This window comes from Manis pentadactyla, chromosome 7 (assembly GCF_030020395.1).
Source record: "Manis pentadactyla isolate mManPen7 chromosome 7, mManPen7.hap1, whole genome shotgun sequence".
Classification (NCBI taxonomy): Eukaryota; Metazoa; Chordata; class Mammalia; order Pholidota; family Manidae; genus Manis; species Manis pentadactyla.
The window spans coordinates 31,717,229-31,861,064 of NC_080025.1; the positions used below are offsets into that span (position 1 = coordinate 31,717,229).

At 47.3% G+C, this 143,836-nt stretch overlaps 1 protein-coding gene across 1 annotated transcript; it reads left to right on the plus strand.

Moving 5' to 3' along the window:
* Positions 1–8,876: 8,876 nt before the first annotated feature.
* SFRP1 (secreted frizzled related protein 1) lies at positions 8,877–62,288 on the plus strand. Its single transcript, XM_036877490.2, has 3 exons — positions 8,877–9,708; positions 15,269–15,346; positions 58,906–62,288. Exons 1-3 carry the CDS (start codon positions 9,165–9,167, stop codon positions 59,226–59,228), a joined length of 945 nt encoding a protein of 314 aa, XP_036733385.1. The 5' UTR covers positions 8,877–9,164; the 3' UTR covers positions 59,229–62,288.
* Positions 62,289–143,836: the final 81,548 nt, after the last annotated feature.

Consider the following 143,836-nt stretch of genomic DNA (forward strand, 5'->3'; position numbering starts at 1 on the left):
ATTTTATTCTCCTGTCAAGGCATCAATGACAATGGCAACAAAAGGAAACACAGGTGATGGTGTTTAGAATTATGTGGCAATTTAGGAAGCAGCCGGTTATATATTTATGGACTGAACTGGCTGGAAAACTCCTCACACCCAAGGAGTTAATGCAGACCTTGCAAAGTGCTCCCAGGCTCAGTGGCTCTACTTGGGAAGTTGTTATTTATGAGCTTTGTGCTGTACATCAAGTGATTTGGTGGTCTAGACTGCAGTTAAAAATAACAAAAGAACAGAAGGGTTTGTTTGATGGACAAATTGTGCTTTTCTAGGGGTTGGGGGCTATGGCTCTCTTGTAACACTGGAAGTGTTAGAAGAATTGATAAAAGTCAGCATTTGTAGGGTGACAGGTACTAAGAATGATAGAGCGCGGAGCCACAGGAGGATTACAGACGCTCCCGATGCATGGCTGCTTCTGTCCCAGCAAGTGGGGAAGGCACAGGGTGTGTGCACCCCAGACTGCGGCTGTCAGCCTCTGAGGGGCTCAGGGGCAGTGGTCCTTCGCTGCCTGCATTTCCTGGAACATCTCTGCAGAGCTGCTTCCTCAAGAGAACAGTTGCCTGTCCCCATTTTTTTGCCTGATAACTTGATTTCATTTCACTGTCAAGGGGTTGTCTGAATGCTCTGGACTTCGGGTGGCCGAGGAGCCTCAAGTAGTTCAGTTTCCTCCTCTGGAAAGCAGGGGATCCCTAAGGCCCTTCAGTGGGGTGTTGATCTGACGGATATGGAACAATGCAAATGCGTGTGTGTGACAAACTCACTGATGCTTAACCAATGGGGGGTTTGCAGCAGTAGGAATTGAAAAGGAGAGACAGACTTCCAGGCACATGGAAGAATCTCTTAGCATCATGCTTCTCAGCCTTAAATCTGTTCAGGATTCACCCAGGAATCTTGTTAAAAATGCAAACTCTGATTGAACAGGTCTTTGGTGGGGTCCGAGACTTTTGCATTCTGACAAGTTCCCAGAAGGTATTGGTGCTACCCATCTGGGGATCTCATTCAGAAGAGCAAAGTCCTTGAAGACAGTAAAAAACTGAATTTTCAGCCTCTGAGCTTCCTCCTGCTATGAGATTCTCTAACCTAAAGACCCGTGTCAGTGTTATTTCTAGTGTATGAAAGAAAAAACCTGAACAGTTTCATATTTAAACAAGTGAAGAAGAGAGATAGGTCTCACCTAACAAGATTTCTGGGTGGGCCACTCAGGTCATTCCTATGATCCAGGTTCCTTCCAATTTTCTCTTCCTTCATCCTAGTGTGTGAGCATTTATCTACATGCTTGTGGCCTCATGGTTACAAGATACCTCCTCTACCACTCGGCATCACATCTGAATTCCAGGCAGGAAGAGGGAGATGGGTCAAGGCGCATGTCTTCTGAGTTTGTTTCAAAATGTTTTCTAGGGTGTCCCCCCTTACCGTCCCGCACTTCTCACTGCTCAGAGCTGGGTCATAGGACCAATCCCACCCAGTGATCACATATGGACTGTGTACCTATCATGTGGCAGATACTGGGCTAAATACTGGAGGTACAAGGATAAAAAGATATAGTTTCTGTCCTCGAGAAGCTTCTGGAGAAGCTCCAGACATGTAAACAAACAAAAGGTGTTTGAGGACAGGTGGTCAGGTAGCTGTGGTGCAGAGAGGTGGAGAGAGGGCTGCCCTGGCCACTTTGAGCTGGGAGACTCTGGGGAGTGGCCAGCCCAGAGAAGGTGGAGAGCTGAGTCTTGGATACAGGATGGGGGCTGGGAGGACAGCCAGCCTGCAGGGCAGCATGAGTGCAGGCGGAGACGCGCTGGGCAGTTCAGTGCACTCTGAGAGCCGCGTTTCCACTCACACCTCTGATGGAATGGCCTTGTGCTGGGATCCAGCTGCCACACACCTGGAGGGCTGCACAGGTGGTGGTCATCTGGCACCCAATCTGACTGGTCATGCCATACTGGGTTTTAAATTTTTTTAATGTCACCCCTTGAGAGAGCATGGAACTCTGGAAATGTCCAGGCCCTCCACAGGACCGCAGATAGACCTCCCACCTTGTACCCTGGGCCAGTGCTTCATAGTTCTTTCTCTCACTTGTGTACACAGTGAATCCCTGCTTTCCGTAGGGCCCACACTCTTTTCTTCCCCAAAACATTACTTCTGAGCATCCACAGGATGGCAGGTCAGCCACATGTGGTTCATGGGCAGCTGCCAGCACAATGTTCTGTGGCTGCCTCTGCAACCCAGGACAGGCATGGTCACACCCTGTGCAGCAGCCCCACATCCCCAGCTTCTGGCCCCTGCAGGCACTCACTGCTCTACACTTCTCCTTTCCTGTCCCAGGACCCCACAGGAAGATACCTCATGTGCTGGCCCAGACCTTCAGACCTGTCTCACCATCCTCTCCCTCTTTCAAAATCACATTTTCCTTCTAGCTGGCCTCTTGGAAGAGTCTGATAAATGCATTCATGATTAGACATTAAGGATGCCAAAGGCTCTTGGGGTTTCTCTTCCTGGGGATCGGCACTTAAAAAGACAATTAGACTAGTGCAGGGCTATTGGGATTAGGACCCCCAAATCTGAGTTACTGACCTGAGTCTGTCCTGCACCAGAGTGCTGTAGTAGCTGGACTGCTGGTGAAAGTTCCACCACTCTGAACCTCTGGGTCTTCTTCTGTAAAATTGGAATAACGAACTTCTGCCAGCTCAGAAGATTTTCTGTGAGGCCCAAATTCGATAGTGCCTGGAGAGTGCACACTGGGGAAGACTACAGAAGGCAGTGGGAATGGCAAGGTGCCTTAGCTGGGGGGAGTAGTGCCACTGGGTGGGGAGGCTTCCCAGCCCACAGCCCGAGACCTGGCTGTGTGTACACAGCCAGCCTGGAAGGGTGGGAAGGGCTCTCCTGAGGGGTGGAGGTGGTGATGGGTGCTCCCCCACTCTTCCTCTGTACCCTCGTTTGTATGCAGTTGTTCTGGCTCAAGCCCATGAGAAGGGCAGTGGAGCCGTCTGGCATGCCTGCCACGAAAGGTTAGGGAAATAAGCACATGGCTCCTTGGGAAATGCATTCCGCCACTGGGCCACTGCCTTCCCTGAACAATCTCTGCAGATTTACGGGCCTCCTGTCACCGAAGCATGTGCCACTTCACTTTCACTTCCCCCACACCAGAGGGGAAGGCGGCTCCAGAGGCCTGGTTTTCCTGCTCTGTGGTGTCCCAGCCAAGCCTCCAGCTCTAAAGCTGGGACTGGGCACCAGGTGTCACACGCCTTCCAGCTTCTCTTGCCTCTGTCCACTCCCTGGGACTGTCAGAAACTTCGGGAAACCCTTGCCTTCTAGGTACCAGCCTCTGTTTTTTTTTTTTTTTTTTTTTAAATAATTATTTTTTATTGAAGGGTAGTTGACGCACAGTATTACATTACATTAGTTTCAAGTGTACAACACAGTGGTAGAACATTTATATACATAATTCTAGGTTCCAGCTATCACCCTACCAAGCTGTTACAGTATCTTGACTATATTCCTTATGCTATACATTACATCCCGGTTACTTATTTATTTTACCATTGGAAGTCTGTCCTTTTTTTTTTTTTTTTTTTTTTTTTGTGAGGGCATCTCTCATATTTATTGATCAAATGGTTGTTAACGACAATAAAATTCTGTATAGGGGAGTCAATGCTCAATGCACAATCATTAATCCACCCCAAGCCTAATTTTCGTCAGTCTCCAATCCTCTGAGGCACAACAAACAAGTTCCTACATGTAGAACAAATTCCTACACAATAAATAAGTTACATAGTGAACAGTACAAGGGGAGTCATCACAGAAACTTTCGGTTTTGCTCATGCATTATGAACTATAAACAGTCAGTTCAAATATGAATACTCATTTGGTTTTTATACTTGATTTATATGTGGATACCACATTTCTCTCTTTATTATTATCATTTTTAATAAAATGCTGAAGTGGTAGGTAGATACAAGATAAAGGTAGAAATCATAGTTTAGTGTTGTAAGAGAGCAAATGTAGATGATCAGGTGTGTGCCTGTAGACTATGTGTTAATCCAAGCTAGACCAGGGCAATAAGACATCCACGTATGCAGAAGATTTCTCTCAGAACAGGGGGGGTGAGGTTCTAAGCCTCACCTCTGTTGATCCCCAATTTCTCACCTGATGGCCCCCCTGCGACTGTGCCTGTCTTAGGTTGTTCCTCCCTTGAGGAATCTTACCCGTCTCTGGCTAACCAGTCATCTTCCGGGGGCCATACAGGGAAATGTGAAGTTGGTAAGTGAGAGGGAAGCCTTATTGTTTGAAAAGGTTAGCTTTTTACTTCTTTGCATATTTATGCCCTGTGGCTTCTATGCCCAGCATTTGTCTTGAGGTATCTTTACCACTTGGAGGAGTTATGATACTCGGTAAATTTGATATGAGGCACGAATTCCATTTAAGGGTTGTAATTAGGAAGGAAGAAGAAAAGCTATAGAAGTAGCAGACGGAAGAAAACATGGGAAGATTGATTATTTCTTTGACATATCTTCTTGTAGAGTAACTTCAGCATATATAGGTTTTAAGCTACTACTTAAATTGCACACACACATTAACATAATAGGAGTATAGTTACATAACCAAAGCATATCTGTAATTACCAGCCATCTCCAGTGAAACCAAGAAAACCATTAAGGCACCCTAGGCATTTGTGAAAACTTATCTATGATATGGTGGATATTGTCCAACTGAACTTGAACAGTCTGAGAGAAATCAGACAAATTAAAACAACCCATTCCTACCAGCCTCTGTTTTTAACAGGATTGTTAGGGCCTGGGGGTCAGGATCCATGCAGAATTTACAGGGAGTTTGTCTGCCTCTGGGAAGTGGCCACTACATTCACCAACCTGCCCACCGCCCACCCAGCGGCCCTGGGGCATGAGTGAGGTGCTTCGGTGGCTTGGCTGTGGCATCTGTCCACAAGGTTGGCCCTGGGACAGAAGGAGGATCATAAAAAAGTCCCACCCTCTATGTACAATCTTTGTATAAGGTGCTGATGGTCAGCTGCCTTAGGATTCAAAGGTAGGTAAGATTTTCCTTTCCTGCAGACACAGAGAGCCATGTGAGTGCTTCATGCTTACTGGGTTCTCAGGAAACTCTGCAGTCAATGCTCGGATACAGCACCTCTCATAGTCAGGGTATTCACATATCTGCCTCTCTCTTCTACAGATAGAAGCCCGCACTGCAGTGAAGGGCCTCGCTGGGCATTTGCTGTATAAGTGTAAGAAAGTAAGATCCTGGCCTCTAAGAGCTCACAGTCACGCAACAGATACCCCAAAGCATGCAGTTCTAAAAGCTGGACAGGAATGCCATAACGAGGTGTGCAGGGGTGCTCTGGGAGAAGAGAGCCGTCAATCAGGGTGGGGGTGAGGAAGGAAAAGGATGGGACCAGAGAGGGTCAGACAAGGCTGCCGGGAGGAGGCCATGCTCGAAGGCTGAGCAGGTGGGCTTGCCAGATAAAATACAGGATACCTAGTTCAATTTTAATTTCAGTTAAACAAGAAATAATTTGTAGTGTAAGTATGTCCCATGCAATATTTGGGACATACTTGTACTAAAATGTTAAAACACAAGCACTATATTTTATTTCCTGATGCAGCAGGGTAGACGGTCATAGTTCTGTTTATAGAACTCTAAGGGCAGAGGGATAAAGTGGCAGTCACCCAACCTGTGACTGTCGGGGCCAAGCTGGGTCCCCGAGCAGCCTCCCAGGTGCCTACCTGGTGGAGCTGAGGTCTTCTTCGCCCTTCCTGTCTCTGGGCCAGAATGCCTTTCCCAGAATCATAAGGGACCCACCGCCACCCCGCTGCAGGCAGGAGCCCCGCTGCCCTGCCGCACTGCTCCTGGCTGATGGGAGGAGGGTGCTGGCTGTTTCTTTGGAGTGTCAGAAAATCACTGATGGTATGATAATGGAATGGGCAGGAGGAACAGTCTGGAAGGGCTCCCCTGTATGCTTTCCCCTAGTTTTTCTAGGGAAGGGCAGGAAGGAGCTCTGTGTGACGGAAGAGCACCAGGTAGGCACCTGGGAGGCCCCTCGGGGACCCTGCTTGGCTGGGACAGTCAGCTCAGGGCAACGGGGAGACTGGAGAATGGCTGCTTCAGATGGGATTGTGAAGTGACAGGGAATGCACTTCCAACTTTCATGCACAGGCATCTGCCAGTGTGGAAAAGTCAGAACTTTTTTGAAATGAAAAGCACACGTTGAAAGTTGTATTTTGCCCATTTGGTTAAACCCATCTAGGAGGGAAGATGTTCCTGGCTCACAGAACCAATACTCAAGAACCCTGGATTCTGGGAGCTGTGTCATACCAATAGCATATAACAACCTTTCTTCTAGAACTTTCTCCTCTGCACACACACATTCTTGCCATTAGGGAAGGGAGATTGGACTTTGAAAGGCAAGGTTTGACAGTATGAAAAAGGAAAAAAACTGTGTCAGCTCTAAAATGCAGTCTTGGGGCTGTTCCCCCTGGCACTGTTATACAACATGTGACTGGCAGCAGGCAGTGGGTCTCCAAAATCCCAGTTGTGGGTTAAAGTTTATCAGAGGGACTGAGACCTGGAGTCCTCCCTTTCCGGCTGGAGCTCGGTGGGGGATCCCCAAATGCACAGGGTTTAGGATTCCGGGGTCTTACTTATGCCCACACGCCTTATCTGTTCTCAAGACAATTGTGTCCCTGGCATGGCCCAGGAGGCCTCTCTCTAAAGCAGAAAGATGGGGTGGGGAGTTGGGGACTGAGGGTTCATGAGAACAACCAGATACAGGCTCGGTCCTTCCATGAATGATTCCCAAATCAGGAGTATTAGAAATTACTCCTGACTTGAGACCTCCAGGATGGGTGGAGGTGTAGTCACCTGGACTAATTTCCAGAATTTTCCTTGTGGGCAGACCCAAGTCCTCCTGCCATTCAGGGCAACCACAAACATAAGTGGAGGTCCTCTAAGCTTGGATTCAAAGGTGAGAGGATGTTATCTACAAACACAATTCCTTTCAATGAGTGAGTAAACAGTCACATTTGGCTTGGGACTGAGGGTCTGGCTGTAGGAGAGAAAAGGACCCCCTACCAAACAGCATTTTTCTCTAAATGCCCCTTGAATTGAGACACAGTTGCGCGGTCTCCTGCGGTCTATTCTCAGGGAGGAATGTCTTCCCCAGCTTCTCCGCTGAGCATTACCAATTGTTTAGGGGTTAACCCTTTGCCACCCAAAGTCTTTCTTGCTCTCTCTCCATCGCTTTCCTTCCATTCTACCCCTCTTGCTTTAGTGTCCCTCTCCTGAGCCCAGCCATGGCCGAGAGGTTAACCATCTTCCTTCCACAGATGCTTCCTTGGGTCTGCCCACAATCTCTGTGTGGGCATGAGTGCTTTAAGAAAAGAGCCTCGCTTCCTCACAAACTCTAGTAGTTTTACTTGGAATCTGTCCATCTAGAAATTAGGTCTGCAGAGTCCAGAGCAAGTCCCCAGAGCTTTATAAACAAGCTGGCCAGCAAGGCAGCGCCTCCTATGGTGTCTGCCTTGAGTTCTAAGATCTGTGGCCCATTTGCCACGTGGGGTGGTACCACACTGTTCAGGTACTGTTTTCAGTATCTTTGGCTCGCTCTAGCCACACGTCAGGATACAAGCAGCCGGAGACCCAGACAACATCACAGCTGCTGTCTCCTGTCCGTAAGGTTAGTCGTGGTCACACACCCAGCTTTCTGGAGATTGAACCTCCCATTCCGTGGAATGTTTGAAATATACATAGAATTCCCAGAAACTCTGAGATGGCTAGTGGCAGAGAAACTTCTGTTCCTGGCAGTAGGAGAGTGCGTGAAGGCCTGGCTGTGTGTTTCTGCTAATAATCTCGTCGTGCCTGCTGCCTTAACGGGGACCCTTGGTTTTGACTGAGGTTCCTGGGCCAGCCCTGAATGTAGCATGTGTGCCTGAGTGATGGACTTGATATTTACACAAGCCACGCTGATAAGTGCACATGTGTTTTTAATGTTTTGGCTTTCTACACCACAAACATGTCAGTGTGTGTATGCGTGCACACACAGACGTGCTGTTGGGCTGGGGCTTGAGTAGGATTTTTTCTTTTTTCTTTTCTTTTTTTTTTTGCTCTCCTCCAAAGCTGATACCTTTGTGAGTAGTATTTCCCGCCACACATTTACCTACTGCCTTAGGACCTACTGCCTTAGGAGTGTTTGAGGGCCATCATCCAGTTGCCCCAGCTGGAAAGGTGCTTCAGTTTTAAACCAGCAAACAGCCCAGCTACAGTCTCCCCTTGTTTTGGCGGGGGCGGAGCGGGCGGGCTGGGGCCTTAGAGCACCCCTCCGTGGGCTTAGCCTTCCCCGAGTCCCGGTTGGTTGGGAAAACATCCTCTTTGTACTGCAGCGCCGTTGAACAAAACAGAGGAGGTGAGCTGCTTGTCTGCTGCTTGAAATTAGGAAAAAGTGTAAATGAAATTAGAAAAAAGCGTAAAAAGAAAACTCTCATGCCTTTGCAAGTCCTGTTGAGGTTCCTTGCTTTTCGGCAGCCAGCTAATGTCAATTACAGCGCTAAACATCCTCTCCACCCAGCCCACGCCTCTAACTATTCCCTCTTTCTTCTCTTTCCCTGCCTTTGTCGTCTTCTTTCCCCTCTTCTTCTTTCTTGTATTTATTTTATTGGTTTTGTTTCTTGAGGGGTGTTGACCTGTGCTTGGGTCTAGTAAACCGAACCCTCTCGAGAGTGAAGCGATTGGTTGATCGAGCCGGTGACGGATGTGCCGGAGGAGCGCGGCCCGGGCCGCGGGGAGCTGATTGGCTGCGCGCGGAGGCTCCGAGGGCTTTGCAACCGGAGCGCGGGGCACTCGCGTCCTGCAGCCTCGGAAGTCGGTGCCGCGCGTCGTCCGCCGCCCGCCGCCCGCCGCCCGCCGCGCGCCCCCGCCCCGCGCCAGCTCCCGCCGCCGCGCGCCCGCAGGCCGAGGGCCGCCACCCGCCGAGCTCCGGGCCGGAGCGCTCGGCCGCCGAGCCGGGCCGCGGTGGGGACGGCGCCCTTTGTCCCCCCTAGACTCCGGAAAGTTTGCGGCGGGACGCGCGCGGGGAGGCGGCCGGGGCAGCCCCGACGTCGCGGGAGCGAGTGCGCCGAGCCAGCATGGGCAGCGGGCGCGGCGCGGGGGGCCGCGGCGGGGCCGCCCCGGGCGTGCTGCTGGCGCTGGCCGCCGCGCTCCTGGCCGCCGGCTCGGCCAGCGAGTACGACTACGTGAGCTTCCAGTCGGACATCGGCTCGTACCAGAGCGGGCGCTTCTACACCAAGCCGCCGCAGTGCGTGGACATCCCGGTGGACCTGCGGCTGTGCCACAACGTGGGCTACAAAAAGATGGTGCTGCCCAACCTGCTGGAGCACGAGACCATGGCCGAGGTGAAGCAGCAGGCCAGCAGCTGGGTGCCCCTGCTCAACAAGAACTGCCACATCGGCACCCAGGTCTTCCTCTGCTCGCTCTTCGCGCCCGTGTGCCTCGACCGGCCCATCTACCCGTGCCGCTGGCTCTGCGAGGCCGTGCGCGACTCGTGCGAGCCGGTCATGCAGTTCTTCGGATTCTACTGGCCGGAGATGCTCAAGTGCGACAAGTTCCCCGAGGGCGACGTCTGCATCGCCATGACCCCGCCCAATGCCACGGAAGCCTCCAAGCCCCAGGGTAAGGCCGCCCCTCCCTCGCCCGCGCGACCCCCGCCCGGGGCGGTGGTGGGTGGTGGGGGCCCCGGGGCCTGCCGGGGCTGCAGCGGGCGCGGCGGACACCCCTGCCACCCCGACCTGCGCCCCTGCTCTCTGTCCCCCGCAGTTCGGACACGCTTCCTAGAGGTTGCTCTCCAACTGCAGAGTGAGTTTTTGAAAGCCTCTGGTCCGTCCGTGGAGTCGCTTAGCGCCTCTCGCGACCCAAGCGCGCAGCGGGCTGGCCCTGCGGCGGCGGCCGCGCACACACTCGGCGCGGGTCCTGGAGCGGCTCTCCCTGGGAGGCACTCTCGCTTTTCCATACTTGAAACAACGTCTTACGCTCCCAATAAAAGGAGAGCTCTTCTCACTGGGAGGGAACCGAGTCCCTGTCGAAGTTTTAAACACCCTAAACGGGATGCCCCAGGAGGAGAAAAGAAATCACCCCAAACCTAAAGTGTAGAAAGCTCAGATAGGTTGAGAAAACGCTGACGCACAGCTTTATTTTCATATGTTCGATGAGGATTCGTTATTTTTTTAAAACTTTAGCTAGTTTTGCAGCCGAGCAGCAACTGAAAAAAGGTTTAGGAGCTGAGGGGATTTCCGGTTCTCCATACCTTCCAGGTAACTGCTTCGGGAGGGTTGGGGGATGGAAAGCCTCTTCCCTCGCCTGCGGGCACACCCCCTGCTTCTCTCATTTACACAAATCCTCAGGTAATTAGAAAGATAAAAATGTAATGAGCTCATTGTTCATCTCTCTTTGGGGGAGTGGGGCTCGGCATTTGGAGTCTACCCTAACAGCCTCGGAGGGGGCCCGAGGCTCCTCTCCGACACCCTCTCACTTAGCAGTTCTGAGTGGGAGGGGAAAAAAATCCGAGAGGCGAAAAACAACAAAAAAGCAAAAACCCAGCGCGGTGGCCTGACGTTTATGGAACGCGAATTCATCCCTGAGTTCTTCCGAAGCAGAGCTGAAGCCCAAAGATGTGGAGAGAGCCGGGGATGGGAAGCTCCAGCCAGGTGCGCCCAGCACAGGGGCGCAGGTGGAGGGCCTTCTGAGGAAGGGGCGCAGGCTGCTTGCTGACTTGGCCAATCCTCACGTGATGCCGGAAAGAGAAATGTCCACTGAGGGGCGTGCTCGCCCTGAGTCGGGGAGGGGCCCGCAAGGGGGAAAGGGGCGCCCTGAAGTTTGAATGCTCTTGGAAGCAGTCAAGGAAGGAGGTGAAGGGTCCAGAGTGACCACGTTTGGTGGCGTGGGCTGGGCCGGGGGGGAAGGCAGCAGTGGCCAGGTCTGGACACCTCTGCTGTCCGTTTCCCGGGTGTCTGCATAGGGCTAACCTTCGGGGAAGTGCGGCCCTTTTGGAGCGAGAGCTGGGTTATTACCTAGAGCAAACGGAACACTTGGTGTTCTGCGGGTGTGAGCCATCCCCTGCAGGCCACAGGATTTTCCTTCTCCTCCTCCGCCGCGGGGAGATTAGCCCAGCCCAGCCCCGGAGGCCCTGGCCAGCTCGGCCGCCCTTCCAGCCGTCTCATTCTGGGACAGCTGGTGGGTACAAAGTGAAGACTTTTGGGGGACATCTTCCGAGGGGAAAGATGGGAGGAATGGCTGGGGTGCCTGTTTAGGAAGGGGAAAGAAATCTCCCGACTCAATTCCCCAAAAGGCTGGGGTGGAGTGGGGAACACCGAATAATTGCTGTCTTCTCAAAGCCTTTGACTCCCTGGCTGCTGTTTCACTTGTCTACTCCCTTCTCCGTCTGGTGCACCACCCTCCCTTCTCCTTCCCGCCATCCCAGGAGGGCCCAGGGAGTCACCTTCCCAAGACCAGCTTCCCAAGACCAGAGAAAAGCTGAGAAAACCAGTCAGGTGTGGGGCTTGGGCACTGTGTCTCTCCTCAGTGTGCTGAGGTTCCTCCCACCACTGCAGTCCCGCGGTGGGAAGGAGCCCCACATGACACCTCTGGAGCCCCGGGGCCCTGTCAGCTGAGCGTGGAGGTGGGAGGGCTGTGTGTGTGTGTGTGTGTGTGTGTGTGTGTGCCCTCACACATCTGTCTCAGGGCAGGCTGAGACAACCCAGACCACTGGTCCTCATAACCTTAACGGTTGGTGGCACTAGAGCAAGAGCTGCTACTATTGGATGAGAATAAGCCCACACGCTCTACTTTTATTCTCTGTTCTTTTTATTCTTAAAGCTGAGTTTTCAAAGCGATGTCATATCTGTGCATGCTGTGGACTGCTTTCTGTTCACACAATGGGGCTTGTGATAATTTCATATAATTTGGGCAGGTTTTTTTGTGGCCACATATTGTTAAAGGCAAACTTGATAACAAGAACTGAGTCAAAAGACACTTTTCCCCCTCAAACGCCGATGCTCAAGCTGTATTAGCCTCTGTGATGAGCAAGACAGTCAGTCTTTTTCCAGGAAAATTATTTCTGTATCTTGCAGTTACATTAGACTTATCCACTCCCAGCCAGTGGGCCATTCCTCCACCCTGCTAGGTTCTATGGGTTAAAGTTGTATGAATGAGCACATACTTGGAATGTTGTGTTGTTTAGGTCTGTTGTGCATTAAATTGGCCCTGCTGTTTGAGTCACAGACACCAGAGACCATGGTGCCCTTGTTTTCCCTGAGAGCCTTCCTTAGGGTCCCTTCTCTGAGAATCCAGGAGCTGGCCAGGGAGGACCTGTTCTGTGTGTGTGTGTGTGTGTGTGTGTGTGAGAGAGAGAGAGAGAGAGTGTGCTTGTGTGTGCATGTGTGTGAGATAGAAGAGTGCTGTGTGCATATGTGCATTGATTTTTTAAAAATTTACTTAATCTTGATTCCAGTGTTGAACTTTCTCCTTACTCTCCCTCAAGTTTTAATGAAACACAAAATCTTTCAGCTTTTTGGTTCCTTTGCTTTAAATATTATATTCAATATACCTTAAAACACTGATTTAGTTATACCTCTCAGACGGTGACTGGGTTGATTTCTTCTGCAGAGGCAGCTGCTGGGGCCCCAGGGACCCACTGGAGGGGCACAGATTAATATTGCATTACACATTCTTCTCTTCTCTGGTCACGCTGCTCCAGTTGGCTGTAAGAAAAGTCGAGGTGGGGAAAGCCATGTTGAGAACACACAGAGCTCACCCCAATAAGCTCTTGCTGTCCTGAAGGCCAAAGTAATTGATAGGGCTGAGGAAAATGCCCCTTTTGAGGTACAGAGCCCTTGGCTGCCAGTGGGGTAGGATAACCCTGTCCAGAGATGATGTGTATGGACAGACAGAGCCCTAGCATTTATATTCTGATAGCCCTGGCCTCCTACCTCTTTGGTCAAGATTATATTAATAGAAACTTGCAATGTGATAACTTCCATGTAAAGAAAAATAAATAAGGAAAAGCCCCAAGCACAGTTCGCTTTCCCAGTAAAGGTAACACGGCCCTTCCCATATTGCAAGACTTCCTTTGCCTGTTTCCCTCCCCATGGAAACAGAAACTGTAATGCAAAATTCTGGGTCAGTTTTTCTCTTTGTCAGAAACACTGCTTCCAGAACTTAGTCTCAAGTTCTGGCTGAAGAGCAAATTTCCAATATCTGGGCCAGAAGACAGTCACCCAGTCTTCTGCTTGGTGTATGACTGGTTCTTGTTGCACTGAGAATCTTGACAGTGTTTGGCCGTGGGTACAGAGCCAAGGTGGGAGAGGAATCTGCCAATAAAGACTTAGGTGTGCTGTCTCTGTGGGGCCGTGCAGAACCCTGCTTGGAAGTAGTGGTGATTGTGCATTGCCTCCCAGTGCTGCCAGCTTGCTGGCCAATTGTTGATCAACTGTGTCCTGTGGCCTGGGAGGACTGTGTAACTCCCTCCCTATCATCCACTGGGGGAGGCTTTGCCCATTTCAAATGGAAACTCACTGAGGAAGGAGATGCTGCTAGAGAAGCCACTGGAGAAGGAAGCAGAGGAGGAGACAAAGAGACTTACATCTGAGTGAAGGTCGCTCAGTGACTCAGGTCACAGGTGACTGTCCTGTGCTCAACTCCAGCTTGACCAGGCCTCCAGTGCTGTGCCAGAGTTGGAGTGCCCTTATACCATGCAAATGCTTTCCTGGGTTATGGATAAAACCCAAGTTGTCTGATAGATAATGACGGTGTTGATAGTGGTGATGGTGGAGGTAGTGGTGATGGTGATGATGGGTGGTGGTGATGACTAGTGATGGTGATGATGGTGGTGGTGATGATGGTGATGGCAGAGATAGTGATGATGGTGTTGGTGTTGGTGGTGATGGTCGTGATGGTGATGGCAGAGATGGTGATGGTGATGGTGGTGGTGACGATAGTGATGGTGGTGATGGTGTTGGTGGTGGTGATGATAGTGATGGTGGTGATGATGGCAGTGATGGTGAGGATGGTGGTGATGGTGGTTGTGATGGCGGTGGTGATTGTGGTGGTGGCAATGGTGGTGGTGATGGTGATGGTGATGGTTGTGATGGCAGTGATGGTGGTGATGATGGTGGTGATGGTGATGACGGTGGTGATGGTGATGGTGGTGATGATGGTGGTGATGATAGCGAAGGGGGTAGTAATGATGGTGATGGTAATGATGGTGGTAATGGTGGTGATGGTGGTGGTGGTGGTGGTAATGATGGTGGTGATGACAGTGATGGGGGTAGTGATGATGGTGGTAATGGTGGTGATGGTGATGATGGTGGTAATGGTGGTGGTGGTGGTGATGATAAGCCACCCCATCCTCTGGGGATTCTCCTGTATCACTTTCTCCCTGCCCTCCCACAGAGACACTTTACCTCCCAGATATCCCACTAGGGTCGGTAGCATTTGGGCTTGGAGAAGGCCTGTGCCCTGGCGTCAGAAGTCACCTCCCCTGGTGCTTAGCCACCTCCCAGCCGCCCTCTGCCAGCCAGCCACACCTCCTCTTCAAAGCACTTCACAGTGTCATGAAAACACTTTCGGGGGTCTCCCCCCTCCAGCTCTGGCCTCCCATTTGGCAGCTCTGGCTAGTGCTGCCCCGGCCCCCACCCAGCTGTGCCTCTGTCCCACCAGCGGGAACTTGTCCTGCAGTAGCCCTTTTGCAGAGGGATGTTCAGGCTGTGGCTGGCGTTTTGTAAGTCTGGCTGAGTGTCTCTTTTGGCTCCTAGAGAGCCGGTCAGATAGATGAACTGTCTTGGTGGGAACTGGGGAAGGGGAAGGGGCAAAGAATCAGGGGGGTATTTAAAGGGAGAGGAGAAGAAAGAACAGGAAACAACTGGATTAGATGTGTTTCCAGGGACCCATCACACCCAACTGAATCACGGTCCATAGAATCTGCCCCTACCAGCCCCAGGTGATGTTGGTTTAAATAGTTGTGACTTATTCCACAGCTCAAGCCCCAAATTTTCAAGAAATGCTATTTCTGTTTATGGCCTTAGGTCCTGGGCTCCAGGACTTTTCTTTTCAGAACTTGCAGAAGACCTCTAACCACTTTCAGCCAGACCCCGGCCTGATCTCTTCCTCAGGGGAAGCTCCCCCCAACACTGCCTCCCGGTAACTCACAGCTCCTGTTTCTCCCCATTTCCCTTCCTAGGCACAGCTGTGTGTCCTCCATGTGACAACGAGTTGAAATCTGAAGCCATAATTGAACATCTCTGTGCGAGCGAGTTTGGTAAGAAAGCACCCCGGGCTGCCTCGGGAGGTTTGGCTTCCCCTGGCAACTCCTGGCCCTGGTCCCTGGGGACTAGACGGCTTGCTGACGCATCATTTTGGATCCTTATATTCTCTACCTCCATCCTCCTCAAATGGCTGCTTCTCTCAGCTGCTGGCAGACTAGATTGGGGATGGGGGAATGCTGGCTAGTTTTTATTAATATCAAACATTACTTCTGTCTTTCCGTGCTTGGGCTCATGGAACAGGTTTTGGGGAAGCTTCTCTAGGAGTGGAGGGAGGCTGACTTGGGGACAGAAGCAGAGGAGCTAGGGGAAAACACCCCTCTTGGATGCCACCAGGAGGTACAGCTACCTCCAGCGTGGGCTGCCTTCCCTCCGCATCGGCTCTTCCCCCACCCACCCCTAGGTGTCAGCACCTCTCTGACCAGGATCTGCAACAGCTGCCTGCCTGGGGTGCTTTCCCAGGAGGGGGAGTCCAGGGCTTTGTCCTTCCAGACAAGGGAAATTGACATCCTGCAGTAGGGAGATTTCTCTGTCTTCTCTCCAGTTCACTCCTGGTTAAAGGGAACTCTGAGTCAGCACTTACAGCCCCGGGAGAAGGGCAGGATGTGGCCTGGGGAGCACATCTCAGGGAACCTTTCAGGGACGGTCCCTTGTAGCCTGCCCTGCAGAGGGCCCCAGCTCCAGACACACTGGAGCTCTTCTCTGGGAAAAGTACATGTCGACCGTATCCATTTGAAGGCCGACTCTCTTGAGGCTGCCTCTGTCTTATACGGAGGCTCAGGCCAGGCTGCCTTTGCCTGAGGATAGTTTCAGCCAGCGTGTTTCTCATGATTCCTGCATTGTGTCCCCGAGGCCAGATTTCATGCAGAATTCTTACTGGGAAAAGCAGAACGGTAGGTAACGTGAGTCTTCATGTCCATTTAGAGCCACCTGCTCCGTGTTTTCACTAACCAAGCACCATAAGGTATGCGAAGAGGCCTTGTCGTGGCAAAGTGCCATGTCCGAGTGAGCTGCACACGCACGTGCAAACACACAGTTCATGGGAATTGTATATACAACGTATATTCTCAGGGTATTTGTCATGACGACTGAAAACAAGTTTGGGAAATCAGCCCCTTCACTCCAGGCAGCTTCTAGGTTGGGTACGTTTTGCGTGCTTTGTTTCTGCATCACGTGTCTGCCTGCCCCTGCTTCTGGGTGGAGGATGGCAGGACCTCTTCTAGGAAGATTTGGTCTACTATGTGTGTTGCTGCTTGAGTTTGAGTCATACCCTTTTTTCTTGCCATTTTAAAGGAACTCAGAAATGTAGAGGGCACTGACAGGGATGTGAGCAAACCCTGATCACCCTTCCACCTAACGTCGGTAACACTGGCTTCCTGATGCTCATGCCTGTTTCCTCGGGGGTGCTGACGGCCTGGCTGAGCCTGGCACTGTCCTGTTATAGAGTCTGGCTGCACAGCCCCACGCTGCTGTAGCAACAAGCCTTTCTCCCACCACTGGGGCTGAGATTCCTTCCTGAAGATGCGTTTGGACATAGAGGAAATGGACATAAATCAAATCAGACATTCTGACGAGAAACCTTTCGTTGCATGGCCGGGGCAGGAAGAATCTACTGAGATATGGCTGTGCTCTCGAAGAATCCTTCCAAGGGATAACTGAGGGGCTGCTTTTAGATTTCACTGATCCTCTCAGATATAGTAAATCAGCACACGCACTTTTAGAAGTCGGCCCCTCTGACATTTCAGCAAACCCAGATAATCTTTTTAGAGGAAACTCTGAAAGGGAATATATTAGCTGATGTTTCATGCTCATGTGACTTCAAGTGGGCTCAGTTCCTGAGAGAAACATCATGGAAAGCCCTAGAACTGAGTGTGTGAAGGTGACTGGCAGGCCTGCCTTCCTAGTAGGGAACTCAAATTCAGTGTGTCCAGTTGTGCATTGATTTATGTTCTCATCCACTCAACATTTCTTGAATGCAAAGCACTGAGCTAGATAAAAAATACTTAGCTCCAATGAATTAAGATTTAATTAAATGTCTTAGCCCTGACCAAATCAGTGATTTCGTAGAGAGTTGTATTGTCTTCATGCAACTCCGTGGTGCAAGAGGAGGCTGTGGGAACTCAAGGTCAAAGTTGATGTGAAGCTGGTCTCAGAAGAGAACCTGTGCCTTTGTGCTCAGAACTTACCCACCTGAACTTGTCCACAGGTCTCCTCCCTCCTCCCAACAAAATCCTGGTAGCCGGGGGCTTTGTGGCAACTAAACTATAGACAGTCCCTAGGTATGTGCTGACGAGACAGGCCTTGGGCAAGACATTGAATGTGGAAGGTTGACTCCACAGTGTACATGTAGCAAGGTTTAGAGGGTGCTCAGTAACCCACCCAGGGATGGACATCCTGCCCCATGGCAGCAGGTACTTAATAGGTCAGCAAGCCAGTTGGGAGGGAGGGAAAATCTTATTTTAATAACCAATCAGTTCTTGGCAAATCTAAGTGATTAGCTGTTTGGGACTGGGCCCCTTTAGCCCTGAAATTATTTTCTTCTTGGGGTCACAGAACTTTTGAGTTCCTTTTGGAACCTATCGGCATCTTATTAAGACCACTAATTTCATGAATAAGGAATCAGACTTTCCCAGCTGGAGTTCTTTTCCTCTTTGCCCTGCCATCTTCCTCATTTAAGAGAAGACAAAGAGCCGCTGGGCTTTGCCCAGAAGCATTTATCTCCTCTGCATGGGTGTGGTGTCTGCCAGGTTCTCTGAACTGGATGCAGGAGAGACGTTTTGCTTTTTTGTTTGTAATATTATAAGGCCATTCCCCCCCCCCCCCCCACTCTCCTCTGAGGGGGCTGAGCTTAGCTCTGCCCTTCTTAGCACCCTGGAGAATGTTGCCTTGTTGAGAAACTTGTTTCCTGCTTGGTTCATTTTCAAGTAAGTGGGGCGGTCAGCCACACTGATGGGATTCAGTTAGGAAACAAATTCAGCAATGCAAGCAGACGCACAACAGAGAAGAAAAGGAATGTTTCACTGCCCACTCAGGGGTCAGGCTTTGCATTAAGTGGCCCTGATATCTCCACTGGGCAGACGTTAGGTTGTCGGAAGGCTCTCTGTGAGCTCCCGGAACGGGGCACAGCCTTCTGGGTCAGTGTGTGCCCTTGCCCTTCTGCCAACACATCTGTGGACTCCTGCAGCCTCTGTGGGGCTGGGCATGCCCAACCATTACCCCTCCCTGCGCAGGGCCTTTTAACTCGCTGGCAGGTCTGCATGGCCACCAGTGTCCACCCGTGCATTGTACCCTTCAGTTCAGAGCAGGTATTTTTCCCCCCAACAGGGAAAAGCATCAGTAGAAACACCTGTGTGCTGATGCTCAGGAACGCAGCTGGATTCATTCGCCTGGATCAAGCACCAGATGTGCAAAGCCAAAGTTAGGGTGGTGCAAAGTCTCCGAATTCAGCATGGTGGCCAGCCTGCCTGCTGTGCTTGGATCGGGATGCCCTCCTTAGCATTTTCTTTCTGCTTTTCCTGCTCTAGGACAAGAGGGTGCCACTATAGTACTTGCAAGCTGCCACATAGGTAATTCTGCTGCTAACAACTCAGTGCCCAGAGCTGCCTTGACTCAGGTTAGCTCATCTCAGGGCTGTGAGGGTCTCGTTTACAATTGCTGTGAGGTTAGGACCCTGCCTCTGGCCACCCTTTAGCTTCTTCTCCAGTAGCTGTAAATACCCACAAGCTTTTCTGCTAGAAGAGTGCATGATGATATACTTCTGCTAAGGCAGCTCAGATTTCCTCTCCTACTAGCTTCTCCTGCTTTTTGAGCTTGTGAGTTCAGGTGGCAACTTTTCTAGCTGGGTGTTTTCTTGCAGTGGAAAAAGATTTCTTTGCCCCCAGAAATTTTCCTTGCTTTCTGGAAGGATTTTTCTTTCCCATTTATGTTTCCTCATATAAAGTAAAGCAGTACTTTGCAACAGCAAAATGAGCCAAATAGGAAAGAAAACAAATCAGCTCCCACTGTGAGCATTTGGGAGTATTTCCTAGAAGAAATATTTTCCGAGGTTCCTGAACCTTCACTAATTTGTTCTCACTCTGCTTCGCTCATCTTTCAAGGTGTCTTGGCTGTGCTGCTGTTTGGAGGCACCGTCCTTTACTCTAAAAGGCACTTTGATCTCTTGCAAGAAGCAGGTTCTGTCTTTCCAAACTAAACCTCGGGAAAGGACTGGCTGCCAGCACCATAATTCTGACATCTGTAAGCTTCTTGAGAGCAGGGTCTGTACCTTGTACCATATTTTACCTGATGTAAGATACCCAGAAATTGTGAGACGTGCTATTCATTTTGTACCCCTGACAAAGAAAACACACTTCATGTTAAGAGTTGAAGATCATCTGTCTTAGAATGAACAAACAAGGCCTGTGTGTGCTTAAAAAGCCCCTGAACAGTGTCTTATACATGGTAGGCATAAAATAAAATTTTGTTGGGAGAGTATATGAATGATGAGATGGGAAATTGGACTGCCTTATTTATAAAAGGGCAGAGCTCCTTTCCAAGTGAATATGTGCAGCATGTTTTTTAAGTTCGAGGAAAACCACATGACCTGTCTTGGGTGACTGAGTGTATATGTGTATATGTAAAAAACAAAACAAAAGTCTGACATCCAGGAATCTAGTTCCATCAAAGTAAAAGACACAGGAGAGGGAACTGTTACCCTGGGGTGGAGTTGGCAGGCTGAGAACACTGGTTTTTATGGTCACTGAAGATCTCTAAAATACATCTCTCATCCGCAGATCTATAAATTCTTGGAACAAGTCATTAAGGCATTTCTTGTGTGGGAAACCATGGGGGGGTCAGGTGCATTAAGTGCCCCAGATGTGTGACCCTCGCTTACGGCCTGCACCCCTTTCTAAGTAAGTAGCCTTCCCATGCATGGGGCGGGCTGTGCAGGGTGGAGGCCGTGCAGAGCCAGAGGCCTTGGGAAGCCTTTGAGTTGGCTGGGCGAGTTGCGATGTCAACTCACAACTCACAAGCTCAGCCGTGGTCTCCATTGGAGAGTTCCCGAGCAGGCCCCCAACTGGGCTTCTGGCCAGAGGAGTGAGGCCCTGAACATTCTGGACTGAGGTCACCAGGGACCACTTTGCACTCTGAAGCCATGCTGAGAAACCGTGAGGAAAAGCTGGGCAAAGAGCCAGGTTTCCTGTCTGGGGGGGCATGTGCACTGTCTCTCCATCTCTGATTCTTTTTGGGCTCTAAGTGGCAGGAAGACACTTAGATCAGGCAAATGTGGATGAGAAACACTTTTCTTTAGCATATTTGAACCTGGGAAAGTGCGCTGCTGTGTGAGGAAGGACACAGAGGCCCAGGTCTGTTTACGGGGCAGGGGTTTTCCAGAAACGGTCTGTCCTCTGCCAATGTATGTATGCCCTGCAACACTGGGCATATCTCTTGACCCCTCCAGACCTCAGTCTCCGTCTATGAAGGGCAGTTAAATCGCAGGTAGAGGTTTTGTTGAGGAGCAGGTGAGGCGTCGTGTCAGGAACCCAGTCCTGGGCCGGCACACAGTCTGCCCGCTAGATGTTCACTGCGGTGCCCTTCTCAGGGAGGGAAGTAGCTCAGCCATGTGCCCGGCAGACGAGGCCTCCCTTCGAGGCTGTCACCAAAGAAGTGAGGTGCATCTCAGAAAACCCGGCCTCTGGTCTCAGCGCATTTATTGAGATCTTTCCTGAGCTGCCTCCTGTTTTCAGTCCTTCCCACTCCTTGCATCCTGCTGGAATGATTGCTCTTCTTTGTGCTAAGATTTAGGTGTGGGCATGATCGGTTCAGGGTTGGCTGGCACATGAGTTCCCTCCTTTGTGGTTAAGCCAGCTAGATTCTCCGGGCGGCGGTCAGTTGCCACACAGCGTGGTTTGGGCGTCCTTCAATGTACTCTGCAAGCTGCGACTCTGTGATTCTCTGTCGCGAGTGGCCCTGCCTCATTGCTTAGCCCTCCCTATCTTTTTCTTTTGTTAATTTATTTTTGAAAATATACGTAATATAAAACTTGCTGTCTTAACCCTTTTTAAGTGTACAGCTCAGTGGCATTAAGCACATGCATTGTGCAACCGTTACCACCATCCATCCTTGTTTACTTCACATCACCCCAGACTGAAACTCTGCCCCCATTAACACTGATCCCCGTTGCCCCCCCACCAGGCCCTGGAAGCACCGGTCCGCTTTCTGCCGATGAAGTTGGCTCTTCTAGGTGCTGCATATAAATGGGCTCATACAGTATTTGTCCTTCTGGGCCTGGTTTACTTCACTTAGCAAAATGTCCTCCTTATCATTTGATGGATGTGTAAATGCTCCTGGAGAAGGGAAGCCAGGGGAAGGATTTACCCTCAAGTTCACCTCTGTTCTCTGAGGCTTTTCTGGGGTAAGGGATGCAGTGGGGTGGGTGCTGCTCACAGCCCACACAAGTGGCCCATTTCTTTGGGGGCTGCCTTGCTCTCCTGTACCCCTCTGTCATTCTAAAGGTACACTTAGCTGGGCAGGACCTCAAAGATCAGCCAGTCCAGGGCTCTCATGTTACAGAAGGAGGAAGGTAAGACTCAGATAAAGGAGTTAGTCATCTGGTTGCCCCAGGCCCCTCTGCCTGGCTGGCATCGCTTACAGCTCTGGATCCCGCCAGTGCTTACCTGCGTAGCCAGTCCAGATTCCACACCCTTCCTCCATCAGGTCCTCTCACGCCCGGCACGCTCCCATCCTGCCGGGGATTGTGAGGACACTCCTGGGAAGGGGGCATACGGTACTCCACCATTGCTTTCAGAATTTGGGGCTTAGAACTGGACTGATGTGTGTGCCTAACACCTGGAAAATGTTCAACAATTATTAGTATCTTCCTTTGTGGATAGGCAGGCGGTGGAGTAGTGTAGAAAAACAGAGGCTTCAGGCCAGACAGACTTGGATTAAATTCCATCCCTGTAAGCTCAGTAACCACGAGAAAGTTTCATAGCCTCCCTCAATCTGTCTTCTCACTGGTAAAATGTGGATGGCGACTCCTGTGTTGTAGGGAGAAGGGAATCAATTGTGTTTCATCCCTGGAATATGATGGCTGCTCAATCCATAATAATTGTTATTTCTTCTTATTGGAAAGAATTGCTTCGAGATGGAAATTAAAACAGGTAGGAGGATTCTACCACTAATGAAATCAGCTGGTATGGCAAAACATGGAAGGAAATGGAATGGGATGTCCTGGTTAATTGTCCGGTTAATGGAGGATTAAACTGAAGAAGCCTTTTAAAAAACCCGTTTGGAAAACCTTGAAAAGTTTTATGCAGCTTTTAGGTGTGAAAGTTAAAACCAAAACAAACCAAAACCCAACCCAAATCAAACCAAACCAGGAACAATGTGAATAGCCTAGAAGTCAGGAGATCTGGGTGTTAGTTAGATGGCCTCCCCTAAGTCATTGTAAAACTGGAAGCCCTCAGATAGTTTGCAGAACGTGCAGAGCTTGGACAGAGCGTAGACTGGTCCAAGGACACGCTCACTGGAGTTTTTTGTTTTGTTTTTGTGTGAATTTTAGAAGTCTTATTCCTCATATGAGTTTTCTACTCATGAGTTAGTGGGTCTGTTTAAGAGAGATGTTAGGGCCTTTGTGTGCCCTGCTTCTCTATGCCCGCCTTCTTCTCAGGCAGTATCTCCAGGGCATTTTTTTTTTTCCCAACAGCTGCCTTGTGATATTTGTGATTTGCATCCCCTTTAACTAAAAAAAAAAAAAAAAGGCTATATTCAGAAGCAAATGAGCATTTAAGTATCGGTAAATTTCTTCCAGTTTTGCACAAATGAGCCAGAAGCTCCAATCTATATATTTTTTAAGGAGAACAAATGGCCAAAGAAATGTCAGGCCCTTGCCCTGCCCCAGCCTGCTTAGAGCAGCCAATTAAACATGCATTAGCTTTGCAAGGCTTCTCAAAGGCCTATAGATTGCATTTGAAATCTTTGTTTAGTCTTTCAGGAACACTGTCACACGGATGATTTATCAAAGAAAGTTGTTTATCTGGCAGTAAAATAAACTCCGGGCCTGTTCAGACTAAGATTTCCCGTGAATTTCTACCAAGGTAAACACGGTTAACTGGCAGGTTGCAAATTCCGTGTGAAAGCCAGACACATACAATAAATATTTGAGCCTCAGCTTTGCTGTGTAAGAGGCCTAGCCTGTCACTAGTGCTGTCACTCCTGCCATGCCGCAGAGGACCTGGCACTGCAGCCTGCTTGGCCGGGCCACCAGAAGCAAGGACCAGCCTGGCCCATGTATACAGGTGCCACCCCTGCTGCTTGGGCCTCCCCAGGCTTGAGTGCCACTTGGTGCTGGTCCTGGGGACTTCCTGGTTCAGAGGGGGCAACCCTCGGGATGGCTTCCCTCAGCAGCCCACAAACAGCTTGTGATGAGTTAGGCGGGACGTGGACCAGAAGCAGCCAGCTTAGGTTTCTAAGAAAATAGACCTTTGTTGGACCAAACCAGCCGGGGGCTGGGACATGTTGAATGATTGGGAGCCGGGGCCAAGGCTTGGTGGAGGGAGGTGAAATCGCCTTGTGAATTCTGCGGGGCTGGAATCCGAGCGGCGGGAAGTGTTCGGGTGCTTCCCCAGGGTCTCTTGCTTGGTGGTGGTTGGGAGAGATCCATTTGGGCAGAGAGAGTGCCCATCCGGCTCTGGGAGCGCCGCCGGGGTAAGGGAACCAGGGCCTGTTTGAGTGAGAGGGACGGATGGTGATGGAGGGCAAGAGGTGAAATGAAGCCCCTGGGCCTCCCACAGGAGGGTATTGTGGCACTTGTCCATCATGGCTTTCAGGGAGGGACCACTGAGGTGTAAATTGCTTGTTCCCAGTCCTGGTCCCAGAATCTGGAGCTTGTGGACGGTCAGCCTGGCGTTGGATTTAAGGGCCGAAGTTCATGGTGTTTGTGGACATCTCCTGTAACATCCCCACTGCCTGGGCTTGTGCACAGAGCCCCGTGCTCACATTTGCTTTGAGAGTGAATAGTGTCGGTCTTCCAGGGTTGGAGGGTACTCGGGTGTGTGAGGCCAGGCTGTTCTGACAGCTCTGTAGGTGTCGATGTGTGGTAATAGATGCTTACCAGCTTGCAGGGCTTTAGGGGAATAAAGGAGTATTTCTTTAAGGCAGGAATTAAGTGGAATCATTTACAAATTCTGAAAGGATGCCTGTGAGTTGTAAAGAGATGCCAAAAGAGTCCTTCGGCAGTGGGGAAAAATCAGCTCCCCTAAACTTTATTCATGCTCCCGCAGGCAGAATGAGAGAAGGGCCTTCTCTCTCTCTCTCTTGTTTTCTCTGGCTCTTCCATCAGCCTTTTCCCCAGGACATTTCCTTCCGGGAGGACCTCAGATACGCTGTCCTCAGTTTGTGATTCCTTTGGAAATTAGTTCTCACTGATATCGTCTGGACACAGATCCATTCAGCTTCTGGAAATGGCTACCTGGCTGAAGGAAACCCATACCTCTGTGTCTGTGGTGGCAGAGCTGGGCCTGGGGCCTGGGGCCTGGGATGAGCACTTTAAACCCTCAGAGACAGCTGGCACCCAGGAGCGAGCCCTCCGAGGCCGCACCCTGCCGGGCTTCCTTTGGTCTGCAGGTGCCTGTCATGAACGACTTCAAGACTCGGGTGGGTGAGGCAGGCCACGCCCTCCTGGTTTGCCTCTGTTTTCCTGTAACTTCAGGTGCTTTAACGTGTAGTTCTGACTTTCAAGCCCGAAGGAGGGAGGAGTCTTCCATGGGGACTGGAGAAATTCAGGGCCGCTTCCTGGAGAAGATGAGTATTCTAACTTCAGGCTTAAGTTTCATGGAAAAAGCAAAGAAAGGCATTCCTGGTGTCTGGAAATGAGGGCTGGGAAAGGGAGCTATGACTCAAAACAAATAGTATTTCTTAAGTGCCAAAACTTAATTCGGTAAATAAATGCAGGTAAAGAATGTCATTTATTAGTTCCAGCAACTGAGTGTCCTGGATTAGGGCCCGCTGGGGCCAAGAACTGTGAGACTCCAAGCTGGACCGAGGTGTGATGGAAATCGCTGCTCAGCCTGACTCCCCACTGTCATCTAATTCCAGCTGGAAGCGCGGTGGGCCCCGCTGGAGTGGCAGTTGGCGTGAACAGGCGTGTAGCAGTGGTGACCCATTTGGTGTGACCGTGGGCTTGAGTCAGACACCACCCGGCAGGCCACGGTTGCAGGAGGGAAGGTCAGCCGATAAGTACAGTTGTCTGCTCTGGGCAAGGTGCTGAGAAGTGGAAAGGACGAGAATAGCCTCTAACCTCCACAACGATCCATGGCTGCTTCCACCCAGAAGGAGCAGAGCTCCCTGGAAAGTCACAGCCTTTGTTCTGAGAAGGAAAGGCACAAAGGGGCACAGATACCTACAGGGTGTCAAGTGCCAGCCAGTGCCCATCCTCTCACGTTACAGCTTCTTTACTCTGAACACATCTTCATTTCAGAACAGGTGTGAGATGTGTGCGTGTGTGTGTGTGTGTTCTTTGGCAAACCCGTCTGCAGAAGGTACATACATTCCCTTGCAGATTTAATTCAACAGACGATGTTTGGGTTCCAGCCGAGCCCGTGGCCAGGCAAGTACTGTACACTGCATATGCTGACTTTGGGGTCAACATCCGAGGGGTTCCAGCTGTGCACACACATTACTTCACGTGTATTATTTCTTCCTGGAGCCTGGGAAGTGGGGAGCCCCACGGTCAGAGCCAGAGAGAATGTCCTCTTCCCTCCAGGTGCCCTGCACCCTGCAGGGGGCCCTTGGTGAGAAAGGTAAAACCTCAGTTTGCCAGAAGATAGTGCTTTACCTGTGCACGTAAGTACAGGTGGGAGAGGTTTTCAGTAGTCCAGTTCTGCCCTGTGCATGGTGCCTTTTCCACGGGATTCTCAGTGAGAAGCCTGGCACAGAGCCGCCACGGCGGGTGAGAGCACCACGCTTTGTCATGCCTCCGTCTGACTGGATAGGCATTTTGGAGGTGGGCTGGGGTATGCCCGGTGAGAGTTCTTGGGAGGACTGGAGTACTTCCCTCTCCCGTCCCTGGGGCTGGCATGAAGCCAAAGCTTTGAGATCATCAGGGCTTCCCAAAGGTGCCCCTGCTCCGTCTCTGAGGCCCGGGCACCTGGCACTTGAGTCCTACTCCACATGGGTTGCCTTACCCTTGAGATGGATGTGCCTCGGTGCACTCATTGCCTTTGTGAGAGATGGAATAAACACCAGCTGAACTGCATTGGGGCTGTATCACCCATCACACTCAGCGCTGGTTGGCGCATGTAAGGATGGGGTTTCTGCCCTCGGAAGGCTTACCGTCTGGGGGGCTGTAGAAGGGAACACATAAATATAAGACCATGTCATGAAATGCTGGAATTCCTGGAGTGCCAAGCAGTGGGCTCCATGGGAGCCTGGAGGAGGGAATGGCTCTTCCTGGGGAAGGCCAGGAATGGGCCCAGAGAGGAGGTACCTTGTGCTCGCCTCCGAGGAATTGGGAGGCATTATCAGGCCAGAAAGATGGGCAGAGGAAGGCTGTGCCAAGTGGAGTGCCCAGCAGACACGAAGACGAGGTATGATGCTGCCTGTGTACCCTGGGGACTGGGGACTTTGTGGTGAGCTTACGCAGTGTATGGTGTTGCGTATCTAGAAATGAGATGGACAGAGTAGGCAAGCTGGTTCATGAAGGGCCTTGAGTGCCCTGGTAAAGGAGGGGGCATCTGTCTAGTTGGCAATGAAGAGGCATCAAGAGCCTATTTTGAACTGTTACTGTACATCCTAAAAGCAGACCTTGGATGGGGAGCGGGAGAGGAGGAGGCCTGAAGGAGGCGCTCGAGAATGCAGAGTGCCTAGGTGCTAAGGGCAGAGCTGCGGGCCTTGGGGGCCGGAGGGTCTGTGGTGGGGGCGGAGAAGAGGGAGCCCTTCCAGTGACGTCCCTTAAGAGCAGCTCAGGGCAGCGCTGGCCAACCCTGGGCCAGCCCGGGCCACCTACTGCAGGGAGTCCCTGAAGGCTGGCCTGCTGGGGTCAGCACGCGGCCTGGCAGCCAGGCCCTCTGCTGCGGTCAGCGCCCCTAGGGAACCTTTGTTCTGGTCATGCTCATGGGAGCTGGAGCCTGTAATCAACTCATACGTGGGACACCACAGAGCTGGTCATTACCGAGAGCAGTTGTCATTAGAAGCTGTTATAAACTGCCTTGACTTTTCTCCAGACCTTGTTAGTGGCCCCGGGCCGGCAGCAGACGCCCCTACCCTGGAGCCAGTCTTGTACTTGTGGGATGAGTAATGGCATTAGTCAGGGCCTGACGGCTGGGTCAGCTCAGATGTGTGGGGCTTTCTGGAGGGAGAGGCAAGAGGGGCTGTAGCTGCAATAAGGACATGGAATGAGGCCTTGGATGGGGTGTGTGTGTGGGGGCAGCTCTGAAGTGTGGTATAGATGCACATGTGTAGCACAACGGACTGTGTGCACATGCACACGTGCTTGTCTGTGTGTGCACAGCATGTCCACCCGGAGAGCATGACCACACCAGTCAGCTGCCTGCACAGCTACTGGAAGCCTGCCACTGACAGCTGCCCTGGCCTCTCCCTGTGCCTAGCCTCCAGCATCAGAGGTCAGAAGCCTTCTCCTCGCTCCAGTGTTCCAGAGAGAGGCCTTTGAGAATATGCTCCTGTTTCCCCTGACTCAGGACTGCTTTAGAGAGGCCCTTTGGGGAGAAGGCTTTATGCAGATCCAGGGCCATCTTTGTGCATTTGGGAAACACTCCTGGAGTCTTGGAGTTTTGTCTGTGTCTTGCCAATGGGTTTCAGTCCCCGGCAAGTTCTCTATGGATTCAGTGTGACCGAAGAAATGACAGTAGAACATTCTTGGGGTGAAAGGGTTTATTACCCGGGTTGTTCTCCTGTGGTAGGTCGAGCACTAGCATCTCTGCCTCCGCCCAGAGCACTGGGCCGAGCTCTCTATGTGGAAGCAGTAGCCTAGCAACAGGCCAGTTACATTATCAGGTGGTTTAAGTTCAGTGAGGATCCTGGACATAGGAACCCTAACTTCCCCACAGTCTGTTAATTCAAATGCCAGCTAGGCCAGTTTTGTGCAGGTTTTATGTTTGTAGCAAGTCTGTTCAGAAGTGCTGGTTCCCTGGGCAAGAGTCACTTAGCAGATCCCAGTGGTTGGCTGGGATGTCATAAAGGGCATGGTGTAACCCAAGGATTTAAGACATACATGTGAAAGAACGTGCATAGCCTTAGGAGTCATGCAGACCCGAGTTCCAGGCCTGTGTCTACCATCGTCTGTGATAGCTTAGGCAACTGACTTAACTGCTCCGTGACTCTGTTTACCCACCGGTCAAAAACACATAAACACTTCTGTGATGGGATAGAGGGAACACACATCTGGAGTCCTGGGGTCTAATTCCCACACTGACACTGAACCGCTCTGTGACTCGGGCCAGTTGCTTAAAGCCTGTTTCTTTAGCAAATTGAAGGCATCACTCAAGGGGAGCTCTCAGGCTACTCCCAGCTCTGAAATAATCTGGTTTGGTTGAGGAAACACTCTGTGACTTGGTTTCTTTTATTTTTTTAGGTAAAGGATGAAATTAAAATCCATTTTTTTTGTACTGGAATATAATTGGTAAGAATATCGTATTGGTTTCAGGTGTACATAGTTCCTAGTGATTCGCCCATTATATACATTACCCAAAGCTCATGTGGTGTGGATAGCTCCCCTGCTATGGTACTGAGACAGTGCAGTATTACTGGTTATATTCTCTATGCTGTATTTCCATTCCTGTGACTCATTTGTTTTATAATTGGAAGTTTATACCTCATTACCGCCTTCGCTTCTTCCCCCCACCCCCTCCGCAGTGACCTGCTTCTTGATAGACTCTCTCTGCTGGCCCCTGCCTGTTCCCCAGCCGGCCCGGGAGCCCTCAGCCTTCATCAGAGGCACCTGGGCTGAGAGTGAGTGCAGGTGAAAAGGGAGCTCTACTAGCCCTACTTGAAGGTGGGCTGGGGAGGGGTCTCAGGACCACCGGGAGGGCAGGGCATTGTTGCACTGGGGAGAGCAGGTCCCCACATCCCAGAGGACTGGTCCCTCCTTGGGATTCCTCTGCAACGGCTGCCTGGGCTCTTTCTTCCCTCCGCTTACTGAGGCAGGGAGGGTACAGTAGCCACTTTGCCTGCCCGGGAACATGGAGCCTGCTGGGAAAGCTGTTTGGAAGCATGGGACGCTTGCTTTCTGAACCTCAGCCTCCAGCTGTCATGCCCGCTCCACAATTTATCAGTTATAAACTTTGGCCAAGTCTGGTGTCTCTGTCAGCCAGACAGAGATAATCATGCACGCTTCTCAACTGGTGTGTGGGTCCCCTGAGTTGTCCCAAAGCATCCTGGGAGCGAGAGAGCCAGTTCACACCTAACATGTTGCTCACCCCATGGCAGTTGGGCACATATGCCATCTTACTGCTCTGCTGGACATCCCCAGGAAAGGTTTCTGCTCAAGGAGGGGGCTGTCAACATGCTGAGCACGGCTGTTTTCCCCCTAAAGCATTTATAACAAAGTCACACACTTGGCTTTCCTTAAAAAGGAAAGAGGGTGAATGTGTTTTACAGATACACCAAATCTGACCCAGGATAGTAATGGGAATGTTTTTCTCAGAGTTGCCTAAGAAGAGTGCTAGAGGTTATTAAAATGCAGGCTGATCTAACCCCAAATGTCTCCAGGCTCACAAAGGCAGCCACTATTAACTGAAGCCTGAGGTGCAAACCTTGAGTAGGAGAGGACGCTTGGGAAATCTGGGCCTGCATGTTGTGCCAGCCTTGCCCCCAAAGAGGCGACAGTGGCCACGGCAGGCCCTGGTGCTGACGCGGCACACCTGGGGGGTGTCCATCCTGCAGTGGTGACTGACCTGTGCTTTTACCGGCACTCTGCTGTTCCCCTGCGCTGATGCCAGCATGTGGAATGTGTTCAGTGTCCCTTTGGCACTTGGTGGCCCGTGGCAGATAGTTTGTGCAGGAAGGAGCTCTGAAAAGGGGGCAAGGGAGCTGCCAAGCCATGATTCCTTGATTTTCGGAGGTCAGGTTGGGTGTTTCCCACTTCCTAAGAGGCCTGGCAGTTCCCTGTCCATCTTGTCCCTCAAATGGACAAGTCTGTGTCTTTGGAGAGAAGGTGACAAGACACTAGAGAGCTGAGACTGTCTGGCTCAACAGAGGGGAGAAGTGTTCTGGTAGAAGCCAGCTTGTTGAGGAAATGAAACCTTGGTCCCCAGGTAGTGAGTCCCTGCCATAGGAGCCCTCCAACGCTGGCTGGCCTGTTGCCGTGGTGCGGAGCCTCCCTTCTCTCGAAGGTGTCAGACAGTTTTCCTGAGGAGGGTGGAAGAATGAACTGGGCCGCAGCATATCGGTCACCCGGCAATGTGGGTGCTGCCCTTGCAGTGCGTCTCTGTTCCGTCCCCGACCTCGCGAGCAGCCACCTCTCCAGCAAGGAAAGGGGCAACTTCTGGGTGTGCGGCGCAGAACCCCGAGGTCAGTCTGAGTTGCGTGTCTTTGCGATGGAGACCAGATGGCTGGGAGCATTCTGGCCGGCCCCCTCGGAACCGCGCTCCAGTTGCCAGAGAGGAGGCCGGGCGGGCCTGGAACGAAGTGCAGGCCCCGGGCTGGGCCTCCCTCCTCTGCTCTGTGCTACTGACCTTTCCTGCATACAGGCAGGCCTAGCTGGCCCACCCCCAACCTGCTGGTATCAGTTTTCCTGGTGACTTTTTAAAAAACTCCTTTTCTGCCTTCACAGTGGTGGAACTGTGTGTGTGCTGGGGGAGGGTGGTGAGAAGGCTGAGCAGGAAGCTGCCCCTTCTCTGGGAAGGAGGAGAATCAATAGATGGTGTTGATTTTTCCCTGTGACTGACAGCTCTTTGCCTGGAGCCTTCTTTTCTTACAGACTTAATGTGTCTTCTGGCAGATTTCCTCCTCTTGAGTGATTACTCAGGGCAGGGAACAGCAAGTGTGTGAGGGACGCGGCCCTTTCCCTTTCTTTTGCTCATTGTCCCATCCTGGTCCCCTGTCTAGGAGCGGGCTGGTGAGCGGAACCTGGTTTAGGCCAGCAGACAGTGCTCCCCTGCCCGCCCTCCAGGGTCCTTCGAGTGGGGAACTTCAGTTGAAGCCTAGAAGCTGTGCCTCCCAGGGAGTGCTCAGCATGGAAGTTCCTGGGGGGCCCAGACCCCAGGAAACTCAGGCAGGACCCTGGCAGGTAGCCCCCCTTCTGGGGCAGCCTCGGGGGCTGGTGGCACCCCCAGGTCAGATCTGGTGGCATGAGGCCGGGGAGCCTGTGTCCGTGCTGCTCTGTAATGAGGGCGCTCAGGGGAGCCTGTCCTGTCTTAACCCCCACCTCAGCTCATTCTCCTTCTCAGAGGAAAGCAGGCCCGTGACTCACCTGCACAGGCCCCAGGATTGCTCAGCACAAGTGTCCTGAGTTGGAGGCAGTGGATGCTGGGCCGTGGCCTGCTGCTGCTTAGCTGATGGGTGGTCCTGGGCCAGAGCAAGGGGCTGGGCAGCCCTTCCCCAGCTCTCACTTAAGTGGGCGGGGGGCTGGCAGAGGAGGCTCTGGCCTTCCTCCCTCCTGTAGCCACCCTTCTTGCAGGAAGCGACTTGTCTGATAATGAGCTGGGTGTACTTCCTCAGCCTGATGGAGCCTGGTTTTTGGGGTTTTGGGCATCGACACAGGGAGGGGTTGCTCACACTTGGAGGAGGGAAGGGAGGCCACGTGACCACACGAGCTGGGGCCTCAGGGGCTGCGGGGTTGGCTTTCTGAGACAGGGTGTCTGTGAAGACACAAAAATGAGAGAGACAGGGCTTGGGGACAAGAGAGAACATGGTGGCCGCGGGCTGTGGGGGCTCCTGTTTCCTGGCCTGACCCCCTGCTGACTGCTGAGTCTGTCACTGTTTCCTCTCGGCCTCCATTTTCTGACCTCTGAAATGAGACTGGCTGATGGCCTCTAAATGCTGTTCTGTTCCAAGAATCTGTGCTTCCAGAGAAGTCCTCTTAGTGCTTTTCAAACCTCTCCTCCAAGGCAGTCTTATCCTGAACTCCACCATGCAAAGCCCATCAGCACGGCCGCTGGGTTGGAAGAGCAGGGCCCACCTGACTTGCACTGTTGAGAAGTTCCCGGAGCCTGGGAAAGGGGTCTGAGCTCTGGGAGGAAGCACAGAAATGTTCCATTGAGACCCTCGTGCTCTGGTTTCTTCCTGGATGGGACATTGGGGTCTTTACCAAATGTCCCCTGGTCTGGCAGCCTGTGGGTGCAAATGATGCCATTTCTAACCAAACCACGCTAGCCCGCGGGCCTGCATCTGCTGGAGCTCTCCACCTGCCTGCTGGAGGCTCCTCACCAGGAATCCTCCTTTGCAGGACATTCTGCTCCTGTGCACCCTTGCTGGGCTCCAGCGAGGCCCCGCGGGCTGAGAACAAGCTTTGCTGAGGTCTCCTCGTCTGCTGCGCCTCGGAGCCTCTGACCCTGCTGCTGGGGCCAAGCTGGAGCCCCCCTGGGCATTCCCAGCCCGGCTTCTGCTGAGCGGCTGCAACAGTGCCTGTCTGAGGCTCCCAGATCTCCCACAGCCCTGGGTGCTCTGTGTGGCCTAGGGATTCTCTGTGGGACAGGCCCTCTGGCACGGGTCCCTGGGGCCCTGCTGTTACAGCCTGGAGTGCTTACCCAGCCCGCTGTCTCCATACTGAGGCTGGTTCACAGGACAGCCACTGTGCTGTACCCAGGGCCACAGTTCCCTCCTCCCGGCAGGTCCTGCTTCTGGGTCTGAGCTGATGACCAAGACTTACTGCTCCGGGGTGTCTCCAGTGACTGGCTTCACGCTTGCTCAGGGATGTCACTCCCGGCACTTCCTCCAGATGGTCTGCATGTGCTTGGATCCCACACACTGGAATCCTAGGGTTTTCTTCTTTCTCCAGAGAGTTCTCTGCACTCCTGTAACTGGTCAGTTGTAAACACATAATGATGGTGGGGTCAGGGGTGGGGAGGGTTCAGACATCAGCTGTGCTCTGCCCTCCCCCCCCAGGGACACCTGTGTATAGTGACAGGCTGGAGAGAACAGTCAGTCTGAGCAAAGGAACAAGTGCTAATCAACCCTGTGTATTCGTTGAACTCATCAATAGATACAAGAAAATTCGAGGGGATGAATTTTTTTTTTCCATGTAGAAAAAAACTATTGATCTGGGAGGTTTTTACAAGCTCAGCACCTGATTTTGGTCTGCCTTGATTCCTGCCATTGGATTGTCTTTAAGTAAATCTTGAGAATGGCTGAGAAAAGCAATCTGGTGCTGGCATATTGTCTGTCCAAGGACAGTTTCACTGGGTTTCCGGTCCAGCGACCAGGTCTGCCTGATATGGAAGACTTGATGTTTTCCCAGGAAAAGGCCCAGCAATCATTCCCGTCTCATTTCAAATGAGGAAACCACACCTTTGTAGGGGGACACGGAGGAGGGGATGCATGTGAGTCCCCTGTATCTCTTTAATTCCAACACATGTCAGGGAAAAGTACTGTTTGCTGTAGCAAAGGGAAGAAGCAAAGATGTGGCTGTGTCCTGAAGCTCAAGAAGTACAGATATTGAAATTTAAATGGCAGAAAGAGGCGGAAACCAGGCACAGAGTAAATGTTGTCAAAGATCACATAACAAAAAGCAAAAACTGAAGTCCAGCAGTGCTCTTTTCTGTGAAATAGAATCTTCACTCTTTTGGCAGTGGGATGAAGAAGAATGAGATCACTGATAATCACAGAGCTTCTTGAACCAAGGGACTCATAGAAAATGAATCAAAATTCTAAGCTAGAGTAGTTCTGGCCTAAACACAGTGGAAAATGTTATCTGCACTTCCCTGCTTCTCCCGAAGGCATGGGGTTCTTAAAAATCAGGCAGAAGTGCAGGAGAATAAGATAAATGAGTGGATGAGTAAGGTATAAATAAAAACATAAATCTATACATATGCATTTTATATGTATGATTTATTTTTGAGGATGTAATTGAGTTTTGAAAAGGCAGTATATTCACATAATAGAAAACAAAAAGTGTACAGAACAGATTTAAAAGCAAGAGGAAGGTCACTATTTTCAAAATACTTTCTGATATATGAGCTTATTTATTGAGCTTATTTATTTATTTTTGAGGCACAGGCTGCCCTTCATTTTTTTGATATACAATATTATATTGGTTCAGGTGTACAACAGCGAATTGACATTTATATGCATTAGGAAATGCTCACTGTGATAGGTATGGTTACCATGTCACCACACAGAGTTACGACAGTATTATTGACTATATTTCTTATGCTGGCCTTTCATGCCTTTGACTAATTTACAGGAGCTTCTTTTTATTTTGTGCCTACCAACACCCCTATGAGGTATGGAGAGTAGTAGAATCCCTCGTTTTAGGTTGAAGAATATAAAGCTCAGAGAGCTTAAGTGATTTGCCCAAGGTCACACAGCAGAGCTGGGAGTCAAACACAGGGCAGCCTGGACAGTGTCAGGAGTCAAACCCTTCGTGTTTCTCGTAGCTGACTGGCTATGCCTGTGGGAGGCAGTCACGCAGTAGGATTGAGTTTGGCTGGTACTGGCTCACGAGGGCTGCCATACCAAGTCACCACACGCTGGGAGGCTTGAACAACAGAAGCTTCTTTTCTCACAGTTCAGAAGTGCAAAACCTGGGTTCCTCCTGGAGGCTCTGGGTGGGCATCTGTTCCCAGCCTCTCCCCTACTTCAGGTGTTGGCCTGTAACTCCCATCTGCTGCTGCCTGCACATGGCCTCTTTCCTGTGTGTCTCTGTGTCTCTCCTCTTATGAGGACACCAGCCACTGGATTTAGGATCTGCCCTTACCCAGTATGGCCTCATCTTAACTGATTACATTGCAGAAGACTAGGCTGCATTTCCCAATGAGGAGGTCACGTTCTGCAGTTTCAGGTGGACATGAATTTTGGGTGAACCCTATTCTAGAACCACTACAGGGTTCTGGAGCCAACTTACCTGCTTGAATCCTGGCTCCAGGTCACTTACTAACTGGTGTCTTTTGTTTGCTAAATCCCCTTGTCTTAAAAGTAGTATCCGCTTTATCAGGTTGCCATGAAGATTAATGTAGGGCCCTTAGAACAGTGCCCGCCACTTGACAGTCACACCGAGGGATCGCCAGGGCAGACTGGGTAGTTGACAGTAGAGGGTGGTGGTCATCGTCGGATGCGATTACCTCACAACAAAGCAAAGCCAGCTTGATGTGGGGGTGGGGTCCTGGTGTGTGCATCTGGGAGGGGTTTCCACCAAAGCATCGCCAGTTGGCCGTGGCTGGCTTGGCTGAGGAAATTGTAGACGTGAGGTGTTAACCCAGAGGATTCTGTCACACATGGCAGGGCTGACTCCTGGTAGCCATGGGAGGCAGGGGGCAGCTGGAAAAACAGGCAGAGGCCCTGCTGTCTGGCTGCTGGGGACAGGGTGCGACTGGGCCTGATTTCTAACAACACGACAGGCATGCTTGTGAGTGGGGCCACGAGGGCACCATCTGCAATGGCTGAGGTGAGAGGCTGTTTGCTGGGCCATGCAGGGCAAGTCGGTGCAGACATGGAGGGCACTGGCCCCCGAGGTGGCCCCTCAGGAACCTGGTCCTAACGGGTGACAAGGGGCTGCGGAGCCAGCCTCTCACCTCACTGTTGTCTCGGAGAGCTCTGTTTCCTGCACTCTGAGTTGTCCCAACAGCTCATTCTAAGCTCTTGAGAAAAATGACCATTTGAAAACTGTTTATTTCTTGAACAGTAGGCACAATATGTGCATTCACTGGAGGGAGGAACTTTGGAGGGATCATGATCAGGGTGGATCTGAACACCAGAAACCGGTCTGCAGTGTTGCTGGGCGATCCCAGACCTCTGACTGCATCCTTCCCGATGGGCCACGTAAGTGAGATTCTCCGTACAGGGGTGCGTCTGTCTCCTCTGAACACTGCACACAGCCCCTCAGGCTGCTGATCATAATTAGTGGGCACACATGCCACGCTAAGGATGGTTTCACAGCAAACCCTTGGTTTATGACCAATCGGCACTGCGCCAGTCATTTATGTGGTATCTCTATACACGATTGTCCACAGAAGATACAAACTGGTGCTGCTGTAGCACCTGACACCTGACAGGATGCCTTCCCACCTACAGCTTATTTGGACTCTTGGGATGGTAGCCATGAGCTTAAACTTTGTGTTTGGAATGCAAGGTGACATTCGTCTTCCACCGTCTTGCCTGTGGCTGTCCCATCGATCCTCCCATGCTGACAGTGAGGGGTGCTGTGACCCCATTTCTCTAGCAAAGCCCTGCCCAGCCCCCCAGACTTGTCCAGCTTTGTAGCAGGGGAAGCCTGGGCGGTGGGGTGCAGAGGCCTCTGGGAGGAGCCACAGGAGAAAAGCCTCTCCTGGCTCCTCGGGTGGGCTCGGGGCTGGGGACAGCGACTGGGTGGGGCCCAGCCGGGGCGTGGCTCTGAGGGCGAGCTCTCCCCACGTCTGGGTATGGGCACCCATGCAGGGGTGCTTCCAGGAACCTGCCCTGGCATCCTGGCCTGTCTTTAGAGGACCTGGGCACATTAAAGAAAACCTGCTAGTCTGGAGCCCTGAACTTAGTAACCCCCAGAAAGCATTTGCCACCTGAATTGCAGGAGTGCACCTGGGGGCTGGGGGCATCTCCCCGGCCTGGGGCCTGGACACCTGCTTCCTGCTAAGCCTTGGCCTTGCGGGTGCCCTAATCTTGACACCCCACCAGACGTCACGTGGGCTCTGGGCCTGGGGCTGTGTCGCCTCCTGTGAATGTGTAACGGCAAGAAGAAGGAAGATTTTGGACATTGGCTTCTTTTTTTGGATGGGGGGTGCATTTATCTGTTTATTATGTATGTATCCTGTTCATGAAAAATATTGGAATAATTTTTATAAAGAGAAAAAGGGCCACAGAATGATGGGTCAAAAAGTAAGGTGGTGACCGCTGTTGTACTCAATGTTATTATGAGCTTGGCCGTGTTTTTGTTTTTTGTTTTTGATTCCACATATACAAAAACTAGTTTCAAATGGGCCAGAGTTTAAGTTTTAATTGTGCATTGGCAGCTTTTCTGGGCTTTCTGAGCTTGGTACTTTCGAGAAGTCTGCAATGAATGCAAGAGGTGCTTCGCTCTCCGAATCCTTTAATACCTAGAACACTGTAGGGATGGAAAAGGGACAGTGCGTCCTGAGAATGTCCCCAGACCTGAAAGCAGCTTGCCTCGGTGAGGACGGACACCCCCAGACACCAGTCTCCTGTGTCGTGCCCCAGATAGCTCTGGGCCAATCACTGACGTCCCCGAGCCTCGGTTTCCTCACTAAACAGAGGGAACTGGGCTTAGCGCATAGGACTGTTTCCTGCTTGACGGGTCTCTGTCCCTTTGGTTCTGCTCTTCCTCAGCCAGCCCTGCCTGCGTTTCCCTGCTCGTGCCGCTTACCCTCTGACCTGTGCACGCCGGGCAGCTCTGGAAGCCAGGAGGACAGGAGGGGGGCTGGTCCCTTCTGTTCACCAGGCCCCTCGCCACTACCTCCAAGCCAGCCACACCTTTAAAATGTACCCACTCTTTACATAGGGACCAATTTCTTGTGCAGGTGACCAAATATTCTGGTTTGCCCAGGAGACAGTCCCAGTTTATTATCCCTGTTGGCCTGGCAGAGTAATTCACTGCCCTCTTTCTGTCTCAAAAGTGTCTGGATTCAGATCTCAGTTATGTGGGAGCCTGTGCTTCCTCTCTCTTCCCAACCCAATGACCAGGCCTTCTCTGTGGTGACTGCTTCTGGAAACGTCATGCGGTGAGAAAGAATTTGGATTTTTTGATGGAAAGCCTGGTCGAATGCCTGTGGCTTCGAAGTTCTCACTTGGTGTCCCCTGGGATTTCTGTGAGGACCTGCTTGTCCTCCTGAGGCAGCAGAACTTCTTAAAAAGAGCTGAGAGTCCCCTCTGAACCCCTGTGGGTAAGCAGGACGCATTGTGAGCTGTAGGTTTTAAACATCTTAATTTGCCCAAATCTTTTTCTGAAAGAACTTGCTACTTTTTTGGAGAACTTTTTTTTTTTTCGGTTCATAACATGCAACATACTTACTGCATGGAACTGGGAAAACAGTGAAAAGCACAGTAAAGAGATTAGACATCAGCCCTATATACATCACCCAGAGGCGGCTGCTGCAAAAATTGTGATGTATTTCTCTCTGGATCATTGATATGCACACTTGTACGTAGTTTTTTTTTTTTTCCAATTAACCTTTATATTGTAGGCATGTTTCCTCCCTAAATATCATCTTGCTTATTGATGCCATTCAAGGGTCTCATAGGCACTTTTCTGTTAGTACTCCTTTGGGACAGTGTTTAGGGTGAATTTGCTGGAGAACATTCTCTGCATGTTGAAGACAAGAAATATATATAGTGAGGCCCAGAGTGCAGAGGTCACCTGTCAAGCCTCATGTGGGTGGCTGGTTCATGGGGACCTTTGCTAAGCCCCATCTGTGCTGGAGGTGATGGGCGATGGTGGCTTTGCCTCAGTGACTTCCATGTGGTTGACATTTTGTGTGAGCTGTACTCCCTGGGATCAAATCCCAGCTGGCAGGGGACCTTGGCAAAGTACTTGAATGTTGTGCCTCAGTTTCCTCATCAGCCAACAGATTATGATCAGCATATTGGCCCCATAGGGTTGGTAGAACATTCAGTGAGTTCAGATGTGGAGAAATACCTGCCTGGTGTAGCCAAGTGCTTGACAACTGCTGGCTGTGGTGGTAGTCAGTGCTAACGCAGAGGTTTGTGCAAATAATTCCAGTCTCGCTGCGAGGCTATGAACTTCAGGGCAGTGGTGCGCTGTTGACATCCCTTTGCTCCTTTGTGTTGTCAGCGAACGTTAGACTGACCTCTGATGTGCTGGGCATACATTCGCTGGTGCACAGACGTGGGTGGGCATGGCTCACGCTCTGCATGAGCTCACAGCGGGGAGGGGCAGACTCACAGGTCATGATCATGCTATGCGGAAAAGCAGAGTTCAGACAGGGAGGGCCGTGAAATGAAGGTTAAGGCTAGACTGGGCTCGGAAGGGTGGGTAGGTAACACAAGCTTTGCTGGAGTGCATCCTCTGTCTTCAGAGGGATCAACTGAGAAAACTAAAAAGGGATACGAGCTAAGGTGTGCCTGCCCCAGTTCTCAGAGGCACTGGCTTGATAGTGTCTCCAGGGCTACCCGAGCCAAGGGCCCCAGGCCAGCCAGGGGTCGGAGCACGCCCCAGGCCTCTTGTCCCATCTGCCAAATGGGATAGCATGAAGACTCACTAGCCACCATGCTTGGAGTGTGTTGAATGCTTTTCTGGGCTTCTCTTTGAATTTAGACAACTTTACCACCAGACCTGGACTTGGGCCATTGTGTTCACTGCAGGTCCTGGGCTGTGGTCCAGGAAGCAAGGTCCTCAAGCAGTGTGAGCAGGTGAGGGCAGCAGTACCATCTGACATGGGGATGTTGGACGGGTTTCTGTATATGGCCGGATTTCAAGATAGAGGGAGGAAATATGAAGATTAGAAAGATGGCCAGTTCAGGAATAGAAATGGAAATTAACTGGTCCACATGGCTGCACTGAGATCCAGAGAAGTCAAGCGACATACCCAGGTTTGTGCCAGGAGTTAGCGATGGAGTGTGAACCGGAAGCTGGAGTCTGCTGACTCTTGAATCCTTTCCTCTGAAACACGCTGCTTCGTGCCACCGATGCTTTTATTTTCCTGACTTTGCAAGAATGCACCTCTGAGGAATGGGGGCCCCCTTGACGTTGGCAGTTCTGTGAATGCTGCTGGCCCAGCTTGCCCAGAGTCAGCTGGGGGTCGGACATGCCCATGTGATCTGCCTGACTTCAGCCTGAGCTTCAGAGAGTTTCCTGGGCCTCTAGGACGTGTAAATACCATTCAAGAAAGAGCCCTCGGAATGCCCCACCATGACTAACTGAGCTGCCAGTCAGCAAGCCCACCCGGATCCCACCCTCAGGCCCTTTGAGCCAGTGGTTCACAAGTGTGGGCCCCAGACTACACCAATACCACTCGGGCGCTTGTTCACAATGCAGATTCTTGGGCCTCTTCCCATTGTTACTGAATCAGGACGTCTGGGGATGGCTTAGCCATCTGTGCTTTTAATGAGCCCTCCTGTTGATTCCGATGACACTAAAGGTTGAGGTCCCCTCTCTTAAGCATCTTCAGAGCTGGGGGATGGCTCGTGGCTTTTCTGACTCACTGTTTCTGGAACCCTCTGTCATCTTCCTTCTAGGAGACCATTCCACATTGCAGCTTGCCATTTGGGCAATCACTGGGGGGTGGAACGGAGAGGAAGGGACACCCAATGACCCCGCGGCCGGAAAACGGTTTGCCTTGGCACGTTTGCGTGGGCCTGGAGCCAGGATCCCATCAATCCTCAGACCTGACTTTATTCAAGCGAATCTCTTCTCCTGTGCCTCCTGCTTGGGGAGATGGGGAGGAGGGATACGGGGCTTACTGCTGCGGAGGGGCGGAGCTCTGTGTCCCTCTCGGAGGCCCATGCCCCTGCTGCCAGGGCTGCCAAAGCACGTCTTCCCAAATAAAACCACACCAGGAAGCTCTTTGCTCTCAAAGTGGGGTTTTCATTTTGCACCATTAGCTTTAATCAGTGGGGATTTAACACAATCCATGAAATCAAGCAATTAGGCCGTGGGATTCCAGAGGGCTGGCATTATCACTGCTCTGTGGGCCTGAGTGTGTCAGGAAGGCCTGGCAAGGGGCACATGCCACTCCTGCCTGGCACGCCCCACCTCCCCAAGACGCCTGGGATCCAGGAAACGGGACAACTTCTAGTAAATAATGTGCCCCAAGTAAGTCACTCAGGAGCATTTCCTACATCTGCTGTTTTTCATAAAGGAGAGAAAAAGAAAGCTGCTTTCAATCTTTTTTTAAAATTTGCGTTTGTGTTTACCCTTTTTTTTTTATTGTAACGTGTGTCCTGTAGTCAGTAAATGCATGTAAGTATGCAGCCTACGGGTTGTGGTCAGGGGAAGCTCCTTTCTTTGCTAAACGAATTAATGATGCTAAACTCTGGTCTGTGCTGGGAGCAGAGGCATCTGTGAAGCTGCTGTTTGTTGCAGGGCCTTTGTGCGTAGGACTCACTTGAGGCCTGATGCCTCAGATGTTTGCCACGGTGCCCAGAGCCTCTGCTGAGTGCTGGAAGGAGGTTGTGGTTTCTCCCAGCCACGCCCTTACCCAGAGCTGTCACCAAATCTCATTTGCACGGTTGGATTTGAGGATGGCACTTTCTGCCTCGGGGTCGCCCACCCAAGAGATTTGTGAAAATGGGGCCAAGAAGTAGAAAATCAGGTCCTCTCTGTCTTTATGGCATAGAGAGGTCTTGCTGTTTGACCAGGCTTTTTCCTTTGGAGGGTCTGTGTGGGGCAAAGCGTGTCTGCTGAGCCCACAGGGTCGATGCATGGGGTGCCTAACTGTGGGCCCTTCCTGACCCAAGGGGCTGGTAACAGACCAGTGGTAAAGTTTGTCACTCTTACCTCCCTGCTCCCCAAATCGTCTTTTTGGGAACTTCAGCCCACTCTGCGAGAGAAAGTCATTGAGGGAAAAAAGTAGGTCACTGGAAGTCAGGGTGTATGGTCTGCTCTCTGCCCCAGGGTGATTTTCATTAGCACAGATTAGAGAAAATGCATTCATGTGCTTGCCCAGTTGTCCCCAGAATCTGCCAGGACCTTATGCGTCCCCTCTTGCTTTTCTGCCCCTTGCTCAGAGGAACTGGGGCATAAAGCAGAGCTCTGGGTGCAGAGTCAGGGAGCTGGTTCCCACCATAGCTAAGGGAGCCTCCAGCTGCGTGATCTTGGACAGGTGACGTGAGCATCAGTTCACCCGGGTTTAATGTCCCTTCCAGCACAAAGTAAATAATCCACATTCTAACCTAATGGCTTTTTAAAATTTGAACAGTGATTGGGGTGACTAGCTCTGTAGAATGCCCCTTCTTCCTAAATAAACGCTTGAAAAGGCAGAATTCTTACTCAAACAAAACTCTTAAGAAGCCCAAATGTACACCAACCTGCTCTCGTTGAACGGAGAGTGGACGACATGGAAATGTAATCTCTGTGGTTCTTTTAAGACCTCAAGTTTTGTGATTCATCTATATTTTATATACAATGAAGTTCCTAACTAGACTATATGCTTTTTAAAAATTTAAGCTTTTTTGCTTCAAAATAAATGCAGTTTAAAGGTCAAATGGCTATAAAAGGCTTTTTTTTTTTTTGGTATCATTACTCTACAATTACATGAAGAACATTATGTTTACTAGGCTCCCCCCTTCACCAAGTCCCCCCCACATACCCCATTACAGTCACTGTCCATCAGCGTAGTAAGATGCTGCAGAATCCCTACTCGTCTTCTCTGTGTTGCACAGTTCTTCCGGTGCCCCCCCCCACATTACACATGCTAATCGTAATGCCCCCTTTCTTTTTCCCCACCCTTGTACCTCCCTTCCCACCCATCCTCCCCAGTCCCTTTCCCTTTGATAACTGTTAGTCTGTTCTTGGATTCTCTGAGTCTGCTCCTGTTTTGTTCCTTCAGTTTTTCTTTGTTCTTACACTCCACATATGAGTGAAATCATTTGGTATTTGTCTCTCTCTGCCTGGCTTATTTCACTGAGCCTCATACCCTCTAGCTCCATCCATGTTGTTGCAAATGGTAGGATTTGTTTTCTTCTTATGGCTGAATAATATTCCATTGTGTATATGTACCACATCTTCTTTATCCATTCACCTACTGATGGACACTTAGGTTGCTTCCATTTCTTGGCTATTGTAAATAGTGCTGCAATAAACATAGGGGTGCACCTGTCTTTTTCAAACTGGGCTGCTGCATTCTTAGGGTAAATTCCCAGAAGTGGAATTCCTGGGTCAAATGGTATTTCTATTTTGAGCATTTTGAGGAATCTCCATACTGCTTTCCACAATGGTTGAACTAATTTACATTCCCACCAGCAGTGTAGGAGGGTTCCCCTTTCTCCACAGCCTTGCCAACATTTGTTGTTGTTTGTCTTTTGGTTGGTAGGGATCCTTACTGGTGTGAGGTGATAACTCATTGTGGTTTTAATTTGCATTTCTCTGAGTATAAAAGGCTTTTAACAAAACACTGCAGTCCTCTGTCCCCAGGCCTTCCCACCACAACTCCCCACAACCCAGAGGTAATAATTTTCAACTATTTTAGCTATTTCTTGTGATACTTAGCAAAATTGAATAAATATCACAATTTAATTTTTAACTTTTAGACATTACTGATTTTCTATTATTGAAAAAAGATTTGTCTCTTTTATTTCTTAATTTTAATTATTGGACATTACATTTTTAATTAGATTCTTAATCTTGATTTTTTGACATTATTTATTAATTTCTTATTGAAGATAAAGATTTGTCCCCGTTTCTCCTCATTCCTTCCAATATAGTTATATCAGATTTTTAGTTAAATTAATACTCCTTGCTTTTAATGTATTAAAATTATGTAAATATTATTTGCAGCTGAGCCATGCCATATACTGCAGTTCTATTTTTTCTTGTATACCTTTCTGCTTTCCCTTGACAGGGTCGTTGCCCTATTTTATTTTCTAGTTCCTTATGTTTGCATTATAAATTCATCTCTAAACTTCTGTGCAGGTGTACGTCAGGTCATCTGTCTGGGCTGTCTGTCTAGACTGACTGGTTGAGCGTTAGGGCTGCCATACAGTTGTTCTGGAAAAGCTATTTGAAGACTTCCATTGCTTTTATTTTATGTTGGATCTTTGGTTTCCTGAATCCTATGTCTTGTTCTGCATATTTGTAGAGCATATCATGGAGTAGTTTCCTAAGAAAAGATATATAGAATATAACTTTTTTTTAACCATTGAATGTCTGAAGATATTTTTATTCTACTCTCACACTATTGACAGTTTGGCTCACTAGTGAATCTGGGAATTTTAAAGGCATTGATATATTATGTATGGTCCAGCTTCTAGTGTTGCTGTTGATAAATCCAGTACCATTCTGATACCTGCTCCTTTATATTAGATGTATACTCTCTTTTTCTCTAGAGGATTTAAAAAGTTCTCCTTATTCCTGGCATTTCTCAGTGTCATGATTCATCGGGCAGGGCACTGTTTAATCTGAGAACTCATGGTCAGTTCTGGAAAATTTTTCTTCTTTTATTTCTTTGGTATATCTCTCCCCTTTGTTTTCTTGTTTTTCTCCTAGTCAGGTGTTGAAACTTCTGGATTAATCCTCTAACTTTTGTTTCTTTCTCCTATTTCCCATCTCTGTCATTGTGTTCAGCTTCCCAGGAAATTTTTTGAACCTTATCTTAAAGTACTTGTATTGCATTTTTTACTTCTGCTCCTATATTTTAAATTTCCAAACACTGTATTCTCTGAACATTCCTTTTAATAGCTCTCCTATTCTGGTTTTATAACTACAGTGTTGTACCTAGTATTATCTTTGAGATAAGTTTTCTTCTGTTTCCTATGCTGTCTCTGTTGTCTTTGAATTCTTTTATTGTCATGTGTGTATATGTGTGTTTTGGTCTCTGTTGTTCACCTGAAGAGTCTTCCTTAGATGCCTGCCAATCTTTGGCTGGCCATTTGAATTTAAGTGAAGCACTGAATTGGAGGCTTTATGTGGATGTGCATGGCCTGTGATTCATTGGGCCTCATTTTAGAGTTGTGTTGAGGGAGGGTAGGACTTTTCTTTTGGGCTAATAATTTCTTTAGATGGAACCCCTTCAATCCTCTGACAGGGTATGTAAGTGCAGTGTTCTAAGCTCTGAGAGTCTCACTATTTCCTACTATTTCACTATTTCAGACTTTCACTTAATTCTTTTGTGCCAGTACAGCACCTCCACACCCGGTCCTCCTGTGTGTCTGGAGTCCCTAAGCCCACAGTCCGTCTGGTTCAAACCTTCTGTGTAGAATAAACTGCTTGACTGCTGCTGGAGTTGGAGGGGCAGTCACCTGGCTTCCCAGGCCAGGCTGGTGGACCTGAGTGACTTTGTACGGACTTTTTACCCATTCGTCTATTTAATAGAACCTCTGTAATGGAGTTCAGAAGCACCTCGTGGCCCCAATTCATGAGCGTATCTGGCTCCTGCAGTGTGGATCGGCTTGTTTCTTACTGGCACCCCTATCTGTGAGCAGTTAGGTTTCAGCTTTTCTTACTCCTGTCAAGCCAGGTTCCACCATCCATTTGCTTTCTATTATACTGAATGTCAGTATGTTCTTGTATTCTTGCATGTGTTTATAACCTTTTTTTTTTTTTTTTTTTTTACACTCTTGGACTTTAATTTCAGAAAAATTAAAACATATGTTCAGTTCACACAAAAACCTATATGCAAATGTTACCTGCAGCTTTATTCACATAACCAAAACCTGAAAACCAGTTTCTTCCAACAGGTGAATGGTTAAACTGTGGTACATCCAAAATACTGAATAATATAAAGGAATGAACTGTTGATACAACCCTGCATGACTCTCCAGAGGATTATGCTGAGTGAATAAAGCCAATCCCAAAAGTTATATACTATATGATTCTATTTGTATGACATTCTTTTTTTTTTTTTTTTTTTAAATAATTATTTTTTATTGAAGGGTAGTTGACGCACAGTATTACATTACATTAGTTTCAAGTGTACAACACAGTGGTAGAACATTTATATACATAATTCTAGGTTCCAGCTATCACCCTACCAAGCTGTTACAATATCTTGACTATATTCCTTATGCTATACATTACATCCCGGTTACTTATTTATTTTACCATTGGAAGTCTGTCCATTTTTTTTTTTTTTTTTTTTTTTTGTGAGGGCATCTCTCATATTTATTGATCAAATGGTTGTTAACGACAATAAAATTCTGTATAGGGGAGTCAATGCTCAATGCACAATCATTAATACACCCCAAGCCTAATTTTCGTCAGTCTCCAATCTTCTGAGGCATAACAAACAAGTTCTTACATGGAGAACAAATTCTTACATAATGAATAAGTTACATAGTGAACAGTACAAGGGCAGTCATCACAGAAACTTTCGGTTTTGCTCATGCATTATGAACTATAAACAGTTCAAATATGAATACTCATTTGGTTTTTATACTTGATTTATATGTGGATACCACATTTCTCTCTTTATTATTATTATTTTTAATAAAATGCTGAAGTGGTAGGTAGATACAAGATAAAGGTAGAAAACATAGTTTAGTGCTGTAAGAGAGCAAATGTAGATGATCAGGTGTGTGCCTGTAGACTATGTGTTAATCCAAGCAGGACAAGGGCAATAAAATATCCATGTATGCAGAAGATTTCTCTCAGAACGGGGGGGTGAGGTTCTAAGCCTCACCTCTGTTGATCCCCAATTTCTCACCTGATGGCCCCCCTGCGACTGTGCCTGTCTTAGGTTGTTCCTCCCTTGAGGAATCTTACCCGTCTCTGGCTAACCAGTCATCTTCCGGGGCCATACAGGGAAAGGTGAAGTTGGTAAGTGAGAGGGAAGCCTTATTGCTTGAAAGGGTTAGCTTTTTACTTCTTTGCATATTTATGCCCTGTGGCTTCTATGCCCAGCATTTGTCTTGAGGTATCTTTACCACTTGGAAGATTTATGATACTCGGTAAATTTGATATGAGGCACGAATTCTATTTAAGGGTTGTAATTAGGAAGGAAGAAGAAAAGCTATAGAAGTAGCAGGCGGAAGAAAACATGGGAAGATTGATTATTTCTTTGACATATCTTCTTGTAGAGTAACTTCAGCATGTATAGGTTTTAAGCTACTACTTAAATTGCGCACACACATTAGCATAATAGGAGTATAGTTACATAACCAAAGCGTATCTGTAATTACCAGCCATCTCCAGTGAAACCAAGAAAACCAGTTAGGCACCTTAGGCATTTGTGAAAACTTATCTATGATATGGTGGATATTGTCCAACTGAACTTGAAGAGTCTGAGAGAAATCAGACAAATTAAAACAACCCATTCCTGGGGACTGTTCACATGCCATATGTTCTTTTAACAGTAAATAGTCTGTAGTTGTAAGACTTTGGAGCGCTACAATTTGCACTTCTCCAAATTCTTGGTTGAGTTCCAACAGTATAGATCCAGTCAAATTTATTGTTTTACTGTATGCACAGGTCAGCTTAGATATCTCCTTCCTCATTCCCATGGCAAGTCCAGGAACTGGTGGGATGAGTGCATCTACAGCTGTAGCAGTGCGTGGATCTTTGTTGGGGTTTTTTGATGATCAACTTCTGGCATGAGTCTTCTAGAGAGTGCAGATGTTGGAAGTTCTTTTTCATATCGTATCTTAGTTCATTTTCGGGGTAGCCCAATTAGGCTTTGATCCTCTGTATAAACACAAACAGACCCTTTGCCTACACTTTTATATGCCCTTTATACCCTTGTGTAGAACTCGTTGGAGGTTACCACACAGGAACTGCCCTTTTTTTTTTTTTTTTGCTTTGTTTTTGGTATCACTAATCTACACTTACATGACGAATATTATGTTTACTAGGCTCTCCCCTATATCAGGTCTCCCCTATAAACCCCTTTACAGTCACTGTCCATCAGCATAGCAAAATGTTGTAGAATCACTACTTGCCTTCTCTGTGTTGTACAGCCCTCCCTTTTCTCCTACCCCCCCATGCATGTTAATCTTAATACCCCCCTACTTCTCCCCCCCTTATCCCTCCCTACCCACCCATCCTCCCCAGTCCCTTTCCCTTTGGTACCTGTTAGTCCATTCTTGAGTTCTGTGATTCTGCTGCTGTTTTGTTCCTTCAGTTTTTCCTTTGTTCTTATATTCCACAGATAAGTGAAATCATTTGGTATTTCTCTTTCTCTGCTTGGCTTGTTTCACTGAGCATAATACCCTCCAGCTCCATCCATGTTGCTGCAAATGATTGGATTTGCCCTTTTCTTATGGCTGAGTAGTATTCCATTGTGTATATGTACCACATCTTCTTTATCCATTCATCTATTGATGGACATTTAGGTTGCTTCCAATTCTTGGCTATTGTAAATAGTGCTGCGATAAACATAGGGGTGCATCTGTCTTTCTCAAACTTGATTGCTGTGTTTTTAGGGTAAATTCCTAGGAGTGGAATTCCTGGGTCAAATGGTAAGTCTGTTTTGAGCATTTTGATGTACCTCCATACTGCTTTCCACAATGGTTGAACTAACTTACATTCCCACCAGCAGTAGAGGAGGGTTCCCCTTTCTCCACAGCCTCACCAACATTTGTTGTTGTTTGTCTTTTGGATGGCAGCCATCCTTACTGGTGTGAGGTGATACCTCATTGTAGTTTTAATTTGCATTTCTCTGATAATTAGCGATGTGGAGCATCTTTTCATGTGTCTGTTGGCCATCTGTATTTCTTTTTTGGAGAACTGTCTGTTCAGTTCCTCTGCCCATTTTTTAATTGGGTTATTTGTTTTTTGTTTGTTGAGGCGTGTGAGCTCTTTATATATTCTGGACGTCAAGCCTTTATCGGATGTGTCATTTTCAAATATATTCTCCCATACTGTAGGGATCCTTCTTGTTCTATTGATGGTGTCTTTTGCTGTACAGAAGCTTTTCAGCTTAATATAGTCCCACTTACTCATTTTTGCTGTTGTTTTCCTTGCCCGGGGAGATATGTTCAAGAAGAGGTCACTCATGTTTATGTCTAAGAGGTTTTTCCCTATGTTTTCTTCCAAGAGTTTAATGGTTTCATGGCTTACATTCAGGTCTTTGATCCATTTTGAGTTTACTTTTGTATATGGGGTTAGACAATGGTCCAGTTTCATTCTCCTACATGTAGCTGTCCAGTTTTGCCAGCACCACCTGTTGAAGAGACTATCATTTCGCCATTGTATGTCCATGGCTCCTTTATCAAATATTAATTGACCATATATGTCTGGGTTAATGTCTGCATTCTCTAGTCTGTTCCATTGGTCTGTGGCTCTGCTCTTGTGCCAGTACCAAATTGTCTTGATTACTATGGCTTTATAGTAGAGCTTGAAGTTGGGGAGTGAGATCCCCGCTACTTTATTCTTCTTTCTCAGGATTGCTTTGGCTATTCGGGGTCTTTGGTGTTTCCATATGAATTTTTGAATTATTTGTTCCAGTTCATTGAAGAATGTTGCTGGTAGTTTCATAGGGATTGCATCAAATCTGTATATTGCTTTGGGCAGGATGGCCATTTTGACGATATTAATTCTTCCTAGCCACGAGCATGGGATGAGTTTCCATCTGTTAGTGTCCCCTTTAATTTCTCTTAAGAGTGACTTGTAGTTTTCAGAGTATAGGTCTTTCACTTCTTTGGTTAGGTTTATTCCTAGGTATTTTATTTTTTTTGATGCAATTGTGAATGGAGTTGTTTTCCTGATTTCTCTTTCTGTTGGTTCATTGTTAGTATATAGGAAAGCCACAGATTTCTGTGTGTTGATTTTGTATCCTGCAACTTTGCTGTATTCCGATATCAGTTCTAGTAGTTTTGGGGTGGAGTCTTTAGGGTTTTTTATGTACAGTATCATGTCATCTGCAAATAGTGACAGTTTAACTTCTTCTTTACCAATCTGGATTCCTTGTATTTCTTTATTTTGTCTGATTGCCGTGGCTAGGACCTCCAGTACTATGTTAAATAACAGTGGAGAGAGTGGGCATCCCTGTCTAGTTCCCGATCTCAGAGGAAATGCTTTCAGCTTCTCGCTGTTCAATATAATGTTGGCTGTGGGTTTATCATAGATGGCCTTTATTATGTTGAGGTACTTGCCCTCTATTCCCATTTTGCTGAGAGTTTTTAACATGAATGGATGTTGAACTTTGTCAAATGCTTTTTCAGCATCTATGGAGATGATCATGTGGTTTTTGTCTTTCTTTTTGTTGATGTGGTGGATGATGTAAATGGACTTTCGAATGTTGTACCATCGTTGCATCCCTGGGATGAATCCCACTTGGTCATGGTGTATGATCCTTTTGATGTATTTTTGAATTCGGTTTGCTAATATTTTGTTGAGTATTTTTTGCATCTACGTTCATCAGGGATATTGGTCTGTAGTTTTCTTTTTTGGTGGGGTCTTTGCCTGGTTTTGGTATTAGGGTGATGTTAGCTTCATAGAATGAGTTTGGGAGTATCCCCTCCTCCTCTATTTTCTGGAAAACTCTAAGGAGAATGGGTATTATGTCTTCCCTGTATATCTGATAAAATTCCGAGGTAAATCCATCTGGCCCGGGGGTTTTGTTCTTTGGTAGTTTTTTGATTACCACTTCAATTTCGTTGCTGGTAATTGGTCTGTTTAGATTTTCTGTTTCTTCCTGGGTCAATCTTGGAAGGTTATATTTTTCTAGGAAGTTGTCCATTTCTCCTAGGTTTCCCAGCTTGTTAGCATATAGGTTTTCATAGTATTCTCCAATAATTCTTTGTATTTCTGTGGGGTCCGTCGTGATTTTTCCTTTCTCGTTTCTGATACTGTTGATTTGTGTTGACTCTCTTTTCTTCTTAATAAGTCTGGCTAGAGGCTTATCTATTTTGTTTATTTTCTCGAAGAACCAGCTCTTGGTTTCATTGATTTTTGCTATTGTTTTATTCTTCTCAATTTTATTTATTTCTTCTCTGATCTTTATTATGTCCCTCCTTCTGCTGACCGTAGGCCTCATCTGTTCTTCTTTTTCCAATTTTGATAATTGTGACATTAGACCATTCATTTGGGATTGCTCTTCCTTTTTTAAATATGCTTGGATTGCTATATACTTTCCTCTTAAGACTGCTTTTGCTGTGTCCCACAGTAGTTGGGGCTTAGTGTTGTTGTTGTCATTTGTTTCCATATATTGCTGGATCTCCATTTTGATTTGGTCATTGATCCATTGATTATTTAGGAGCGTGTTGTTAAGCCTCCATGTGTTTGTGAGCCTCTTTGCTTTCTTTGTACAGTTTATTTCTAGTTTTATGCCTTTGTGGTCTGAAAAGTTGGTTGGTAGGATTTCAATCTTTTGGAATTTTCTGAGGCTCTTTTTGTGGCCTAGTATGTGGTCTATTCTGGAGAATGTTCCATGTGCACTTGAGAAGAATGTATATCCCGCTGCTTTTGGATGTAGAGTTCTATAGATGTCTATTAGGTCCATCTGCTCTACTGTGTTGTTCAGTGCTTCCGTGTCCTTACTTATTTTCTGCCCAGTGGATCTATCCTTTGGGGTGAGTGGTGTGTTGAAGTCTCCTAGAATGAATGCATTGCAGTCTATTTCCCCCTTTATTTCTGTTAGTATTTGTTTCACATATGCTGGTGCTCCTGTGTTGGGTGCATATATATTTAGAATGGTTATATCCTCTTGTTTGACTGAGCCCTTTATCATTATGTAGTGTCCTTCTTTATCTCTTGTTACTTTCTTTGTTTTGAAGTCTATTTTGTCTGATATTAGTACTGCAACCCCTGCTTTCTTCTCACTGTTGTTTGCTTGAAATATGTTTTTCCATCCCTTGACTTTTAGTCTGTACATGTCTTTGGGTTTGAGGTGAGTTTCTTGTAAGCAGCATATAGATGGGTCTTGCTTTTTTATCCATTCTGTTACTCTGTGTCTTTTGATTGGTGCATTCAACCCATTAACATTTAGGGTGACTATTGAAAGATATGTACTTATTGCCATTGCAGGCTTTAAATTCGTGGTTACCAAAGGTTCAAGGTTAGCCTCTTTAGTATCTTACTGCCTAACTTAGCTCGCTTATTGAGCTGTTATATACACTGTCTGGAGATTCTTTTCTTCTCTCCCTTCTTATTCCTCCTCCTCGATTCTTCATATGTTGGGTGTTTTGTGCTGTGCTCTTTCTAGGAGTGCTCCCATCTAGAGCAGTCCCTGTAAGATGTTCTGTAGAGGTGGTTTGTGGAAAGCAAATTCCCTCAGCTTTTGTTTGTCTGGGAATTGTTTAATCCCACCGTCATATTTGAATGATAGTCGTGCTGGATACAGTATCCTTGGTTCAAGGCCCTTCTGTTTCATTGTATTAAATATATCATGCCATTCTCTTCTGGCCTGTAGGGTTTCTGTTGAGAAATCTGACGTTAGCCTGATGGGTTTCCCTTTATAGGTGACCTTTTTCTCTCTAGCTGCCTTTAACACTCTTTCCTTGTCCTTGATCTTTGCCATTTTAATTATTATGTGTCTTGGTGTTGCCCTTCTTGGATCCTTTCTGTTGGGGGTTCTGTGTATTTCCATGGTCTGTTCGATTACTTCCTCCCCCAGTGTGGGGAAGTTTTCAGCAATTATTTCTTCTAAGATACTTTCCATCTCTTTTCCTCTCTCTTCTTCTTCTGGGACCCCTATAATACGGATATTGTTCCTTTTGGATTGGTCACACAGTTCTCTTAATATTGTTTCATTCCTGGGGATTCTTTTGTCTCTCTCTATGTCAGCTTCTATGCGTTCCTGTTCTCTGATTTCAATTCCATCAATGGCCTCTTGCATTCTATCCATTCTGCTTATAAACCCTTCCAGAGTTTGTTTCATTTCTGCGATCTCCTTTCTGGCATCTGTGATCTCTTTCCGGACTTCATCCCATCTCTCTTGAGTATTTCTCTGCATCTCTGTCAGCATGTTTATGATTCTTATTTTGAATTCTTTTTCAGGAAGACTCGTTAGGTCTGTCTCCTTCTCTGGTGTTGTCTCTGTGATCTTTGTCTGCCTGTAGCTTTGCCTTTTCATGGTGATAGGAATAGTTTGCAGAGCTGGGACGAGTGACGGCTGGAAGAACTTCCCTTCTTGTTGGTTTGTGGCCCTCCTCTCGTGGGAGAACAGCGGCCTCTAGTGGCTTGTGCTGCGCAGTTGCGCGCAGACAGGGCTTCTGCTTCCTGCCCGGCTGCTATGGAGTTAATCTCCGCTGTTGCTGTGGGCGTGGCCTGGCTCAGGCAGCTACTCCAAAATGGTGGAGTCGTGTTGGAGCAGGAGCTGCTGGGAGGCTATTTATCTCCGTAAGGGGCCTCCCTGCTCCCTGCAGCCCAGGGGTTAGGGTGCCCAGAGATCCCCGGATTCCCTACCTCTGGATTAAGTGTCCCGCCCTGCCCCTTTAAGACTTCCAAAAAGCACCCGCCAAAACAAAACAACGACCACCAAAAAAAAAAAAAAGAAAAAAAAAATTTTTTTTTATTTAAAAAAAAAAAAGTTTTTAATTAAGAAAAAAAAAAAAAAAAGGTGGTTGTTCGTTTTTCTTTATTCTCCGGTGCCAGCCTCAGGCCTCTGCTCACCGGTCTTTCTGCCCTGTTTCCCTAGTATTGGGGTCCCTATCCCTTTAAGACTTCCAAAAAGCGCTCGCCAAAACAAAACAGCAAAAAAGCAAAAAAAAAAATGGTCGCGCGCTTTTCTTATGTCCTCTGTCGCCCAGCCTCCAGTGCCTGCTCACTGTTCTTGCTGCCCTGTTTTCCTAGTATCCAGGGCCCTGCACTCTGGCCCGGATGGCTGGGGCTGGGTGTTCGGCAGCCCTGGGCTCCGTCTCCCTCCCGCTCTGCCTGCTCTTCTCCCGCCGGGAGCTGGGGGGAGGGGCGCTCGGCTCCCACGAGGCCGGGGCTTGTATCTTACCCCCTTCGCGAGGCGCTGGGTTCTCTCAGGTGCGGATGTGGTCTGGATATTGTCCTGTGTCCTCTGGTCTTTATTCTAGGAAGGGTTGTCTTTGTTATATTTTCATAGATATATGTGGTTTTGGGAGGAGATTTCCGCTGCTCTACTCACGCCGCCATCTTCCGCCCCTCCTGTTTATAACTTTTTTTAAACTATAACTTTAAACTGACTTCAGAAAGGAATGGAAATGAATGTGAGCTCGATGTGCTATGTTTGGCTGGACGTGGCTGGTGGTAACTCTTCAGGAACAGTCCAGAACCTGGGTGATTGTCAGTATGGCAAACCTTTCCTTTTCACTTCCCATTGGTTTTAGCACTCTGGCATCTCCCTCGGCCCATTGGTCCTGGCCTCCCAGGTCATCGGAGACCCCCTGAAGACCAGGTTGAGTGATCTAGTCTCATGCTCATTGTGGAACTGTGCAGCACTCGGGATTGAGCAGCATTTCCTCCACTTGGAGCACCTCCCTCCTTTGCTTTCCGAGACACGTGGTGCCCGGTTTTCCATCTGTGCCTCCGGTGACTTTTGCAAGGTGCCGCCCCTTCCTCTCACCCCAGTGAAGGTGCTCCTGAGGGTCCCTCATTCGTCTCTTTTCTCTGCACTTTACTCTTCGCTCTGTTATCTGTAACCAGGTGAGTCACAAATCTGGTGTCTAGTTCTGCCCATTCCCACCTTTCCCATCAGAGCCTTCCTGCACCCATCAGAACTTCCTGCAGCAGTTCCGTGTTATTGACTGCGTAAGTGACTGGCTCTCGGCCAGTGGGTGCCTTCTGTCCATGCACCCTGCCCCCACAATGGGGAGAATGGTGGTACCAAGAGTATAAGCAGGTCAGGAGGAAAAGATGGTTTTGACAAGAGTGTGGGTTTGGGATGGGTGTGATGAGTTTCCTGTTCTCATGTCAGCCTCAGAAATATGGCCAAGCTTCTGGGGTGACTACCGAGGAAGTATAGTTTATGAGCAAAAAAAATACAGTCTTAGGTGACTGAATGTAGGGTGAAACTTTGAGGGTCTGCCTACATAGGGGGGACTATAGCTGAGAAAGACCCAGGCAGCCCCTAATTCAACCTTAAGTTTTGGGTTTTCAGAGTTTCTGGGTCTCTGAATTCTGGCTGGCAGGAACCAGTGAGGTGGCTGCTGGGAGTAATATTCTACTCCTGGAGGATGTTAACTTGTTGATAAGAAAACCAAACAAGTGTTTTGTTTATTGCCTGGTTGTATTAGTTCAGGATCCAGCTGTCACAGGTTGCTGAGATCCAGGGCCTAGTTGGCAGTGTCCCACAGGGTGAGAGGGGCGTGTGGTCATGGGGGAGCAGAAGAAAAGGGTGGGGGCTGGTGCTAGAGGTGAGCTTGCTGGCTCCCCAGTGTTGCCCAGCCCAGGCCCCCTGGGTGGTGGTACCGTTGAGCCAGCTGGCAGACCGCACTCTCCACTTTACGGATGGCAGACTGGGACTCGGTGCTCAAAAGCAGGCTTTGTAGTCACAGTGTTAGAAGCCAGGCTCCAGCCCTCCAGCCCGTGCCCAGCTGCTGCCTCCTGGAGCTTCTCTGGTCTGCTCACCACTGCCATGTGCATTGCCAGCTGTGAGCACCATCCCTGGGTGAAACCTCTGGGGTCCAGGCACCGTCAGCACGGTGGGGGCCGGCTGGGGAGGAGTGGTGCTCAGTCCCGGGCTGCTCTGGGGCCAGCTGCCACCCCTGTCCCAGAAGCCCCTGGGTGTGGCAGGGTGGGGGGTTGTCCACATATCCACAAGGCACGGGGAAATCAACCTGGGACAGCTAATCGCCTATCCAAACATTGTTGGTAATCTGCATCTCTAAAATAAACCCTTGAAAGATGGAAAGATGTTAGTAATTTCTGGCCATATGTGCCTCCTCCTTACTCTCCCCACCTCGAAAAAGAAAGTGAGCCAAATGGCAAGAAATAAAGAGTCTAATGCACAACACATTTCCATCATTTGATTTCCTCTTTCCCCTTGCTGTCCCCCACCTATGTAAACGAAATTCCTTTACACGGTCATGGCAAAGGAACATTGATTTTTGATTTGAGTTGTGATTAAAAGCAACACAATCAAAAGAGTGAAATAGTTTCCACTGAAGCAGTATCATTTGAAGCGCGGTCATGGTATAGGAGGAAGGAGTGTGGTCTGGGGGTTAGGCATGGGTCTAATTCTGATTTTCTCTCTCCCAAACCGTGGCCTCATGTTGTCATGACTTAACCCAAGTCCTTCCCCTTGATTGTAATAAATAATAACGATGTCTTCTTAGTATGATTACTGTGAGCCTTAGATAAGGAACCATGCATTAAGCACCTAACCTGGGCTCATGTACAGAACCTAGCACTTGAAAAATGATTGCTCATGGCTCTGCAAGAAAAGAGGGTGCCTGCCCACCTTGTCAGCTGAGGCAGGCATGCGTCCTGGTGATGTAAGGGACAGCCCCTCGAGCAACGCTTGGTTCCAGCCTTACGTAGCTTGGGAGTCATTGAATACTGAGGGGCCACTGCACAGAGGGCCTTGTGAAGCAGAAGTGTTCCTACTGCCTTTGCCTCACTGCAGCACCGTTTGCTGCCTCTCTCAGGGGTTTCTCCCAGTCCCCTTTGCTCTGTTTTGCAGAGGGGAGGCAGGGATGGGGACCTGACTTTCCCTAGGCCTGGCAACAAGTCTCCTTTTGCTGGTCCCTCACTCAACCTCAGGGAGACCTTTTCTCATCCAGCGAGCCACGGACTGGGACAGCTAAAGTCTTTTCCTAAGTGAACTACCGGCTACAAGGTTTGCAAGCCAACCAGGGAAGCTGCAGCGTGGCCGCCTGTTCGGCAGGGGAGGTCCTGGAGGGGTGGTCTCTGCTGCTTTCTGTGGGCGGCCCCTTCCACCTGCTGGTCCCCATTACACTGTCCAGTGTTTGCAGCATGATCAGAGAGTTTAAAGAAAGGAACTCACTGGGAAGCTGTTCTCAGCTCCCTCCCCCGTGCGCAGGAAGCCTGGCCCAGCTGAGACGTCAGCGTTAACCCTGGGGGAGAGCATTGTGCTGCTTAGTGCCCAGCTCCTGAACCCCCCACCACCCCTGGGAGTGAGGCATTTCTTAAGAGGGGCCAGGCCCGGGGGATTGTCGGGGTTAAGTAGGCTGCCAGAGCTGGAGCTCTGTAAGAACAAGAAGCAGTGGGAGCATGTTTAATTTACTGACACATTCATTAAAGATTTGTTCCTAGGCTTTTTTCCCCTCCTCCTTATTCTTAGGTTGGCCAAGGGTGTGTTTTCTAATCAACTTAATATTAAATACGAAAGCCTCACAAACACAGTTTCCCTGTGGTCAGAGTGAGCTCTTCTAACCAAGTGATTTCTGTTTCCTAAGCCAAGTCATTCTGACATGTTGGTGGGACTGGGAAGAGGCTGAGCACCTCCCTTTGTTCTCCCAGGCCATTAAGTCAGGACTCTAAATTTTGGGTTCATTATAAAGGGTTTTGCAACTGTAGAGTTAGTATGGACAGCACGGTGATGAAAGTGCACATTCAGACAGGCGTTTACGATTAGGACTGTGACTTTGGGCAAGCAAACTTAACCCCCTGTGCCTCACGGACTTGTTAGGTCTAATTGAGAAAATCCACAGAAAATACTTAGCCCACTTCCTGGCATGCCTTACGCTTTCATAATCGTTAGCTCTTGTTTCTTAGTTCAGACTCAAGCCTTCCCTCCTGGAGTGTGGGCAGAAGCTTTGAGCTTGGTAGTTTTGAGTTCAGAAGGATTCTGGACATGTAGAGTTCACCTAGACTAGCATCTAGAAAATGATTTGACACTCCTTTGGACAGTATCTGGGGATGGCCAGTCTTGGAGGGGAATTGGTTGTAATGGCGGTGTGTTTTTAGCACACTTACACTGACTGAATGCCTACACATGGACTTATCTTTACCAGCAGACCCTGCGTAGCCATAAGTCTTGTACGTGGTCCACACACTGACATTAAAAAGGTGATAACTCAGGGTCTGGGCTTCCCTCTCTGCAGGGAGCTGTGTGGAGAGCAGCAGAAGCCCCCGTTAGGTCTGAGGACATCCTCACCTGGATTCATCTGTCAGGACTTTCCCAGGACTTCACAGGCTAATATGTCTGGAGGTCAACAGAGTTTGGTCTGGGTGGGTCCACACCGTGGACAGAGCATTTGTGGCCCTCCTTAGTGGTGGATTCGTGGTGCAGAACATTAGCAGCTCCTGCTGCCAGAGCTCCCGGAGGCATGAGGCAGGGACTCTGATTCATCGGTGCTGATGTTGGACACTGACGTATGATGCTGTCAAGCGTGACCATTTGAAGTGCCTGTTCACTTCCCCTTGCCAGGTGGGCACATGGAGATTTTGTCTGTCTTGTTTACAGCACCCAACTGCCCAGGAGTTTTAGGTCCTTTGGATATTAAAAAAGCTAAACCAGTAAGTTTCTGTTTTTAAAAGGGAACTCAGGGTTACGTTTTTTTCTCTGGATGCTGAGGTCTCTAGCATTAGATTATGCATTCTATTAGAGTACAGATTCGTCTCTTTCAAAGCACAGTATGACATTCAGAGTTGCTGCAGTAAAGAGACATGGAAGGAAAAAAAAGGAGAAAATAGCTACTTACTGCAAAAAAAAAAAATTAAAAGAATAAAAAAGATACTTGGTTCGGTTTTGCAAATTAATTTGAGATCCTCAGGGCACTCTTTGGTGACTGTCAGAGATATCCTTAGACCTCACCAAAGCAGGGGGCAGAAGCAGGATGGAAAGGCTGACCTAGACCTTGGTATGACCTTGACCCATCCGTACAACCACCTCTTCCTTCGACCTGCCCTCTGCCTCACCTTGCACCCTCCCTCCAGCGGGAAGCCCGGGTTATCTTCACGACGAAAAGCTGTGTTCTAAAATGCTCTCTCTCCCCTTGTCTCCCTTTCCCTCCCTGCCCTCACCCTCTCTAGCCCTGAGGATGAAAATAAAAGAAGTGAAGAAAGAAAACGGCGACAAAAAGATCATCCCCAAGAAGAAGAAGCCCCTGAAGCTGGGGCCCATCAAGAAGAAGGAGCTAAAGAAGCTCGTCCTGTACCTAAAGAATGGGGCCGACTGCCCCTGTCACCAGCTGGACGACCTGAGCCACCACTTCCTCATCATGGGCCGTAAGGTGAAGAGCCAGTACCTGCTGACGGCCATCCACAAGTGGGACAAGAAAAACAGGGAATTCAAAAACTTCATGAAGAAAATGAAAAATCACGAGTGTCCCACTTTCCAGTCGGTCTTTAAGTGATGGTCAGGGGCGGCTGGGGTGCAGGCGGGGCTGAGCCGACGTCCCTGGGAGCTGGCAGCTGGCACGCCCTGCCGCTGCCGGTAGGGGGCGCTGTAACCCGGTTGGCTTTGCTCTCCCAGCTCCCGCCCCCTCCCCTCCAGCCGCGCTCCAGAGCCCAGGTAGCCAATATTTAAAGCCGCTCGCCCAGGTAAGAGGAGCCCCATTTAGATTAGGAAGCCTTTTCAGTCTACTGTGTGGACCAGCATGTCACTAGTAAAAGGAGGTGCGGAACCGTTTTCAGCCAGAGATGTACTCACTAAAAAAGAAAATGTTGCCAGTTTAAGGAAAAGGGAATTGGGCAAAAACCAAGTTCTGAAAATTTCTTTGTGTCCTTAAAAATTGCTTATGGATCTGTCAGCTGATCTCTGCCTTTGAAACTAGAATATTCTAACCCCTGGTAAGAGGCCTTGCTTTCCGTTTCAGAGAATTTTTCTGTCCACCTGCTTTAGACAGAAACACACACACACACACACACACACACACACACACACACACACACACACACCACGTTTAGAACTTTTAAGATCAATTCCAGAAAGGTAGAGGTGCAGGGGGGAAAAGCCGCAAAGACAGTGTGTCACAGAACAAAGGGAGGTCATGCCTGCCCTGGCTTCCCCCGTGATTGTCCTTCCCTCTGAATCAGCTGGTTTCTGGTGCCCTGAGCAGTTGGCACCGGCCTCTGTGCTGGTCCACCCCCCAGATACGTGGAGGCTGCACTAGCCTGCCTGTGTGTGAGGAAGAGGCTGCACTGCGGCCACCGAACCAGTGGCAGGAGAGAGACAATGATTTTAAGACTGAGAAGGCAATGCTGAGTGGTTTTTGAAACACATAGCTCAAGAAACTAGAATATTCTAACTCCTCAAGAAGAAACAAAGAGGAAAAGATCTAGAACAGTCAGGCAAATTGCTAGTCAGGGTGAATTGTGATTGGGTGGAGAGCTGAGTGTTCTAATTTCCTCTGTTCACCTTTTTTTTTTAAAGAGAACAACAAAAACCCTGTTTGCTTTTCTAGGTTTTGAAAATCTACATTGAGTATTTGAAAGGTATGTTAAGACCAGGGTCTCCTGAAGCTTGATTCCTATAGGTCAAAGAAATTGAGAAGAGCCAACCTGTCTGTCCTCCTGCACTGAAAAAAAAATGTTTGTTTTCATTCCTGCAGAAGGAAAGTCAAGCCACAAGTGTCCCCTTCCAAGGAGAGAGTTTCAAAGGCAGCACAAGTCTGCAGATTTTCCTAAAGGCTCTAAGATAGTTCTCAAAGCCTTGTGTTTAGTAAGTGCTGAACTAAAGCCGTTCACTTAAGCAACTTTATTACCTCTTGTTCAGTGTATAGGAAGTCATTCTAAACAAGTAATGTTAATTTCTCCCCCAAGCCAGAGTCTTAATTCTCTGTAACATCTAGAGAACTTCTGCAGTCACCCCTCTGGGTGAATGTTTATACCCCCTCGGGAGACTGCAGTGAGGCTGGGAAGTGTTACCCTGTAGCCCTGACCTGACACAGAAACAGAGTGACATTCTGTTAATGTCTGAAGACTGCAGTCTGAAAATCAGCCTGTTGACTTTGTTCCCTGCCTGAGGGTTATCCTGATATAATGAACCTCTCATGATTAGTGATCCCATCATTTTAACATTTTTTTTTTTGTTATTTCTGACCTTTAATCACAAAGTTTGGGGGACCTTATGTGATTTGCCTGTAATTTTGGATAATTTTTTTTTGAAGTGTGTATATATATTAGTTAATTAGAAATAATTCTACTTTCCTGTTGTCACCTGAAATTCAGAGCAATTTCATGAATGTATGGATCTGAATCTTAGTTTTGGTTGATTAACTGAAGAGTTCAGTGATCATATGTCTCTTGTTCATTTTGACAGCTTGTCATGCAATAGGGCCCTCTGTCCAAGGCAGAGGCCTTAAGGAGAGGGCTTTATGTTGGATGTTAGCAGCTACCCCAGAAAGAATATGGAAGAATAGGTGGTCATGTTGCACCTTTCTGAGTGGGAATTGCCAGGTAGGAAGTGGCATTTTTAGAAAGAGCCCCAAATAAAATGGAAATGTGAGGTGTAGCTGAAGGTATTCCCCAACCTCAGAGTCTTAGGACTTTGAGTTTTGCTGGGGATTTGAGATGCCCACCAGCTTTGTCTGCATACATCAGCAATTTCAGGGTGCAGAGGGAGGCTATGGGCCTAGTGCTGCGTTTTTATCACAAATCTTTGTTTTTCTCAACAAAGGATGTAACCCAATCTATGTGCAGACTCATTGGCCTGGCCACTGGTTTTTCCAATAGGTCTCTGGTGTCTGTATGTGACTTGGCAATTATTGATAATGCAGAGGTCATATGTGCAGAGGTTTCAGATAATCATTCTGCGTAGAATCCTGTGAGGTCATTGGCAGAACTGAGCTCAACCTTTGAAGAATATCAGTAGTTATCTTGGAAGACAAAAAGAGAAGTGAGGATCCCAAGAACACTTTATTTTCAGGATATACTGTGTAACTCTTGGCACTTGCTGCTGGTGCATTACCCACCAGGACTCCCTAAGGCAGGATCCCATCTGAACACTGGTTGTCGCTTGGATCAGTAACACACAGAAACCCTTTTGCCCAAACCTAGAATCTGTGTTTCTCATCAGATTCCAAGTAACTAACTGCTCTGGTTGTAACTCCATAGATGCGGTGGGCTCAGACGATCTGTCTTAGAAACGCACCTTCCCTAACTCCCTGAATAATGTACTGGCCGTTGCAACCTCTCACCAGCAGGTACATAGGACACAGATGAAATTCCTGTTTCCTCTAGTTCCTTCCCATAGCCCTCCTTTCTTAAAGTCTACATCTTTTACAAAAGCTTTGAATACTGTGAAAATGTTTTACATTCCATTTGTGTTGTTTTTTTAACTGCATTTTACCAGATGTTTTGATGTTATCACTTATGTTAATAGTGATTCCCATATGTGTTCATTTTACTTTCATGCTTTTCCTGCCATGTATCAATATTCACTTGACTAAAATCACACAATTAATCAATGATAACATGCGTTGTTACTTTTTCCTCCACAACAATATACTGCTCCCTGTCTTCCACTGCACGCGCGCGCGCGCACACACACACACACACACACACACACACACATCCCTCTTGAGTTTGGATGTGTCCATGATGTTTTCTGGTCCCAGTTTAATAGCTTTCAAAAGATAACTGGATATGGGTGGGCTGGAGGAGCACCTGGGAGACACACAGGGCACTCTCCCCCGGCCCACATTTACCATCTGCTCTCGGGAATAACTTGCAGAAGCGTTTCTGCTGGCTGTGCATGTTTCAGATCAGAGAGGAGGTTAAATACTCGCTCTACAAGAATGTCTTTTTCAACCCTGCCTGAGTTTCTTTTCCACATTTTTGGTTTCAGATGCTCTTTCCCCTCCAGCTAATTTAATGTTGACATTACCAACCAAAATTTGAGAACTCTCTGGTATCTGGAGTCTTAGACCCACATGCGACCTTCGAGGAGACCAGGACCATCCCTCTAATTCACAGAGAAGCTCAGATATGAGATGGTTAGGGCTGCCCAAGAAGTCCAGGGCTCCCCGGTCAGTAGTGTCACTGGAACTAGAGCCCAGGGCTCCTGTTCCTGTTCATGTGGGACCACTGTCAGAATTACTGCTGAGCTCCCCTTTGGACCCAGCGCGTGCCACTGGTCATGTGGGACCACTGCTGAGCACAGGCTGTTTCAGATTAGGTAATATGCTTTTTGCCAAAGGAACTCCTGAATGTGACTTTTAATTCTGAAAGCAATTTCAGTGACAATTTCAGTTGTCATCACCTGATTTACAAGGCACCCCCAAACCTCAAACAACTGGCAGTTTTGCCTAGAAATGAGCAAATACTCCCAAGTCACCCCAAACCACACAGACATTTTTCAGGCATGGTATGAGGACTTGTGACAATTCCATTAACATCGTGCTCCTTTGAAGATTTTCTCATACTAGTGAACCTGACTGGTGAACTAGTAATATGCTAGCTCAGCCAAGGGGAAAATGGTGTCTCCTTTTATATCCCTGTGGTTAATGAGAAGGAAAATCTCCTTTAGGCTGGGTGTGGATGTCCTTGTCACCCCACTGAAGCCCTTCCACCATGACCCATAACTTCCAGTTGCTGTTTTTGCATTTTTTTTTTCCTAACAAATCAGCAAAAAGATGATGAGGTATGTACAAAGGCATCTTGGCTTCAGCTGCTGGAGTTGCCTTGGAGTTTGGGGTGCCCAAGGGTCAGGACTGCTTGTGACTGTGCCTGAGAGATGCTGACAGCACCATGACCCACAGCTGTGCCCTCTGTGGCACCTACTCCTCTCCAAGGAATTATACAGGCGCCCTCCCACCCAGGGGCAGAGAGATGAGGGCCACCACGTTATCCAGGGTAGGTTGGTCTGCCTTCTCCAATCGGTCCGGAAGAGCCACCAATTCACTTTCATTCCTGAGAAATGTGTGCCAATCATCTGACAGGATCAAAGGAAAAGGGAGGACCGTTCTTAAATGTTAGCACGTACCACAGAAGGGAGCTTGGTCACACGCAGTTTCTGCCTTCCACCCCTGCAAATTCAGATTCAGGTTTGCCAAAAAGGCTTCTGAACTTTGAAGTAGTGTTCTTGGCTTCCCAGAAGTCCACTGGGTTTTAGTTTGCAAAACTTCCTAGCAGGACATAAGCGGCTCAGGGATGTGAGGCAGATTGTCTTTGGTATCTCCTTTCCTCTCTCCACACACTTCATATTGCTGCCGCCCTTTCTGATGTTCTACGTATTGGTTAATAAAAGGGGTAAGTTAGCTGATACACGAGGGAGGAATGAGTCTAATGCTTTCCTTTATTGCTGGGCACATCACCTCTCTGAGGAGTGCTTCTCAAACTTGAATGCGGTACGAGTCACTTGGCGACCTGTTAAAGTGCAGCTTCTGATTGGGTATGTCTGAGGCAGGGTGGGACTCTGCGTTTCTGATTGGCTCCAGGGTGAGGGGCGGGGCTGACGCTGCCGGTCCGCAGAGCACACTTTGAGTAGTGAGGCTGGAAGGGATATGTGAGAAGGGCAGCCTGGGCTCGGTAGTGCCTTGCTCCCCACTGTGTTAATGCCCCCTCAGGGACCCCACATGAAGCCCATGTCCTCGGGACTCAGCATATCAACCATGCTTTGGGTCCGAAAGAAACCGTGGGAGAGTGGCAGTTAGATACGCATAGGGGGCGGTCAACGCTGTGAGTCCACAGTTAGACTTCACTTCTGTCCCAGGCCTTGAGGGCTGATACTTTCCGCTCAGACTCCCCTTACTCCGGAAAGTCAGATTCCTTCCTTTTATTTCTTTCCTCACTCAACCAAACTATTAGCAACCCAGCCCCCAGCCCTGGACCACCAGGGATCCTTGGAGTTAAACCAACTGGTGGTATTTACCTCGACAGCTAAAGTAATATTGGAATTTGACAACAGAATCAGGACTCTGCATGTTGCATTGCCCACATCTGGGCAGTTTCAAGCTCAGGGTTTGGGAGAGGCCAAGAAAAGGGGTGGTGGTGGTGGAAATCTCAAGTATTTGGGAGGGGAAATCCCACCCCTTTGATGAATCGAGGACAGCCTACCCTGCAGGCTGACTCACTGGGAGAACAGGAGTGAGGCATTTCTGTCAGCGCAGCCTCGGGAAGGCTGCTTTTTGAGGGTTTGGAGAAGACGGGTACCAGAACCAGCTCCAAATAGCCGAAAGCACCCGTGTCTGTATCCATCTGTTGACTATTTAGATAAGAAGGGCTGTACTTAATCACGGAGAGAGTTGTTTGCTTAAATAAAAGGAGGGAAAGTTGCATGTGTGTAAGCAGAGAAAGAGGAGGTGGGAGGAAGGAGAAAGGATCCAGCAGTTTCCACAGCTGAAACCCCGTGCGGTTTCAATTAGGATGACCTTCCCATCACCTGGGCTCCAGAACGGGTGGGGGGGGCTACGAGTCCTCATGGCCCTGTCCTGGGGACTTCAGCTAAGCTCTGCTGTGGGCAGCCGTGAGCTCCAAGCAATGCTCTTGCCCTTCCTCCTCTGCAAAGCCCGAGTCCTGGGCCCTGGAGCTGGAATAGTCCAGGAGGTCTGCTCATTGCTGGCTAGGTGGGATCCCGGGACAGGGCTTCTCTGAGATTCCCTGGATGTCAGGACTTAAATAAAGCATTCAAAACCCAGGACTGTATTAGATTTCTTTTAAAAAGAAAAAGTCTTATTTCACTCTGCTGATGAGCTTGGTACATGACCCCCATCTCTGTTAACCATTTTAATAATTCACACTCACTGTCACTATTTGTACCTGGGAATGGATTGAGGGTAGGAGGTGGTTTAAGGGCCTCTGTTTCTCTTTTTGCTATCTAGTTCTCTGGGGAGTTTTTACATCTCCGGGTAATTTTGCTTAGAAGATTAAGCCCATAATCTGAAGAATAATCTGGAGAATAAAGATGTCACATACCAAAATGTCACATGCCTGTTTCACAATGTGGCCCACAGACAGCCAGGGTGGGTTGCAGAGAAATAGCTGGATTCTTCCAGGGTCAGCACTCCCTCCTAAGGCTGGCAGCTGAGGCCACCGGAATCCAAATTTGGCTGCTTGTCTTAGCAGGTAACTCAGTGTGGATAAAACGAGAGTTCCTGTGGCCAGGATTCTCACTTGGCTGTGGTTGACTAGCTCACTGCACACCTGTGGGCACTGCATGGCTATTGACTCTATATAAAGAGCTCTGCCCAGTGCTCTGGGTGCGACACAGTGGCAGGGCTGCAAGGCTGCAGGAGAGCAGAGCAGAGGCTGGAGTGGTGGCAGCACCGAGGACAGAGGCCCAGAGGATGGCTGTGTGGGACGACTGTGTGGACAGAGAGGCCCAGAGGTAGAGACCAGCTTGCTGCATGCAGACTTGCTCTGAGTGAATGGGATTTTGGTGACCTGCCACCTGGAAATAAAGTTGGGTATAACCCTTTCACTCCAAGAACGTTTTGCTGTCAATTTCTTTGATCACACTGAATCCATAGCGAACTTGCCCGGGGCTGAAACCCATTGGCAAGACACAGTGACTTCTAGCAGCAGTGCTGCACTCCAGCATGGCCTGGGGTAGGCCCCTACTGAGGACAAAGACAGGAGGAGGCAGCTTGGAGTCAGCTGGAGAAAAAAAATAAGCCCCAGCCTACAGGGCTGCAGTGAATATCAGCCTGAAGCCTTGCTAGCTCTGCCCACAACTTGTCCACCACCACCGTGTATAAGTTCTGTGTCTCCATAATTCCCTCAAGCTACCTCCTTATTTTTGGATGCCTCCCCGTGGCAGAGCCAGGACTGCCAGCTGTTTATGAGATGAAGGCTGGCGATAGGGAAGGAAGGCATCCCACGGGAGAGATGAAGCAGGGACAGTTTAGATGCACACCAGGACCCAGAGGCTTGCATTTATTTCCACTCAGTGGGCTGGAAGGCAAGAACTCACCTTTCCAACCCTTTGCAATGGCTTGCCTATGCCATGGAGCTTGATGAAAAACGGGACAGCTGGTGTGTCCCAGGCTGTTTGGCCCCTAGCAAAACATTGCCACCTGAGACCCTCCTGTTTGTGATCCTACCTCCAGCCCTGATCTGCAGAGCATAGCTCTACCCCAGGGGACCATTCTCTCCACTTCTAAGTGTTTCTCACCAGTCCTCAGGCTGAACCTACAGCAGGCCCAGAAAAAATCCTGCCCTCTTGTCTGACTCACTGTTTCCTCCCTGCCTGGTGGATGGAAATGTGTTCATTCAGGAGAAGTGGTTTCAACTGTAGGGAAAGCGATCCAGCTTTAAATCAAGTCAAATGAAATTCATGTGTTTCAAAAGGCACACACATGCACACACACTCCCAGGGAGGGGCACAGCTTGGCCCCAGGAGGACTGTTTTTTCAAAGTGCAAACTGTTCAGGGTCTAAATTTGTTGCTATCGTTTTTATAATCACTGTGATGTGTTGGGATGATTGTGAGTGGCGTTGGGAATGTTTGTTCTCATGTAATTGCTTGTTTCCTACTGAACTTTCCATGTCAGGCTCTTTCATTGTTCTCATTATTGCCTCATATTCTGCCTGCCAGGGAGGGCCCGTCACAGCGCCTTCAGGATGGTTGGTATTGATTAGGGAGCCTGTGTGCATTGCCCCCACCCCCAGGCGGGCCGTCAGGCAGCTGTCACAAGGTGGCCACAGGAATTCAGGGCTGTGAACTCCAGCTCTGTCCTGACCAGATGGGGTTCCTGGTTTTTGGGCCAAACACTGGGGGACAAGGGAGACTTGACAGGGGCCTGGCTTGCCTTCTGATTGTGGATTAGGCTAAATTTGGAGTGCATTTTGTACCTCCCCCTCTCTCTCCAAGGATTTCAGAGGAACCCTGACCCTTGTGTTTCTGATTCATGTGCACTTAGCTCATTAAAATGCTGATTTACAGAGGGGTGGTGGTGTCCAGACAAACCTCCAGAGCCTCTATCCCAGGCCAGCCTTTTTGGTGAAGAGGGTAGGTGGGAAGAAGGAATCAAGGATTTTTGTCTTTGAACCAGGAAGTTACAGTCCGTCAGGAATGAAACTTGGACAGGGAGATGGGAACACAGACCTTTGGCATCGATCAGGTTCTCTGCTGGGTAATCAGATCCTCCTGGACCTCCTCAAGGCCCAGTCACTCTCCGGGCAGTGTGAGGTGTTTGAACTTGACCTGTGCTGAAAATGAGTCAGAGAACATACAGAGAAAGACCACCACCCATGTCCGTCTATGGAGAGAACTCGGAATTCTGGGATGAACACCCCATGCTTGCCACTTTACCTGAAATTCTCTTCTTTACCTGACATTCCAGTCACCACTTTCCCTGAATACTAATTTACTCCTTTAAAAAACCCAATCCTTCCAGGAACTTAGGGTGCATTTTCTGATGGGGTATGCATAAAACCTGTTTGCGGTGGGGCCAAAGGAAGTTAGCGTATTATAAAATCAGCCGTAGGTGACTTCTTGGGCCACCAGCCTTCTTTAGGAAGCCCTGGGATTTTGTCCACTTCTCAGTTCTTTCAGGGGAGGCCCTTAAAAAAAAAGTGGATCCATAAATTGGTGTGCAAAGAGCACATCTCTTTTCAGGGTGTGGATGTGTGTGGATGGGTGTCTGTAGGTATGCATGTGGGCGTAAATCAGTGTCAGAGTCTGTAGGTGTTGGTGTTGGCAAGTGTGCACTTGAATTTGCATGTGTGTGTGTGTGTGTGTGTGTGTGTGTGTGTGTGTGTGTAACTGTTCCAGAACATGGGAGGCCCACGCCCTCAGGCCTCCATCACAGTGGAGGGTTCCTGGCTATGTGCAGGATGGAAATCAAATGAGTACCAGGTATATAGCAAGAGGCAAATTAATGAGGGAAAAGGCGCAGAACATCCAGTAGCTGAGGCGGGCCACCCAGTCAGAGAGGCCCCTTCCCGGGGCCGGTGGGAACTTTTGCGGGAAGGGCAAAGTGTATGCAAATTAGGGGGTGGCATAGTCATGATTTCTCTGGGAAGATTCTTAGAAGAGGGGTCTTTTCCTTCTTAGGTCTCTCCTGGGGGCTGTCATGACAACTGTCCACTGCCATGTTGCTGATGGGCGTGATTTTTATTTTACTGGGTAAGTGAGAGTTTAATGAAGTTAGAGGTCTGTTTCTGGTCAAATTGGACACCTCCCTGGTCCTGTTGCTGGTCAGTCCTGTCTGGGAGGTTTCCCTGCATACTAGGTGAAACCTCAGCCCAATGGGGGAGGATGGACCCTTGCCTCTGACTGGGAAGAATTTGCAATCAGGTGGAACAAGTGCAAGCAAGGAAGGAATTCATTAAAGCAGAAGAGGTAGCAAGTGTCAGAGCTGTGTCGTGCCAGGAAGAGTGGCCCCTTTACCTGTGCAGCCATGCAGGCAATGGAGAGCCTAGAAGAACACAGGGAGGAAAGGGAAGTCATTAAACTCCTGCTCAGCATAAGGGCGGGTCCCTTGCCGACTCCTAAAGCCAGGGCCACCTGCGTCCAGTGTCCGCTTGTATCTGCACTGCGTGGGAACTATGTACTACCCCCCTAACACTGGGGAGGCCGCAGAGCTCAGGATGGAGTGAGTTTATGTTCTGAGAACTTTCCAAAGCAAAGGAAAGGAGACGTCGGGCAGGCTTCTAAAGACCATGATCCCGCAGCTGTGTCTGAGATTAGAAAGCTGAATGAAATAGCAAAGTGATGGGGACACTTACACCCGGTGGTGGTTGTTGGCAGGTTCCTGTCTTGAAAAGGAATTCAGAGACAAAAAGCATGATAGGCTTAAGCAGCAAGAAAGTACTAAGGCAAAATAGCCACTAGAAGAGTTTGGGCAACCTCAGAGAGGAGGTGTACTTAAGGGTTTAGGTTTGGCGTTTTATAGTGCCTTTTGGCGTAGGGGTATAAGGCATGATGTACAGGTGATTAATAACGTCTTTGAAGTTTTGTCTTAAGAACAGGATGATTTAAGTGACTGTGTTTATCCAGATCTCGTCATTCTTTATCCATGTAGGTCCATTTATACTCTGGAGGTCTATTTTCTGTCCTGTTACAATATTACTTAATTAAGGAAGAAGGGAGAATGAAATAGAGGTTAAGTTAAAGAATAAACTAGGCCTTTGTTTGCAGGCTAAGTAGATTTTCCAACGGCATGATCCCGTCCCACGTCTCTGCTCTGCCTCAGTATGACCTGACCTGGTTCCAACCTGTTTCTTCCACAGCTTGTCAATTTCAGGCTCCTCTGCCCAGCTCTGCCCTCTGTTCCCATGAGCCACTAGCCAAAGCTGGCCAGACCTGATGTCACCCTACTATTCCTCTGTTTCTCATAATGGGGCTCCAAAATCAGGACCCTGGGGTTCCCGCATCCTCACAGGCCCCCTCCTCTGTGAGTAGCACCCTGCCTGATGTACACACAATGGGATGTTAAATTGTGTGGAGCCACATCTGCCTTGTGTTGATCCCATTTGATTCTGGGGTGTCTTTTAATCACTCAACCTGTTGGTAGTACCATGAGGCATGACGCTGGTAGAATATACATTATACTATGCCTGCACATTATAACATGTGCTAGTGTTTTTTTTTTGTGTGTAACATGAGCTCCATGTCACCCCAGCCACTGTCCTTTGCATGTGGCTTGTACGCAAGTAACTTGTACTGGATGTTAAGGAAGAAGGGGGATGGGTGGGAATATCGGGGGTTTAGTGCTGCAGTTGTGACCTATGTGGGCCTCCCAGGAGAAAGGGAAGTCACTCTGTAGGGGGAAGATGTTGGCTTGCCTCCCAACAACTTTGCTGCCCCTGCCTGCAAGCCCCTTCCTCACCTTCTGTTGGCACAATTGGGTTGAAGTGTCTTCAGTTAAACTAGCTTTGTTTTTCCATTCTGAGAGCAAAGTGGTGAATTCATGCCAGTAGGTTTGATTGTGTTAAAGGTGGGTCTGGCTTCACAGACGGTGTCCATCAGCTGCTGACATAGCAACAAAATTGGGGAAGAGCTGGCTTTCCAGTCTTTCTTTGGCAGAGGACCCAGCAGCTGACAGTGGATCAGAATTAAGGCTCATAACGCAGAGCGCCAGCCCCCTGAATGTGAAATCCTTTCTCAGAAGATGCTTCAACTCCTTATCTCTCCACACAGTTCATTGTCTGCACATTTAACTCACTCCTCTTGGGGCCACTTATTCACTGGTTAGGATTATCTTTTCTGGTGCAAGTGGTGAAGATCTGAGTTGGCCTGAAAACTTGGGAGGTTTTCTTCTACATACGCAGTTCATTTTGGATCTTTTCTGTGAACTTAATTTTTCCGGATTCTGTGCTGCAGGACTGGAAAAGCATACTCAGAAGGCAGGAAAAAAACCACAGCCAGCAACAGAACAAAACCCAGCCAGCAACAACAGAACAACAAAACCAAAAGCCCTAACTCCAAATTTAGCACAGGTCTGCAAAGAAAGGGTTCTGATAACCTCATGTACAAACTCCAACACACAAAGTAACAGAAAGGAGTGTGAGCCCCTAACCTGATACACACCTTCTCTCTAGGGGCTGGCCTGCGAGACGGGGGCACACACATTTCATTCATCAGGACAGGCTTTTGTTTTGTTCTTTCTCTCACTTGGTGGCATCTCAAGAAGAGCCACGGTGTTGAAGTTGGCTTAAACTACTGTTCCTTCCAGGCAACAAAAGAAAAAAATAGATAAATTGGTACTATATTGAAGTTAAAAACTTCTGTGTTTCAAAGGACACAGTTGAAAACAGAGTGAAAATACAACCCACTGAATGGGAACTTTGCAAATCATATATGTGAGAAGGGGTTAATATCCAGAATACATAAAGAATCCCTATTACTCAAAAACAAAAAACCAACCCGATTAAAAAATGGGCAAAGGACGTTTCTCCAAAGAAGACATACAAATGGACAATAAGCACATGAAATGATGCTCAACCTCACCAGTCATTAGGGAAATGAAATAGAAACCACAGTGAGACACCACCTCACACCCATTAGGATGGCTATCAAAAAACCAGAAAATAACAAGTAGAAATTGGAACCCTTGTGCACTGTTGGTGGGAATGTAAAATAGTATAGCTTTTGTGGGAAATAATATGGTGGTTCCTCAAAAAAATTAAAAACAGAATTATCATGTGATTCAGTAATTTCATTTTTGGGTATGTACTCATAAAAACTGAAGGAAATGTCTGGAAGAGATATTGGCACACCTGTGTTCATAGCATCATTATTTACGATAGCCAAAAGGTAGAAGGATGGATAAACAAAACATGGTCTATACATACAACAGAATATTACTCAGCTTTAAAAAGGAAAGGAATTCTGATACCTGCTTCAACATGGATGAACCTTGAGGACTTTATATCAAGTGGAATAAGCCAGGACAAATACTGTGTATTCCCACTGACATGATGTGCCCAGAGTAATCAAACTCACAGAGACAGAAAGTAGAAGGGTGGTTGCCAAGGCCTGGGGGCAGGGGCAACAGCGGGACAGGGGGTTATTTAATGAGCAGAGTTTCAGGGCTGCAAGATGAAAAGCGTTCTGGAGATTGGCTGCACAATGTGAATGTACTTAAATTGACGCTACTGAACTATGCCCTGGGACATGGTTAAGAGGGGAAATTTTGTTATGTGCATTTACAATTCAAAATAATTAAAAAAAATTGTTCCTTCTCTCTTGGGCATTTCTGGGACAACAGAGGTTTTCTGAAGTCCAGGAATACGTGAGTTGAAGCTATGTGTGCGGCAGGCCCCTTTTTCTGAGTTACTTATGCAGTTGAGTGGCCTCTTAATGGAAACAAGCTTCACGGAGTGCGTTTTCCACCTCCTTCTTCTCAGCACAGTGGGGATCGCAGCGAGGAAAACAGCTACGCTCAAATCAAAAGTGGTCAGATGTCTCACAGTGGCAGGACTTTCTAACCCCAGCAGGCAAGCTCCTCATCCTGCCCCCAAGACACATGCTCACACATTCACTCATGCATGCACATGTATGCACACACACATGCACAAATACACACTCGTGCAAGCACACGGGCACGCATATACACATACACACAGGCTCACACGTACACATTCACACACACACAGGCATGCACACAGGCTCACAGACCTGCACATGTACACACACAGAGGCTCAAAGGCACCTACATGTACACACACATAGGCTCACAGGCATGCACATGTGCATACCTGTACATGCACATGTGTGCATGCACCCAGCTCAGCAGACACACTTCCTGAGATGACACCATTGCCCTCCCTCACTGCTGGGCTGCAGTCCTAATGTGCCTCCCTTGCCCTCCCAGGATTTGGGCTGCCTGGAAGCAAGAGGCAAGGGCTTCCAGGGGCTGCCTAAGACCTCACAGCTTCACCTGTGTGGCCCTGCTCCTGACTTGTGTGCACAGACGCAGCTTGGACCAAGGGCCCTGCCTTGGAGTGGAAATGTATCAATCAACGAGGCTCTTCAAATCGCTACCATGACATTTAAGATTTCCTTACTTGTCTTTTTCCCCTCTGTTCACTTTCTTTTTGCTTTTCTCCTTTCCATTTAAAAAAAAAAAAGGTCATCTTCCTTCAAATCTTCCCCCCGGCCCCTCCCTGCCGCCACCCGCAGTCTTCCTACCCATTTCCTTGCTCTGTCCTTGTCTTTCTCTCTTCCTGGGCTCTCCCTCAGAGCCAGATAGGGTCCTTGGTGCAGGGACTCTCTTTTTGAGGTGTGACACTGCAGGTCCGGCTCAGGGACCCTCTGGCAGACTGGGCTACACTCAGGGAATCTGTCCCTGTTGTAGAAGGCCAGGCCGCCTCCTTGACCCACCCAAAGCCAGATGGGGGGCTTTCCCTGTTGCTCAGACTGCCTGTGGCCAGGGTAACCTCTCTGATTCATGGCAGTAGGCACCAGGGCCTCTCTGAGGGGCAGCTGGTATGCAGTGGGCACCCTTGGTGATCCACTTTGGTGCATCCTCAGACACGGGAAGAAAACCAGGCCACGACTGTTTTCTATCAGGTGACACATTCCTGCCACAGTCGTCATCCTGCAATCAAGCCCTGGGCCCACCACACACACGGGGGCCTAAACAAGAGTGGTTTGCCTTCACACCGTGCTAGTCTATCTCCCATCTGTCAAGTCCGCTTTCCCCTCGTGGGACAACTGACACGGGGTTCTAACGCCCTGCTGGGCAGTACGAGGCCTGAGAGAGATGAGAGGAAATGGCCTGCGTGACTGAGATGGGGGACAGCTGGTGTCCTCATTTTCTGAAGCGCTTAGAGAGGCACAGAGCCCTTGCAAAGGCTCCACTTAGCAACCAGTTACTTTCCTTAGTGCTGTTGGGACTTCTCTGGCGGGGGTCCACCAGGGCCTGGACCTTCCTGGCACTCAGAGTGGGAAGAACAGGCACACAGCTATTTATCCCTGCCCAGCCTGCTCCAACCAGGCCAAGAAAGAGGGTTCTGTTGTTTCCAATCATCGCTAACAGCCAACTTTATTGGGTAGTCGCCGTGCCGGGATTAGGAAGTTTGCAAAGCTGAAGCAGAAATGCATTCTTCCCTCAGGTACCTTACAGTCTCATGGACATAAGAAGCCCCAGTGCTGGGTTGAAAGTGAGGCGCACAGTGTGAGAAGTGGGGAGGGACTCCCCTGGGAGGCCTCGGGGCAATGCTCTCCTGGAGGACCAAAAAAGTGGGGCGGGTGGCATGATGTTGGACTCCAGAGAGTGGGTAGGGCTGCATATGCCAAGTCAGGAAGAGCACATCCCGGGCAGAGGGAATAGCACAGATGCTAAAAGAGCTTTAGGGCCCAGAGCTGATTTGGGGGGACCCACTGAGGGTAAATGCCTGGGAGACTGACCCAATCAGATGCTGCTTCAAGGAGGCTGGAGAGATTGAAAGGTGCATCCGGGTGTGTCAGATGCCTGCAGGTTTTAGTGCCTGGCTGCAGGAGACATGTGGTGGCAGCCATGTAATAGTCCCTGGCAGGAGCTGCTAGCACTGCCCGTCACTGGCACACGAAGAAGTAAGTGCAGAGAATGCTGTTAAATGGGGGTAACTTTATCAGGGGAATCTAATAGCAGGAAATTCGAGCTTGTGTTTTTATTCAATTTTTTCTCAATCATTTGTTTTTATCATAGTTTATAGAATATAGTTCCATGAGAGCCTGGAAAGATAAAACAACTGATCTTTCCTGACACATGGTCTGAGTAGCACCACCTTAGCGTATCTGTGCTATTCTTCCCCAAATAGGCTCCATTTCCCCCGGCGACATGGGCTCAAGCTGCGCGCTAGTTGCTGAGGTGTGGTGTCTGAAGCCTAGCTGGCTCCCTGTCCAGGTAGCCCCCGGAGAACGCATGCCTGTCAGAGTCCCACGCAGCAAGGCTGAGGCGCCTGTGGCAGCAGGGGACACTCCGCATGGTGGACACTCATGGGTACTGAGGCAGACCTGGCCCCCAGTCCTGCTAGGCCAGGCCGCCAGCATGGAGCCAGGAAAGGCCTGCTCTTTGCCTGTGACCTGCTGGAGTCCCATGCATTTTCCTATAAGCTAGTCAGTCTCATCTGCTGGATAGTTGTGCCTGGCCCATGGAATGAGCTGGCCTCAGCCTGAAGTGATGAAATAATACTGTATTTTCCAACTATTGCTTTTCCCACCTGCTCAGCTGGATCCCTATTCCAGGAACTCATGTGGATTCCATGACCTCTGGTCCCTTGCAGGACTAAGGAGCAGCCTCATTTCATGTACCGGATAGTCCAGACTTGCCTAAAAATTGCTAAGTTCTTATTCAAGGTCGACTTCTCCTCCCACCCCCACAGTCCATGAAACCCACGGTGGAGACAAGACAGGGGGCCTTTCCCTCTCCTTGTCCTGCCTTCCCTCCACCGGTTCTCCTGGTTGTGGGGGGGTAGGAGTTGGGGTCTGGGGAGGCAAACCTGGGTGAAGTCCTGGTCCTCGGCTAACACACAGAAGTCTGGAGTAAGTGTCCCCTCATTTGGCTGGTGCCCGAAGCTAGGCTCTTTTGCTCACGGGGACTTCTGTGGATTACTGGAAATCCTGCCCCCCAGTTACCCAGTGGAAATCTCCCTCTTCCAGCTGACAAGCAGCCCCTCGGTCCCGGGTTCTGTCTGGGTGCTGGAGGGGGCTTCAGTGAGGGTAGCCCTTAGATGGGTTCAGCCCAGCCAGCACTTCTGGCCTGGAGGAAAATCCTGGCAGTGTGGCCCCCTGAGGCATTAGGAGGCCACTCCCAGGGCATCCTTTCCTCACACTGCCTGTCCAAATAACTCTCCGCCGACCCGACCCACCACCGCCCTCGGACGGCTCCTGCTGAGAGCCAGACAGCTGGCCCCGGGACCTCCGACCTCCCAGCGACACATGTTGTACACCCCTAGAACTTTCCTGCTGACCTCTGCTCCGGTCCCAGGGCCCCTCTGCTGAACTGGGGAGAGGGAGGAAGAACATGCTTGTTTGCCTTTACCAAGCTGCCAATCTGCTTCCGAGAAGTACATTCTCACCAACCCTCTCCCTCACCCTCTTTTCCTTACCTTTTAAACTGAAGGAAGGCGATTGGTCCTGGCAGGAGACAGAAAACACATTATTTTAATGGAGAGAATATAGTATAAATAATTACTAACAATCAATTTTCCAATTTCATTGGAGAACCGAACAGGCAAAACAAAATGCCACAGTGTTATGGAGGTTGTAAGTCTAGAGAGTAGTTACCCCCGGTCAGGGGGCAGAGGGCAGAGGGCCGGGAGAGGAATCCTGAACATTTATGAGCACTTCTCCCCACAAGTTGTAGAAGCATCTGTGATGGACCTATTGCCATATTCCACTAGAAAGCTGGGTGAAATAGATGAAAGAGCTATGATCAGACCCTGGGAAACAGGCAGATCAAGACCGTGGTGTCTGAGAGAAGGAGGTGGAAGAGGTGAGCTCCACCGTCGCCCTGGCTCTCTGCCAGGCATTCATTTCTGAACCACGGTGCAGGGAGGGAATCCACACAGAAGCCGGGGTCCTGTTGAGGTTAGGAGACAGAGACTGGGGTTCAGGGAGGCTGAGGCAGATGGAATGTGTGAGATAGAACACCAGGGATGAAAGGATTATACAGGGAGAGAGCTCTAGAGATGTGCATGGGGCCTCCTGTGGCTGTGCAGAATGACATCCCAGGGCACAGCTGCTGAGGAATGAGTGCTGCTGGCTGAAGTATTTGCAGGGCTCACACAGGACTGGGAATCACTCCATGCTACCAGCCAGTGCGGAGGAACCTTGTTCAATACCATAAGACTTAACTAACCTAGAATGAAAGCTGCTCTAGACCTCCTGAAAAAAAAAAAGATTTAACAAAAGCCCCAGAAGATTAAACTGATATGTAAATAACTTACCTGACTGGTAGAATAAAGTCCAACACTCTTTAAAGAAATATAACAAAATCCATCATTCAAGCATGTGAAATTCGAATGACTGATATTAATTGATATGATAAGGAAGGCAGGAAACTATAAACCTACCAAAAAAAAAAACCAGAAAAACTATTCAAAAGAAACAAACTCAGAAACAGACATAGTGGAAATAGCTAAAAAACTACTTTAATTTTCCCTGTCTTCACTCCCATGAGCGTGGCAGAGCTTATTAACTCACTTCCAAAGAACAGAGTATGGAATGGGAAAAATAGTAATTTTACAGCAAGAGACCTGGTAGACATTACCTTAATCAAGCAATCAAAGTTCACATCCCAATGACATGTTATATCAGTGATGTCCTAATTGCACATCATGAGAAGGGCACTTCATCTCTGTGGTATTCTTCCAAAACACTCCATAAAACCCTGGTCTAAACATGAGAAACACTAATAGAGGAATATTCTACAAAATATCTGACCAGTACTCTTCAAAACTGTCACGATCATGAGAACAAGGAATGACTGAGAAATAGTCACCGTCCAGAGGAAACTAAGGAGGTATGATGACTAGATGCAACGTGGATCCTGGATTGGATTCTGGAATAGAAAAGGACATTAGTGGACAAAATGATGAAATCCAAGTAAAGTCTGGAGGTTAGTTCATAGCAATGTACCAGTGTTAATCTCTTAGTTTTTACAAATGTGCCATGGTTATGTAAGCTGTAAATATTAGGGGAATATAGGGGTTGGGCATACAGAAACTTTAAATCTGAAATAAAATTTCACTGTGTGGGGGTACAGCAGATAATATACGGCAGAAGAGATCAGGGGACTTGCAGATGTAGCAGTAGAAACAACCCAAAGGAAGCACAAAGAGAAAAGTGACTGAAAAAATTGAACAGAGTTTTAATGACATGCAGAACAATAAATCAATTGGTCATCATATATGTAATCAGGGTCCCAGAGAGGGGAGGGGCAGAGTGAATATTTCAAGAAATAATGGCCAACAATTTCTGAAACTTCTGAGAACTGGAAATGTGTAAAGCCAAAAAACTCAGAGACCCTCAAGTAGAAACATATACACAAAGAGAAGCACAGCAAGATGTATCATAATCAAATTGCTGAGAACACATGATAAAACAAAAGTCTTTGAAAAGTAGCAAAGGAAAAAGACACATTACTTATAGATGAGCAAAATTCAGTTTGACTTCTTATCAGGAAGTATGCTAGCCAGAAGACGGTGGAGTACTGGGGAAGGGAGTCTGTCAACCAAGAATTCTACACCAGTGGAAATGTCTTCCAACATAGAAGAGACATGAAGGCTTTTTTAGACAAACAGTAGCTGAGGGAATTTGTAGCCAGGAGATCTGAACTACTAGACATATTAAAGGAAGTTTTTCAGGCACAAGACATACAATACTAGAGAGAAACTTGGATATACACCCAAAAAATGATGATGCTAGAAATTGTAAATACATTATATAAAGGGTATTTTTCATTTTTAAAATTTCTTTTAAAGATTATTAACTATTTAAGGCAAATGGAATAACAGTACACTGTGAGATTTACAATAAATGTATAAGTAAAATGTATGATAACAAGCACACAAAGTCTTGTGATGGACATGAAAGTATGTTGTGGGGGTTTTACACGGTGTGTGGTGTGGTGTAATATTGTTGGAAAATAAATGTGATAAAGATGCACATTGTAAAGCCTAGATCAATCTTCAGAATAATTAAGGAGGTATAACTAAAGCCAATAGCAGAGTCAAGTGCAGTACTAAAGAGAAATCCCATTAATCACCAAGAAGGCATGAAAAGAGGGTAAAAAATGATACCAAGACTAGATGGGACAGATAGAAAAACGTCAGATGGTGGATTTGATCCTATCCATATCAATGATTACTTTAATGTAAATAGTCTGAACTCCAGTTAAAACTCAGAGATGGTCACACCTGAGAAAGCAACACTTATCCATGAGCAACCTATGTGCACTTTGACAGAGTCACGGGGGAAATTAGAAAATATTTTGAACAGAATGAAAATAAAGCCACAAAATCCAAAACTTGTGGGATGCAAAAAATGAAGCACTGAGAGGAAAATTTTCAGCTTTAAATGCTTATATGAGGAAGGAAAGATTTAAATCCTGGGTCTAAACATAGATGGACCTAGAGGATATTATGCTAAGTATCAGACAGAGAATGACAAATACCATATGATTTCACTTATATGGGGAAGCTAAAAAAACAGAATGAGTAAACAAACAAACAAAACAAATAGTCTCATAAACACCGAGAACAGCCTATGGCTGCCATAGGGGAGGGGAAGGGAGATGGGTAAATAGGTGAAGGGGGAAAAAAATGAATGAGAATGATTGAAATCTTGAGCTGGGTGATGTTGCATTACATGAGTGGGTACACGTGCCAAAATTCAGCGAGCTGTACACTAAGATTTGTGCATTTTATTGTATGTACCTGAATAAAAGAGAAAAAATAAATGACATTAAAATTAAAAATAAAATCCTGGATCTTAGTGTCTATCTTAAGAAAGTAGAAGAGGGGCGGAAGATGGCAGCGTGAGTAGAGCAGCGGAAATCTCCTCCCAAAACAACATATATCTATGATAATATAACAAAGACAACCCTTCCTAGAATAAAGACCAGAGGACACAGGACAATATCCAGACCACATCCGCACCTGCGAGAACCCAGCGCCTCGCGAAGGGGGTAAGATACAAGCCCCAGCCCGGCAGGAGCCGAGCGCCCCTCCCCCCAGCTCCCGGCGGGAGAAGAGCAGGCAGAGCGGGAGGGAGACGGAGCACAGGGCTGCCGAACACCCAGCCCCAGCCATCCGGGCCAGAGTGCAGGGCCCTCGATACTAGGAAAACAGGGCAGCAAGAACAGTGAGTGGGCACTGGAGGCTGGGCGCCAGAAGACATAAGAAAAGCGCGCGACCATTTTTTTTTTTTGCTTTTTTGCTGTTTTCTTTTGGCGAGCGCTTTTTGGAAGTCTTAAAGGGATAGGGACCCCAATACTAGGGAAACAGGGCAGAAAGACCGGTGAGCAGAGGCCTGAGGCTGGCACCGGAGAATAAAGAAAAACGAACGACCACCTTTTTTTTTTTTTTTAAACTTTTTTTTTTTTTTTTAATTAAAAAATTTTTTTCTTTTCTTTTTTTTTGGTGGTAGCTGTTTTGTTTTGGCGGGTGCTTTTTGGAAGTCTTAAAGGGGCAGGGCGGGACACTTAATCCAGAGGTAGGGAATCCGGGGATCTCTGGGCACCCTAACCCCTGGGCTGCAGGGAGCAGGGAGGCCCCTTACGGAGATAAATAGCCTCCCAGCAGCTCCTGCTCCAACGCGACTCCACCATTTTGGAGTAGCTGCCGGAGCCAGGCCACGCCCACAGCAACAGCAGAGATTAACTCCATAGCAACCGGGCAGGAAGCAGAAACCCTGTCTGCGTGCAGCTGCGCAGCACAAGCCACTAGAGGTCGCTGTTCTCACAGGAGAGGAGAGCCACAAACCAACAAGAAAGGAAGTCCTTCCAGCCGTCACTCGTCCCAGTGCTGCAGACTATTCCTATCACCATGAAAAGGCAAAGCTACAGGCAGACAAAGATCACAGAGACAACACCAGAGAAGGAGACAGACCTAACCAGTCTTCCTGACGAAGAATTCAAAATAAGAATCATAAACATGCTGACAGAGATGCAGAGAAATACGCAAGAGAAATGGGATGAAGTCCGGAAGGAGATCACAGATGCCAGAAAGGAGATCGCAGAAATGAAACAAACTCTGGAAGGGTTTATAAGCAGAATGGATAGAATGCAAGAGGCCATTGATGGAATTGAAATCAGAGAACAGGAACGCATAGAAGCTGACATAGAGAGAGACAAAAGGATCTCCAGGAATGAAACAATATTAAGAGAACTGTGTGACCAATCCAAAAGGAACAATATCCGTATTATAGGGGTCCCAGAAGAAGAAGAGAGAGGAAAAGAGATGGAAAGTATCTTAGAAGAGATAATTGCTGAAAACTTCCCCACACTGGGGGAGGAAGTAATCGAACAGACCATGGAAATACACAGAACCCCCAACAGAAAGGATCCAAGAAGGACAACACCAAGACACATAATAATTAAAAAGGCAAAGATCAAGGACAAGGAAAGAGTGCTAAAGGCAGCTAGAGAGAAAAAGGTCACCTATAAAGGGAAACCCATCAGGCTAACGTCAGATTTTTCAACAGAAACCCTACAGGCCAGAAGAGAATGGCATGATATATTTAATACAATGAAACAGAAGGGCCTTGAACCAAGGATACTGTATCCAGCACGACTATCATTCAAATATGATGGTGGGATTAAACAATTCCCAGACAAACAAAAGCTGAGGGAATTGCTTTCCACAAACCACCTCTACAGAACATCTTACAGGGACTGCTCTAGATGGGAACACTCCTAGAAAGAGCACAGCACAAAACACCCAACATATGAAGAATCGAGGAGGAGGAACAAGAAGGGAGAGAAGAAAAGAATCTCCAGACAGTGTATATAACAGCTCAATAAGCGAGCTAAGTTAGGCAGTAAGATACTAAAGAGGCTAACCTTGAACCTTTGGTAACCACGAATTTAAAGCCTGCAATGGCAATAAGTACATATCTTTCAATAGTCACCCTAAATGTTAATGGGTTGAATGCACCAATCAAAAGACACAGAGTAACAGAATGGATAAAAAAGCAAGACCCATCTATATGCTGCTTACAAGAAACTCACCTCAAACCCAAAGACATGTACAGACTAAAAGTCAAGGGATGGAAAAACATATTTCAAGCAAACAACAGTGAGAAGAAAGCAGGGGTTGCAGTACTAATATCAGACAAAATAGACTTCAAAACAAAGAAAGTAACAAGAGATAAAGAAGGACACTACATAATGATAAAGGGCTCAGTCCAACAAGAGGATATAACCATTCTAAATATATATGCACCCAACACAGGAGCACCAGCATATGTGAAACAAATACTAACAGAACTAAAGGGGGATATAGACTGCAATGCATTCATTTTAGGAGACTTCAACACACCACTCACCCCAAAGGATAGATCCACTGGGCAGAAAATAAGTAAGGACACAGAGGCACTGAACAACACACTAGAACAGATGGACCTAATAGACATCTACAGAACTCTACATCCAAAAGCAACAGGATACACATTCTTCTCAAGTGCACATGGAACATTCTCCAGAATAGACCACATACTAGGCCACAAAAAGAGCCTCAGAAAATTCCAAAAGATTGAAATCCTACCAACCAACTTTTCAGACCACAAAGGCATAAAACTAGAAATAAACTGTACAAAGAAAGCAAAGAGGCTCACAAACACATGGAGGCTTAACAACACGCTCCTAAATAATCAATGGATCAATGACCAAATCAAAATGGAGATCCAGCAATATATGGAAACAAATGACAACAACAACACTAAGCCCCAACTTCTGTGGGACACAGCAAAAGCAGTCTTAAGAGGAAAGTATATAGCAATCCAAGCATATTTAAAAAAGGAAGAGCAATCCCAAATGAATGGTCTAATGTCACAATTATCGAAATTGGAAAAAGAAGAACAGATGAGGCCTAAGGTCAGCAGAAGGAGGGACATAATAAAGATCAGAGAAGAAATAAATAAAATTGAGAAGAATAAAACAATAGCAAAAATCAATGAAACCAAGAGCTGGTTATTCGAGAAAATAAACAAAATAGATAAGCCTCTAGCCAGACTTATTAAGAAGAAAAGAGAGTCAACACAAATCAACAGTATCAGAAGCGAGAAAGGAAAAATCACGACGGACCCCACGGAAATGCAAAGAATTATTGGAGATTACTATGAAAACCTATATGCTAACAAGCTGGGAAACCTAGGAGAAATGGACAACTTCCTAGAAAAATACAACCTTCCAAGATTGACCCAGGAAGAAACAGAAAATCTAAACAGACCAATTACCAGCAACGAAATTGAAGCGGTAATCAAAAAACTACCAAAGAACAAAACCCCCAGGCCAGATGGATTTACCTCGGAATTTTATCAGACATACAGGGAAGACATAATACCCATTCTCCTTAAAGTTTTCCAAAAAATAGAGGAGGAGGGGATACTCCCAAACTCATTCTATGAAGCTAACATCACCCTAATACCAAAACCAGGCAAAGACCCCACCAAAAAAGAAAACTACAGACCAATATCCCTGATGAACGTAGATGCAAAAATACTCAACAAAATATTAGCATACCGAATTCAAAAATACATCAAAAGGATCATACACCATGACCAAGTGGGATTCATCCCAGGGATGCAAGGATGGTACAACATTCGAAAGTCCATCAACATCATCCACCACATCAACAAAAAGAAAGACAAAAACCACATGATCATCTCCATAGATGCTGAAAAAGCATTTGACAAAGTTCAACATCCATTCATGTTAAAAACTCTCAGCAAAATGGGAATAGAGGGCAAGTACCTCAACATAATAAAGGCCATCTATGATAAACCCACAGCCGACATTATATTGAACAGCGAGAAGCTGAAAGCATTTCCTCTGAGATCGGGAACTAGACAGGGATGCCCACTCTCTCCACTGTTATTTAACATAGTACTGGAGGTCCTAGCCACGGCAATCAGACAAAATAAAGAAATACAAGGAATCCAGATTGGTAAAGAAGAAGTTAAACTGTCACTATTTGCAGATGACATGATACTGTACATAAAAAACCCTAAAGACTCCACCCCAAAACTACTAGAACTGATATCGGAATACAGCAAAGTTGCAGGATACAAAATCAACACACAGAAATCTGTGGCTTTCCTATATACTAACAATGAACCAACAGAAAGAGAAATCAGGAAAACAACTCCATTCACAATTGCACCAAAAAAAATAAAATACCTAGGAATAAACCTAACCAAAGAAGTGAAAGACTTATACTCTGAAAACTACAAGTCACTCTTAAGAGAAATTAAAGGGGACACTAACAGATGGAAACTCATCCCATGCTCATGGCTAGGAAGAATTAATATCGTCAAAATGGCCATCCTGCCCAAAGCAATATACAGATTTGATGCAATCCCTATGAAACTACCAGCAACATTCTTCAATGAACTGGAACAAATAATTCAAAAATTCATATGGAAACACCAAAGACCCCGAATAGCCAAAGCAATCCTGAGAAAGAAGAATAAAGTGGGGGGGATCTCACTCCCCAACTTCAAGCTCTACTATAAAGCCATAGTAATTAAGACAATTTGGTACTGGCACAAGAGCAGAGCCACAGACGAATGGAACAGACTAGAGAATCCAGACATTAACCCAGACATATATGGTCAATTAATATTTGATAAAGGAGCCATGGACATACAATGGCAAAATGACAGTCTCTTCAACAGGTGGTGCTGGCAAAACTGGACAGCTACATGTAGGAGAATGAAACTGGACCATTGTCTAACCCCATATACAAAAGTAAACTCAAAATGGATCAAAGACCTGAATGTAAGCCATGAAACCATTAAACTCTTGGAAGAAAACATAGGCAAAAACCTCTTAGACATAAACATGAGTGACCTCTTCTTGAACATATCTCCGCGGGCAAGGAAAACAACAGCAAAAATGAGTAAGTGGGACTATATTAAGCTGAAAAGCTTCTGTACAGCAAAAGACACCATCAATAGAACAAAAAGGATCCCTACAGTATGGGAGAATATATTTGAAAATGACACATCCGATAAAGGCTTGACATCCAGAATATATAAAGAGCTCACACGCCTCAACAAACAAAAAACAAATAACCCAATTAAAAAATGGGAAGAGGAACTGAACAGACAGTTCTCCAAAAAAGAAATACAGATGGCCAACAGACACATGAAAAGATGCTCCACATCGCTAATTATCAGAGAAATGCAAATTAAAACTACAATGAGGTATCACCTCACACCAGTAAGGATGGCTGCCATCCAAAAGACAGAGAACAACAAATGTTGACGAGGCTGTGGAGAAAGGGGAACCCTCCTACACTGCTGGTGGGAATGTAAGTTAGTTCAACCATTGTGGAAAGCAGTATGGAGGTACATCAAAATGCTCAAAACAGACTTACCATTTGACCCAGGAATTGCACTCCTAGGAATTTACCCTAAGAATGCAGCAATCAAGTATGAGAAAGATCAGTGTACCCCTATGTTTATCGCAGCACTATTTACAATAGCCAAGAATTGGAAGCAACCTAAATGTCCATCGATAGATGAATGGATAAAGAAGATGTGGTACATATACACAATGGAATACTACTCAGCCATAAGAAAAGGGCAAATCCAATCATTTGCAGCAACATGGATGGAGCTGGAGGGTATTATGCTCAGTGAAACAAGCCAAGCGGAGAAAGAGAAATACCAAATGATTTCAATTATCTGTGGAATATAAGAACAAAGGAAAAACTGAAGGAACAAAACAGCAGCAGAACCACAGAGCTCAAGAATGGTCTAACAGGTACCAAAGGGAAAGGGACTGGGGAGGATGGGTGGGTAGGGAGGGATAAGGGAGGGGAGAAGCAGGAGGGTATTAAGATTAACATGCATGGGGGGGTAGGAGAAAAGGGAGGGCTGTACAACACAGAGAAGGCAAGTAGTGATTCTACAACATTTTGCTATGCTGATGGACAGTGACTGTAAAGGGGTTTATAGGGGAGACCTGGTATAGGGGAGAGCCTAGTAAACATAATATTCGTCATGTAAGTGTAGATTAGTGATACCAAAAAAAAAAAAAAGGGGCAGTTCCTGTGTGGTAACCTCCAATGAGTTCTACACAAGGGTATAAAGGGCATATAAAAGTGTAGGCAAAGGGTCTGTTTGCGTCTATACAGAAGATTAAAGCCTAATTGGGCTACGCTGAAAATGAACTAAGATACGATATGAAAGAGAACTTCCAACATCAGCACTCTCTGGAAGACTCATGCCAGAAGATGATCATCAAAAAACCCCAACAACGATCCACACACTGCTACAGCTGTAGATGCACTCATCCCACCAGTTCCTGGACTTGCCATGGGAATGAGGAAGGAGATATCTAAGCTGGCCTGTGCATACAGTAAAACAACAAATTTGACTGGATCTATACTGTTGGAACTCAACCAAGAATTAGGAGAAGTGCAAATTGTAGCGCTCCAAAATCTTACAACTACAGACTATTTACTGTTAAAAGAACATAAGGGATGTGAACATTCCCCAGGAATGGGTTGTTTTAATTTGTCTGATTTCTCTCAGACTGTTTAAGTTCAGTTGGACAATATCCACTATATCATAGATAAGTTTTCACAAATGCCTAAGGTGCCTAACTGGTTTTCTTGGTTTCACTGGAGATGGCTGGTAATTACAGGTATGCTTTGGTTATGTAACTATACTCCTATTATGTTAATGTGTGTGCGCAATTTAATTAGTAGTTTAAAACCTATACATGCTGAAGTTACTCTACAAGAAGATATGTCAAAGAAATAATCAATCTTCCCATGTTTTCTTCCATCTGCTACTTCTATAGCTTTTCTTCTTCCTACCTAATTACAACCCTTAAATAGAATTCGTACCTCATATCAAATTTACCGAGTATCATAATTCTTCCAAGTGGTAAAGATACCTCAAGACAAATGCTGGGCATAGAAGCCACAGGGCATAAATATGCAAAGAAGTAAAAAGCTAACCTTTTCAAACAGTAAGGCTTCTCTCTCACTTACCAACTTTACATTTCCCTGTATGGCCCCGGAAGATGACTGGTTAGCCAGAGACGGGTAAGATTCCTCAAGGGAGGAACAACCTAAGACAGGCACAGTCGCAGGGGGGCCATCAGGTGATAAATTGGGGATCAACAGAGGTGAGGCTTACTTAGAACCTCACCCCCCCTGTTCTGAGAGAAATCTTCTGCATATGTGGATGTTTTATTGCCCTGGTCTAGCTTGGATTAACACAGAGTCTACAGGCACACACCTGATCATCTACATTTGCTCTCTTACAACACTAAACTATGTTTTCTACCTTTATCTTGTATCTACCTACCACTTCAGCATTTTATTAAAAATAATAATAATAAAGAGAGAAATGTGTTATCCACCTATAAATCAAGTATAAAAACCAAATGAGTTTTCATATTTGAACTGACTGTTTATAGTTCATAATGCATGAGCAAAACCGAAAGTTTCTGTGATGACTGCCCTTGTACTGTTCACTATGTAACTTATTCATTATGTAAGAATTTGTTCTACATGTAAGAACTTGTTTGTTATGCCTCAGAAGATTGGAGACTGATGAAAATTAGGCTTGGGGTGTATTAATGATTGTGCATTGAGCATTGACTCCCCTATACAGAATTTTATTGTCGTTATCAACCATTTGATCAATAAATATGAGAGATGCCCTCACAAAAAAAAAATAAAAAATAAATAAATAAATAAATAAATAAATAAATAAATAAAAATAAAAAAATAAAAAAGGACAGACTTCCAATGGTAAAATAAATAAGTAACCGGGATGTAATGTATAGCATAAGGAATATAGTCAAGATATTGTAACAGCTTGGTAGGGTGATAGCTGCAACCTAGAATTATGTATGTAAATGTTTTATCACTGTGTTGTACACTTGAAACTAATGTAATGTAATACTGTGCGTCAACTACCCTTCAATAAAAAATAATTATTTAAAAAAAAAAAAAAAAAAGAAAGTAGAAAAAGGGGAGCAAATTAGCCCAAAAGTAGCTTGAGTGAGGGAAATAATATATAAGAAAAGAATAGAAGTTGATGAAAGAGAAAGGATAAAAGAGGGTAAAATATTAAAGAGCCCCAAGCTAATTTTTTGCACAGCACAATAAAGTTAATAAACCTCTAGCTGGCCTGAAGAAAAAAGAAGAAATTGCCAATATTTAGAATAGATAGAAGATATCATTAGAGATACACAGGTATTAAAGGGATAATAAGAGGATATTATTTTAAAAACCTCATGTCCACAAATGTGACACCCTAGCTGAAGGGGACAGTGCACTAAAAAATCACCAGTGACCAATGTTGACTCAGGAAGAAATGAGAATCTGAAATGACCCAAATCCATGAAAGAAATTGAATTTGTAATAAAAAACTTTCCTATGAAGAACACACCCAGGCCAGGATGGCTTCAATGGGGATTCTATCAAACATTTCAGGAAGAAATTAATTGAGTCCTACACAAATTGAGAAAGTAGAAGAGAGGGGACACTTCCCAATTCCTTTTATAAGGCCATTTTTACTCAGGCTGTTCTAGTCACTGTCCCTCACTGGCCCGTGCTCTGCTGGCCTCAGGTGACCTTGGCACTCCCCTAAGCCTGCCAGGCCCCTAGAGCACTCTAAAGCCGCCTCCTCTGAACACTGGTTGCACTAAGGACCCCAGAATCTCATCACACAGCACTGAGATGCCCTCTAACATTCACGTGAATCAGTGTCCCCCAGGAGAAGACTGAAGCTCCTTGAGGGTACATGTTCTGTGCATCACAAGGTTCCACATACACCCTGCAGGCCCTACCTGGGCTTGAGTCCCGGTTTGGACCTCAGTAAAGGGTCTCCACTTATAAACATCCCAGCCCTCAGCCCTTTCCGGGCACTGTCATACTACCTCTCTCTCCTGGGTCCATCTCTCTCATTTTGAGAGAAGATGATGTGACTTTCATCCTGGTCAACAGTGACCCAGTAGGCTGTGGAAGGTTCCAGAATCCTGCTTCCCAGCCTTGTATCAGGTGCTCTTGTGGGTTCTTGCAGGCCCTTTGGGGACTGTGGATCCCAGGGGGCCTGGACCAGTCCCATTACACCTGCTGTCTGCTGTAATTCTTAATAGCGCCCCTTTTCATTCTCACAGTCTCCCATTTGAGTGATCAAGGTATGGTCACCTTGGAAGCCCACAGGAGGTGGAATTAGAGACTCAGGAATGTTGTTAAGGGTTGAATTGTGTCCCTGAAAAATTCATGTTGGCCTGTGAACCTCCGGGACCTCCAAATGTGATCCTATCTGGAAAGAGGTCATTGCCAGCGTGATTGGCTAAGATGAGGGCATGCTGCAGTGGGGTGGGCCCCTAATGCAATATGACTGGTGTCCTAGACAAGGAACAGCACATGAGGCAGACCTGCCCCTGGGAGAGCACCCATGAACATGAGGGCAGGGATGGGGTGACACGTCTGCAAGCCCAGGAACCTCACAGATGGCCAGCAAACTCCAGAAGCCAGGAGAGAAGCCTGGAACAGATTCTCCCACAATGCCTCAGATGGCCCTTTCCACTGACACCTTGAACTTGGACTTCCTGCCTGCAGCACTTCGAGACTGAACACCTGTCGTCCTGAGCCACCCTGGCAAGCTGAAGCCCCAGAGAGAGCTCGCAGTGCGCCTTCATGCTAGCCAAGGAACTGAAGTCTGGAGAGGGTGAGGTGGCACCAGGCCACCCAGCTGTGAAGGGCAGAGCTGAGACACACCCAGGGCTCGGCATCCTCAGGACTCTTGCTCATTGGCAGACTGAGGCCTAGTCCTCAGGAGCAGTCAGCTGCCCTGGGGGTGCCTTTCTAGCGGCCCTGCCCAGAAAGGGCCCCTGGAGCCAGAGATTTATCTCCCCTGAGTAGGTGTTCTGAGTCTGGGGTGTATGGCTGTGGTTTGCCGGGCTGAGCGCCAGGGCCCAGGACCTTGGGCATTCAAGGGGGTGTGTGCAGACCCTCGAGCTGGGTGAGAGGCAATTGCACATCGCAACTTTCTCCCGTTTCTTCCTGTCCAGAGCTGGGTGTCTCCTTCTTGGCCCAGAGATCAAACTGTAGCCTGTAGATCAAGTTCCTGCTCAGATGATAAGCTGCCTGGTGCAGATACTGGCACATTTCTTCAGAAAGTTTTGCTGGACAAATGGCTGAAAGAATGGTAATCGCAACTCATTTGCAGTCTCCTAGGGGGCAGGGCACAGCCTCTGTCTTTGTAGAACTTGGCTCTGAGGCAGGGCTAGGCCGAGAGCAGGACCCCCTTCTTTCTTGTCCTGTGGTTCCTGTTTCTGCCAGGGATGCCTGCTCCTTCGGGTCACATCCAGATGCAAGTCCCACGTCCACAGTTGACATGGCCACTGTCCTGCCGCTGTCCCAGGAGTTGGCACCTGAGCCAGCCAGTGCACCCCCCCCACCCCGGGTTGCCTCTCACTCACCCCCTCCACCAGGGCCCTTGTTAGCTGTCGGCTGGGCTGCTGTGAAAGGTGCTCTTCCACCTCAGGCTTTGAGAGCAACAGGTGGCCGGTGACAGCAAGGAGTCTGGTCACTGATATATCCCAACAGTGACCATATATGTAACAGTGCCAGGCACTTGATCAGACGTGCAGTCTAGGACATAAATCTCACAGGAGAAGAATGACCGTTCAGTGAATACTAAGTGACAAATCTTTGCCCGGCTTTGCCTGTGAGATTAACCTCCTAGACTGCACGTCTGATCAAGTTGCTTGGGACTCCAAAACTTCCAGTTATTCGCTACAAATAAAGTGCATTTATCTGTATAGTTTGGCCCCAAATTGGGTGGCTTCTATTCTGAATTTGCTGTTTTCATGCTCATACTATTCTGTATATATGTTTTTGGACTATTACTACACAGTATGTATCCATAGCCCTGTATTATAATGGTAATAGCATAATTTTGCATTTTTTGAATTTTATTTAAATGGAATCACATATATGGACATATATATCACTCTCTGACTTTTAAAAACCTGAACTCTGTGTGAAATACCATGTTGATAAGTGCCTGGGTAGGGTCTGTGGATAAGTGCATGTTAGGGTATGTATTTAAACCATATGCTCTGTTATAGGTATGGCCATAGTTTATAAATACACCTATTCATGGATAAATAATTTGCTTCTATTTTCTGAGGAAATCTAACAAGTCTCTCTGGGCTCCATTTTCTTCTTAGTCCTTTCCTGAGCTTTATAATAAACACCCAGAAATTGAATTATAAGGGAAAGCAGAAATTTTCTTAGCTATTGGAGGAGACGGGAGGCCTTGAATACTTGCATTGAAATATGTTTCTCCCTTTTACACCAACATATGTATGGGGGCCTTTCTGACTATGTGCCAGGATCTCTGCTAGGCACTCTCAGGATGCCATCCTGCATTAAATAGTCTGGATTCTGCCCTTATGGAGCTTACTGTCCAGTTGGAGAGACTGGCATGAAGGAAACGCAGAAGTAGATGTTCTAGAAGGAGTCAGGAAGCACTCATGATTGGAAAGGTGTTCTTCGGTTCAGTCTCAGCAGCATGAGCTCAGGCCACCACGTGTCCTTTCTGAAGACCTGCCTCTGTGCCGGCACAGGCTGGAGCATCGGTGATTAGCCATGTGCGGTATGGCTGGTGCCCAAAGAGGAGAGGTGGGGCCAGGTATGCGATCCTGCTCTGATGTGAAGGAGGGTAAAGGCAGCGGCCTCCATGACTGGTGGGCTGGACACCGAGTAGTAGAGCTGTGTATTCGGACGTTGACAAAGGTAAGTGCGAGAACTGGAGAAGAGGACCTCGGAGCCAGCAGGGATGCCTGAGGCTTCCAGGTCTGGACACTAGGGCATTTAGGTCCAGCTGAATTTGTGGGAAGGGACAGTTTTCTTCCATAAATAATCATTACAGTGTAGCCCTATCCTCACAGGGAGACCTTCCTCAGCCAGTTTCAAGAGAACCATTTTTGAACCTAGTATTGGACAGTATCTGGATGTAGACACATTCCCTCATATAATTATAATGATAACTAACCACGTATCAGACCTCGTTTTAATTGCTTTCTCGGTTTTAACTCATTTCATCTTCACAACGACCTCAGGGGCTGGTGCGCGTGAGGAAGCAGGGCGCTGAAGGAGGAGGTAATTTTCCCAAGTTTCCATAGCAAAGAAATGCAGGAGCTGGGCCTTGAACTTGACTCCGAAAGCTTGGATCTGTGAGAGACAGGGTGGGCCAGCGGCTTAGGGCATGGTTTTTAGAGTCAGATTGCAAACCCTAGCTTTACAACAGGCGCCTCTCCTATGACAAGCAATTCCTTTCCTGAGAGAAATGAATTCATATGTCTAAACAGATACTTCTACAAAAATACTCATGCCAGCCCTTTTCATAATAGTCCTGAAGGGAAAACAGCCCGAATGCCCATGAAGAGGAGAATGGATAAGCATGCGATGGTACAGTCATGCAGAGAGAAACCACGCAGCAATAAAAATGAGTGAGCCTCTTACAGACCCAACAACATGGTTGAATCTCAAATAATTTATGCCATGTGAATGAAGGGCGTCACTAAAAAGTACTTGCTCTATGATTCTATTTTTATAAAGTCCAAATATAGGCAAAAAGAGCCTATAGTGAAAGATAATCAGATAGTGGTTGCTGATGGTGGTGGATATATGCTGTCATCTTGGTTTGGGTGGTGGTTACAAGAGTATATACAACTGTCAAAACTCATCAAATTGAATAAAGATTTGTGGATTTTATTGTGTGTTAATTATGCTTTAATCAAAAATAGAATATTGGCTTTGCTGCATCATGGTGGTGTGATCTGGTTTTTTGAGTTACCTTTCCTTCTAAGCTTGAGTTTCTTGTTTATAAAATGAAGGACACTGAGAGCTTTTCCAGTTCTTATATGTTGTGATTTTATTCATTTTCTTAATTGTCTAAAAGAAAATATAGGAGGACATGTAACTGACCTTGGGATGGGGAGAGTGTTATAAGCGTAAAGCTGTGGGATATATCATCTCACAGGAAACTGTTGTTAGATTTAATGACATAATGCAAACAAAAAAACCAGAACTGTGCACTAAAAAAAAAATCCCTCTATGATAAAAATGAAACTCGAATGAAAAAAATGGCAAAATTATCTGCAGTGAATATGACAGAATAAACAGCCTGAATTATTTAAAGTCAATAAAAAGATAATAATTCTCTAATGAAAAATGACCAGAGAAAATGAATAAGCAGTTCCTAGAGGAAATCCAAATGGCCAGCAAACCTAAGAACTGGTCAATAGAACCATTAATCAAAGCAATATGAATCAGAATAATGAGATACCATTTCCTCCCATTAATCTGAAAAACATTAAAAGCACTGACTTGTTTTTATAGGGCCTTTGCACGAGCACATTGCTGATAGGACTATAAATTCTTACATTTCTGGAAACGATTTGGCAGTGAGAATTTTCTTAAAAATGTTTATGTCCTTTATCACAATAACCCCACTTATAAGTATTTCCTAAAGGACATAATCAGAAATGTGATCAAAGACTTATGTTTAAGGATGTTCATCACAGTCCTATATATAATAGTTAAAATTATAAACAACCTGAAGTTCTAAAAATGTTATTCAGCTATAAATAGGGTGCTTTGAAAAAGTATTTAATGGCAATAAAATATTTATCATGAAATATGAAGAGAACAAAGCAGTGTCATAAAACTTATTCCAAGTGATTCAATTTTATTTAAAAATACAGTTTCTATTTATATATCCAAAGAGAAAGACCTGGAAATGTCTACCCCAAAATGGTAGTAGGGGTTATCTTGAGGAGGAGAAGTGAGTTTTGGGTGATCATCATTTTCTTCTTAAACCTGTCAGCATATTATACCTCCAAATTTTCTACAATAAATTACTCTTTGACTTATTTTTAATGGAGAACTATTACTATTACTTTTATAATAAAAAAATAAAATCTGAAAAAAAGAACAATTTTTTTTTTTTGGCCAGATTTGAAGGCACAAGCTGGGCAGGCAGCTGCTCTGAGCCTGGCCAGGGGTAGGCAGCAGCCGCATTTTCGTGTGCTGGGTGTGGCTGAGTGCAATGGATGCCCTGCTGACATCTGTCATTGAGTCCGATGCGGTTCCTCGGGGAGTCATCTCACTGATCCGGGACCTGGAGGTTCCACGTGCTGGTTGTCCTGAGCTGTGGCCTCCCTGTGTGTGGCTAATGCCTGAACCAGCTATTCCTCAAACCCAGGAATCACCATGGCCTGGAAGAGAATGTGTGTATGGATCTGTGTAAAGCTGTTTCCACAAGGAAAGTGACTAAATTACAGGCCAACCCCCATGCTACCCAGCCCCGTGGGGAGTGAGGAATGGCAACTACGTCTATGGTAACTATGTCTACGTCCACAAAGAGTGGACCCCAACTAGTGCCCCTGCTTCCTGGGCTTGTAAAACATCCAACCACACACCACTTCTGGCTTGCCTGCACTCACCTATCCTGTGTTCCAGCCCCTCCTGTGCACAGACTCCATCAAGCCCATTTGGTCAGCTTGACAGGGCCTTACCTTACGCTCACACTGGGACCCCCTTGTCTTCGGCCCTGGGGCTTCCCTGAGGATGCTGAACCCTAGGGCCTCCTTGGCAGAGATGCTAAACGTCCATTAAAGCCCAGTGTAGCCTTGCTGTTGGAAAACAGCTACCCGTCCAGGAAGCACATTGCTCAAAGTCACAAAGCCAGTCCCAGGTAGAGCCACAACCACACCCAGTGATCTCTGATGGGGAAACACTCGTGTCCCCTAACCTGCTTCTTGGGCTCAAACCCAAGCCAGGTCTCCGGCCTCTGCATCCTGGCCCTACTGTTTATCAGTGACTTTGGGGAGTCACATCAGCGTTCTGAGACTCTGGTTTTCATGTGTAAAATGAAAGAAATATCTGACTGACTTATTTTAAAGGGTTATAATTTTTCAGGTCAAAGGAAGTACAAAAAATTTTAAAAGCAAGTATTTGTAAACTATTAGTTGATCATGAACTTACAGCTCAGAGGCTGTACCCATTTCTTCTAGCTGCTTTGACAGAGAAACCTTATCATCTCACTAGAACATAATAAAGGGTTATTTCTCATTCATCTAGAATCCTATCAGTGGGGTCTGGGCTGGGCTCCATCTGAGCATTCAGGGATCTGGGCTGATGGACGTTCTGGGCATGTGATTTCCAAGATTGCTCTGGGTGCCAACATCCTACCAGGAGAGGAGAGCATGGAAAGGGCACTTCTATTTATCACCCACTGAAGTCTGGAAGAGGTCCAGCTGGTTTCACTAGTCATTCTACTGGTGAGAACTAATCACAGAGGGTCTGGGAAATGTGGTTCTGGATGGGTAGTGGTTTTCCAACAGCAAGGCTACGCTGCGCTTTGATGGACGTTTAGCATGTCTGCCAAGGAGGCCCTATGGTTCAGTGTCCTTCTTTATTTAAAGATGCAAACTAAGCCAAGATCGGTGACGCCACTTACTCAGGGTCACAAACTTAATAAAGGACAGAGTAGGAGCATGAGCATGGGACTTCTGACTTGGGCCAAGAGTTACTGTCATTATTCTTGGGAGGGAACTCGTGGGATAAACTCTTTCTGTTCATTTTCCATTGTAAAGGTCCAGCAAAAACAAGCCTGGATGACAGTCATCTCTGGGTTTTCTGTAACATTGCCCAAACTTTGCTGACAATCCAGTTGAATTGAGGTTGCCAGGACCTGTCCCAGATGTCGCTTTGACTGAAATCCCTCTAGACCTGCCTCTCCTTTGAGCTGTGTGCAGTTACCCTACTTTAATGATGCAGAAAAGGTGGCCTCTTTCCAGGGGCAGAAGCAGGCAGGATGCCACAGGAATGACTCTTGCTCCCCATGGAGGCAGGCCCATTGCTTTCCCCCTTCTCCACCCATTCGCTCCCCTCTTTCTTGCATCCATGGCTTGCTGCGGGCTGTCATGACCCCACTGGTGAACATCAATAGAAAGGTTTTGTGGCTTGCCCATCTCCCCTTTCTCTCTTCCCACGGGAATTTCTGAGGGACACGTGAAGAAGCGACAACTTCCCTTCCTTTGGACAGCTGACCAACACGTCAAGTTTCTTTGTCTTTAGCTGGATGATGCCAGCACAGGACAGTAATGCTGGCTTCCCTGGGCTGGTAAGCTGCTTTGATAATGTTCCTGGGACTTAATTCAAAGGCCTTTGGGACTTTAATAGGGGGATGAGTTCAGTGGCCATGACTCTCTGTTGTCATGTCACTGACACCAGACCTCAAGCTTTTTAGCTCTTTTGGATCAAGGAAGGCCTCAGGATGCTGTCCATTTGCCCCAGTTCTAGAGACATCCAGGATCTCTGCTCTCCAACTCAGCAACGTGCCTGTTTCCTTTCTCTACAATAGGCCATTTCAGCCACACATAGTGTGGGTCACCTTTGGGTCCAGATTTCTGTCAAGCAAACTGTCAGAGTCACTAGCAGCCCCTTGGGTTAACACACCAACTCTGAAATCTCTGCTCCGTGGGCCACATCAATCAGTTTGGCCGGAACCAACCTTATTTTCCCTCCCGTCTGATCCCAGACCAATGGGAGGTATTCCACACATTCCCAGCTTCTTATCAACATAATTGGCAAAATCGTGCACTTCTTTGGTGTACATCAGACTCCCTCAAGGCCCACACTTTGTGCTTTATCCTCCGGGGCCTGGGGCCTTGAGTCTGACTGTGAATCTGGAAGCCCTGAGAAATGGTGAAGGTATAACTAGGAGAGCATAGCCTTTTGCAAGGCAGCTGCCCCCAAGGAAGTCCCTGTAGGTCCTTTGGCCAAGGGGAGATCAGTCTCCCCATTCATGGGTGGGAGGACTGGAAAGGAGGTTTGGCAGAATCGAGGGGCTGGAATCTGCCCATATGGCTCTGTCCCAACTGTCAGGGTCCCTTGCCTTTGAAACCAATGTCCTAACTAACGTAAGAACCTCTGTGAAGCTGACAGTTCAATTTGTACTGCAATTTAGCTACCTGCAAAACTAGACTTTGGGATTAGTTTTAGTCTCAACCAAGTGGCTACAAGAGATAGGTTTATTTGGGGGCCATAATAGAAATTTCAAGTCCCTTATATGAACCGTGAGCTGGAAATTTAAAGCCCTGATCCCATCATTTTCTTTCCCTAACTTCTCTAGTGCACATAGAAACAATTAACCAGGTCCATTAAATTTATTTTCACTGAGATTTCCAGTGGCAGCAAATACTTGGTCACCAAAATTCTTGCTTTTCATAGGCACTTGATTTTAATATCTGGTAACTTAGGTAGCTAGTTTGCCCCTGAATACCAAGGACTACCAGCGCCCTGTTTACCACTGGAAGCAGGGTCGTTAATGCCTTTAAATATAGTTGGGTAAGAAAGACAATTCCAGAAAACCAGGCCTAATACAGAGAAACCATGCTTAGGTGCTTAGGGTCTGTTCCTCTGGAACCTTCCAATACCACATCCTGTATTGAACAAAGTTTGATCAGAGAAGCAGAACCACTAGGGGCTGTACACAGTAAGAGATCCATTAGGGGAATTTGGTTGTAGGCTATCGCGGATGCTCTTTGAAAAGTTATTGCTTCTGAAACTGGCTCTGGACCCTGATGCCAGCAGGGCAGGAAATCTGGAAAGATGGTCATCAAGTGGGGGAAGCAAGGACAGACTGGGACCTACACAGATGATCTAGAACTTGCAAGAATGAAGTAGAACCTATGCTGGTCTCTCACCATCTATGCCTGTAACTTCGGTGATGGGTGTTCTGCAGGAGAAACTGGTGTCCTTTGTCACAGAGCTAAAGTACGCCTGGCCCACGAGTTGAAGGTGCTGAAGGAGGAGATCTGGAAGGATCTGGCATTCCAGGCTTGGCTGCTTCCATGTCCTGAGGTGAGCTGCAGGGGAATGACGGTGTGCCTGGGCTGTGACAGGCAAGCCACTGGTATGGAACCAGACTTTTGCTTTACTTCCAGTTCCTCGAAGTTAAGACCACACACATCCGGCACAGTCTCAAAGCTTGTGAAGTGCTCTTCCTGAGCCTCCACTGTCCCTTCAAATGCTGACACCTTAGGAGACAAGGAACTTCTCAGCTGAGTCTCTGATAGTGTCGCCGTGCCACTTAGCCCTGTGCTGAAGCTCACACCTGGCTGGGGCAGTAAGACCTACCTCGGGGTGAGCGGGCACTCTCTCTGGGGTCAGGGTCGAGAATAGTCACAGGCCTCCTCTCCTTTATGTCCACCTGCATCAAGGTCCTTGGAGGACTCTGGCTGGGGTTCTGGGTGCCCATACCCAAATCCATGACACTGTTTCAACTTTGAAAAGTGCTTTCATCTGTATGTATTTTCCTATTAGGTCTCACAGAAACTGAAGGCTGGAGAGGCTCGACTAGTCCGAGTCATCTCCAAAGGCGGGGTGGTGTGAGGGTCCTGAGTCAGGCATTCGGGGTCGTTTTTACCTGCAGAGAATCTTGTTCAGGGCAAAGAGCCTTAGGCTGTTATGAATTATCTCCCTGGCAATATGGACAGGAATGTGCAGAGCCAGGAACCAATCATATTAATTACTTATCACTTCGGTTGCTTGGGAACCAATCATGCTTTCACACAAATCCAGGAGGCCCTCAAGCGGTTGGGTCTCCCGAGCAGCGCTTTGGAAATACACATCCTTAGAGGGAGGGCTTCATATTTTCAGAGGCACGCTTGGTGTGGGAAGCCGAGGAGCGCTGTGTGGGCTTCTGAAACCTACTCCTGCAATTATGAGCTACTCTTTTCTTCTGACACTCAGCGTAATGCCTGGGGATGACTGTTCTAATAAAAATAAATTTTGTCTGGCAAAGGGGCCTATGTAGTTATAGTGATATGCAAATATTAGTTGAAGGCCTTAAAAAATAAACTTAAATCCAATGTTGACATTAATTCAAGAGACCGTGTATCTTGGTGATTATAATTTATAGGTCTTTCTGGACTCTGTACAACAAAACTGTGTCCATATTCAATCAGAGGGCCCAGAGGAATTCTAGAATGTTCATCTTCTCAGAGGGAATTCTCCTCAAAGAACATCTTGGATCTTTTCCATGAAACAGTCATTTCCCATCGTGGCCGGACTGATGACACGTCTGCACCGCGGGTGAGCAGGGAAGGGGAGAAGGTGAAGCAGCCACACCTTTTGGATTGTCTCCTGTTCAGCCATTACTTTTATCAGCCCCGTTCTTTCACATTGGTAACATGCCAAGCAACTAAATCAATCTTCCAAATAAAACACTAAAATAAAATAACCTTCCAGTTCCAGATTTTTGAGAAGGCAGGTAGAATTTACATAAATCACCATGTCCTCTTTTGAATTCAGAAAGCTTTTTTCTCCCCTGGTCAATTCACTTCTCAGCAGACAGGCTCAGCTCATGTTCCCAGCTGACCCCTGCCAAATAGGTCAGCAGAATGCAGAAGGTCCTCATCTGGACAGTGTTGTTTCCTGGCAAATCCAATATGCTCTTCTGCTTCTAGAGGCAAGGGCCTCCTCCTCTTGCATCTACTAGGATTAGTGTCTAACACTGAGTAAGTGCTCATGAGTATTTGTAGTTGAGGGTGATGAAGGACTTTACCTCAACTGGGTAGGAGGCTTCCAACCTGATTATGGAGCAGCAGTATGATGTACTCAGTCACTGGAACCAGCTATAATAAGAATCCATTTCTGAAAAACAGTAACTTTTCCAAGGGCTAATATGTGTGTCTTAGGGCTTCCCGGCCCCCACCCCCACCCCCCCGGAAGTGCAGTTTTCATCTTCCATTGAAATCTATACAATTCTGGAAAGGAGGATGGGTACAAAAATAGGGAATTAAAAAGCACGTGTTTACTGAGTACTTAATGTACCCTCAGTACCACACTTGCACACATGGGAATACTGGGAGTAGGCGAGATCTATGCTCTCAGGGAATCACGGTACATATGGGGAGAGATTCACCCGTAGAACCTGGTATGTGGTGTGGCTAACGCTTAGGGTGACTAGGGAGGTGAGAGTGGGCAGGGAATGTTCTAGGGCAGCCCAATGCTGAGCCAGGGCCTTGAACCGTGGATGGGATTCACAGGCGGAATGCAGAGGGAGGCTGAGAGAGCAGAGCAGGGTTCCCTGAGCGGCCAGGCGTCAACAGTAGCTAGTCACCACTTCAGGGGGAGAGATGCTGCCAGTCCTTGGTGGTTCTGTCTGTGGGGCCCCCTCTCAATTCTGGCTCTCTTCTTGTTCAGGGCCAGTCTTGACCATGGCAGGCACATCTCATGATCCATCCTCTGTCCTTTCCAGCAGGTGGTCTTTCTGTCCATAAGCCAGGGGTCCTCTGACCTCGACAGGGCTCTTCTCTTCCATCCTGCTGTGCGTACATCTAGATGGCTACTTAATTCTCCAGCATGTGGTCTAACTCCTCTGCTGAGGTCCCAAGCACACAGGCAACCTCTGCCCTGCGAGCCGGGCCCCGTTGCCTAAAGCTCTGTTGCGGGTGGGAACCTGTTCTACCAGAGGGGACAGAGGCAGCACCTGCCCCTTGCACCTGCCCCTTGCACACCGCTTGCTGGGGCTCTGGCTGTGGGGTTGATCCCACCCTCTTGGGATGGCCCCAGGACCCATGGACCCATCCTTGCCAAGGCCAGTGTCCCTGACTTCAGTGGGTCCTTGATGATTGTGCATGTATGAGCCAGTCATTGGGCACTCTGTGATGTTTTTTGCCTCCCCAAATCCAGAGAGGCATAAATTATTGTGCCCTTTTGTGGAGAATTGTGCCCCTAAAGAGATATGTTCAAGTCCTTACCCTCAGCACCTGTGAATGTGACCTTATTTGGAAATAGGGTCTTTGTAAATGTAATCGAATTAAGAAGAGTACATGCTGGAGGAGGTGGGCCCCATCCAATGGCTGCTGTCTTTATACGAGAAAGGAGAGGGAGATTCAGATACAGAGGCACAGACGTGGTAGAAAGGCCACATGGCAACAGAGGCAGAGATTGGACTGGCACAGCTACAAGCTGAGGAACTGGCAGCAGTGGCTGGAAGCCAGGAGGAGGCAAGGGAGGCTCCTTCCCTGGGTCTACAGTGGGCGCACGGCCCTGCTCCAACCCGGATTTTGGACTTCTAGCCTCCAGAACTACAAAAGAATGTATTTCTGTTGTTTTAAGCCTCCCAATTGGTGGTACTTTGTTATGGCAGTCCTAGAAACTAATATGAGTGTTTTTTATGGCTAAAAAAATAAAGACTGAGAGAGTCAGTGACTTGCTGAGGGCACACAGATTAAGCGTTAGGCATGGACTTGAAGCCCACTTTCTGTTCCAAAGCCTGGACTCTCTCCTGCAGACTGCAGCTGGGGAGCCAGCAGCCTCACCTGCGCACCGTGGGCCTCACCTGTGCATGGCGGGCCTCACTGCTAACCGTCCGCTCTTCTAATACCTCTCCCTCACCCAGATGCTTTCTACAGGATTTGGAAGGACATCTGTCACCTCACACATAACATGTGTCCTTGTATTAAGTCAAAAAGAGAGTTAAAATCGCAGCCCATGTAAGCAAGGCTTCGGACAGGCCCTGCCAGCAGGTAGATCCGCACACGTGGGAAGTGCTCTTTTGGTCACTGTGCTGTACCCTCAAAGGAGCCGTAACTCGGAGAAGCTTGTACCTCCTTTGTGGAAGTTCAAAACTGATTCAATATGTAACAGCAATGATGATTTTTTAAAATTCTTGCTCCTCTCGTGGTGCTCCTGGGATGTAGTTCAGCACAACAGGAATTAGGTCAAAGTGTGGTCCCCGAGGTAAAAGTTGGTGCTGGTGCCAATCTGGACAGTCGACTGCCCAGGCTTCACCAGCACCCTGGGGGCCCCTGCTGCTTGCCTGCTGAGGTCTGGGAAGGGCCTGTGCCCCAGGAGCCAGGCTGCCAGCCCAGTGCTGTGACTGCAGCTGGCTGTACTTCAGGCACAAAGGACAGATGTTCCCTGCCTGGCCAGTTGACAAGCCCCTGTGTGCGCCAGGTGGCAGAGAATCAGCAGCTGCGGTCTCTGATTCTAGGGGTTTAGGGTCTCAGTGAGGGCTCGGGATGCATTTCCCCAGATGAAAGGAGGCAGCCTGGCTTCGGGCTGGAGGAGGCTCTAGAGATGGCAGTGGGGAGCCGCCCCCTGGCTTGCAGCGGACGAGGGAGTCTTTCTGCAGAGGAGGGTGGGCAGGGCCCTGGCAGAGGCCCGCAATCTGGGATGCCCCGAGGAGGAAGGCGCCCCTGAGGCAACCCAGAGCCCCAGGTGCTGATGGGGGAGCCACACGGGAGGCAGCAGAGCGCAAGACGCTGGCTAACATCGGAAATTGGACTGAGGGGCAGTCTGGCCACTGGTAGCTTCTTTTTCCTAGTTCTTAATGGGGAGCCTGGGGCTGGAGGCGGTGTGGGAGCTGGGGACGTGGGCTGTGTCCGTGACCCTTGCCGGCGGCGCGCCTTCCCTAAGGCTGGGAGGCGCCCAGAGCTGCTGCAGCTCGGTTCTTTTCTTGCACTTACTGGATCATTATTTATATATTTGCTTCGCTTTGTTTTGCAATATTAAGTTCTTAAGTCTCGTTATGAGAGCTAAAAGGCCCCTTGTGGGGAGGTGGGCTTGACTTAGTTTCTGGTTCAGCCACTCCTGTTGTTTGGGGAGGGGAGTGTGTGTGTGTGTGTGTGTGTGTGTGTGTGTGTGTGAAGGCTTTGTTCTGAGTGGACACACTCATAACCTTATGTCTGTGTCTTCCGTGTCTGTAAAATATCAGGAATAAATAAAGCACTGAGATTATTAGCCAATTTAGACCCCATGGCAGAAAAGGAGAAAAGGCTTCCAAATTCTCTGCTAATGGTGACTTGGCCAGAACTCGCCCTGCAGTTGGTAGGCCGGCCGCCCTTCCCCTGACCCAAGCTTGCTCCCTGCTGCCCTTCCCTAGACTGACTGAAGCCAGGGGAGAAGTGAGCCCCCTGCCTTTGGCCGCTGAGACCCCCAGAGAAGCAAGGAGGGGCCAGCAGATGCTGCCTTTCCCGAAGCTGACAAGGTGCCCTCCCTGCCCTCAGTGCCCTGGTGGCTCCGGCGCTGCTTCCCGTCCCCCTGGGCTCAGTGTCCCAATGCCCCTTCCCCTCCCAGCCTTGATTCTCCCCTGAGGCACCCCTGGGAGGAGCCTGACATGAGCCCTGAGGCACTTCATGGAAGTGCTGAGACTGGGGTTCCGACCCTGGCTCTGCCACTCACCGTGTGACCTTAACCTCCCCCAGCCTCAGTTTCTCTTCTGTGAAAACACCCGTGTCAAGGGGGCTGTTCTGAAACTTAAATTGGGTGTTTGGCACCTAGTAGGGGCTATTGGGTCCCAAAGCTGGCTGCTGATTCCAGCTGGGGAGTCTTAGAGGATGAAGCCCTCAGCCAGGTGTGCTCCTGGGGGTACCTCGGACCTGGGGTGCTGCCTAGCATCTCAGGACAGGAGTAGCTGAGTCAAACCTGAGGGCTGAGACAAAGAAAACCGGTCCCTTTCCTCTGAACGTTTGCTGTGGGTGCTCCGTCTTGCAAAGGACAGTTCTGGGGTAGTGTCAGATACTTCACGCAGGCAGTCCCGGCGCTCTCACAGCCTTGTGATCTAAGGTGATGGAAGAAAGGGGGAGCCTCCTCCACCCACAGAGTATTTATCCTTCCCTTTCCATTTTATGTTTTGCCCTCTCAATCATCCTAGATGTTTATTTAACGATGCTCAAAGACCTTTTAAGCTTCCTTGGTTTAATGTTTGCTAAACACCCTGTCACTTTCACTTCTACTGATAATTTCCTGCTTGCTGCAAAATGGCCCGTGCTTATGCACCGTCTGGAAACTCTTAATGGAATGACTAAAGGCTCAGCCCCTCAGCGATGGGTTCCCCACATGTGTGTGGTCAGCCCATGAAGTCAGGATCTCTGAAGCAGAGAAAGTGCAGAGGCATTCACTTGGAATTCAGGAGTTTCTAAGACTGTTGGCTAAAAGTTTCAGATAGATGGTGGCAGTTAGAATCCGAGGCAGCAGCAATCTGGTGCCTCCTAGATGGCTCCAGGCCCTTGATTTGGCCCAAAGCCTAGCCCAGAGTTTCTTCACCATGAGGCTAGACAGAAGGGCACAACCAGATCCCAGGCGGTGGGTTGGTGTGCTTCCATGACATTCAAGTGCTAAGGAGCAGACACTGGCTTCTCAGGCCACAGGCTGAATGTTCAACCACATACCAAGCTTAGCTCACCTTCTGTGTGATCACCCTTTTTGTCCTAGTGGCCCTACATGGACAGCTCTAAAAAGATGGGCTCCAGGCCACCAGGGCAGCAGGGCACTGGACAGTATTGCCAAGTGTGGTTGTACAGGTTGTGCACTGAGCAACTCTGGCGGGTAAGTCACATTGTAGTCTAAGTGAATGTCACTCTCTAGACCTGAGCAGAGACATGGATTAGCTCTAGACCCAGAAGGAAGCTGAGCAGTTCTGTGTCAAAGAACTGGGGCAAGGCTGACGGCGATATCTGCAAGGCCAGGACAAGGGGTCTCAGGCAGGAACCTCCTCAACTCACTAGCCTGAGCTCAGCCCCAGTGCAGCAGTTCCAGACTGGAAAGCTCCTGAGAGGTGTACAGTAACCTAGGATTTTTGGCACTGAAGCCGGGAGTCCATTCATTCATATTTTGAAAAATTCAAAGCGTTTCTCCCCTTCAAAGCTTACAGTGCAGTAGAAGTCATAAAACATCAAATCCTAGGCTGCATCAGGACTTCATGTTCAGTAAGGTTACCAAAGAGCAAGAGTGAGAATATTTCAGAGCAGAGGCAGATCAGTTTCAGCCGGAGCAGTTAGGCAGCACTTCTGGAAAGAGATGCATCTCCACACATAGCTTGGAGAGTGGGTCAGTTTGCATGGGAGCCGGGGGCCAGGGGAGCAAGTGTGAACTGCACTGGGGTGAGCACCAGAGGGCAGGAAGCAGGAGAGCATCGGCCTGGGTGCAGGAATGAGCAGGGGTGGCCATCCCCAGTCCGCCCTCATGCCCAGCGATGGCAGACACTGAGTGGGGTAGCCAAGTGGGGCCAGATTTGAGAGACTTTAATTGGGGGGAGCAGTTTGGAATATATTTGTTGGGGATCCATAGAAGGCTCCTGGGTGGGACATGCTTAAGAAGGCTGTTCTGGGGGGCCGCCTTCCGCAGTCTCTACCCAGAGCCTCTCAGCTTAGGGAGAGCTCGGGAGGTCCTAATGGGAGACCCTAGTGGGGAGTTAGCGAATTGGCTTAAGCCGCTACTCTGCCCTTCCCCAAGCCATGTTCCTTCCTCTCGGGGCCATGGTGGGCCATTCACGGGGACAGTGGGTAGCCATCCTTCCTGGAGGCTTAGCCCAATCTCTAACAGTGGCCAGTGCACAGTGGGTGAGCCCTGCTGACAGAGAACCTGGCATTTCACATGCTCTGTACAGGCTTGTCCTGGCCATGGGCGGGTGAGGGGAGTCCAGGCAAGAACCTCAGTGAAGCCCAGGAGAAGGCTCAGCTATGCAGGGGCTGCTGCTACACAGCCTCACTGTCAGGGTGTCAGTGTCCAGTGGCACGTTGGAAGCTGCCACCTGACCATACGCACCAGAGCACACATGTGTTAGAGATGAGGCTGTGTGACCCGGCTGCGGCGGTGTGGGTACTTCAGCCCCAGCTAGTTTTAGGAGCAGGGTCTCCATGCTGGTCAGCTTTGCTCTCACGACCTCTCCTCTCCAGTTCGAGCCTTTGGAGAGCCTGCATCTCCTCCTGGCCAGGCTGGGGTTCCTCTGGGAGTCACCCCTGGGCTGCTTTCTGCTGTGAGCCTCCCTGTCCAGCTCCTCTTCTCAGTCCGAGAACACAGTGATGATGGACACGGGCATTGGGTGCACCCTGCTTCTATTCAGCCTGTCAGTGACCTAAGCCATCTGCTCCCAGTTACTGCTCCAGAGGCTGGGCAGCAGACTGACAGGGCTGTTGCCTGTGCTGATGGGGGAAGCCCGTTGAGCTGTAGCTTCCCCAGAAAACCATCACTCATCTCCTTATCAGCCTGGGGGAGCCTCCACTGACCTTGGATGGTGACTGTCCTCTGGCACACCCAGGCCCGTAGCATGAAAACAGCACAAGTGTTTCCACTGCAGCAGTTCTCAGTGCTGACTCTTTAGGCTCTTTTTACAACCAGTGGGAATCTGTGCTCAGAACAACGGGGAAGTAGACCAGCAGTGCCAATCCATGGTTTCTTGTGATTATGGCATGCAACAGAGACCCTGGTGAAGCCAAGATGTAGTCCCATTTCAGAGCAAGGAAAGGCACTCCGAGGCTTCACAGATCTGTCAGGTCTGAGAGTGCCTGAGACTCTGAACTGTGGAAGGTCCTAGAAACGACAGCCTTTCTCATCTCTGGGTTAGAAGACCTCTAACATATTCTGTTCCTTGGAGAATGGAGAACTTGAATTTCTCCATTCTCCTTAGTGGCCTTAAGCCACTAAGGGTGGTTTAGCAATTCTCTTTCCTTCCCAGCTGAGAGGACTGAGTCACGGTTCGTTGTATCCAAGAAGCATCTTAAATCTCTTTGTATGCCCTCCCTGGATGGACCTGGAGGAACCGAGGCCCAGGAGGCAGAGTGCTTCATTCAAGGTGACGTAATAGTCAAGGAGAAGGTGGGCTTTGGAACCTGATCCCCTGACTTCCAGCCCTGTGTTCTTTGCACCCCACCAGACTGCCTTCCACATTCTGAACATGTATATCTCAGTCAGTGCCAGGAAAGAGGTGGGATTCCACCTTCTGGGCCTTGGAAAAGTAGCCTAAATCCACCTTCTCCCCATGCACACATTAGACAGACGCACAGCTGATTCTGATGGAAGGTGACGTCGAAAACAGCGATCCTGGAGCAGATGCCTGACCCCAGCCTAACCTATTAAATCAGAATGTCCCTTGTGGGGGGGGGCCCAGCTCTCCAGGTAATTCTGAAGTACAGCCAGCCTTGAGAACCAAGGTCCCATTAAGGCTTTCTGAGGCACTACAGGACAACAGTGCTTCTCTGGTGTGGGTTGGGGACAACTGGTGGCCTTTGTAGGGTGGCTTAGGGAAGAATCTTTGCTTTTCAGTTCTTTGGAGGCAGGATGGCTGATAATAAGGAAAGAACAGGTGGTAGTATTTGAGACCTGGTGCCATAGAATGCAAGTTCTCTGAGGGCAGGAAAGCCCTTGTGTGTCCAGTCCTGGCACGGTGCTTGGTGTGCTGTCCGCCTCTGTGACTGTTACTAAGTGAATAGGTGTGGCTTCCGAAGTTGTGTTCAGGGTGGAAAGGCCTCCAGCCCGCATTTTGGCTGCTGCCTGTTCAACCCCAACTGATTCAGCCAAATTCGGATGGCGCTCATGGAGCCTCTGCCGAGTGTGGTCCAGGGGCAAGGGCCAGGCACATCTGCATGATCTGAGAGCTCTGACCTCCAGTCACCTCGCCCTGGAGAGGGAAACCTCACAGCCAGTGCTCATGGAAGATTAGAGAACTGGGTTCTGAATCACAAGAGCCAACCCAAGTCTTAGCTTCTCCTCCAATAACCTTATTAGGAAGCGATCGCATAGGTCTAGCACTATGTGTGTGTGTGCACGCGCGTGTGTTTGGCAGAGAACTTCCCTGGGCAGTCCTGGAGCACCCACTCACTTCTCTTGGCCCCTTAGCAGTGATTAGTATTTTCAGAGTGATTATCTCATCATTGGCAGTGAACTGTTCTGTAGATGAAGAAGGTGAGTATGGCCAAAGTCAATCCATCAATCCATCCAAGGTTTGTTAGTAATATTGCCTGAGGCAGAGAAAATGGGCACGTACTTAGGTTCTCAAACAGGTGACTCACTGAAATGGAAAGAATTCAGCATGAAAGAGTGCAAGTCCCCTGGATGGTGGGGCTTGGAGGGGAGGTTAGCAGAATGTCAGAGCTTTTACAAAAGTGGAGTTCAGAAAGATAGGACTTCTGGAAAATGGTAAACCTTTTGGCCTCAGGGCAGTGAAGGGTGCGCTGACGTGGACTGGGAGTACGGAGGTTGGGGGTTGGGGGGTGAAAGTCAAGTTCTGGGTAATCCTGTGTCTAAGTCAGGGATTCAGATGTTTAGCCAACTGGGAGACTGAGACCTGGAGATTAAAAAAAAAAAATTATTTTTCTTTCTAAGAATCGTGAAAAACCTGGCTTCTAAAACTGGAAAGTTTGTTACCTCTGAACCAGCCACCCCTCATGTGCCTGATAGTATAGTTTCTTTCTGGAGAGTGCAAACTCCTGTCAGCAGGGCCGCTTCAGCAAGCCTCCGAAATCCTGCCGTGCACCCTGCTCCTGGGGGTGCGCCTGTGCCCTCCAGGGCTTGAGCTCAGCCAGTGCTTCCCCCTCAGACGCCGGGAGCTCTCCTGAGGGGCCCTGGGCCCGCCTCTCCCTTCCGTCTGGGAGCTAAACGGCTCCCATGCGGCCACAGTCAAATCGCCCCAAAATTTGTCCAATCTCTTTGTAGTTTACAGCGCTTACCCTGCACCATCTCACTAGCTTCTCACAGCAGCCCTGGGCAAAAGGATGAAGGAAGGACGGCTGTCAGGTAGGCACCTATGTTCCCTGTACATAAGTGAGGGGCGGGCTGGGCAGGCTTGCGTCCGGTCACCAGAGAGGGCACCGCGGGTGCCGGATGTGGGCCTTCCTGCCCCGGAGCCCATCCCTTCCCCTGTCCACAGGCCTCCTGTCCGGGGCTGGTAAGAAGAGGTGCCAGAGGCGGTGTGGCCGCCGGAAGCTCCACCTGTCCCGAGGACAGTGGCTCGGAAGCAGGCTGGGGGCCTGCGTGTGTCAGGAGCCCGTGCAGAGTAACCCAGGAGGCTCCCCGGAACTCTGGGCCCTTTCCCAGAGCACCTCAGCCCGAGGGAGAGCCTCCGAGCCGGAGCCGCCCGGGCTTGTTTGCCTCAGGAAGCAGCCCCCGGAGGACTGGGGCGGGGCCGGGCTGCCGGCCAGGCCCCTGGGCTGCGGGGCACTGGGGAGCAGGGCGTGCGCCTTGAGGGTGGGGATCTGCAGGGCTGCGGGCTGCGGGCTGCGGGCTGCGGGGCACTGGGGAGCAGGCAGTGCGCCTTGAGGGTGGGGATCTGCAGGGCACGGCCAACCAATCCCGCACGGAGCTGCTTCTTGCAAACAGCTTCCTGGGGAGGCTCCTGGTCAGCGGGTGGCTGCAGGGTGGCCTGGGGAGCCCCACGAAGCAGTCCTGTGAGGGGAATGTGGTGACTAACGGAGACAGGCCCAGGCAGATGGGTGGCGGGCGTGCCTGGCACAGGCCAGGCTTCTGGCTGACGCCACACAGGCTCACGGCTGGGGCTGGCTGGGGCCCTTGAGGAGGGAGGCGCACGCCCCTCGTAGATGGGCACTCTTGGGGTTTCTCTCCACTCAGAAGGGTCTCTGTGTGGTTGAGCCCCGATCAGACAGGCACCTACCCCCTCCTCCTGAAATGGTCGGGAGGAGGCAAAGCACCAGTAAAGGGAGGGAGGCGCTGAGCTGGGAGACAAGGGGCCGGTGCCGGGAGGGTCTGCAGAAGCCCCGTGGCTGACTCCTGGGCTGCTGGACATGAAGCAGGTTTCAGAACTGCTCTGAACTGTTGCTTTCTCAGCCATATTGGGCACACAATAATACTGGGGACATAGTATCAGGGATATAATAATACTGGGGATATAGCATTAGGGATATAATAACGGGGACATGATAATATCAGGGATATAGTATCAGGGACATAATAATATCAGTATATAATAATATTGCTGACTTGGCTTCTTGCATTACAGAGTCACTGTGAAGATCAAATGAGGTCACATATGCACAGATTACTTGATAGACTGAAAAATGTCGTATGACCATAGGGATTTGACCTCTACCCAAGGGCTGGTAGCAGGCAGTGTTCTGGCCATGGGTACTGATCACTGTGATCAGTGCCATCTCAGGCTTAGACTGGTCCCATGTCCTCTCAGGAGTTTTTCCTGATGACTACCTCCTTTGTCCCTCTGACTGTGATGCCTGGCACCTGCATCTCGCTGGCTGTACCTGTCCCCAGCCCCATGCCATCCTGGGCTCTGTGGACGGTCACCCTGCCCCGTCAGGTCCTGGCGAGTGACTTTGCACGGGGCACTGGCCTCGGCAGAGGTTCAGCTTTCTCTTCCTGTGATCGTGGATGTTGATAGTGCTGTTTGCTTTAGAGGATTGAAGCAAGATACTGTATGAGAAAGTGCTAGAAAGCCATACCAAAGTAAGTTTTTCTCAATGTCATTGATAAGCACCCTTCCTCAAGCCAGTAGGGGATGGGCAGTGACCGCTTCTGTGAGCCGCACTCCAGAGGGGGTGTGCATGCCTTCCTCTTCCCTGCCCTTCCCTCTCTCTGCTCCAGGCATGTCCAGGGGCCACAGCACAGTGACCGTGGTCATACCTCAGAGCTGGGGCCCTCCCAGCTCCCCTGGATCCGCATGTATGCGGCCTCCATGGTATACACAGGAGCCCCAGCACTCAGCCAGGCTCGGCTGGCAGACTCCCCAAAGAGACAAGGATGACAGACACTTCCCAAAGAAAATAAGCCACACTGGCAGGTCACCTTGTCCTCTGACCGCGGCCTGGGAGGGCAGGCTCTTCTGGAGCTGTTTCCTGCTGTTGAGTGACATTCCTCCTCACTGTGCCTGAGCTGTTGGCTACCCTGATGCTAAGGAAAAAGCTCTCACAAAGGAAAAAAGAAAAGGAGTAAGATTTCCAAATGGGCAAGTCAGTGGTCAAGGTTAAGGGTCTGTTTCTTGGAAACAGCACATACCTCTTGCAGGAGATTTGAGCAGACGTGAAGCGTGCACTGTTACAAAACTGAGCAGCAGCTGCGTCTGTGGGTGTAGATGGGAAGCAGTGGGTGCCCAGAATTCAGCACACAGAGCACTTGTACTGGAATAAGGAGGGAGAAATTCCACAATCATTTGCAAATAGATCCGGGGTGGGGGGGCACAAGATTTCATAATGATTATGGTGCCTTTCTCTTGTGCCTTGCTGAGCATGAGACCTTTACTTTAGTTCCGTGCTGGGCCATAGAGTAGCCACTAGCCAGCTGTGGCTGTTTAAATTTAAATTAATTGAAGTTGAATACACTTAAAGTCAGTTCCTTAAGCCCGCTGGCCACATTTCCAGAGTCCAGAGGCACATCTGGCCCATGGCTTCTGCACCGAAGAGCTCAGATGCAGAATATTTCCACCATTGCACAAATTTCTTTTGGACAGTGAGGTTCTAATCTGCCCAGACATTCTTCTGCTTGGGGGTAGGAGGCCACAGAGGAAATGAGAAGAGTTATTTAAGAAATGCGAAGAGGAAGAACAACTTAATATTCAGCTGTTGACATTCAGAATCTGATCTTTTGACAGTAAAATAGCTGAGCAAGTCAGGCTATTGTCTTGAAAAACACATTTCCACATCTCTTTCCCTTCTCCTCTGACATTTCGGCAACGGAGCCTGGACAACGTAGCCAGAGGTTTCTCCACAGTGGAGAGGAGAGCCAGGCTTCGCGGGAGCCAGGGCCGGGGTTGGTGGGGGTGGACAGGGTGTGAGGGGGGATGGCAGAGCGTGTGTTCTGCCTGAAGAATGCAGACAGGAGACTGTACGAGGTGGACTGAAGTATGTGACCCACTTCTACTGAACAGGCCTTTTCAGGCTTGGGCTGCAGAGGGGCGGGGGTGTCAGGCAGGACGAGGGCCACACATCTCCCTGTGCAGCCACATTAAGGTCAACCTGAGGCACTGGTGGCCTCGGGAGACCGCAGGCTTGCCTTCTCAGGCAGCCTTTGGCCACCATGTGGTGTGGGCGCTGCGCTGGCATCTGCCAGGGCAGGGGGAGGTAGCCCACTGTCAAGGCTGGACTTGCAGGACGTGGACTAGGTGGTGGGTGAGGCCGAGGCAGTCTGAAGGGCATGCGTGATTCCGATGTGGATGGGCAGACCAGCTTGGCAGACACCTGCCCCACAGACTTCTCCTGGGCAGACCAAGGCTAGCACCCAGCCCGGAGGAGGCTGGGGACTCCAGACCCAAGGCCTTCGGTCCGTTTGTGCTGACACAGGATGAACAAGCCCCCTTCCTCTCACCCACCCGGGACCATCTCGTGGACAGAAGCAGGAGGAGGGCAAGTCCTGTCTTAGTAACTAAGAATTTTTATCTGAAAATATTTACAAGTCTGTATATTTCCTAAAAAAGCTGTTTGCATGATTGGCTAAGAGTAAGTCTGAACTGGATTTAGCTAATATTTTCTTGTTAATCAGTGGGTAGGGGCCCCAGAGGAGAAAGGTCAGATTAGCTATTGGCACACCAGAAGCATTGCATTTCTCTGTCCATCTAAGGGAGTGTGGGAGTTGAATCTAGAGACCCTGACATATAAGCAAGGACTGAGTTAATGCTCCAGAGTCAGTGCCCCACGGAAGATCAGACAGGGTGGGACACGAGCCGGGTGAGACCCAGAGAAAGGGGCCTGACTGCGTGATCACGGGGGCCTCAGCCACCCTGGTTCACAAGCATCTCCTTCATCCTGGTGAGGAGGAGGTGGGGCCTACGGTCAGCCCCTACGGCTAAGCCATCGCACACGTCCTCCATGGCTAGTTGCGTCACACCATCCCAGTTCAGATACTGCAAGTGACACAAAACCCAACCAAATTCACAAAAAAAAGGGAGTTTACTGCTTCGTGTAACTTAAGAGTCCAGTAGTATTCTGTCCCAACTTCAGCTACAGTCAGTGCAGGGCTCAGCTGATGCCATCAAGTCCCAGTCTAAACTCCTCTCTCAGCTCTGTGGTTCTTCATCTCGGCTTCACTGCCGAGTAATTCCACAGGTGCCCACGCCCAGCAGGAACAGTGTGAGCCCTCCTCCCCAGAGTCCCATCAACTGTCTCATTGCTTTTCATTGGTCCTGACTGTGTCTGACATCCATTTTTCATCCAATTGCTGTGGCCAGGAGAATTCAGCGCTCTAACTGGCCACTCTGGCTCAGGGGTGGAGTTACCTCCACCTGTCACGCATGGGCAGATGGGGAGGCAGAAAGGATGCTGAGCAGTCCAAAGAGCTGGTGGGCTAAACTGTATTGAGGAATCATTAGGCAGGGCAGTGGATTTAATCATTCTCAAAACATTATTTTGTTATTGTTGGGAGGACTTAGGCTTTGGGCATTGGTAGATAGGTTGTAGGTAGATGTCTACCTGAACCAATGTACTTCAGTGTTGTGGACAAGATTCTGATGCTGAGAGTGGACTGAAGGCGTGCTGTCTCACAGAATGTGCCAGAACACACTTGTGTTATGAAGGTGTCCTTGGCAGTGCTATTCTCCTGAGCCCATGAGAAATTCTGTGGCCAAAGGGTCATTAATGTCTAACTTCCTGTTTTATTCTGCTTGCAATTAAAAAAGCCCAACCATTGGTGTCCCTGGAATTTGCCCTTGGGTCACAGCGAACTTTTAAGATATTGTTGAGAAGATTGCGCATATTTGCATAAACTTTCAAGGTGAAATATTTTTAGTGTTTTCCTTGCGGCTGCCATTTCTTTCTTTCTTTTCTTTTCATTTACTACCTGTGAATCAAACCCTGTAAGCCTGACGAGGGCATAGGACCAAAGAGCCCCTAAAACTTGGGAGAATGTACCAGTGGAGCCCTTGATAGGGATCTACAACCAATCAAGGTCCCCAGACTGCATCTAGAGGGGTGGTAGTGGATTGATGGCAGGTGGTGTCCCTGCACACTCATGTCTGCCTGAAACCTTAGAATGTGACTTTATTTGGATATAGAGTTTTTGCAGATAAAATTTGTGAAGATGAGATCATACTGGATTAGAGTGGGCTCTAACTCCAATATCTGGTGTCCTTATAAGAGGAGAGGTAATGGAGAGACACACACAGGGACAAAGGCCACAAGTGAGAGGCAGAGACCGAAGTTACAAGCAATCCTGGCAGCTAAAGCCAAGGGATGCCTAGGACTGCTGGAGCCACCGAAAGCTGGAGGAGATGAAGAAAGAGTCTTCCCTGGAGCCTGCAGAGGGAGCGTGGCTCTGCTGACTCTTTGTCATAGACGTCTAGCCTCCAGAACTGGGAGGAAACAAATTTCTGTTGCTATCAGTCACCCAGTTTGTGGTAATTTGTTACAACAGCCCTAGGAAACAAATACAGGGCTTTAAAAAAATCAAAGGCCTCCAGCAAAACAGAAATGATGACATAGGGATCCTCTTGGAGGTTCCTTGACAGGACCTGTTTGAAGGATTAATTTCTGCTTCAACACAGTCTTGGCTTAGCCACACTACATTCTTTTCTACAGCCACCACATCTGGCCCTGAAGTTTGCTTGGTTCAAGGGGCAGAACCAAGCACACGGAAGCACTTTATAGGAGCAGCGGCCCCGATCCAGCCATACACCAGCCCTGACATTGCCCAGCCGCAGTCAGAATCCTTCATTCTTTCCACAAGTGCACACACACAAGTGCACACACCTAAGTATACACACACATAAGTATGCATGCAAGTACAAACACATGTGTTTTTAAGATTCAGTTGATCTTCATCATTTGTGGGTTCTGTGTTTGTGAATTCGTCTACCCACTAAGATGTATTTGTAACCCCCAAATCAGTATTTCATGCTATTTTGGCCATTTGTGAAAAGGCTAATGAAAAATCTGTGTTCTGATGTGCACATTCCCAGCTGAGGTCAAGCAAGGTGATCCTCTGTCTTCTTGTTTGATACTGTATACAGATGTCCTTTCTGAGAGGTCTTCAGTGACACATTTTTTGCATTTCGTGCTTCCTCTTGGTGGTTTTGCTGTTTAAAATGCCCCCACATGCGAGGCTAAAGTGTTCTCCGGCCCAGAGGTAACTTCTGGAGAAGATGCATGTTTGATAAGCTGCATTCAGGCTGAGTTCCCATGCTGTTGGCTCTGACTTACATTAATGAGTCAACAATAAATATTTAAAAAGGTATTTTTACACAGAAACAGACATAAAATGAGGTTATAAATCAATAGGTCAAAGAAAACATGCAGAGACTGGCAGGACCCTAACCCTGTGTTCCCCTAGGAGCAGTAGTTCTGTATTTACTAGTTCAGTGTTTGTAAAGACTTTATGCAGCATCACTACTGCAAATAACAAAGATCGAATGTGCATTTTTCACCTAGGCCCTATGATGGGAACGCGGATGAATTGACAAGTGTCCTTGAACTCCAGTGCTTCTGTCTGTGTAACAAAATGCAGAAAGACTGGGAGCACTGGAGCTCTAGTGAGTTCAAGGTTCACAGCTGTGCCATTACTGCTGTCACTTAGCAAACACCTTCAGAAGGCCCCTGGGTGGGAGCAGGCCATGCCAGGGTGAGGCAGGGTCTCTCCCTTGAGAGCTGAGCATTATCACACGGTAGTGATCTGCTCAGCAGCCCTCCCTGGCCCCAAACAAAGCACAGAAACAAACCCAAAATACAACAACAAAAAAGGAAAAATTCACTCCCAAGTAGGAAGACAGAAATCAGAACACAAAACCATAAAAGCAAATCACTCCTGAACAATGGGCATTTCAGAGGAACAGTGATTGACTATAGACTCAGTGCAGAGATGTCCCCCAAGTAGGGAGAAGTTTCAGAGGGGGAGTAATAAGGAAGTCCACTCTCTGCTCTCTTGCAGATGTACTGGAGTCACTTTCCTTCCTGTAATCCTCATTAAAAACAGAACAACACAAAACCGAATAGCAAAGACTGAAGGAGAAAAAGATAAAGGGTCTGTGTGTTCACTATACTAACTAATCTAAGGGCTTCACAAAACCAGTTAAGAGGTGGCTGTGAACATGAGAACGCACAGACCTAGGTGCCTGGCTTAAAGGAACATACAGTGTTTCACCTGCTAGTAATTCAGAATTTGGATAATTCCAAGAGATGAAGTTTAAGCTGAAACTTGCCTGAAGAAATTTAACCTCAATAAATGACTCATTTCACACTAAAAAAGAAAATGACTCATAATGCAAATTAATATTGGAAAATTATTTACTCAAGGTGAATGTTAAAACTATTTAAATTAGCCTCGGGCAACTGGGGGCCAACTAGCCCCTGTTTATGGGATTTTTAGTGCCTTTTCATGCAAAGTGCTCTGAAAACCAGCTCCCGCCATGCCACTGAGGAACTGTGGGTGAGTTACTTCAGATTCGCTTTGAGCCCTTGTTTCCTCCTAAGAAAATGTCCAAGTCACGGGGTCATTGCGAAAGTCAAATGACAATTCCCAGGAACGAATCCCAGAAATTATAAAGGGCCATGCAAATGGTAGCAATGACTATTCCTGGAGCCCCGTGAGTGATCCCCCAGGCTCACGCCCCACCTTGCCCTTCGCAGGCCCTGTGCTCCAGACCACCAGGTGTTCCCGACGCTGCTCTGGGCCTCAGTTCAGGTCCTCCTCCTCCTTCTCATGTCCAAATGCTCCCTTTCCCTCAAGACCCAATTCTTGTCTCATTTCTTCCTCCAGCTGCATGAAACCTTTCCTGCCTGTGAACTCCTGTAGCGTGTTGTCTGCATATAGTTTAAGTCATGAGCCACAACACACCTTATATGGAAGCCATGTGGGTGAAAATTTTATGTTCCCTACTGATCTGCAGGCTCCTTGAGGACCAGCGCTGTGTCTTATGGATGCTTCTCTCCCACACATTCCTTAGACCAGTGATGCCCACGTAGCATGTGCACAACTTCTTGAACGTTTTGTGCCTTCTCCAGACCGATGGACCCAGCCAGCCTCCTTCAAGAGTGGAAAGTATGGTTGTCTGGGGACTCTCGGTTGTGCAGATGTGGTCTGATTCGAGTGTCCTGGGAAGACTAATCCAGCCTCAAAGTACAGGTTGGAACCACAATGGGCTGAAGACAATTGCAGGATAGTAGCTGGCATGGATTTGGGCTCAAAAGGGTCAGAGTCAGTGCAGTGGAAAATACCAGGGAAGAACATTCATGACAATCCTGGCCAGAAATGAGTTGTCTCGAGCTGTGTTTTTATAAATGTAGTAGGTATCAAAAATTGTTGATTGACTGCATGTTACAGATAACATCTGTTCCCCTCTCTCCACCACCACCTGTATTCGGTTTGCCTCTGAAGGAGGAGCAAGGAATTCACAGAGGAGGAAGGAACCTTCTCCATCATCTGCCCCCGCCATGAAAAGCAGAGGGTGGATGGCTGTTAGGGAAGCTGTTCCCTGGTGCCCTGTGGAGTCATTTTGGTCTTTACAGACAGGGACCTAGAAGTTAGCACTAGTGGCAGACAGAAATATTTGAGAGGCTTGGAGACTGTATTCAGGGAGAGCTGGTTCAGGGCCAGAAAGACACAGTGTAGCACCAGGCAGGTCTGCTGGCTCCTGTCCTGTCTTGCAGGAACCAGTCTTCCAGAGAATGGGAATGTTGGGGCTTGTGGAGTTGGCCTGGCAGAGGTGAGGTGAGGCTATGCCAAAAGGCCCTCTTGGGAGTAGCCAGGGCTAGTGGGAGGATGAGTGGGGGCAGGACACAGAGGTTGTATGGGGGAGCACCTGAGAAGCAGTCCTTTAGAGTTCCCTGCAATGCTGGGGTACTCAGGGCCACAGAGTTCCTGCTACTGCTTGGTGGGTGACTGTGGGCCTGGCAAATGTTTGCATGCCATCTTGCTTCCGAAAGGGAGTTGGTGAGGCTTGGGCACAAAAGAAATACCATTTATCACTGACAACTGGGGCACTTGGTTAAAATGTTTTATTTATGTTGATGACCAAAATTCAAATGTTACAAAAGGGTATACAGTGAAAAATCTGTATCCAATCCCTCTTTCCCAGTCATCCAGTTTTCCTCCCTAGAGGCAATCGATACTAAATGTCCTGTCTATCCTTAGAGATATTCTACGTATATAAAAGTATATACTGTACTCTTTCCCTGCACTTTATTTTATTCTATTTTTTTATTTTGGTATCATTAATCTACAATTACATGAGCTACATTATGGTTACTAGACTCCCCCTATCATCAAGTCCCCCCCACATACCCCATTACAGTCACTGTCCATCAGTGTAGTAAGATGTAGAATCACTACTTCTCTTCTCTGTGTTGTACAGCCCTCCCGTGCCTCCAACATTATACATGCTAATCATAATGTCCCTTTTTCCCCCTTATCCCTCCCTTCCCACCCATCCTCTCCAGTCCCTTTCCCTTTGGTAACTGTTAGTCCATTCTTGGGTTCTGTGAGTCTCCTGCTGTTTTGTTCCTTCAGTTTTTTTCTTTGTTCTTATAATCCACAGATGAGTGAAATCATTTGATACTTGTCTTTCTCCCCCTGGCTTATTTCACTGAGCATAATACCCTCTAGCTCCATCCATGTTGTTGCAAGTGGTAGGATTTGTTTTCTTCTTATGGCTAAATAATATTCCATTGTGTATATGTACCACATCTTCTTTATCCATTCACCTACCGATGGACACTTAGGTTGCTTCCATTTCTTGGCTATTGTAAAGAGTGCTGCAATAAACATAGGGGTGCATATGTCTTTTTCAAACTGGAGGGCTGCATTCTTAGGGTTAATTCCTTAGAGTGGAATTCCTGGGTCAACTGGTATTTCTATTTTGGGTTTTTTGAGGAATCTCCATACTGCTTTCCACAGTGGTTGAACTAATTTACATTCCCACCAGCAGTGAAGGAGGGTTCCCTTTTCTCCACAACCTTGCCAACATTTGTTGTTGTTTGTCTTTTGGATGGTGGTGATCCTTACTGGTGTGAGATGATATCTCATTGTGGTTTTAATTTGCATTTCTCTGATGATTAGTGATGTGGAGCATATTTTCATGCCCTGCACTCTTTTTTGATACAGACATTATCTCCTTAACAGCACAGCACAGCACAGCATATCCCTGAAAACACCCTTCCCTATTGCTTTAAAAATAGCTGTGTAATATTCCATTGTATGATCAGACAGTAATTTTCTTTTCTTTTTTTTTTTTTTTTTGTGATTTTTTTTTTTATTGAAGGGTAGTTGACAACAGTATTGCATTACATTAGTTTCAGGTGTACAACACAGTGATTCAACATTTATATACATGATAATTCTAGGTACCAGGTATCACCATACCAAGTTGTTACAATATTTTGACTATATTCCTTATGCTATACATTACATCCCAGTTACTTATTTATTTTACAATTGGAAGTGTGTTTATATATATATATATATATATATATATATATATATATATATATTTTGTGAGGGCATCTCTCATATTTATTGATCAAATAGTTGTTAACCACAATAAATTTCTGTATAGGGGGGTCAATACTCAATGCACAATCATTAATACACCCCAAGCCTAATTTTCGTCAGTCTCCAATCTTCTGATGCATAACGAACAAATTCTTACATGGAGTACAAATTCTTACATAGTGAATAAGTTACATGGTGAACAGTGCAAGGGCAGTCATCACAGAAGCTTTCGGTTTTGTTCATGCATTATGAACTATACACAGTCAGTTCAAATATGAATATTCATTTGATTTTTAAACTTGATTTATATGTGGATACCACATTTCTCTATTATTATTATTATTTTTAATAAAATGCTGAAGTGGTAGGTAGATACGAGATAAAGGTAGAAAACAGAGTTTAGTGTTGTAAGAGAGCAAATGTAGATGATCAGGTGTGTACCTGTAGACTATGTGTTAATCCGAGCTAGACGAGGGCAATAAACATCCATGTATGCAGAAGATTTCTCTCAGAACATGAGGGGGGAGGTTCTAAGCCTCACCTCTGCTGCTCCCCATTTTCTCACCAGATGGCCCCCTGTGACTGTGCCTGTCTTAGGTTGTTCCTCCCTTGAGGAATCTTACCCGTCTCTGGCTAACCAGTCACCTTCCGGGGCCATACAGGGAAATGTAAAGTTGGTAAGTGAGAGAGAAGCCTTATTGTTTGAAAAGGTTAGCTTTTTACTTCTTTGCATATTTATGCCCTGTGGCTTCTATGCCCAGCATTCAGACAGTAATTTTCTTAGGCAGTGCTGCCACTGATGAACATCTAGTCTTTCTTCCCAATATTCTGCTATTATAAACAGTACCATAATGAATAATCTTATACACACACACATATAATCTCACACATAGGTGGGAATATTTGTTTCTAAGGGGGTTGCTATGTCAAAGGTGTGCACAGTTGTAATCTCTATGAGGATTGCTGAATTACACGTCAGAGAGGTTATACACATCTATACTCCTGCTGGCAGTTGTGAGCACACCTGCTTTCTCACACCCTGACTTGCAAAGCTACCAACAGGGTATGGTATCAAAATTTTTTGACCTGTGCCTTTCTGAAAGGTGAAAAATGGTAGAGGTTGCAGTTTCAAATTGCTTTTCACATTTTAGGAATGAGATTGAGCACACTTTCCCATGCATAGGATCCATTTTTATTTCCTTTCCTATGAACTGTGTGTTCATATCCTTTGCCCATTTTTCTGCTGGTGTTTGGTCTCTTCATTTTGCAGTGCTTTTTGTCTGTTAGGGAAATCTAAATTGCAAATATCTTCATCAACTTATGTGGCATAAGTCATTCTACATAACTTCATAAAACATAGTATTGACCTAGTTTAGCTACCTTGTTTACTTAAAAAGTATGCAATTTCATTCCTGAGAAAGAAAACAAATTAAACATTCCCAATTGCAGAAGGCTTCTCTTTCAGATGCAGAGCAAAGTCATAAATAATGATTGAAATAGTCAAGAAACACAGAACACCTGGGTTTGGCACTTGTGAGTAACACAAGTAGATTTCAAAATCCATAATTGAGTAAGTCAGAAGTGACGGATCAGTAAAATGATGAGAAATGGGGAGAGAGGTGTGGGCAGGTATTTGGCACAGGAAAGACAGGGGTGGGAATCGCTTTTGCTGCCTGGAAGAGAACCCTGCATGAAACAGGTGAGATTCAGGGGTCCCTGTGAGGAAGGAGCCGGGTGGTGATCTGGAGGTGGTTCCAACTGCAAGGCAAGGTCTTAGGCCAAGTGTGCAGTGATTGCACCCAGTGCTAACAAAATCAAGGCCCTGTGTCTACAAGGACCAGCTTTTTCACCAGCAAGCTCCCTCTGCCTCTTCTGTGGCTGGGGCCATAAATAAATCTGTGATCTCTTCCCCTGCTACCGCTAACCATTGCCCCAAGCCCCAGACTAGTCCTGTAGAAGCCGCACACCAGTGCTGAAGGTACAGGTCTAAGTCAGCCTGGAGGTAGGTAGCTCCACTTAGGCTGTTCCGTCTCCCTCTTCTGTGCCTGCCTTGTGCTCCATTCCTCTATTAAAATGCTAAGAAAAAGGAAAGAAGAAGCAAAGGAATTTGTTTTTCTCTAAAGAATAAGACTCACTGGCAGAGTGCAGGCCTGCTAAGCACAGTGGGCAGAGAGCAAGAGAACTTAAGGCCACCAAATGCAGGACCAAGATGTGTCCTCGAGGCTCATGGATTTAGATACAGAGACAACCAACAGTGTTTGATAGCTGCTATAATTATAACTCAGTGAGCACTTTTTTGTTTATTAGATTGGTTAGATCCTTTAGTCCCTTTATATTTTAGCCCTGCAGAATTTCTGTGGTCAGACCTAAAATGTTGGAAATCTGCTCTTTTATGAGGTCTAGGAATGCATCCTTCCCAATTCCTCACTTTTTGTTCAGTCTCAGCTTCACAAATTCAGATACAAGTGCAGTTCAAATTACAGAGAGAATTGGAATAGTCAAAGCCATCTTCAAGTGTGCTCTCAAGACCACCAATAAACAAGTTGTTTCTATAGCAATGTCATAACAGCCCTCTGATCACCAGTTTGTGCCTGTGCACACATTCTTTCTAAGTCCTCCAATTGTCCAAGGTTGTACGACACTCCTTGTTTGATAGATGAAGCAACCTGGGCTTGGAAAGGTTAAGTAATTGCCTGAGATCATAAAGCTAATGAGTGACAGAGCTGGGATTTAAACCCAGTTCTGTAAAGCCAAAACCTGTTCAGCCACCAGTAACCCCTGCCACATTCTCTACTGCCAGGTATGTTTTCTAAACCACCAGATTTAGAGCTCTGTAGCACCTCAGGATTATTTCAGTTTTCTAAACCTACAATACCAGGTCTTGATCTAAATGATAAACATTGTTCTCAAGATGCTGGCAACCTCACAAAGAGAATCACTACTTGTTCAAAGCAAGTGGGAAGCAATTAAACACACACACACACACACATCTACAATGAATTGTTGAACTATAGGTTATAGATGACTAGGGCATTGAAGCATAGAGATGAATTTGATACCATGAGGTAAAATCACTGGGGAATGGTTTCTGAAAGGACAAAATTTCTGTTTTGGACCTCAGAAGGTGATTAGGATTTTCAGAGGCTAAAAAGGGAGAAGAGGCTAATGTTGGCTTCTGGCAATGTGGTAAACCAGATGTCTTAGAAAACCTCCCCAAACAATAAGCTGAATTTGTTGGATACAAAATTCCTTTGAAATGCATCAGTGAGTTTGCAAAAGGATAGGAGTAGTTCCTAAAGGCTAAAATCAGAGCATTGCTGATGCCTCTGGTTCTCCTGGGTGTCTAGAGCAGAGACTGGCAAACATTTTCTGTAAAGGGCCAAATTGCAAATATTTTTGGTTTTATGAGCCCTTGTGGTTTCTCAGTCGCAACTACTCAACTGTGCATTTGTAGTGTAAATGTAGCCCTAGACAATACAAAAACAAAAGGGTGTAGGAGGATTTCACTTGCAGTGAACTGGGATTGGGCCATGGGCCATACTTTGCCAATGTCTGATCTAGAGTCTTGGAGTTTAATGCCTTTTGTAGATCTTCTGTTCTCGGGCTCACAGAAGGTGAGAAGATGGAACTGAGACAACCCTCACTCACATAAACAAGGTTTATGGAGAATGTGGACTAGGAGAATGTGGCCCCTGACACAGGAAAACAGATGGGAAATTTGTTTTATGAAGTTGGGCTCTGGGTGAAAAAAGAAGAGTACCTCCCCTGTGAATCTGTTGCTGTGGGTAGGTCTCCTTTCATGGTATTGGGGTTTAAATTTATACGACCTGTGCTGTACAGGAAACTTCAAGCTACACAACTAACTTAAAGTGGTTCTTGACTGGTTGTGCCTTAAGGCAGATTACCAAACATGAGTTCATAAACCAAAATTATAAACCACACAAGGAAACAAGTAACTGTGAGCAAGAGACAGCAGAAACAACGTGTTTCTCTCAAGGATTTTGATGTATTATAATTCTTGGCTATAGAAAATGTCTTAAAAAATGAAAAGAGGAAAAAAAAAAAAGGACAGACTTCCAATGGTAAAATAAATAAGTAACCGGGATGTAATGTATAGCATAAGGAATATAGTCAAGATATTGTAACAGCTTGGTAGGGTGATAGCTGGAACCTCGAATTATGTATATAAATGTTCTACCACTGTGTTGTACACTTGAAACTAATGTAATGTAATACTGTGCGTCAACTACCCTTCAATAAAAAATTATTATTTAAAAAAAAAAAAAATGAAAAGAGGGTTGAAAAAGAGAATCGAGGCTATTTCAGGCAAGAGGAAGAAGAGAAGCAAAGATTCAATGGTGGGGATGAGAACATGTTGAGGGGCAAGTAGGAAGTAGTCCTAGATAGGGTTCATTGGAGGCTATTAATGAATGAATGAAGTACACACCTAGCACTATGCTAGCAATAGAGGTGAGTAAGAGGCATAGGTTCTGCCCTCAAGGAGGCTGCAATCTAGGAGAATCAGGTAAATAAATCAACACCATAAAATGTGGAAGGTACAGAGACAAAGGAGGAAGTTGTCCTTTCTACCAAGGCAGTCAGGGGCAGCTTCTTGGAGAGCCTTATGCTTGAGCCAGGCTCTGAAAGATCTGTAGGGTAGGTGATGGTAAACTATTGAATGGTTTTAAGGAGGAAGGTAAAATGCAGACTTACAAATTTAAAAAAAAATTATGTCTGCCAAACAATGAGTAGAATGGAAAGTGAAGCAATGAGAGACAGGAAGAACAAATGTGATAGTGTTTGAATAGTCATGAACAAATGAAGCAGAAGTTTGGGTGGATTTGAGCCATATTTTAAAATTTTGCTCATTTGGGCCTAACAAATAGCAATGACCCAAGTTTAATAGCTGTAGCTCCACTGACGACCCTGCAACCCCGCACCAGCTCCTCCCAAGTGTTTCCAGGGTTCCCGGGGTTGTCTCACAAGTGCTCAGGAGTGAGTGGACTCCCCTGCCTGGCTCCTCTGTGCCCTGCCCGTGGTTGTTGTGCTGTGACCTTGGCAGGGTGGAGGCACGTCTTCCTTCTTTGGTGCTGAGTGTCTGGAGAGAGTACTGCTCGGTCCCTACGGGGTACACAGCTTTCATAAATTGGTCCTTTGAGTTTTGCTACAGCCTCCATGCTCTCCATGGAGACTCAGAGAGGACACTGGGGAAGAAGTCCACCCACCAGAGCCCATCCTCACTGTGTCCCTCACTTAGGACCACCCAGCCTGTTGTACCTGGCTCTCTAGGACATCCTGCAAGAGCCAAAACAGGGGTGTGCGGGAGAACTGGATTGGGTCGTCCCAGGATGTTTCTTAACCCCCACGCAATGGGCTTTGCTGAGCCCGCTCGCCACTTCCCTGGGGCACAAGAGGGCTGTCCATACCATATGGGGCCAAGACTTCTGAGTCACCAATGAGACATGGCAGAGAGGAGGCTGGAAGGTTTTCCGGTGAGTGGGAAAGATCATTGGAAAGATGAGGCAAGGTCTTGATCCCTGCGTGAGGTGTCTATTTCCCACCACAGCGAGTGTTGCTCCAAGAGTGCACTGCTTTATGTCAGCCTCTGAAGTACAGGGGAAGTAGCTGAGAATTTCAATTTGGGGGCCCTCTGTGCAGAAGAAGCCCTGAGAAGGGGGCTTGGCAAACTTACAGTTTTCACTAGTGTCCCTGGGTGACAGTTTGAGAATCTACACGCATTTCTGTAATGGGGTCCCTAGTCCCCCATCAGGGGACTGCAGTCTGAGTGTGAGTGCTGCACCCAATGCTCTTCTTACCTCCCCACAAACATGGGCACGTGGATGGTGCGCAGCGCCCGTGCCTGTCTGTTCACTCAGCTGAGCAAATCGACGGCGTGCTGACAGGGCAGCGACCCTGTTTACAAGTTACCTCCTCCCACGGACATTTGGCACCCATCATCTCCCTCTTGCTCGTTCATTCTGTGAACACTGATTGGTGCTCTCTCCAGGCCACGTGCTGTCTTGGAGGCTGAGTCTCACGAGAATTAAAATGACAGAGAGACGAGGGAGGAAGGACCAGGGGGTGCGCCGTGCTGGCGGCGAGACTTCCCAGAAGACAGAGCCGCCCCAGAACAGGGAGAGTGAAAATCCCTTAGGACGTCTTTCTTAGGATGAGTTTAATTTCTGCTTGTTCTGTCTCCCCGAATGAAGAAAGGCACCTCTATTCCCTAATTCCCAGCTCGGGGCATGGCGGGCAGACTCCTGGAGTCAGGAGCTAAAGGGAAGCTTTATGTTCCACTGGGTCCTGTTTGATCTGTATCCCATCAGCAGGGGGCCCCGAGCTCCCCTGGGTCCCCTTCCCTTCTCCAAGGGCACCCAGGAGGCCATGGGCTCTTTGACGTCCAAAGAGAGTTTGAACGGTACGCTGGTCCTCTGTGCCCGAGCGAGCTGCCGGCGGACGCTTCCCGCTCAAGTCAAGGCAGGTGCGGGTTCCTCACCCCTCTCTGAAGCAGATCCCAAAGCTCTTAGGTGAAGGGTGAGCATGTTCCTTAAGAAATTCCCTTTTTTCAGGGTCGCAGATGGAATTTTTAACCTTGTTCATCTCCCTGCTCTCAACCTTATTCCCGACCAGAGAATCTTCTCAATTTTGGCTCCATCCCACCGAGGAATGCGTAGTGGGCAAACAGACCTTCAAGGACAGCCACACATGTGGGCAGAACTCACGAGGCATTGCTGAGCAGGAGCCTCTGAAGCCCACAACCTTGAGAACCTCAAAGGAGTAGATGCCCACAATCCCAGAAGGAAGCAAAGAGCATAATGGGGAACCGCCTGGCCCTTTGCCATTAGTTAAACATTTTAATGCTGAGTTGGGGCTGCCTCTGTGTTGTATAAAAATGCCAGGGGTCTGCACCTTCAGCTTGTGACCACAGGTCTCCTGGGTGCCAGTGAGGCCTCAGGTCTGCCAGCTTAGGAGAGGGGCTTTGGCTGCCCCCTGGCCGGGGTAGGAGGAGCAGGGGACAACTTTGCAGTTGCTCAGTGCCACCAAGGGCAGTGTGACATAAGCATAGGAGGGCGTGTGTGTGTGTTTGCCTCCTTTGGTGGCTCAGTGACTTCAAGGAATGGGGGTTCAGAGCAAGAAAGTATGCAGTAAGGGAGGCAGGACCATCCCAGAATCCCTGGGAAAAGCTGTAGAGCTCACCTCACAGACCTGGAACATAGCTTGGGAACTGGAAAGATGCAGCCCTAGTCACTGGGCGGTTGTCTTCCACTCTCTCCTCCCCAGCCTTGGCATCTATTTATTGGTCCCTTCTGATTACGGCGACTCAGAATACCTTAGTCTCTGCTTCTAGTGCTCAGGTGGCTACCAACCATCTTGTCCTCCATCCTTCACGAGCATTTCAGTCTGTTATCATAGGTCTTTTGCTTACTCACTGATTTGGCTACTCTTGGGTTCTCATGGCCTGTCTTTTTCTGCATCTTCCTTGTCTGTTTTTGAAGTACCCTCCCTCTCTCCAAAAGCTAGCTGTTGACTCATTCTCTGTATCTCCTGTTAAAGTCCAAGAGAAAGGGAATTTGACTGGGTTAAGTGAGCCATCCTCATCCTGTCCTGGCAACGATCTTTGCTCGTAGGCTGCTGTTCCATCTACAGACCTGCCAACCCAGGGACAGGAGCTCACCCACCCCTGTCAGCCAGGCCGGAGGCACCAGTGCCCTCTTCCGAGGAGGACAATATGTACAAGAAAGCCTCTAAGGTTTATCCCCCAGATGGGTGCAGCAAGTTGAGCAGTTTCCTCAAAAGGGGAATGTCAGTATCATGGCCATTTGGAAGAAGGGCCACTCAATGCAGTGGGCTTTGCGGGTGACAGACCCAGGCTGGGATTGTAATTCTGCTTAGTAGCTGTGTGACCTCGGATGAGTTACTCAATCTTTCTGAGCTCATCTCCTTACCTGTAAAGATGGAGATGGAGATCCCAGATTGGAGGGATGTGGGGATCAGAGATAAATTATCTCAAGTACCTAATAAATAGTGGGTGCTCAGGTGCTCATAAATAGCTTTGATTATGGCAGCACTAACAGTGGTCTGTCTGATTTGGACTTTGCGTGTCACTGATATAATTTTGAATCCTGTGGTTCCTACAATGCCAACATTGGTAGTAAAAATGAGAGTAAAGTAGGTGCAGAAAGAGCGTCATTAAGGAGCATTCAGAATGTGTTTCTGATTGTATGGCAAGGGCTCATCTAAGTCTGACTGGAAATAAATGGCAAGATTGAAATGTTTCCTCTTCCACAAGGATGAATTCAACAAGGGTGACTTCACTTAATAAATTGGAAATGAGAAACCAGACAAGATTTCTTTCTTTCTTTTTTTAATTGAAATGTCGTAGATATACAATTTTATATTGGTTTCAGATATACAGCACAGTGGTTCAACAGTTCTCTATATAATTAAATCCTCACCCCCACTGGGGCAGTGACTGTCCCAGACAAGTTTTCTTGGCTAAGTCTCCTCTAATGATTTGTTGAAGAATATCTGCCATATCTTTGTAGTAAGACTATTTGAGTAGAGACTTTGAGAATCAGTGAAAATAGTGCAGAGATACAGCAGTAAGGTAAATGCAGGTTAGCAGTCAGAAGCCATAATGTCTGGTTATCAGGGTTTTACAGTTAACTGGCCTGGAGGTGAGAATGAGGCGGCAGGAGCTACAATCAGCCACAACCAGCTCTGTGGAGAAGAAGTGGATCAAAACCAAGATATTTTCCCCCAGATATGATCCCCGAGAAAGAAACCCGGTGACTGCCCCAGGCTTCTTGATCGCTTCCTTTGGCTGGTCTGGCACATATGCCACCCCTCTGCTTTCTTCTAAATCCAGGCCACCAGACAGAGCTTCTAGCCGATTCTTTCATGTGAAGAATTTCCAGGTGAACTGCATATAGCAGAGCCAGACCTGTTGAGTATCAATGTGATTCCCCATATAAATTATCTTTCATAGGCAGAGAGCTCATGCTGATCACTTATGAATGGTTTGTATTTCATCAGGCAGCTTCTCCGGCACCCACTTGGAGACGCTGGGGCCAGGGATTTTATGCCACTAACTGCAACGGATCATCCTGAAAGAATGGGTTGAGGAGGCCTCCTACCTCCAGTGTCTGCACTGAAGCTTTCTGAGTGTGACCTGGGGTTGGTCACGCCACAACTATCAGAATGTCACACTACGCATTCAGGCTTGTTGACAAATAGGTATCAGAATTACTGACATCTGATGGAATAATTCAGCATATAAACCATGTTAGGAAAAAAAAAAGTGTGTTTTGTTTTTGTGGAAAATATTTTTCCAGCAGGTGATGAAGGCTGCTGTTTTGGGAGAAAAGTCTTTTTCCAGAAAGCTGCAAAAGCTATTTTGGGTTGAAATAAAGTGAGGCAGAAAAATGTAGCTTCAAGAAGGCTTCTTCCTTTAACTTTTCTATAGAAAAGATAAATCACAAACTGCTAGACCTTGAGGAGGTGAATGAATCCCAGACTCTACTAGTCTAAGAGACAGTATTGAAAATTCTATCAAATGTTCTCTTTTCCCACCTAGATTTCTGATGGTTGGAGGGACTTGGGAATGTCTGTCTGCAATCTTGTCCACTTTTACATTGATTTATGGGTTGAACACATATTTATTGAGCAGTACCATGTGCCAGGCACTATTCTAAGTGTTGGAAATTTTGTAGCAAACAAGGCAGAAATATGCCGATTGATGCAAACTAGACTATATCCAATTTTTTTCCTGTATGAACAGTGCTGTTAGAAACATTTTGTACTTCCTTTGAGCACAAAGAGCAACTTGTGTAAAAGTCTCTATGATGTATTTTTATGGGTTGCAGAGAATGCGTATCTTCAACTTGACCATATATTGCTAAATCAATCTATGAAGAGGTTGTTCAAATAAATTCCCAAGAGCAGGACATGAGTTCCACTGTTCCATAATATTGCCAATCCATCATACTGTCAGATATGAATTTTTGCAATCTTGTAAGTATATAATGGTATTTCACCATTGTCTTAATTTTATTTTCTTGAGTACTGGTGTAGCGTGGCATTCTTCATATACTTATTAATCATTTGGATTTCCTCTTCTCAGATACTCTCTTCAGGAATTTGGCTCATTTTGCTCATCCTTTTTTATTTTCTGAGGGCTGAATGCTTACTCCCTCATGTAAGAAGATTCCATGTATGTCTGGGTCTGTCTCTGGACCATTTTAACTCTCCTACATCTCTCTATTCCTGTACCAACACTTTCCTGTTTTGATTAATATGGTTTAAAATTAGTTTTTGTAGCTGTAGAGCATCCTCCATATTCGCTTTATTCTTTAAAAGTTCCCTCACTATCCTTAACTGCTAGTTCTTCCATATAGTATTTAGAATTAGCTTCTTAAACACTTCATATATCTGTGCCTTCTTTAAAGTTGTTCTTATTGTTTGAACAACCTTATAGAAATATAAAATTACCATAAAATTCCTACCTTTTAAAGTGTGTAATCCAGTAGTTTATATTCATAGAGCTGTGCAAACATCACTACTATTTAATTCTAGAACATTTTCATCTCCCCAAAAAGAAATCCCATACTTACTAGCAGTCACTCCCCAACTCTCTTCTAACCTATCCCCAGTCCCTGGCAACCACTGATTCATTTTCTATCTCTAGAGACTTGCCTATTCTAGACATTTCATATTAATGGAACTGTACACCATGTGGCTTTTTGTGTCTGGCTTCTTTCACTTAGCATAAGGTTTTCAAGTGTCATCCATGTTGTATTAGGACTTCATTCTTTTTTATGGCCTACTAATATTCCATCTATGACTATATAACAGTTTGTTCACCTGTTCATCAGTGGATGGACATTTAAGTTGTTTCTCCTTTTTTTATTATGAATAATGCTACTCTGAACAATGGTGGTTCTTTGTGAACAGGTTAAAGTTTCCTTTAAAACACAAGAAATTTTACTATTGACAAAGTCCAATTTATCTACTTTTTCTTTTATCACTTGTGCTTTGGGTGTTTTGTCTAGGAAACCATGGCTACTACAGGGTCATGATGACGTCTGGTTTTCTTCTAACAATTGTGCAGACTTAGCTCTTGGAGTTATGTCTGTGATGCATCTTGCATTCAATTTTTGTATATTTCATGAGGTCGGGATCTACCTTCACTCCTTTTCATGTGGCTATCCAGTTGTCTTAGCACTGTTTACTCAAAAGGCTGTTCTTTCCTTGTTGAATTGTTTTGGCACCTTTTTGTCAAACATCAGTTGAGCATAAATGTGGGGTTTCATTTCTGGACTCTCAATTCTATCCCATCCAACTGTTTGTCCATCCCGCTGCCAATACCATATATCCCGGTTACTGTAGCTTTGTAGTAAGTTTTGATTTTGAGAAGCTTGAGTCCTCCAGGTTTGTTTTACTTTTTCAAGACTGTTTGGTTATTCTGGTTCCCTTTCATTTCCTTATGCATTTTGGGATCAGTTTCTGCAAACAAACAAAAAGGCAGCTAGGATTCTGGTAGGAATTGCATCAAATCTTTTGATCAATTTAGGGAGTATTGCTATCTGGACAATATTAAATCTTGCAGTTTGTGAACACAGATGTCTTTCCATTTGTTTAGGTCCTATTTAATTTCTTTCAGCAATATTTTTTAGTGTTTGGTGAGAAATTCTGCATTTTCTTTAATTTTTGTCCTAAGTGGTTTGGTATTTCATTCTTCTTAATGCAGTAGTAAGTGAAATTGTTTCCTTAATTTCATTTTCAGATGGTTCATTGTTATATAGAAATACAATTGATTTTTATATATCAACCTTATATCCTACAAACTTGCTGAACTCATTTATTAGTCCTAATGATATTTTTTAAATTCCTTAGGATTTTCTAAATACAAAATTATGTCATCTGCAAATAGACATAGTTTTACTTCTTCCTTTTCAGTCTGGATGACTTTTATTTCTTTTTGTTGCCTATTGGCTCTGGTTAGAATCTCAATACACTATGGAATAAAAGTAGCCACAATGGATATTCTTGTGTTTTTCCTGATTATAGAGGGACAGCATTTATCTACCTTTCACCATTAACTATGATATTCACTATGGGGTTTTCTTTTTCTTTTTCTTTTTCTTGTAGATGGTCTTTAACAGGCAGAGGACATTTCCTGTTATTCCTGGTTTGCCAAGTAGTTTTATCATGAAAAAGTGTTGTATTTTTTAATGTATCCATTGAGATGATCTTGTGGATTTTGGCTTTTATTCTGTTAATAAGTTTTATTATATTGATTTTTAAATGTTAAAACAGCCCTATTTTCTTGTGATAGATCCGTCTTGGTCACAGTGTATAATCCTTTTCTATATTACTGAACTCAGTTTGCTAGTATGTTGAGGAATTTTTGTGTCTATGTTCACAAGAGCCATAACCCCTTGTGACGTCTTTGTCTTGGTCTGGGATCAGGGTCATCTTAGCATCATAAGATGAGTCAGGAAATGATCCTTCCTCTGTTGTTTCTCAGAAGGGTTTGTGAAGGGTTACTGTTATTCCTTTAAATATTTGGTGGATTCACTAATGGGCTTGGGATTTTTCTTTAAGGTGAGTTTTTGATGAATTCAATCTCTTCTCTTGTTATAGGTTTATTCAGATTTTCTATTTCTTCATGAGTCAGTTTTTGTAGTTTATGTCTTTCTAGGAATTTGTCTATTTCATCTAGGTTTTCTAATTTGTTGTGTAATTGTTCATAGTATACCTTACGGTTCTTTGAATTTCTGTTTCGTTAATAAAATTTATTAACGGAATAAAAGAGTTGTGTCTTCTCTTTCTTTCCTTATTTTACTAACTTGAGACTTTTTATTTTTTATTTTTTAAATCATGAAAACTTTTCTTTTTAAATCTTAGAGTTAAAATTTTAAATCAAAATTTTGGTTAGTCTAGTTGAAGGTTAGTCAGTTTTGTTTGTCTTATTAAAGAGCCAACTTTGATTTTGTTGATTTTTTTTTGTCTATTAGTTTTATATTCTCTATTTCATTTGATTCTGCTCTTATCTTTATGATTTCCTTCCTTCTGCTTACTTTGGATTTAGTTTGCTCTTCTTTATCTAGTTTCATTTAAATTTTGCTATGAGAAGAAAAGTATAATAAATAAAAATACATTTATACTGTCATATCATTAAGTGGTTACCTTTACCAATGCTCTTTATTTCTTTAAGTTGATTTGAGTTACTATCTAATGTCCTTTTATTTCAGCCTAATGAAGTCCTTTTGGGATTCTAAGGCAGCTGTGCTAATGACAAAATTTCTCAGTCTCTCTTTATCTGAGATTAATTTCTCAAGGATCATTTTACTGGATATAGAATTCTTGGTTGGCATTCTTCTTTCAGCACTTTTAATACTTCATACCACTGCCTCTAATCTCCATGGCTTCTGATGAGAAGTCAGCTGTTAATCTTATTTAGGATCCCTTATATATGATGAATAGCTTTTCTCTTGCTGCTTTCAAGCTTCTCTCTTCATGTTTGTCTTTCAGTAATTTGACTAGGATCTGTCTAGTTGTGAATGTCTTTAGGTTTATCCTATTTGGAGTTTGTTGAACTTCCTGGATGTGCAGTTTTAATACTGTATATCAAATTTGGGACGTTTTTAGCTGTTCTTTCTTAAAGTATTATTTCTGCCCTTTTCTCTCTCTCCCTCTGGCATTTCCATGATGGTGTCCTACAAGTTGGAGATTCTGTTCATTTACCTTCATTCTTTTATGATTGTTCTTCAGGCCAGATGCTCTCAATTGATCTGTCTTCAAGTTCATTGACTCTTCTTCCACTTCACATCTGCTGTTGAGCCACTCTAATAAATTCTTCATTTTAGTTATTCATTTATTTTACCTTACAACACCAGAATTTCTATTTGTTTCTTTAAAAAATTTCTATCTCTTTATTGATAATCTCTATTTAGTGAGATATTATTTTCATACTTTCCTTTAATTCTTTAGATGTAGATTCCTTTACTTTTTTGAGAATATTTGTAAGAGCTCATTTAAAGTCTTTGTGTAGTAAGTCCCATGTTTGAGGTTCCTCAGGGATAATTTCTATTGACTGCTTTCTTTCCCTTGTTTATGGGCCATGCTCTCCTGTTTATTTGCTTTTCTTGCATTTTGTTGTTGAAAACTGGATATATAAAATAATATAATGTAATATCTCTGGAATTTACATTCTCTTACTTCATAATTGTTGGTATTGGTTGTTATTATTTGTTTAGTGACTTTTCTTGACTAATTCTGCAAAGTCTGTATCCTTTGTCATGTGTAGCCACTGAATTCTTGCTTGGTTACCAAATTCCACCATTTGGTAAGCTAATGATTGGACAGAGATTTCCTTACATGCCATATATCAGTAAGTCTCGAACCTTTGCTGCGGGACTCTCTGAGGAGGTGTTGGGGTAAAATTTTAATATTCCAACAGATAGTTTACAACTCTGCCTTTGTCTTTTTCTCCTGCTTGCTTAGAGCTTAAGGATCAACCAGAAGTGAAAGCTTAAGGTCTTCTCAAGTCTTTCCTGGGCTTGTGCATAGTCTGATAAATGCATGTGATCTTCTAGGTTCAAAATAGATTCTGACATTTGTTCCCAGCGTTCTCATGACTTTCATGGAGAACTGGGTTTCAGAGGTTCATATTCCACCATTTTGGAAGTGCTTCTAGTCTCTCTCTCTCTCTCCCTGTGTGTGTGTGTGTGTATAATCTTGTACATGCATATAAACACACATACACATAATCTTATACACATTGTGTTAGATTTATTTCTGGACACTTTATATTTTGTGACATTGTTAATGGTATATTTAAAAAGTTTTCTAACATTGTTTTTCTGCTATTTAGGAATGCCATTGATTCTTTTGTAATTATCCTACAAAAATTTTAAAGATACCCAGAAAATATAATTTAAGAAAAGTGTCTCAAAAAGAAATATAAAAACTCAGTACACCTATAACTTTTGTAAATGTTGAGTCAGTGTTTTTTAAAAAATCTGTTCTGTCTCATCCATTCCCCTACCCAAATTCTACCAGCCTCAGTGATTTTACAGATGAGTCCTTCTAAATATTGTTCAAATTTTTCCATAATATAGAAAAACAGAATGATCCTCAACTCATTTTATGGACTCCCTTATTAATACTAAAACAGGATAAAAACAATATAAGGAAGGAAACTGTAGCCAATCTCACTTGAGACTAGAGATGTAACAATCCTAAGTGAAAAGTATTAAAAATATATCTGAAATAACTAGTCTATCCTAGGAACACAAGCATGGATTAACATTTTAAAATCTATTGATGTAATTTACATCAACAGATGAAATGAGAAGTTATATGTATTAATCTGCTAGGGTGAAAACCATAGACTGTGTGGCTTAAACAACAGAAATTGATTTTCTTACAGTTCTGAGAGTTGGAAGTGCAGGAACAGGGGTGGTTTCCCCTGAGGCCTCTCTCCTTGGCTTACAGGGAGCTGCCTTCTTGCTGTCTCTTCCTGTGGTGCCCGCTCTGTGCACACATCCCTGGTGTGTCTGTGTGTAATAGAGATGAATCTCCTCTTCTCACAAGGACACCCATCAGAGTACACTATGGCTCAGCCTAGTGGTCTGATTAACTTAATCATTGCTTGCCCTCCTTTCAAGCAGCTCTTATCAATGTCAAGCTCATCTAATCAGCCCCGTTCATGATGGCAGAGCTCTTGGATGTCCCTTAGACATGAATGGAGCAGAAAAGGAAGATTTCACCACTGCTGTGACACTGGCCTGTCTCACTTAGAACACCTCTTCTCCCCTTTCCCACTCGTCCATGGCCCAACTCAAATCCCATTCCTTTCAAGTTACCCTGAACCACAGTGCACTCATCTTCCTCCTCTGAATTCCTTGAAAGTTTCTTGGCATTATTTCTTTACTATTTACACGTATGTTTCCTTGTGTCACGTCTTGTATTGCTAATTTAGCTCTTATAATGTTCTTTTTTCATTAGGTAGTAAGTTTCTTCAGAATAGAGACCAGACCTTTATATTGTTTATAGCATGTATTCATAGTAGTTACTGAAAAATACTATTTGAATATATTTATGGGTACGTTTATAAATGAACAAATGAATGAATGACTGAAATACAAGAAGACCGAACACACCTTGGCTTTTGAGTGTTTCTTTCCGGGGCCCTGGTGCTGAAGGCAGGAAGAAACACAGAGCCATCAGAGCCCCGGTTATGTGTGATCACAACTTTGTGGGTAGGTCCCTGCTCCAGCAGTCCTCTGGGGTTTGCGTTACTCAGGAATTTGTCATATCACTCACTCCAACTCTTTTCCAAGGGTAAATGGTACCCCTGACAACCAGGGTCCTCACGGCCCCTGTTTGGTTATTGAGCGCAGTCCCTTGTTTACTCAAATGCTATCTCCAAGTAGCCAGGAGTGAAGTGCTGATTAACGACTCTTACTGTACATGGCAGCGGCACGTAATCACTTCCACGTGCTCCTGAGCTTCATGTTATATTGTTTCAGCCGCTAATTTTCAAAATCCCCAAGACAAGGTTTCTGCTCTGAAACATGTGCTTCAGACTTGCTCCTTTCTGCTCCGCTCTTCTAGAAAACTTACATGTGGTTTAATTCAGCAACAGGAATGAAGGGGAGACATGTACATAATTTTTCTCCCTCTTTTTCTCCTTTGAGTCCTGTTTCTGCCAAAGCCCTTGGCCAGGATCCAGAAATGGCACATTCAGTAATACCCAATGTGTTTAGGTGATATTTCATAATTACACTGTTGGGGAAATTGTTGCCTTGAGAATAATTCCTATGCATAAACAGAACGTCAGAGACCTACGCACCCCTTCATGCACCTCCTGCCAAGGGGGAGAGGGATGCGAGAAGGTAGGAGAGAGGAATATGAAATTTGTCTGACCTTGGTAAGGGGACACATTAGAGAAGATTTAAAAAATAGTCAAGAACGAGTATTGTTAATGCTTTCAGGATACCTGCCAAATATATGCTTGGACCTGATTCACTTCAGAAAGGAAACAGAAAACCTGACTCCAGGTATCTGGAAGGTGGAGCAGTAGACGGTGCTGTGGATGGAAATGTAGGGATGGCTCCATGTCCTGCCTCCCCGCATTAGTGAGTCCCCAGTGACGGCCGGTCCAGCATTGCTCCCTCAGGCCGCCGCTCTTTCCAGGGTCAGCATCTCACCTGGAAGCTGGGGTCTGAGACTCCAAGGGGAGCGCAGTTGGGAAGCCCAAAGGAAAGGCATCTTGTGGGTGAAGAGAAAGAAGCCTAGTGCTAATGGCAGGTTAGATCGGGAGGCGTGATTAAAGGGTGGTTTCTCAGCTATAACCACAGAGTCTATAGAGGCCAGGACTTCCTCTGAAGCAGCTTCTCCCCAGGTTGGGTAGGAAACCCTAGGGACAGTGTTCAAGCAGCCTTCAGTTTCCACAGCTTGTTTTAGGGGGCTTCACTGCACTTTGGTGGCTAAAGCATTCGAAAGGGGCCCGTGCAGACCTCCCTCTATGTGGCTTTCATTCTAGATCTAAGCCCCTGGTGGGAGATGCCAGGGTACAGCTCAATCTCCAGGAAAATGTCATCACTGAAAAGGAGAGACATCTATTCAGGGTGGTCACCAGACTGGCACTCCTTGGGGACCCCTGCAGAGCCTGGCAAGTAGATGCCACCCCAGCCACGGGCATGTGCGTGAGAGCTCATGAGCTCTGACTTGAACTGGTGACAGCTGCGTAGGCATTCATCTTGTGATTTCCAGATAATTTGGGGTGGATCATTAGAGTAGTTTCAGCCAAGGGGAGCTTTTAGTTACAGTCCAAGATGTCATTTCTGAACAAAACAAGTACAAATTATAGTTTAAAGAACTCTATCCCGAGCCATCTTCAGATGCTAACCTTCCAAAGTGAGAGAAGGCAATCTCCCCAAACAAAATAAACCACCACCGCCAAGGCAGCCTCTCCCTGCACCCCCTGAAGATCCCTGCTCGCTCCCTAACACCCCCACCCCACCCCCAGCTGGACTGTGAGCTCTGCAAGGACAGGAATTGTGGCCAGGTTTGTTCTTCCTTGAATTCCCAGCACCTCATACAGGAGTTGGAATATAATCATCTCTGAAAAACTTCTTGATGAATGACTCAGCGAATGCATTAAAACACAACTGATTAGAAAAGAAATCAAGCAAGCAAGCAAAGGAAAAACAGCCAGGGAGTAAGATCTGAAGACCTCCCAGCTCCATTTAAGGAATGGGGCGGGGCCGGGTTGTGTAGGTCACCCGGCTCTGCAGGCGTGTAGTGTGCCATTGAATCCGTGAGTGGGTGGGGGGTGGTTTGTTTCCTCCTGGAATCTGGAATATTCTTGAATTGTAGTATCATTTACCTTCACTGTTTCCGATGATTACTGGGGCAATAGATGTTAAGTGTTCTGTCACCAACCCCCACCTGTGGAGCCTAGAGGAAATGAGCAACAGTTATTTTAATAAAGTTTTTACATTTAGGGAGGCCCTATAGATACAAATTCAAAGCAGTTTTCTTGCTGTAAGTCTTCTGTTGGGCCAGAGTCATGGGCCAAGGCTCTTGCCACCATTTTCTGAACTCTCAATTCCCATCATTTCTGCTTATGACGATCTTGGGTCTTCCTGTGGGAGAACAGGTTGCCTGGCTAGCCCTTCTGAGACCCGGAATTCCACTAATAAAAGCCAGCAGGTAGATTTTCCTTGATCTAATTTATAAAGCATAAGGCTGGTGTTTTCAACAACTCCTCCTTGCATTGAGCCAAAGCAAACTCATTAAAATACGTGTGCTGTCTGAGATCCTGCCTCATTTTGAGCCATGATAAAGTGCATTTCTCTGCGTCCCCTCCCCAAATCTCTGTTGTCTCCCCCAACGTAAGTGGCCCAGAGAAGCCGATAGGCTGGGCAGGGGAGGGAGACTTTAGACCAGATCACAGCAACAGGCTTCCAGGCTGAGTGAGATGCCCAAGGTGAGTTGGTTTACAGGAACTTGGGAGGCCCCCTGATAGAGCAAATCCACTCCCCTTAATTGACCTGGCTGGACTTTTTGTGACAGAGATTAAAAAACTGGGAGCAATTAGGTGGAGATATTAATAGGTTTTGTCATGTGAAGTGTTTGTAACAAAGCCTCCGATAGAATTCCAAACCAAGAATTTTTGCTCTTGAAGCCAAAGAAGTCTTTGTTCTGGGGCTGACATCATGGAACTATTTTTAGAGGCCAAGTCTTCCCTGGCTGGGAACCATTGGTTTGCTGTCCTCCCTTCCTGCTGCCAGGTCCCTGTGTTACCCATCCCTTCCCCTGGCTGCTGGTCACCTACCGTCACCTGTCCATCCGAAACAGGAGACATTTGTTTGTCAACAAACGTTCCTATCATTTCCTAACTTCCCTGTGGACTCCTACATCCTCTGCGCAGGACCTGCTGTCCCCCAGGGCAGAGGTGCAGAGGGGGCAGGCCCCTTACAGGTGGCGGCCATCCTGCCCCGGGCTGTTTGGCATCTGTGTGCTTTGTGCTTTTCCCATCAGTTTTATTCATCTTCTTAATGTGATCTTCCAACCATACTATGCGGGACCTGGTATTCTAATTATGGGGAAACTGAGGACCAGAGACCAGAAGTCATTTTCCAAAGGTCATTTAAAGAGATAACAGCCCAGGTTTCTCAGCTCCTATTTCAGCGTTTCCAGTAAGCCGAGCACGTTGGCCCAGCTGAGAAGAGGTTTCCAGGAAGATCCCTTCCGTAGGGAGAAATGTCCTGCTTCGGCCCCGCCTCACCCACTGCAGAGACAGCTGAGCTGGGGAGCCGTCCTTCACACATGCTGGCTGCCTTCCACTCTGTCTGACTGCTGGGGAGTGGCTCCTGGGGTGGGCACGGTGCTGGGTTCCTCTTCTCATTCTCCCTTCCTCGTGGGACCCCTGTGGTGAGCATAGATCTCACAGAACCCGGGACAGCTTCCAAGCAGACAGGGGAGGCAGCTCGGGGGCATACATCCATGAGACCAGGGTGCCCCAGCCTGGCTTTAGCGAAGGGCACCCCCTCCAGGCAGATGCAGTCCCAGGGCAGGGCTTGGGAGAGGAACCCGAGTGCCTTCAGCCTCCCGGGCTGGCTCCGTGAATGCATTTGTGTTATGAACACAAAGAAAATAGAGCTGGGACCTGCATTCCTCCCTGGCCCCATTAGCAGGGAGTCAGGGAAATCACTGCAGCAGAGGGCCAGCTGTGTAGGGGAGCATGGCCTGCCTGAGGATGCCTTACTCTCGTCTCCCAGGCAGCGGCCTTCTGGAAGGATGAGTGGTATTTCCAGCTCTCAAGGGCAGCCAGGACTCTGTGCTCTGGGGAGCTGGACAAACAAGTGTGGGCTTCTCAGGTTGGAGGGAGGAGTGACCCATCCCGAGGAAGGGTGTATGGGGTGGAAGACTGGAGGGGTGCTGGGCTCCTGGGAAGTGAGGGCCATGCTCTGCCCCATACAATGGCAGGAGGTGGCAGGCCCTGGATGGCATGAGTAGGGAGATGTCTGGGCTGAACAGGAAGGGTCATGTCCTTAAGAGCTATGAAAAGTTCTGGGCTCTGTTCTCGGCCCGGAGCAGCAGAGCCCCCAGTCTTAGATGGACCACAGAGGCCTGGACACTGAGCACCATGTGATGACCACCAGGACTGAGGACAGAAGGCCTCTCCCATTTCTTAGATTATGTAAATCCCAGGATTTTTTTTTTTTAGATTAATGATCTAAAGGAATTGAAACTGATTTAGGAGGCTGAGCCAGATTTAAGTTCATTTAGAAAAATAAAAAAATGAGTTGTGCTTTGTGCCCAAGATCTGTGGAATAAATTCATAATGCTTGCAAGTCCCAAGAGAGGCTTGTTTCTTCTTTAACCAGCCCACAGCCCTCCCTGGCCATCACTGCCAAGACGCATGTATGCAGACAGCCTACTACCTTCATTTGAACTTCCTCCAACATAGCACAGTCGGACTGTCCTTTCTCAAAGTACTTCTTTTACAAAGCAGCTGTGCTGTTAAAAATTTTCATCTGATGTCACCTGTAAAATGTCGGTGGGGATGTAAGAAAGTTCACAGAGAGATGTCTTTGAATTCCTTTAGGTCCATCTTAACTTCTGGGGGTACCGCTGATCGCCCAAGAACCAGACTTGGGTTAGAGGGAGAATGGGACTTGCCTCACCCCGAGAGGCAGAGGGGGCAGAGCCTGGGAAGGCAGCCCCTCTGAGAAAAATGCCTTTAATAAATGTCCTTTCTTGTCTCCAAGTCTCTGTCCTCATGCCCTGGATCATCTGGGCAGTGTTTCAGAGCTTCTCTCCAATGTCACATCCCAGACTGGTGGGGGGGGCGTCTGCCTGCCTTTTGTCTGGAGCAGCAGAGTTGCTGCACTGCGGCCTCCTTCCTCATCAGACCTTAGCAGCACTTAAATGGAGGCGGTTGTATGAGAAGAGATTATTCTTGCCACAGAGATGAAGTTTGCATCAGGTCCAAAGCATCACCAGCCCGGGCTCCCCCCGCTTCTCCTGCTGCACCTGGAACTGATTCTGGGGTCGGTTTTCAATCTGAAACAGGGGAAAGTATTTCCTGTTCTACGTTCTGACAGAAACTGTTTCAAATATTTGCTCTTGGACTAAACAAAACTCAACCCAGGGTAGCTTCATTCCCACTTGACCCGTCGTTATTATCCGTTTCGAGCCTCTGATGCAGAGAAGTGGAAGACTCCCTTTGGACTGTCTTAGCACCGATCTCCCACTCACTCAGTCCCCTGGCAAACATGGTTCACAGCAAACTTTGCAAAGATTGACCACATAGGCCTCTGCAAAGCTTCACAGAGTTACTGGGTCTCTCTAGGCCCCTTGCTGTTAGAAGGCAGTGCTCCCAAGCTGTCCACATGGCCTTGCGGTTTCTGGCAGGCCCTGCTCCCCAGGGGCTGGCTGTCTTCTTCACCCACACTCTGGACATTGACGTCCAGAGTCCTTCGTTTTTTCTCCTCCATCTGTTGACCAGAGGCTGTTGTTCTCTCATTAGGCCTGGCTGCCGGAGGCTCACTTCCCTTCCCTGTGCCCCAGAGGGCGCTCTTGAGGACCATTCACTCCAGAATCCTCTTGCGTTGTAGGGCACCTCCCTCCTTTTCCACTGCCTCCTGCGGCCTCAGGGAGCCCATTAGCGGTGGTCCCCAGGGCCTTTGCTTTAGCCAGGCCTCAGGTCTCTCCAGTTTCTCCCTGGCTCCATTCTCCTTTCCATTAGCGCTGTGTAGTTTGTTATGTCTCTCTTCTGTCCAGGAAATGTTCTTGTGCTTCTCTGGACAATGAGTCGTCCAAGCAACCAGGCTCCCAGAATAAAGGAGATGGCAGGTGGCTTGTGAGTCCTGGCAAACGTGCTAAGAAGCTCTGTCAAGGGCATTACCAGGGCTGGGCTGTTCACCTTTGCTGAATGAGGCCGGGCGCTGCTGAACTGTGCATGGAGCTTGTAGATACGCAGAGAGAAACCCCAGCAGGAATTGGGAAACGTGGGTCAAGTCATGGTGGTTTCAGGTGAAGGTGTCAGCATTTTCTTCTAGCCTATGGAGGAAGTAACAGGGCTGCTGCTGCAAATCAAGCCTCTGTGCATTTTGACTTGCTTTACTCTACCAGCTTTTGAAAAGTGGGATAATGATGTGGGGGAACTGTCACCCTGACTTAATTCTCTGTGCGGAGCTGAACACTCTGCTCTGGGAACCTTGGGAGAAACGTGAGGAAGAGGATATGAGGCATTGCCAGGTAAATATCTCTGTCAGGAGGAAAGGAGATGATGAAAGAAAAAAAATTGAAAATAGCCTAAGAGGCTCCATAACATGTGAAAACCCAAAACCAATAACCAGGAGTAAGCAGTGAAGAAGGGAGGGGAGGGCATCAAAGAGACAATGTGGCTGCCTGTGATGCTTGCTGATCAGCTCAGATTTTAGGCCTGATCATAAAAAAGACGGAAGAACGGCACATAAGCAGGCTGTTCCATATGAAATGTGTCAGAGGGATTCCAGATCACAGTGGGCTGAGGATTGTGAGATGTGCCAAACCAAATGGACCACTTGGAGTATAGAAATGACAACAGGATGAAGCCGGTACTTAGGACAGACTGATCATGGCTTGTGTATTGGCTGAAGAGCCTAGCCTCTTCTTGTTTGATGAGCCAGAAGGGCTTTTAAGATGTTCTCGTCTGCAGTGGACTCTCTCCCATGTTTGCTCTTTCCTTGTCTGTTTACTAACAGAGCCCCTTGCCCTCCCCATTTCCCATTCTTGCTTGAGTCCAGCACATGGCCATCCAATTACAGACCAAATTTCCCAAACTTCTTGTAGCTAAGTGGCCACGTGGCTATGTTCTTGGCACTGTGGGATGGGAGCAGAATGAGACAGGCAGTTCTGGGTAATCTGAAAGAGGAGTGCCCTGGACTTTCCTTCTCCCCCTTTCTGCTGCTTTGGACCAGAGGAGGTCACATGACCACACAGCGGTGACTCACGAGACTGGGTCCCTGAATGGTCTTTCTGAGCAGGGCTGACCCACCCACCCCTGAACTACTAAGGTCCAGAATCGATGAGAAAGATGCATAAACATCTAATTTATTTCACTATTGTATTTTGGGGTGTTTTTTATTGTAACTGCTTAGCCTAATAAACCTTAATTAACACAGAATTGGACTGTCTCCTTTTGCAGAAGAGGAAAAGGGACCTGGGGAGTTTAAGTACCTTATGAAGCTCAAAGGGCTGATAAGTTAGTGGTAAGATGGGACCAGAACTCAGGTCTGCTCTTGTTGGTATAGTCTTCCTCTTTGTACTCCACCTTCTGACTCACAGAGCACAGAGCTTAGTCACCTTCTAGTCAGCATATCTTTTCCACTGAAGAGAATGATCTTCAATCTGGAGCTGGTAGAACAAATATGGACTAGAGGGTGGGTGTTTGGTAATGGGCTCCATGAATCACATGACAGGGTATGGAAAACATGGTCCTTTGTAACAACTGCAGCCTCAGGCAAGGCTTTTCTTCTACAAGCCATGGGTATATTTTTACCTTGGACCCAGTCATTCAAACAAAATGTGAGTGAGGGAACCGTTCTGTGGCTTGGGGTTAGCCATGCCCACAGTGGCCAAGCTGGAGCCATTGTGGCCTGGAGGAAGAGCCCCCTTCCCAAAGCGTCTTCTTTGTCCATGTACAGGCACAGCACCCGAATCCACTCCTAGAGATGGTTTCTTTAGCTCTTCAAGGCTTCCCTATCATCCAGAACTGTCTCCCTTCTTAAGAGTGTGTACATGTAGAGAAAAGTTGGTGAGAGGAGGAGATGGAGCCAAGGTAAAGGCAGGCTCCCAACTAGACTTCACCCCCTTTCGAGCTTTGCCCGACTCTGTGGCAGCTCCCTGATTTCTCTGAGCCCTGACAGTGACACAGGCAGACAGGCAGGGCCACACTTGTCACAGGGATGACCAGCGTGCCAGACTGGGTCTCCGTGCCTCACCAACACACACACACACACACACACACACAGAAAGCCTTGTTTTAGTAAAGTGGCCCATGCATCCCAAGATCTGCAGGGGGAGGCTGCCAGCTGGAGAACTAATGGTACAGTTCCAGTCCAAAGGCTGGCAGGCTCAAGACCCAGGAAGTGCTGATGCTTCAGTTCAACTCTGAGGGCAGGAAAATGCTGATGCTCCAGTTT

Coding starts and splice junctions, on each gene's coding strand:
- SFRP1 (XM_036877490.2), top strand. CDS start 9,165: ATGGGCAGCGGGCGCGGCGCGGGGGGCCGCGGCGGGGCCGCCCCGGGC. Junction 9,709..15,268: donor GGAAGCCTCCAAGCCCCAGG/GTAAGGCCGCCC, acceptor TTCCCTTCCTAG/GCACAGCTGTGTGTCCTCCA. Junction 15,347..58,905: donor TCTCTGTGCGAGCGAGTTTG/GTAAGAAAGCAC, acceptor CACCCTCTCTAG/CCCTGAGGATGAAAATAAAA.